The 144,179-nt window shown below is 38.9% G+C and overlaps 5 protein-coding genes across 6 annotated transcripts; 3 read left to right on the top strand and 2 right to left on the bottom strand.

Annotated features, from left to right (window-relative positions):
* Positions 1–39,233: 39,233 nt before the first annotated feature.
* On the top strand, positions 39,234–46,119 carry LOC127416397 (KATNB1-like protein 1). Its single transcript, XM_051655739.1, has 10 exons — positions 39,234–39,391; positions 40,296–40,423; positions 40,575–40,612; positions 41,201–41,477; positions 43,889–44,004; positions 44,325–44,375; positions 44,463–44,552; positions 44,644–44,748; positions 45,005–45,098; positions 45,202–46,119. The coding sequence occupies exons 2-10, from the start codon at positions 40,307–40,309 to the stop codon at positions 45,232–45,234; spliced, it is 921 nt and encodes a 306-aa protein (XP_051511699.1). The 5' UTR covers positions 39,234–39,391; positions 40,296–40,306; the 3' UTR covers positions 45,235–46,119.
* Positions 46,120–47,211: 1,092 nt separating this feature from the next.
* LOC127416451 (ER membrane protein complex subunit 7-like) lies at positions 47,212–50,364 on the top strand. Its single transcript, XM_051655823.1, has 5 exons — positions 47,212–47,564; positions 47,731–47,850; positions 48,391–48,529; positions 48,935–49,015; positions 49,131–50,364. The coding sequence occupies exons 1-5, from the start codon at positions 47,338–47,340 to the stop codon at positions 49,275–49,277; spliced, it is 714 nt and encodes a 237-aa protein (XP_051511783.1). The 5' UTR covers positions 47,212–47,337; the 3' UTR covers positions 49,278–50,364.
* Positions 50,365–51,601: 1,237 nt separating this feature from the next.
* LOC127416216 (muscarinic acetylcholine receptor M5-like) lies at positions 51,602–53,107 on the bottom strand. Its single transcript, XM_051655437.1, has one exon. The coding sequence runs from the start codon at positions 53,105–53,107 to the stop codon at positions 51,602–51,604; it is 1,506 nt and encodes a 501-aa protein (XP_051511397.1).
* Positions 53,108–55,305: 2,198 nt separating this feature from the next.
* On the top strand, positions 55,306–88,259 carry LOC127416036 (cell death regulator Aven-like). Its single transcript, XM_051655116.1, has 6 exons — positions 55,306–55,570; positions 56,132–56,309; positions 85,010–85,080; positions 85,233–85,328; positions 85,538–85,847; positions 87,807–88,259. Exons 1-6 carry the CDS (start codon positions 55,379–55,381, stop codon positions 87,944–87,946), a joined length of 987 nt encoding a protein of 328 aa, XP_051511076.1. The 5' UTR covers positions 55,306–55,378; the 3' UTR covers positions 87,947–88,259.
* Positions 88,260–89,143: 884 nt separating this feature from the next.
* On the bottom strand, positions 89,144–143,867 carry LOC127416034 (ryanodine receptor 3-like). Of its 2 annotated transcripts, XM_051655114.1 has the most exons (75): positions 143,798–143,867; positions 141,957–142,184; positions 141,475–141,635; positions 141,164–141,323; positions 139,800–139,886; positions 138,850–139,076; positions 137,659–138,478; positions 134,126–134,326; positions 132,879–132,981; positions 132,235–132,369; positions 130,070–130,343; positions 129,793–129,907; positions 127,076–127,208; positions 125,021–125,124; positions 124,691–124,826; positions 122,923–123,106; positions 121,986–122,094; positions 121,461–121,581; positions 121,085–121,254; positions 119,128–119,348; positions 118,955–119,045; positions 117,956–118,096; positions 116,841–117,004; positions 116,653–116,731; positions 116,433–116,522; positions 116,170–116,316; positions 116,000–116,059; positions 115,049–115,124; positions 114,835–114,958; positions 114,488–114,603; positions 114,311–114,378; positions 114,072–114,193; positions 113,902–113,951; positions 113,747–113,825; positions 113,409–113,647; positions 111,733–111,814; positions 111,478–111,608; positions 110,976–111,293; positions 109,400–109,640; positions 109,140–109,227; positions 108,957–109,049; positions 108,519–108,689; positions 108,379–108,438; positions 108,156–108,290; positions 107,196–107,308; positions 105,369–105,465; positions 102,898–103,010; positions 102,737–102,788; positions 102,569–102,625; positions 102,384–102,483; positions 102,184–102,263; positions 102,024–102,100; positions 101,844–101,917; positions 100,571–100,588; positions 99,771–99,851; positions 99,567–99,655; positions 98,126–98,254; positions 97,915–98,019; positions 97,726–97,807; positions 96,351–97,651; positions 95,033–95,070; positions 94,788–94,953; positions 94,568–94,654; positions 94,028–94,231; positions 93,792–93,922; positions 91,787–91,829; positions 91,579–91,706; positions 91,087–91,147; positions 90,853–90,999; positions 90,618–90,752; positions 90,162–90,318; positions 89,948–90,012; positions 89,763–89,863; positions 89,623–89,674; positions 89,144–89,292 (listed from the first exon to the last, which is right to left on the bottom strand). In XM_051655114.1, exons 1-75 carry the CDS (start codon positions 143,858–143,860, stop codon positions 89,197–89,199), a joined length of 10,896 nt encoding a protein of 3,631 aa, XP_051511074.1. In that variant the 5' UTR covers positions 143,861–143,867; the 3' UTR covers positions 89,144–89,196. The 2 variants fall into 2 exon arrangements, with proteins under 2 accessions (XP_051511074.1, XP_051511075.1); XM_051655115.1 differs by lacking the exon at positions 100,571–100,588.
* Between the last annotated feature and the right edge of the window lie 312 nt (positions 143,868–144,179).

Raw genomic sequence — 144,179 nt, 5'->3', positions numbered from 1 at the left:
CTCTCATTCCTACGGGCAGGTGTTCCTCTAGAACTGGTCCCCAGGAGTGTCGTGGTCACAACAGACGCCTCCAAAATGGGCTGGGGTGCTGTTTGCAAAGGGCACGCAGCCGCTGGCCTCTGGACAGGTCCGCGACTGCATTGGCACATCAACTGCCTCGAGTTGTTGGCAATTCTGCTCGCCCTGTGGAGGCTTCGGCCGTTGATCCAGGGCAAGCACGTGTTAGTTCAGACAGACAACACGACAACGGTAGCATATGTCAACCACCAAGGTGGTTTGCACTCTCGTTGTATGTCACAACTCGCCCGCCGTCTCCTCCTCTGGAGTCAGCAGCACTTCAAGTCGCTGCAAGCCACTCACATCCCGGGCAACCTCAACACTACAGCGGACACCGTTGTAGTTGTTATTTGTGTGACAGTGAATAAAACTCAAAATTTTTGTAGTGCCTTTAGTGGTAATTTCACCAGGAAGCTGCAGCAAAATTTAGAACATGGCACGGAAAACTCAGTTTACCAAAATGTAGGTATAGTAACATTCATTCTGTCAGACTAGGTTGTGTATTACTCTACTTTTCTTTGCATTGTCAGTGTGAAACACAATATTTACACTACAAATGGTATAGAATAGTGCAAAAGTATGTGATTTGAGTTATAGTAATGCTTGAGTTAGCAAACACATCTAAGTAAGAATGAAAGCAATTTTTATGATGAAAGTTACTGAAACTCATTAAGCTTTTTCCCTCAACACATTTTATACAGATTATCAGCTACATTGTTGTCTTAGATTTATGACAAAGGTCACTTTTCAGAAACACTTGTGCAGTGGTCGTCTTGTTAAATTCACATTCTGTTGCACCCACAGCTTGTGGGACAGTTATTGAAATGAGAATTCATGCTATGGAATTACTGACAACCTCGGTGGACACCCGCAGGAACTCTTTGTAGAGAAGTCTCCCGAGCTCTGAGACAGAAGAAGAGGATAGGCTCATAGATTAATGAGATTCCAAAGCAGCACTTTAAAGAGGACAATGACTAAAAGCTAAAAGCCAACTTGTTACGGGTTGCCAGAGCTTCCAGTAAGAGCAAGTTTATGGAAGAATGTTTGCTTCTAAAATCAGTCTCCTTGATCCCTTACTCACATATCAAACAACACACATGAGTGGCATCTCAGGGGAGTTTTCCAACTGATGAGAACTCCTTTAGACTTGTGGTAGAGATTGTTGGACTTGTGGTGAAAGATAAGCGAGATATAAACAATGTGGAGTTGCCATGTGGATCTTTCCTACCGTCTCTGAATTCAAGCTCTGGAATCTCTTTTGATGACAGTGTTGTTTTTGGCCAAGCATTTGAGTAGAGGTGTTTATATTTCCAAGACGACCCAAATACACACTTCTCTGTCTCATCTCCATGTTCAAACACATCCTCTATCTCACCCGAGCTATTTGAGGGGTATAACTTCAGTTTTTCCATTCGCACAAAGGCATCCAGTTTGAAAATGCATTTATTTATTTGTTACCATGGCCTATGTCATTTTTGTTTAAATGGTTTTCCGTTGTGACAGATCTTTTGCCCAAGTTCTGAAGATGAAAAGCCACAAAGGACAGATTCATTAAACTTTTATGCCAAATATGGCTGAGAAGAGACTCCACAAGATTCCTGTTGCTCACTGCACAAACAATGCATACATTTTCTTAAATACTTAAAATTGAAGACTTCTGGTTCCGGATGCGAATGGAGTAGACGTGTCCGCCTCCAGCTCCCGCCACAGATCTTTTCTTATATTAACAAAAACCCACTATCTAATGAGTTGTATCGACTTTATACTAGACAGCACAGTGCTTTAGTAACAGAGCAAAGAATGGCATATAATTCAGCCAAACAAACAAAGAAAGACACCTCTGCCAAAGACGAGACGCCCGCGGCTCATAGCGAAGTCAACATGCCTGCTCTGGCCAGCCTGCTCGAGGAGCACAAAGTCGCCCCCTCTACCAAATATAAAGCTGCCATGACATCAATCGAGGCAAAACTGGATCATGTCCAAACAATGGTATCAGACCACGGAATATGTCTGACAACACTGGAATCCAATGCCGATCTATTGAGCGAGTAAATTCACGCATTGGAGGCTACATGTGCAGAGTTAGCCGAAAGCAACGTAAAGCTTAAGGTGAAGACAGCCGACCTCGAAGATTGCAGTCGCCACAACAACATCAGGATTGTTGGCTTACCTGAATCTATTGAGGGTGCTCATCCCACAGAGTTTTTTTCCAGAATGTTGTCTGAGATCTTAGCCGATAAGGTCCTGGCCTCTCCCCCTGAACTCGACAGAGCTCACAGAGCCCTTGTTTCCAAGCCAATATCTGGATAAAGGCCAAGAGCGGTAATAATATGATTTCATCGCTATCAGGTTAAAGAAGCCGTGATTCGTGAAGCCCGCAAAAGAAGAGGAGAATGTCCTGGTTACTTTCGTAACCTCCGTTACCTGATGGAGGGAAAGAGACGTTGTGTCAATGTAGCGACACTAGGGGTCACTCTTGGGAGCCCCGAACACCTCTGCTTTTTGAAAAAGGCCAATGGGAATTGGCGAGTGGAATTTGCATGCCACTCCCCCAGACATACGGGTATAAAAGGAGCTGGTATGCAACCACTCATTCAGGTTTTGTGCTGAGGAGCCAAGACAAGGTCCTGGCCATTTCAGCGGGTAGTTCAGCGTTGTGGCAAGAGGGACACAACGTCTCATTCCCTCCATCAGGTAACGGAGGTTCCGAAAGTAACCAGGGCGTTCCCTATCCGTCAGTCACTCGACGTTGTGTCGATGTAGTGACACTAAGAGTCCCTATACAAAATGCCACAACTAGCTGAACTGTGTTACGTGGACTGGTGGTGCGAGATGGACAGACTGCTGTGTGCCTTGTAGGCAGCGCACCAGGCCGTCACGTAACCTCCCCCAACGCTCTTATGAGTGTTGAACGGTCCTTCGGGAACAAGTCGACTGCCCAACAAATAGGGACAGGTTAGCCCAGCCGTGGCCTCTTTTCCTCTTTTTTCTCCCCAAAAAGAGTGGAATTTGTAAACCGACTGGGGGCCATAAATTTCTATGTCGGGGGGGGTGTCACTCCCAAGGGGAAGACACTGCGGAGACCACACCCCGCCCAGAGAAGAGGGGGGTACTTCGAGTGGAAATACATCCCATGGTCTTACTGAGTCTTGTCGGAAGTATGTCATGTGGAAAAGTCGCATGGTAGGTCCTACCCGAGGGGGGAGGAGTTTCTACAAGCATGGTGACCAGGGGCAGAGGGGCCTCTGCCCAAGGAAGACGCAGTTTACTGACAGGGAAACGATTTAGTGGAAGGTATATCACATGGGGTCACCTATGGGGAACCAGTGCATGTGGAGCACCTACCCCAGTACAGGGCTTAGTTAGCACTTGTACTGGATGGGCAGCGAGTTTCTTCGCAAACTCGTCTGCCACAGGGCTAAGGAGGAAAGTCATCCAGGGATCACAACTTGTGAACACGACTGGGAGTCAAAGGTGCACGTCTTCACCTCATGGGAGGGGAAAGGTGCTATACGCAAGTGGTACACCTGGCCAGCTGTCCTGGAACTTACCTGTTCAGACCTGACAACACACGGGACGAAACCGGCTCAACCCGGAGATTATAGAACCTCGCAAAGGTGTTGGGTGTTGCCCAGCCCACTGCTCTGCAGATGTTTGCCAAAGAGGCACCACTGATCAGGGCCCAGGAGGCCGCTACAGTCCTAGTAGAGTGGGCTCATAGCGCCACAGGGGGCGGCACATCCTGAGTATGATATGCCATCACGATGGCATCAATGACCCAGTGGGCGATCCTCTGTTTGGAGACAGCGCTTCCTTTCCGCTGTCCACCAAAGCAGACAAAGAGCTGCTCGGAGCTTCTAAATCTCTGCGTGCGATCCAAATAGATGCGTAAAGTATGCACCGGACACAGCAACGCCAAAGCTGGATCTGCCTCCTCCTGGGGCAGCGCTTGCAGGTTCACCACCTGATCCCTAAACAGGGTTGTGGGAACCTTGGGCACATAGCCCGGTCGGAGTCTCAGGATCACGTGAGAGTAGCCCGGACCGATCTCCAGGCATGTTTTGCTGACAGAGAACGCCTGCAGGTCCCCTACCCTCTTGATGGAAGTGAGCGCAGTCAGGAGGGCAGTCTTCAAAGAGAGTGCCTTAAGCTCAGCTGACTCCAGGGGCTTGAAGGGGGCTCCCCGTAGACCCCGAAGGACTACAGAGAGGTCCCATGAGGGGATGAGATGCGGTCTGGAGGGATTCAACCTCCTAGCGCCTCTCAGGAACCTGATGATCAGGTCATGCTTCCCTAAGGACTTACCGTCCACTGTGTCGTGGTGTGCCGCTATAGAGGCTACATACACCTTCAAGATGGAGGGGGACAGCTGCACCTCCAGCCTCTCCTGCAGGAAGGAAAGCAACGATCCGACTGCGCATCTCTGGGGGTCTTCGTGTCGGGAAGAACACCACTTAGCGAACAGATGCCACTTCAAAGCATACAAGTGCCTCGTAGTGGGAGCCCTAGCCTGAGTGATCATGTCTACCACCACGGGTGGTAGGCCAATTAGGTCTTCCACGTCCCGACAAAAGGCCAGACGTGGAGATTCCAGAGGTCTAGTTGCAGGTGCCAGATGGTGCCCCGTCCCTGAGAAAGAAGGTCCTTCCTCAGGGGAATTTGCCGGGGGGCGGGGCTGTTGCGAGGATCATGAGGTCCGAGAACAACGTCTGGGTGGGTCAGTAGGGTGCTACTAGGACGACCTGCTCCTCGTCCTCCCTGACCTTGCACAGGGTCTGTGCAAGTAGGCTCACTGGGGGAAACGCATATTTGCGTAGTCCAGGGGGCCAGGTCCAGGGGGCCAGGGGGCCAGTACTGAGGGGTGCCTCAGTCAGGGCATACCAAAGCGGGCAGTGGGAGGATTCCCGGGAAACAAACAGGTCTACCTGTGCTCGACTGAATCGACTCCAAGTCTCCACTCTCCCCTGAGCATAACCTGTCATGACAGCACGTCTGCTGCGGTGTTGAGGTCGCCTGGGATGTGAGTGGCTTGTAGCGACTTGAGGCACTGCTGACTCCAGAGGAGGAGACGGCGGGCGAGTTGTGACATGCAACGGGAGCGTAGACTGCCTTGATGGTTGATGTACACTTCCATCGCCGTGTTGTCCGTCCGGACCAACACGTGCTTGCCCTGGATCAATGGCCGAAACCTCCGCAGGGCGAGTAGTACTGCCAACAACTCGAGACAGTTGATGTGCCAACTGCAGCTGCGGGTCAGTCCAGGAGCCGGCGGCTGTGTGCCCATTGCATATGGCGCCCCAGCCCATCTTGGAGGCATCTTTCGTAACCACGACACGCCTGGAGACCTGCTCTAGGGGAACCCCTGCCCGTAGAAATGCTAGGTCATTCCAAGGGCTGAAGAAACGGCGACAGATCAGCGTGACGACCACGCGATGTGTCCTGCGGTGCCATGCCCATCTCGGGACTCGAGTCTGAAGCCAGTGCTGAAGCGGTCTCATATGCATCAACTCGAGCGGTGTGGCAGCCACAGAGGATGCCATATGCCCCAGGAGCCTCTGAAAAAGTTTCAGTGGAAACGCTGTCTTCTGTCTGAATGCCTTCAGACAGTTCAGCACTGACTGTGCATGCTCGTTCATGAGGCGTGCCGTCATCGAGACTGAGTCCAACTCCAAGTGGAGAAAAGAGATACTCTGAACCGGGGAGAGCTTGCTCTTTTCACTCCCAAGAGTGACCCCTAGTGTCACTACATCGACACAACATCGGGTGAGTGACAGATAGGGAACTGCAATTTCAGGGAAAGCCAGTCACCATCTTCGAAGATTACACTCCAGAAGTTCTTGAAAAACATGCTCAATACAGAAATGGCAGAATTCTACAATTTGGGTTTAAAGCCTTCCCTTTTGTATCCTGTGAGGCTGAGGATCTCAACCAAAGATGGGGAGAAAAGGCTGCTCTTATCTTGTCTGAAGCTAAAGAGTATCTGATGGCTCAATGCAATTCCTTGTAGTAGGTAGCGAAAGCTATGGACCAGATAAGTCTGGGTGTCATTTAGTTGTTATTATTCAGCTGTTATTATTAATTATTCAGCTGCTATAACAGGGAGCGTTGCTGCATGAACGGAGTCTTTAAAACGGCCGATATAAGTTTTTCTGTAATCAGCAGGTTTTATTTTTGTTCATATGTTTGTGTTCTGTATAATGTTTTGTAAAGCTGCGAGTTGGAGCTGATTGGCTATACGAGTTGTTACACTGCATAAATGATGATTTTATAGCCTCCTTTAAATAACTTTATAAGAAGATATCTTTCATTGTGGTGCACATTTCTGGCCCTGCATTATGATTTTAGTTTTCCGCTTGATGTGACGGACAAATTAATAGTGGGCACCACTATTTATTTATTTTTTTATAAGAATATATATCAGTTCCGTTCAACATACTTGTGAGGAGGTCTATTCTATGTTCTAATTTGTGAGTTATAAATGCATGACATGTATGCCATCCAGTTGGTCGTTTTAGGACCTGGCAACTGGCACTCTTTATGGTTGTCTATGTATTTAAGTTTAAGGGTTTATTATTTTGTTCTAAGGGATTGAGGATTGAATAAGGTAAGGTAAAACTAGAAGTGTTCTTTATTGATTGTAATGCTTAAAAAGGCTTGGAAGAAGTTGGGGGGAGGGTTGGGAATGGTCACTGGAGTATGTTTTGCTGACTTTGTACTTTTTATGTATGATTTTTTTTTCTTCGCTTTTCTTTTTTTACTTCTTTTTTTTCATGATATTATTATTATCCATTTCTGTATCTCTGGTTTGACGTTAAGGATGGACAATAGGTGCTGGTTGGTGCACTTTGGGAGAATGGGCCAAGAACTCTCTTGTTACACACGTTTTGTTTTTTTACTTATTCTAATGGGTAAAGAACTTAGATTTGTGAGTTGGAACGTCAAGGGTTTGAACCATCCAGTGAAGAGAAATAATATTCTCTCTCACCTTAAACAGCTCAAGGCAGGGGTGGCTTTCCTGCAAGAAACACATTTATGGTGTACGGACCATTCACGCCTCCAACAAGGGTGGGCAGAGCAGTTTTTTCATTCATCTTTTCAGGCAAAGGCAAGAGGTATGGCCATCTTGATTGATAAAAGTATACCCTTTGTATCTTCGAACATCATTTCAGATAAGAATGGACGTTATATAATTGTATTAGTCAAGCTATGTAACACCAATGTTGCTTTGGCCAATTTTTATGCTCCAAATATAGATGATGTTTACTTTTTTAAACACTCATTATCTTATCTTCCAGATCTGAACTCTTACTCTCTTATACTTGGGGGGGGCCTTCAACTGCTGCCTGGACTCATTGATGGATCGTTCCTCTTCTAAACCTTGTACCGCTAGCAAATCATCCGCCTATCTACTGTAAAACATTTTTTTCTCTGAATATGGTATAATAGATGTGTGGCATTTTTGGAATCCTACAAATAGAGAATATTCATTCTTCTCAGGTGTACATCACACTTATTCACTTATCGATTACTATCTTCCTTGACAACACTTTGATCTCTAGGGTTCAGTCTTGTGCATACCAAAGCATTGTTATATCTGATCATGCTTCTTTAACTCTTGACATGGCATTTCCAGATTTGTCTTTCTTTAGGAGAAATTGGCATTTCAACTCTTCCCTTTTAGCAGATGAGGACTTTGTTTTTTTCTATCCGAACAAATTTCCCTTTTTTTAAGCATAAATAAATCAGAAGTTGTTTCAAACTCGATAGTGTGGGAGGCTCTTAAGGCATACTTAAGAGGCCAAGTTATCTCTTATACCGCCAATAAAAGACAACGATCTAAAGAAAAACAAATTTTCCTTGCAAATGAAATATCTCAATAAGACAAACGATTCGCTAGGTCCCCTACACCAGACCTGTACAAAGAGCGCCTTAAACTTAAAACAGAATATGATTTACTTTTGACCAGTGAAACAGAGTATCTCTTGAGAAGAACTAGAAGTCATTTCTATGAATTTAGCAAAAAAGCAGGGAAGTTATTGGCCAATCAGCTACGTGGGATCAGAGCAAAACAAACTATCAGTGGGCTTCGTCTAGATCAAGGGGAGATCACAACTAACCATGGCATGATTAACGATATATTTAGAGACTTTTACTCTACACTGTATGCATCAGATCTCACTCCTAAGCAGGACCCCATGCGAAAATTATTTGGGAGCTTAAGTACACCTACATTATCTTTACAATTTAGAGCTCGTTTGGAAGAGCCAATATCTCAGGAGGAGGTGGTAGCTGCTATTTCTTCGTTACAGTAAGGGAAGTCACCAGGACCTGATGGTTTTCCATCAGAAAACCAGAGTTCTATAAAAAAAAATTCTGCACAGCTCGCTCCTCATCTGACCTTTTTTCAATGCATATCCCTGTTTATTCCTCTGTCATTCTTTAAATCTCTGGATGTTACAATTTCTTCATATATTTGGAATGGTAAGCATCCCCACCTATGCAAAGCATTTCTTCAGAGATCTAAAAGCAGTGGTGGCATGGCCCTTCCTAACTTTAAATTCTACTACTGGGCTGCCAGTATACGAAGCATGTTATATTGGTGGCATTATCACTGGCTTTCTGATGGTCCATCCTGGGTTGTTGCAGAGGCATGTGTTCATAAGCAAATCTCTCTTTCAGCGCTGCTTGGTGCTGCGTTGCCACGGATATCCTAAACACATGTCAATTGCCCAGTTGTGAAACATTCATTGAGGGTTCAGTTTAGGAAAACTTTCGCCCTCCAAAACTTCTCCCTCCTAAGACCCATTGCCCGTAATCACCTATTTCCGCCATCAGTGCAGGATGAAACGTTTCAGAGTTGGTATGACAAAGGGCTAAAATGCTTTAAAGACTTTTTATTGATGATACATTTGCTTCTTTTGATCAGTTATTGCAACAATTTGGCCTTCCCAAATCAGATTTCTTTAGAATCCTGCAAGTCAGACATTATGTTAGGCTACTTGTTCCAGAGTTCCCATTGTTACCCCTTAAGAACCCTTTAGACAACTTCCTTTCTCATAATTGGCCAGAGGTTCAATTTCTGCCATTCATAATCTGATAGCAGACCTGGCTTCCTCTTCCTTGTCTAAGCTTAAGAGTGTCTGGGAGGAAGATCTTGTTTGCTCACTTTCAGAAGATACATGGAGTTCGGTTTTTAAGCACATCCACTCCTCATCAATATGTGCTAGGCACTCACTCATTCAATATAAAGTAGTACACAGAGCCTATATGTCAAAAGTTAAATTACCCCAAATCTACCCTGGAACTAATCCCCTATGTAACCGATGTGAAAGTGAAGATGGTACATTATTTCATATGTTCTGGACATGCCCTAAACTGGAGTGCTACATCAGTATTTGAGACCCTCTCAGTGATCCTCCAATGCAAGCTAGATCAGGATCCTGTGGTGGCGCTATTTGGGGTTGCCCCAGAGGAATCATGGTTATTGATATCAAAGTGTGAGGTCCTTGCTTTTACCTCCTTGTTAGCACGCAGGGCAGTACTCCTAAAGCGGAAGGAGACAGCCCTGCCCACTTACACACAGTGGTCCTCTTCACCTCGAAAAGATTAGATATTCTTTACGTGGCTCGAAAAACATTTTTGCAGACCTGGCAACCTGTTTTGGACTGTTTTCATGGATCTAAATAATGTCTAATCACTGATCGAGCTTTTCATTATTTTAATTAGACGTCAAACCGGTGATATTTATTTTATTTTAATTATTTTTTTCATTTTAAATTTATTATTATTATTTTTGTTTATTTTACTTAATTGATTTTATATATGTAGATGTGTATGTACAGGTATATGCATGTGTGTGTAGATGTTCTTTATGTATGTACATGTGTTTATATATGTATATAGGCGTATGTATGTATATACATATGTATGTGGGTATTTGTGTATGTATCTGTATATGTATATATGCTGAGATATAAGGTCAGAACTAATGGAGTTTCTTTGGAATTGTTGTTGGTGAGGGATGGGAAAATGTTGATTGTAATTTTGTAGCAAAATAAAATAAAGAAAACTTTGAAGAAAAAATATTTAAAATTGAAGATGATTAAGGGCAAAATGTAAGGGTCTCCTTCAGTAACATCTCATCAAACATCTCCAAATGTATCCCTTCTATATTAGGAATTAAAGGTTACAACAAGGAGTCTGAACTGACCACGTGGTGAATTAGTTCATAAATATACATAAAACCCATAATTCCCAAGTATAAAAGTCTTATTTTGAAATAATGTAATATCTATTTCATTGCCCCCTATTTGGGGAATAGCACTGGGTAGTTGTGCAGCCTTTCTTGAGCACTCTGCTTGAATTATTGCATTAGAGGAAGAGGGGTTTGATGTGAGGCTTGCTTCAGGAGCAATTCAATGGAATCTGACCTTCGGAGAGGTGAACTGGATACTGTTTCAGACTGTTAGTACTCTTTTCACCTTAGTGTTTATAGTAATGGCCCAGGAAGACTAGTGTAGTTGGAGCAGCAAAAATTAATAAGAGTATTGTTTATACACTTAAACCATAAAACTGTAATTGAATAAAAAAATTTGAAATGACACTCAGAATGTTTACATGTGCAGTTATACAGTAGCACAGCTACAGTGGGTTTTTGCGTATTTCAGAAGTATGCACGACACAATGCGTAACTGGATATTTAAGGGAAAGACAACAAACACAGCAGGTTAAATACACCTTGCAGTCACCAATGTCAAGGAATATTGTGGTCCGATTAATGTGTATACATGCTGGATGAAGCTGAGCTACAATTGTTTTTTCTGTCAATCAGACTTTGCAAAAATCATATACAATTTCAGTCAGACTAAAGTGTTTACATATCATTTTATTGTTTTAGACAGACTGAAATTTAAATTTTTAAGTGCATGTAAAAGTAATGTATGTATCCAAAAAATATGTATCCATATTCTGACTTTACGACCTTTCAAATCCACCACTAAATAGATTTCTTGGCTGTAATTTTGATAATTTCATCGTTATCAAGTGGGACATTGAGCTTTTTAATAAACTTGCTGTCAGACATGTTTAACACAAGCACTTTGTGTTTGACCATGTATTGATGGCAGAAGCCTTTTTGTGCTTTGGCTGTCAAAGAGGATTCCCCCCATTCCACTCTGCTTTGAGTGTTTTTATAATTCACAATTTTAATGGATAGAGGCAACAGGAGAGGGTCAAGGGGCAAGGTTTTATTGGTGTTCAGGTTTCATGACCCCAAGTCACTCTTGCTTTTATAACAAAGCTTAAGCTTTGTTGCTAATTAGGGGAGACCAGGGATGGTTGGCACAGATTTCATGCTTTGTTGAAAATATCTGGTGGGAAAAAAAACATCAAGATAACCCAAATAGATTCCAAATGAAAGCTTAAGTACTTGGGTAAAAATCAGATACGTTCATGTCACAGGATATTTCCTATATTGTTACTTATTTAGTGCAGTTGTGCCATCCAACCCCATCATGGTTGTTAGTAAGTGTGTTCATGTACTCTGTATTTAGTCATGAAATCAGAGATCCTGTCCTCAGAGTTCGATCACAAGTGGTCAAAGGAGATGCTTTAGAGGTGTAAACAATAATCTGTTTTGCCTGACCACTTACGATTGGAGACAGACCTTAATACCAGGTGTATACAGGGCCTTTGATTCATGGATATTAATGGCTTCCTAGGCTCTTTTTACAGCATTCTGATGTCCAATAACATGCTCGACCCTTTCCAGATTAGATGGTTGCTACTCCACAGGGTTTTGTGGCCATGCTGAACTGTTCTGGGAAACAAATATGCCTTTGAGGTTCAGGCCATTAGGATGTAGCATGCAGTTGTTCCCATCAATGTTCTCACTGAGCTGTGTTTGCTCTATGTTGTGTTTGTGTTTAGGTCCTGTTCCATGTAATTAAAAGCCCTTGACTTTAAATGACTTTCAATTGCATGACTTTCAATTTAATGACTTTGAATGAGAAACTTAAGTCCAAGCTAAAACCTTACAAGATGTAGTATTTCAATATACATAGCTTATAATACTCAATTAACACCATAAAATTACATTTACCAGGCTTGGAAAAAAGGTTGACCTGTATCACCAACCCTGGTGGACAGATGGCATGCATGTATTCTTAGGAGTTACAACATTCCTTATTCTCATTCCTTTTCCTTCAAAATGGGTATAACTTGGCAGACTCTGTGCGAACGTGACTGAGCCCCTGCTGCCACCACACAGCAGTAAAAGTGTGGCTTCTGTGCTGGAATATGGCGATAAGTTGTTGCATGACATATCCATGAACTTTAAGGTGAAGTGTATATCTTAGGTGTTGTAAATGGTTACCATTTCTTTAGTTTTTTCACTTTTTTAATAACTTTTTTGCCTTTACTAGTTCATTTTAAATTGTTTGACAAATACATTTTTAAAAGTGCACATATTTTATGTAATCTCTCGTTTACTATACTATAAAAACTGCATGCATAATAATTCTAAAGTAATTAGAATAGTGTGTTTAAAAACAGTTTTAGATGGAGTGTAGCTTGTCACACTGCAGAACTTTTCATAATAATTTTATGTCATCTTTCCGAGGAACACTGTACTGCACATTTAAGCACACAAATGTATGGTTGGTCCAAGTTTTTAAAATGCATGCATGCCTTTGCAATAATCACCAGATCTAATACTCATGCTTCTTCTAATGCTAGTTATGTTGATATATGCTTATTCAATTGGTAACATAATCATTATCATTTACTGTATATATATATATATATATACACACACACTGGCAGCCAAAAGTTTGGGACAATGGACAGATTTTGCTGTTTCAGAAGGAAATTAGTACATTAATTCACCAAAGTGGCATTCAACTGATCACAAAGTATAGTCAGGACATTAGTGATGTAAAAAACAGCACCATCACTATTTAAAAAAAGTCATTTTTGATCAAATCTAGACAGGCCCCATTTCCAGCAGCCATCCAACACCTTATCCTTGAGTAATCATGCTAAATTGTTAATTTGGTACTAGAAAATCACTTGCCATTAAATCAAACACAGCTGAAAGCTATTTGGTATGTTAAATTAAGCTTAACATTGTCTTTGTGTCTGTTTTTGAGTTGCCATAGTATGCAATAGACTGGCATGTCTTAAGGTCAATATTAGGTCAAATATGGCAAAAAAACAAAAAAACGCTTTCTCTAGAAACTCGTCAGTCAATCATTGTTTTGAGGAATGAAGGCTATACAATGCTTGAAACTGCCAAAAAACTGAAGATTTTATACAAAGTGTACACTATAGTCTTCAAAGACAAAGGACAACTGGCTCTAACAAGGATAGAAAGAGATGTGGAAGGCCAGATGTACAACTAAACAAGAGGATAAGTACATCAGAGTCTCTAGTTTGAGAAATAGATATCTCACATGTCCTCAGCTGACAGCTTCATTGAATTCTACTCGCTCAACACCAGTTTCATGTACAACAGTATAGAGAAGACTCAGGGCTTGCAGGCTTTATGGGAAGTATTGCAAAGAAATAGCCACTTTTGAAACAGAAAAACCAAAATAAATGGTTAGAGTGGGCAAAGAAACAGACACTGGACAACAGATAATTGGAAAAGAGTGTTATGGATCTTAACCCTATTGAGCTTTTGTGGGATCAGTTAGACTGCAAGGTGCGTGAGAAGTGCCCGACAAGGCAGCCACATCTATGGCAAGTGCTACAGGAAGTGTGGGGTGAAATGTCACCTGTTTTTTTGCTGAGAACTCTTTGAAGTAGTTTAAGAAGTTCTGTTGAATGCCACTTTGGCAAATAAAAGTACCAATTTATTTCCATAAGAGCAAAATCTGTACATTATTCCAAGCTTTTGGTTGCCAGTGTGTATATATATATATATATATATATATATATGTAGTTTATTTACAAACGTGATAACCAATAACCATAACTACAAACATGAAACATAAAACATAAACATAAAACATAAAAATTGACTAGACTTAAAACTTGACTTGACATAAACATAACATGGCTTGAATTGGCTAGGACAAAACACATCCACATACATTCAATACTTGACTATGGACAATGGCAAACATGAGGGCTTAAATACAAGACATGGGAGAACATAAACCAATGAACAAACAAAACTGATAACAAGCTAATTAAACAATAAACCAATGAAAACATGACACATGAACATGGAGGGAAAACGTCCTGGTTACTTGCTTAACCTCCGTTCCCTGATGGAGGGAACGAGACATTATGTCGATGTAGTGACACTAGGGGTCACTCTTGGGAGCCCGAGACACCTCTGGTCTTTGATAAAAGGCCAATGAAAATTGCCGAGTGGTATTTGCATGCCACTCCCCCGGACATACAGGTATAAAAGGAGCTGGTATGCAACCACTCATTCAGGTTTTATGCTGAGGAGCCGAGACAAGGTCCGACCATTACAGTGGGTAGTTCAGCGTTGTGGCAGGAGGGACACAACGTCTCGTTCCCTCCATCAGGGTCGTGGCCTCTTTTCCCCTTCTTTTTTTTCACTCCCTAAAAAACAAGGGGGATTATCCGACTGGGTCGCCAGGTCTAGTCGGGGGGTGTCCCTCCCAAGGGGAGGACAATGCGGAGACCACACCTCGCCCAAAGAGAGGAGGGGATATTTAAGTGGAAAATACGTCACATGGTCTTGCCGACCATGTGGAGAGTCTCATGGTAGATCCTACCCAACGGGGGAGGAGTTACTACAAACATGGAGACCGTTGCAGAGGGGGCTCTGCCCAAGGAAGACGCAGTTTGCGAACAGGGAAACGAATTAGCGGAAGATATACATCACATGGGGTTACCTTACAGGGAAACGCCACATGCGGAGCACCTACCCCAGAACAGTGCTCTTAGTTAGCACGTGTACTGGGCCGGCAATGAATCTCTCTGAAAACTCGACTGCCACAGGGCTCGGAGGAAGTCAATCAGGGAACATAGTTTGTGAACACTACTGGGAATTAATGGCACACGTCTTCAACTCAGAGGAGGTGAAAGGCGCTATGTGCAAGCGATACACCTGGCCGGCTATCCTGGGCTTATCCGCTTGTATTGCGTGCCACTACCTGGGAGAACCTTGCACAGGTGTTGGGTGTTGCCCAGCCCGCTGCTCTGCAAATGTCTCTTAGAGAGGCACCCCTGGCGATGGCCCAGGAGGCCGCTACACCCCTGGTAGAATGGGCTCATAGCCCTACCGGGGGTGGCATGTCCATGGCGTGATATGCCATAGCTAGGGCGTCAATGAGCCAGTGGGCGATCCTCTGCTTGGAAACAGTGCTTCCTTTCAGCTGTGCACCAAAGCAGACAAAGAGCTACTCAGAAATCCTAAAGCTCTGTGTGCGATCCAAATAGATGCGTAAAGCACACACCGAACATAGCAATGACAGGGCTGGGTCTGCCTCCTCCTGGGGCAGCGCACGCAGGTTCACCACCTGGTCCCTAAAAGGGATCGTGGGAACCTTGGGCATATAGCCCGGTCGGGGTCTCAAGATCACGTGAGAGTAGCCCGGACCGAACTCCAGGCATGTTTCACTGACAGAGAACGCTTGCAGGTCTCCTACCCTCTTGATGGAAGTCAGCGCAGTCAGGAGGGCAGACTTCAAGGAGAGTGCCTTAAGCTCAGCTGACTGCAAAGACTCAAAGGGGGCTCTCTGTAGACCCTGAAGAACTACAGAGAGGTCCCATGAGGGAATGAGGCGCGGTCTGGAGGGGTTCAGCCTCCTGGCACCTCTCAGGAAGCTGATGATCAGGTCGTGCTTCCCTAAGGACTTACCATCCACTGTGTCATGGTGTGCTGCTATAGCAGCAACGTACACCTTCAAGGTGGAAGGGGACAGCCGCCCTTCCAACCTCTCCTGCAGGAAGGAAAGCACCAATCCGACTGTGCATCTCTGGGGGTCTTCCTGTCGGGATAAACACCACTTAGCGAACAGACGCCACTTAAAGGCATACAGGCACCTCGTAGAGGGGGCCCTAGCCTGAGTGATCAGGCTAGGGCCCCAAAACGAGAACATGAACCATCCACGAGCGCTGCCTCCGTGTGGGTCGTGCCCAGACACGAAAGACAGAGATTGTGACCATCTGAAGTTGAGAGGTAACGACCGCAACCAGGAATAACACACAATCGGAAAGGCATCTTTAAAAAGACGCGTCTTTAAAAAGACATTCCGTGTGTGCCGCTCTTTTAGAGAAATATACTCTTTCGGGAAAATATACTCTCTTTTTTCTGCCGAAGCACCCAGGGGCGTTCTCTGCAGTGCACCAGTGCAGAGGAGGGAGAAGCCACTGAAATGCACCGTCAGATCCAGCAGAGGTGAATGAACAGTCGTCAGAATTCAGCTCAGTGAGCATGACCGTTTGGCTCCGAAGAGAAATCTGAATGAGTGGTTGCATACCAGCTCCTTTTATACCCGTATGTCTGGGGAAGTGGCATGCAAATAGCACTCTGCAATTTTAATTGGCCTTTTTTCAAAGACCAGAGGTGTCTCGGGCTCCCAAGAGTGACCCCTAGTGTCACTACATCGACACAACGTCGACATGAAATCACATGACAAGGGAACAGGAACTAAACTTTTCAAAATAAAAGACATGAATCAACAAAATACACATGACATATCTCCCCCACTAAGGGGTGGCTCCCAACACCCCAACACATAAACAAAACATTTAAAACATGACATAAATGGCAGTGTAAGTTCTGTAGGGAGTGTGTCTTGAGGCGTGGGGCGTGTGACCAGGGCAGAGTCCGTGGGGGGTGGAGCCATGAGAGGTTCGAGGGGCGGAGCCATGGAAGGCGGAGCTGTGAGAGGCTCGAGGGGCGGAGCCATGGAACTTGGTGCCCAGAGAGTAGACGAAGACTCGAAGGGCCAGGGTGGAGTCGATGGCAGGGAGGACCAAGGCGGTGCTGGAGGCTCGGAGGAGCAAGGCGGAGCTGGGGGATCGGAGGACTGAGGTGGAGCCGGTGGGACTGAGGACCAAGGTGGGGCCATAGGGAAGGAGGTCCCCGGTGGAGCTGACAGATCAGAGGGACGAGGCGCAGCCAGAGGATTGGAGAGCCAAAGCGGAGCCAGGTGACCGACAGACCAAGCAGGAGCCGGAGGGATGAGGGACCCCGGCAAAGCCGACAGGCTGAAGGACCACAGTGGAGCCGAGGGAACACAGAGCTGAGGCAATGTCGAGGGACCGACAGGCCAAGGTGAAGTCCACGTTGAACTCTGGCTTGGCGGCCATGACGTGAAACTCTGGCTCGGCAGCGGCCATGTCGTGGAACTCTGGCTCGGCGACAGCCATGTCGTGGAACTCTGGCTTGGCATTCACCTCCCCCACAGTCAACGTGGAACCAATGATCTGTAGGGCGAGGTCGGTATATTGAGCCAGGCTGAGGGAACTGCGACCGCCAGGCATCAAAAAAGAAATGGACTCATTCAGTCCAAATCTAAAACAGTCTTTGAGGGCAACCTCATTAAAGTCCACCTTGCAGGCTAGACCGCAGAAGTCCTCAACCTAGTCCTCCAGGGGACAATTCCCCTGACGTAGGCGCAGAAGTAAAACTGCTGGGTTCATGGTTCGGTCAAGTATTCTGTAACGATGCTGTTGGTGCTGGCAATGATGATGATGAAGACGATGACGTGAAGATGAAGAACCCAAGTGCAGTTTATTTACAAACATGATAACCAATAACCCTAACTACAAACGTGAAGCATAAAACATAAACATGAACTTGACTAGACTTAAAACTTGACTTGGCTGAGAGTATTACAGTCCTTATTGGTAGCTAAAAGCATAATCAAATTAATCAAAGCCAAAGTATTTAATAAACAAACAAACAAAGGATTGAAGATATGTAGATCTTTGTGAATGCCAGAAATTCCAATTCAATCTGCAGAGCTTTCTTTCCACATCGGTTTGATAAGTACATACAAGTGCAAATTTATGGTGACTTTCTGTGGAGCCCCTCTGTAAAGGCGCAATTGTACGATTATTCACAATCATTTATGACACATATACTTAATTACAGTATAAACTTAAATGTCCAAAAATCAAGGATTTAGTTACATACTGTGTTATTACGATCAAGTTGTAATGTAAGAAATGTACAAAGCTCTGTGGTTATGCATGAATGAAATTGAATAACGTCTAAAGAAATGCCCAGGCCAATGTCAATGAGTTTGTGGGAGCCCAGGTTTATGTCTGCATGCATTCAAAATGCAGTTTCCTTTTTGGCTCTATGTGCATGTGTAAAACTGTGTGGGAGTTTGGTGTTTGTCAATATTTGTCCTAATGTGTGAATTAAGTGCTTCGTTACACTGCCAAAGTAGCTTCAAATACTCAAATACTCTGACAATATAATATTTTCCCATGTGCCTGTCTACCTGTCTAAACAAGCCAGTTTCTTGTATGTCTGTCATTGAAGTCAATGTGAAAGTTCAAACTTTTGTTCTGTCTATTTGAAAAATCCAACCAAATCTGCCAAGCGTCCTGTAAAAAAGTGCACAAAGGAGAAAGAAGTCACGTAACTAGTGTCATGCAGTACTATTATTATTATTATTATTATTATTATTATTATCGTTGGACATAGGGGGCTTCTATGGTTTATCGGCCCATGGGCCTCTCAGATCTTAATCCGTCCTTGGGCATCAGTGACAGATATAAAGGAAACTGGCTTGATTGGACCGTTAAATTGAATCATATGTTTCAGCCGATTTGACATGGTTTGATGTAGATTTGTCACAGTGCAGAGACTGGAGACTGGCCCAACATGTCTCGAACATGCTTAGACTAAAGGCAAAGGAAACATGGTGAGTAACTCCAAAGACAGATTCAGAGTTTTGCTTTGTACATAACAGCAGATTTTGTTTGAGTTTTCAGAGTAATCTTTTGAGTATGGTCCAGTGTGTGGCTCCACTCATCCACACTTGACTGGTCTTTTGAGTATGTTCCAGTGTGTGGCTCCACTCATCCACAATTGACTGGTCTTTTGAGTATGTTCCAGTGTGTGGCTCCACTCGTCCACACTTGACTGGATCAGTCTCTCCTCTCATGAAAAAACAAAACAAAACAAAAAACATAAGCATTGGGAACTCTCTGAAGTAACCAATAGCAACATAGCTCTTCATCTATGAGCACTGTCAAACAGTGAAGCTGCTCAGTAAATTTGCTTGTTTGTCCTTCAGAATTGTGTGGAATTCCTCAGAGAACATTTGAGAGATTTTGCAGATAAGAATACAGCATATGCATTTAACAAAATCCAAACTAAATGAGCAAATTGTACTCATTCATGGTATAATATCTATCTACCTGTCTGTCTGTCTGTCTGTCTGTCTAAATATGGATAATCTATCTATCTATCTATCTATCCATCTACTCCCCAGAACTACGGGAATCCCTACCAAAAATTCTCAGAACAATTCTATATATTTATAAAAATGAGTAATTTTCATATTTTAATGAGTTGTAAGACAAAAGTAAGATGTTAGGCTTAATAATAGACTGTACTTTATAGAACTGAAATAGTAGTCACCATGGCTGAGATGCATAATGTTGAGTTATAAATAAGACGCAGCTCACTTTTGCACATCATCATATGCCATATTGAATTGTGTCCTTTGTTTTCGCTAAAATTTATCAGAATGGCTGATAATTTAATGATATTGAGGGAGGGATGCTCGTTTCGTGCACAGCATAATAAATAGACAAAGATATTTCTCCACATAGCCTCCATGTAATAACTTTACAACTGTTTGATCGTGGCGTGAGATAACATGTAGTGTTGGATAAATACCGGCAAAACTTTGTGCATATTAACTGCGTGCATATTAAGCAACGGTTTAGTTATAAGATAAAAGATTACCTAATTTGAGTCATTTAGGAGTACCAACAATCATATAAAAGAAGAATTATATTTTACCATTGTTTTGAGATGAAAATGAGGATCCACTTTGCCAGTGCCACTCAGTCACCATCTGTAAGTTCCTTCAGAAAATAGCGTGTGGTGCATCGGACGTGTTTAGTATTTGCTGATGAAAAAAATTAGGTTTGGATTATTTATGAAAACTGGGACAGATAATGGACAATGTTGTGTTGTATCATCGCAAACATTGAAAACAAATCTCGTTTTATGTTTCTAGTATTCTTATTTTGATAAAACACCAAGGCACCCCCCACATTACATTATTTTGTCCTTATGGGGGGTCCCTTAACTCTAATGGGGTGTCTGGGACCCCCAAAACCCCCCTCAATTCAAACACTGGTATATGTAGAAATGAACGTGATTAATACAGGCTGCAAAAGGGCTATTCATTGTTAGTTTATGGTTACTATTGTATTAATAATGTTAATATGCAAACTTATTGTAAAATGTTAAAAGTTTAACATCCAAAGTATTCACATAATTGTGATGAAAAAGGCAAAAACTCCTGCTTGAAATGATCACCTTTTCTCAGATAGCATGAAGCGTGATCTGAATCTCATCTATTGGAGTAGAGCTCTTCAAGGCTTCTTCCCTAACTGTCACTTTGCTTTCTGTATGAAATATGACAATGATGTCATTGTCTCCCTTTAGTCATCAGCAGTGAGCCAAAGAGTGACTCAATGCCTTGATCCCCATAAAAAAAGCAAGAGCAGATGAACTGATGCTCGGGTAGAATCTCATTGCTTAACGTGTGGCCTCAGGGGTTGTTGACGTTTGGTGGCCTTTTATGAATCTGCTTTGGATTTATTGGTCTAAATGTGCCTAAAATTCTGAAAAGTACTTCAAGAGTGATTCTGAAATCACTCAGACTAAACAGCTGGATCTTTATCAGATTAGTGTGTGGCCGGCATGACTCCTAGAACCATGTGGTAGAGGTTTGAGACACACTGTATAACCACCCTACACAGAATACTCTGCATAATATTGTTAACTAGGGATATCAGTGTTATCAATCATGTGGCTGGTAACTGAAAACTACTCGACTGATTCACAAATAGGTGAGAATAAAATGCCTTAGAAATGTTTTAATGCATATAATTTGATTTAAATGGATAGTTCACCCAAAAATGAAACTTCTGTCATCATTTACTCATACCTTCATGTAGTTCCAGACCTGTATGACTTTCTTCCGTGTAACACGTAAGGAGATGTTAGGCTTAAATGCTTTGGAAAAAAACAACTGCCAAATGCATACATGTTAAGGATATGAATACAACAGCTTTATTAACTCATCTGACATCACACCCCTAAGGATATTTTGAGTTGTTAGTCTAAGAATAACAAGTCCAAGTGTGCACTGAGAAAATCCAAATGGAAACTATTTTCTCTAAGTTTGTGGTAAATGCAATTTGTTGTGAAAAAGCACACTCTCACTCGACTATATGAAAATGTGAAGCTGTTTGATGTCATGGACCTCTGTGGAATTTTGGCAGAGTCCGGAAGCATTTAACCCATCTTGTGTAAATCTACAGTGCATTATCAATTCAATACACCAGAGAAAACACATATTAAACAGGACAGTCTGCGTAATAAACACGCAAATGTGCATGTGGCTCCAAATGCTGGCATGTGCTATTTAGCCTGACCCCAGTGTTAAGGGTGATCAAGAAGATGGATGTAAAGAAAGAATCTTTTGTGCCGCTGCCTTCCAGAGTGTTAGTGTTTAGTACATGGAAAAGAGTAAGACCATTTTTTGGTTTCTATGTCTGAAAGAAGGTAGGTGCAAAACACTGCAAACTAATAAACACTTTTCTAATAAACAAATTCATAAATCAATAAATTTATTTGAGAAGCAAAATTAAATAGGATATTAAAGGGATATTAAAGTTTACCCCAAAAAGCAAATTCTGTCATTGTTTATTCACTTTCATGTTGAGATTTTTCAAAGTTTTTTCAAAGAATATACAGTATTTTAAATTAAGTTTTATTTCACACCCCATTGGCATTTTCCCCCAAAAATATTCTAATAAAATTGAGTGAGGTTTACAATTATAAGAAAAAAAAAGAAAGAAAGAAAGAAATAAGAAAAATACAATTAATTGAGATTTCTTAATCTTCTAATCTTGTTTAAGGTCCATTTCTCTCGATTTGTGAAATATTCTCAGCAGTTTGTGTGTGTCACACTAAAATACGGGACAAACATCATCGTGTATGGATTTCATACGGAAAGCAATTTTTTCCCTTAATTATGGGACAATTCCTTATTTTACAGGACGCTTGGCAATTTTGTTAAATAATTTTACCTGATACTGCTTCAGCATGAGGGTGACACTCTCCACTCACTGTCATAAATTCCCTCAGTCGATGATGTCGGTGACAATGGTTGTCAGGGGTGGGGAATGGCAGAATTCAAGTGATAATTCACCAATTACAACAAAGAATCTCCAGTTTCACAAAACAGCATCCAATACAGTTAAGGCAGGCATACACGGTGCAAGTTCTGACACTCGGGAGGTCGTGAGCCCCAGCACACCATACAAGTCAGTTTATCTGATAATTGTACAGAAGCAGTGGTACATGACACGACTTAACGATCTGGCAAATTCCGAAGCAATCGCACACATTTTTGTACTATTTATCATTATAAGACATAAAGCCAGAGGAGGACATTGCTTTCATTCTTTGTAGCTTGTGATTTAGAAGTAAAAAAGAAGACTGGCATGGCCAGGGGCTGCATTATCTGAAAACTCATCTGCCGATTAAAAAGAAATAAATAAATGATATACACAGAATATATATATATATATATATATATATATATATATATATATATATATATATATATATATATATATATATATTACAGATGCTGTCCGACATTTGAAAGATTCAAGCCGCCTTTTCACTGCATCCGACAAACGACAGACGATAGACCGGAAGTCATTGCAACTGTCTCCAGATGCAACATTTTTGGATCTGATTTGAGCCTCTGCCACATTAAAATATTTCAACTCGTGCGACTAGACCATATGCGACCGCCTGACCGGAAGTGATGTATTCATGCAAAACTATAAGCGCAAAGTGAGAAATATCAATAGATTTTGTCCTAAACTTTTTTCTAAACTCCTGCTACTTCTGTCTTTTGGCCAATTAATAATGTAGAAGTCAGAAATGATTTTGGAATTACAGTAAACGTGTGATTAAATGTGTACAGGTGTCATTTATTTATACATATGCAAAACCTACATATTTAAAATCATATCTGAATATTTGCTGAATTAGGGTTGTTTTTGCTGTTGTTTGTCATAATATTAACTAAAACAGTAATAATGATAAATAATACTATTAATAATAAATACTGAGTGAAAATTAATCCTGAATTTTATTGAATTCATTCCATTGTCATTATGAGGTAAACCTCTTGCTTCTCCTTCAATTAAAAAATGACAATTCATCACGACTGCCACTAGCGGGAGAAATACGACAGTTGTATGTGAATGTCAGAGACAGTGAAAAGGCGGCTTCAGATTTGGGAGGGAGTCTGTGTGATTTCATAACTGCACACATCAATCATAACGACAGTGTGTTACTGTTGCCAGCTACTGCATGATAATAAATCACACAAAATGAACAAGATTAAAAAGAAAGTGCGCAAAATTCGCACACCGTTTTTGACAGTTATACTGGGATTTAATCTAAGCGCAAACATGACGTTTAGTGCAGAATTCAGAGTTATTTTAGTGGAATAGGCTACCTGTATTATTCAGCTTTTGATTTAGGCAACGTCCTTCTCATCTGTGTCACACTGTCACTGCTTGCATGTTGATAGCAGACATGCTGAAGATGTCTTGTCCATGTAAATGTGCTTTAAAGCCGCACGTATAAGTTTAAAAATCTTGTTTAAGCGCAGCGGTTGATTGACAGATAGAACTTTCATCCTTGGTTTCAGCAGACACGTGCTTGGGGAATTGAACAATATCTCTCACATATCCACTGTCATGGATATACATTTATAACAGGTGCTAAACCACCCTAAATGTCACCCTAGAACTGAAGTATGACGAATAAAAACAGACCATGACGGAGATTTTGCAACTTTTCCCGTCAGAGTGAAGATTATTTTCTAGCGCAACCCATACGGCAAAAGATTTGTTTGAAGAGCAAAGAACAGCATGGCATTTCTGGCATCACTGTCCTTCAGTGATGTGGTCATGAATAATATGGGAAAAGCACAGTTTTTACACAACCATTTTCTCCAGATGTGTAAAAGCTTCATGAACACTCAGTTTTCATTGATCGTGTGAGTTGTAACACCTACTGATTGGTCAACTTCAGGTAGATCGCCAAATCGGCTTGTTCAACCCCACAAACCTCACGAATTCAAGCCGACAGCGGCCAAAGTTATTATCGGGAGGTCATGAGCTGCTCATAAGCAGCAATTTCCACGTGATTTCTCTCGACTGGAAAAAAATCGGTCGGGAGCTCGCACGACAGCTGAAAATCGCACCGTGTACGCCCACCTTTAAAAGGAAAACTAACGACAGAAGATTATGGACTTCTGGGTATACCGAGGGTATATGCAAATATTGATCAGCCCTGGGAAAAAAGTAAGCATACAGGGTATACATGCATATGGCCTCAACCACACCACTGATATGTATATACCAGACAATACAACTCTGTGTGATGAAATTAGAAGAGGAAGTGTTGGAAAAACAGCACTGAAGTTAGGAAAACAGGCCTTTTTTTTTTTTTTTAGCCAGTATATGCTGTGCATAGCAGAGGACTGGGATTCCAGATCCTGACAGGCTGGAGGTACTTTCTCCTCTCTGCAGGGAGGTAAGATGATACCTTTAGTGGTGTATGAGACAAGACTGCAAATTTAGCACTATTCTGCCAACATGCAGCAGGGCTACTGATGTATTCATTATGGTGCCTATGCATGGAAACTTGCCACTGTGGAAAACCAGTGCCAGAACCTCGCCTGAAACAGACATGCACAGCAAACTGTCCTTGTGCGCTTCTGAAGTGTGCAGTCATATAATTACTGAGATCTGATAAACAACAAAACTATGATTTCATATTATCCTGGTCAATGTCAGTACAATTAAGTTGGCATAAGGTTTGGGAAATTTTAATCATCTTAATCATAATTTGTTCTCTTTTGCATTAAAAATATCTAAAAATGTATGTAGCCAGTGGGCTGCAATTAACCAAACTGGACACAAAAATATATTTTTGGGGTTTTCTTCTTACGGCTGTTTATTAAAAAGACTTTATAAAATAATAAAAAATAATTTTTTTCCACTTCGAAGCTTATGAGATGCAGTAATACTCATGTTATCTAAATAATAAGATCACTAGTTAAAAAAACTTCAGAATCTATATTTTTATATTTTTATGTGAAGATCGATATTCTTGATACCGCATCAGTATCAGAAGTATCGATACTTTAGTATCGATCTGCCCATCCCTATCAAACTCACACATGCAATCCATATGCATCCTTCAAAAATTATCCACAACAAACACTCAGTTTTAACATACAACTCTTCTAAACACATTTTTAATGCAATTTATGAGCATTTTGTGTAAAATTGTATATTTATCCAAAGAATTATCAAACGATGAACAAAACCGGGAGTTCTCTTGCACAACATATGCACAACGTTCTAACCTACACACATGTGCAGGCGTCGCAAACTCTGGTTTTGCAAAGCTCCGATTTTAAAGGGGTCACATCCAATTTATGACTAGAGTTAAATTACATTAAATTTCTCCACTTGAGAAGAAAAGTTGCATGAGATATTAAACTCAAGATGGCGCCGAGTATGGCTGCTGCATTGCGAGCTCCGACACAACATAGTAGTGTTTTGTTTGTTTTGTTCACAATTCTTATGTTTTTTGTCTTGGATGTTGTCTGCCTTATTGTCTATGACAGACAAACACTTTTGGACATTGGTTCAGCAATTTCACACCGTAAACCGGACTTCACATTCCTCAATGCCGACCCGCTGTTTACAAACACGCAAGCGGAGCCCTTTGTCTGGGCAGCACGGCCATGGAAACGCAAAAGGAAAAGGGGAAACAGAGCCGGCGTTCTCATCAGAGTAAGACGCCACGCAAATCGACCCCCACTATCCAGTATTCTACTGGCAAATGTTCAGTCTCTGGATAACAAGCTCTGCGAGCTGAAAGCGCGGATCTCTTTCCAACGAGATACAAGGGACTGCTGCATTATCTACCTAACGGAAACTTGGATGTCTGCGGAGATTCCAGACTCAGCCATTGAATCCGCGGGGTTCTCCATGCACCGAGCGGACAGAGCGAAAGACCTCTCAGGTAAAAGCAGAGGAGGTGGTGTATGTTTTATGATCAACAAATCCTGGTGTGATCAGAGGAACGTAGATTCTATCAAGTCTTTCTGCTCTCCTGATCTGGAATTTCTTATGCTTCTGTGTCGACCATTCTGGCTACCGAGGGAATTCACAGCGGTCATTATCACAGCTGTGTACATTCCCCCACAAGCCGACACAGACCGGGCACTCAAGGAACTGTATGGGAGTATAAGTGAGCAGGAAACTGCACACCCTGAGGCCGCGTTCATTGTGACCGGGGACTTTAATAAAGCCAGTTTAAAATCAGTCGCACCAAAATACCACCAGCACATTAGTTTCAACACACGAGGGGACCGGGTTTTGGACTGTTGCTACTCTCCCTTCCGGGATGGCTACAAATCCCTCCCCCGCCCACCATTTGGCAAATCGGACCACTCTTCCATTCTGCTTCTGCCCGCTTACAGGCAGAAATTGAAACAGGAAGCACCCACCCTCAGAACGATCCAGTGCTGGTCGGACCAATCAGATTCTACATTACAAGACTGTTTTGATCACACGGACTGGGAGATGTTCCGGTCTGCCTCTGATGACGACATCGAGCTTTACGCTGATAGAGTAATGTGTTTCATCAGAACGTGTGTAGAGGACGTGGTTCTGACCAGAACAATACGGATCTATCCGAATCAGAAACCTTGGATTAATAACGATGTTCACACGGCACTTAATGTGCGGACCTCCGCTTTTAATTCCGGGAACACGGAGGAGCATAAACAAGCCAGTTATGCCCTCCGAAAAACTATCAGAACCGCAAAATGCCAGTACAGGAGCAATATTGAAGGACAGTTTAACACCACCAACTCTAGAAGCATGTGGCAGGGAATTAACATCATCACGGACTTTAAATGGAATAAAAACTCCGCCATGAACACCGCTGCCTCTCTCCCGGATGAGCTAAATACTTTTTATGCTTGTTTCAAGGGAAATAACAACGCCCTCGCGGAGAGAGCTCTCGCGGCTGAAGCTACAGAGGTTAGTTCACTCTCCGTCTCTGTAGCGAATGTAACCCGATCCTTCCGATGGGTGAATATCCGCAAAGCTGCGGGCCCAGACGGCATTCCGGGCCGCGTCATCAGAGCGTGGGCGAATCAGCTGGCTGGTGTTTTTACGGACATTTTCAACCTTTCCCTCTCTTTGTCTGTAGTCCCCACATGCTTTAAAACATCCACCATTGTGCCTGTTGCAAAACAATCAAAAATAACTTGCTTAAATGACTGGCGTCCTGTTGCTCTGACCCCCATCATCAGCAAATGCTTTGAGAGACTAAACAGAGATTACATCTGCTCTGTGCTGCCTCTCTCTCTTGACCCACTGCAGTTTGCTTACTGCAACAACCGCTCCAGTGATGATGCCATTGCATCTACAATACACACTGCTCTCTCCCACCTGGAAAAAATAACACTTATGTGAGAATGCTGTTTGTAGACTACAGCTCAGCATTCAACACCATAGTGCCCTCCAAGCTAGATGAGAAACTCCGGGCTCTGGGCTTAAACAGCTCGCTGTGCAGCTGGATTCTGGACTTCCTGTCAAGCAGGCGCCAGGTGGTTAGAATGGGCAGCAACATCTCCTCATCATTGACCCTCAACACTGGACCCCCACAGGGCTGTGTTCTCAGCCCACTCCTGTATTCCCTGTACACACATGACTGTGTGGCAACACATAGCTCCAATGCCATCATTAAGTTTGCTGATGACACGATGGTGGTAGGTCTTATCACTGACAATGATGAAACAGCCTACAGAGAGGAGGTGCACACTCTGACACACTGGTGTCAGGAGCACAACCTCTCCCTCAACGTCAGTAAGACAAAGGAGCTTGTGGTGGACTTCAGAGGAAAAGACAGAGAACACAGTCCCATCACCATCAATGGAGCACCAGTGGAGAGAGTAAGCAGCTTCAAGTTCCTGGGTGTCCACATCACTGAGGAACTCACATGGTCCATCCACACTGAAGTCGTTGTGAAGAAGGCTCATCAGCGCCTCTTCTTCCTGAGACGGCTGAGGAAGTTTGGAATGAACCGCCACATCCTCACACGGTTCTAAACCTGCACTATAGAGAGCATCCTGACTGGCTGCATCTCCGCCTGGTACGGCAATAGCACCGCCCACAACCGCAAAGCACTGCAAAGGGTGGTGCGAACTGCCAGACACATCATCGGAGGTGAGCTTCCCTCCCTCCAGGAAATATATACAAGGCGGTGTGTGAAAAAAGCTCGGAGGATCATCAGAGACTCCAGCCACCCGAGCCATGGGCTGTTCTCACTGCTACCATCAGGTAGGCGGTATCGCAGCATCAGGACCCGCACCAGCCGACTCCATGATAGCTTCTTCCCCCAAGCAATCAGACTTCTGAACTCTTGATCTCCCATGATCAAATACATCAGCACTGCACTTTATTACCTTTACTCTTATATCTCACACCGGACTGTCATAAATTATATTATTATTATATTATATTCTCTCTTAACAACTGACTATCAACCGACAGCCTGAATGTCAATACAGTACAATACTGTACATTCTATATATATATACTTTTTTATATATTTTTTATTTTATTGATTAATGTGTATCTATATAGTGCGTATTGTATACTGTACAGTGTATGTTATTATTTGTATATTGTGTTGTGTGTAATTATGTGTATATTAGATTTTAAATTGTGTTGTGTTAATTTGATGTTATTGTAAATTGGTATATGTCTCATCACTGTCACGACTGCTATGTTGATCGGAACTGCACCCAAGAATTTCACACACCATTGCACTTGTGTATATGGCTGTGTGACAATAAAGTGATTTGATTTGATTTGATTTTGATAAGAAGATTAAGAAATCTCAATTAATTGTATTTTTCTTATTTCTTTCTTTCTTTCTTTCTTTCTTTCTTTCTGTAAGAAAATCATGTTAAGTGTTTTAACTAAACCTGTACTATTGTACTTTTATTTTGATTTAATGCAGTAATGCAGTTTTTTTTTACGTCTCACTCTCTCTCTTCCAGAACGAGCTCTGACATATGCAATAAAATGTAATGGCATGTCATGAATAGGTGCGTTTACTGGTGTTTTAAAATCCCAGTGGTGGGAAACAATTAAAGTGCACTCGAATGCTGTATGATTTTGACAAAATTATCTTGCTTCTGACAGAAAAAACGACAGAAGACGTCCACTGATTTTCACTGATCTTTCCCCCAGCCGTTTCTGTCAAGTGTAGTGTCCATGTAAACAACATCTGGTATTTCAAACAACTCACGTGAAAGGTGTGTTTTAGGGCCTCGTTCCCCAATAACGATTGATCATAGCAGTTTAGAGCGTATTCTATGAGCGATTACCAAATCTGTGCTTAACATGAACGTGCGAGGACCCGCTTTAAGTGCTACTTAAGAGAGTCGCTGTCCGTGTGACAGTGCTGAAATGTGAATGTACAATGCTGCTCGTCATTGTAACTTCATTAAATTTGTGCATAACTTTACAATCATTTGTAAATTACCTCACTAATATTTAAAAAATATACATATTTTCTGAAATATTTGACCTAATTAACCACATATTTAAATACTGTTTTACAACAATTTTGTGCAGAACGATCTATTTCTTTTACACAATCTACCTCCATAATCAGGCATGCATGTGTAATATATCGTTTTCACAAATTTCTCTCGATATGAAAGCTTCCAGGATTAGTGAAGACAGCGGAGGCCCTTTGTATGCTCCTGCTAATTACAAGCATTCATTGAATATTACGAGGTTCACCGTGTTATCACGCAGCGCAAAATAAGACGTTTAGAAGATGCTCTTTAGGGACATTCACCAATAAAGGGAGGTTTGCTTTTTACTCCCAAAATTGATAACGGTGACAGCAATGCTGCATGTGCGGTGCCACACAACTTAGTGCTGGCGAGCACCTTTGGGTGTCAGATAGGAAGCGGAGACAAGGATGATGAGCCAATATTTACTTACGATTTTCATGCAGTTATTGAATTTTTTCTTCTCTCTCTGATTTTAATTTATACAGTTGTCTGCATCAATCATGCCACCACTTTGCTTTTACCAACTAGTCCACACAAATAACTTTATTTGTTTACGAATTAATCTATTCATCCATTTATATAGACTATGTATTTTGTGCATTTTATTATTATTATTATTATTATTATTAGACTTAGGTAAAACATAGGTATCCTGATATTAAAGTTTAAGCATAAAGTGTGGCTATTGGCATTTAAATTGCATCAGGTGTCATTTTGCATTTGTCTGCAGGTATCTGCATAAGTCTGTGTACTTACGATGTTCTTAGCGCTGTACGATTACTACAGAGCACTCGTAAATCTACGAGCATTTTCAAGTACTACTTAAGTTACGATGCTTTTGGAAAACAGGCCGCAAACCTAAGATGAATCATAAGATGGATTCCATGATCTACTTAGGCTTACGATGCTTTTGGGAAAGGAGGCCCAGGTCAGTTTCTCTCGATTTGTGAAATATTCTCAGCAGTTTGGGTGTGACGCTAAAATGCGGGACAAACGGCATTGTATATGGATTTCATACTGAACTCAATGTTTTCCCTTAATTACGGGATGATTCCTTATTTTACAGGATGTTTGGAATATTTTGTTAATTAATTTAACCTGATACTGTTTCAGCATGAGGGTGATTCTCTCCACTCACTGTCACAAATTCCCTCAGTCGATGACGGCAGTGACAGTGGTTGTCAGGGGCGGGGAATGGTAGAATTCAAGTGATAATGCAACAATTTCAACAAAGAATCTCCAGTTTCACAAAACAGCATCCAAGAGAGTTAAAAGGGAGACTAACATGACAGTAGATTATGGACTTCTGAAGCAGCGAAACAAGTGGGTATACTAAGGGTATATGCAAATACTGATCCTCAGAAGTCGTTATATGCAAACAGCCCTGGGAAAAAAGTAAGCATATGGTGTATAAGTGCGTATGGCCCCAACTACACAACTGCCTATAACAAGTAAAACTGGTTTCAATAATGTACAATACATCAGTCTTTTAAAAGCTTTTCTTGGTTAACAACCCTTGTTTTTGCATCTTAAATATAAAAATAGACAATAATAAACAAACTAATTTTTTTAAAGGTGCAATCAGTATTACTTTTGGAAAAAAAAAAAAAACATCAACAACACTATGTAAACATACATGAGATAAAGACTGCAGTTATTTCACTAGTCTTACAAAAGCTGATTAATTTTTGTATAGCGTCATTGGGTCACTATGTTGGGATGGCATAATGCTCATTTTACCTCGAAATCCAATCATCAGATACATTCGCTTGCTGAAAAAATGAATCATGGCTGATTGTGAATAGTGCATTTCTACAATTGAATTGGGAATTGAATTTTGGAAATCTGAATTTGAATTTTTCTTTTGCATGATGCTGCATCCACAACACTTGGTGCCTTATTGACCAGTGAAATATAAGTAAAATTATTGAGTGCACCTTTGAATTTCATGATTATCCTTATTCTAGCTCATTTACCTGTCTTTAAGTGTGTGTTTCGGTCTGGAAACTTAAGTCTACAGGTGCTCCAGGGCATGTTGATATAGATACTTGAACCTTTGCTGAAACCCTATGCACATGCCCCAACGGACTGATCCAAACTGAATGAACTCTTCATAAATTCTATTTATACACTCTTCATAAATCCTATTGCATGAACGTCCAAAGAAAATGGCTGCATCAAGGGGGCTACCTGAAATCAAAACACAGCCATTGAGCCATACAGGATGCCAGTTGAGGTAAACATTGCCCTTATTCATGGCCAATTACGTGCTTGATATATGAACACCAGAGTGTCAGTTTTGTGGTCCAACACTTACAGAATAAAAATGTATGGGCATTAATGGGAAAGTGAACCCTGACTCATATTACTGGCAGAGAAACATGGCTTCTTTACAGTAGTTATGAATCTGGTTTCTTCTGTTTGGACAGTTCATTTGGGATTTAGGTGGGCATTACAAAGGAACACCATAATCCCATCAGTGTATTTATTCAAAGTCTGGATTAATGTAAGGTTAACCAGACAATGTTACTGAGTTCACAAATCAGTTGTGTCAAGTGTATTCAGGGTTAGCACCAAAATAGTAGGGTCAGAGGGTTTGAAAGATGACTAGTTAAATTATAACTAATGCTTATTTGCAATATGAATCCCCCTGTTTAAACATATTATATTGCATTATGTGCACATGATTATACCAGAGAGGAATGTTAGAGATTAGTCTAGTCATTCAAGTTGGAAAGGTATACAATAACTGAAGATAAACAGGCTCCTGAACAATGACTAACTAGAGCAGAAGCATCTGGCAGCCTAACAGTTAACTAAATGCTAACTGTGCTGCTACTAAAATACAGCTCGTCTACATACACTTTAGTTTCTACAGCTTTATATCACCATCTGGTGGTTGTAGGGCATGTGGTGTTCTGAAAGCTGACCAGAAGAGACTCAAAGCTGATGATCTTAAATCATTTTGGCCTGTTTTAAACTATTTTTGGGATCTTCAATGAGTGCTAAATACCACCCACATTGTCAGCTGAAGCTGTAGAACAAACTCCAAATAAGTTGTTACAACCTTTATGTAAGTGATTAAACAATTTCACTCTTTTAAACAATACAATTAGAAGCAATTGGGCAAATGTCTTTCCCTTGGCAACAAGAAAATATATATATATCATAAATGTCATAAATGTAAAAATAGTGACTTATATTTATTTTTTCTTTTATTTTTTTAAGTACTATTAAATATGTCAGTAAATGTCAATCCTGCTAGTCAGCACACAGAACAATCCTGTAAATTAGTAAAAAGTGGATTTCTTACTTTTTAACAGACTACATTAATAATTAATACTCTCTCCATCGCCCTTAAGATATAATAAAGGATCAGTTACCTTTTTATTCACTTTTCTAGGCTTTAGATGCTACCTTGTAAAGTCATGTTTATGCTGCTGAATCTTATATTTATCACAGGACAATCAATACCCTTTGGCCTATCTGCCTGATTCCAGGTTTTGTCATTAGAGGCTAAATGAGAGCCATCGTCTTGAAACCTCAGTGATCTCAGCAGTCTGCTGAAGAGGAGAACAGATGAAGAGAATAAAGAGATTCAGAGGCACAGATGGGAACAGAATGTGTCAGACACATTCCCATCTTTACTACTTATCCCGCTCAGATGTTACATCATATGTGGAAGGCTGCCTAGTCATGCAAATACATTTTCAAGTCAGATTGTATGTCATATTTTGCAAATTGAAGAAACAAAATATTACAAGCCTGAGTTGTTGTATATTTACAAAATGTCAATTGAACTGTGAAAGGGATAGATCACACAAAAATTAAAAGTCTGTTATTATTTTCTCACCTTCATGTTTTGGGCAAAATATCTTATAATCTGCTTTCAACTTGCAGCCTGGAAAATTTTTATTTGCTTCATTACTTATTGATTATTTGTGTTATTTTGAAATTATACACAGCAGCTGGATATAAACTGTAGTGCATGCCTACGCAGGTTTGCTTTTTGTTACTTTGTCAAAAATCTTAAAAAGCTGAACCAGAAAGGTCAAATCTCAAACTATTTCTTTTTAAAAGGGCAATGAAATGACACCGTAATTCAGCCTCCCTCAAAGATAAACAATATATTACCGTGTCATCACATGCAAATACTTCATTGTATTCATTGGAGTGCCCTAAAACCAACAATAAAGCATCATATTGGGCACTCATTTACTATGTGATCAGTTGTCAGGCACACGCTGGGGAATCTGCAGCTCCCCACTTGTACATGAGAGAGGCTAATATCTGTTCAACAGATAATAGCATGTTCAAGAGCAACAGTCTGTATCAATGTTTGACAGTTGGTTCACACTTCAGGCACATTATGTGTTTACATCCCTGTTCATTTATTTTGGAGTGGTAAGACAATTTCTGACAGACTTTCTCATGACTGCTTGTTGAAAGGACTTCAGAAGTTGATTAGGCTAACATGCGCTGAAGCATATAACGTGTACCTGTGAGATCAAATCTTCTAAATGTGTCTTATATGTTTATGTGAATTTAATGCTGTTTTAGAATATTTTATTTTAAACAAGTACAGTAAAGAATGTATTTTGTTCCCCAGAGTCTTATGTTTCCATTCCAATAAAAACGTTAAGTCTGTTTATCCTTCACATTTTTTTTTTATTTTATTTTTTTTGGGTGAAACAATTTTTATACATTTTGAAATAGTAGCTATTATTGCACTCTAATAGTGACTCTTGAAAGAGTAACTATTATTATTATTAAAATGCTGTGCAACCCAAATAACTTGTGGAACTGGTTGGTAAATTTTTGTGGCTGTCTGAATATGAGGCCTAATGTGGGCTATTTTATCCAATTTTCCCTGTCAGTTCAGCTGCTTTTTATTATTCGAACCGTGGTTAGATTTGTGTTTCCTGACACATTCTTCAAGAAATGGCATTGATTTTTCATCTTAACTTCAGTGATTGTTTACTTTTAGAACAGAAGTCAGATAAATGAAAAATATGGCTGTCTGCTGGCAGTTAGCTGCTTATTGAAGCTGTTCTGTTTCAAAAACAGTTAAGTTCCTATTGTCACATTAAATAAGGGGATAAAAAATCCTGCATTATTCATATCTGTCTACATCTGTCCCTACAAATGGTGCAGTCTGCATTAGCTGACTAGTGAATATTTGACAAGGCTATGTTTTGCCTACAGTGAATCAGGCTACTCTTTACCAACGGTCAAGGAAATTTCAAGCCGTGGGCCAACAGAAAGTAGTTGTTGGAACAGTTGAGACTATTTTGCCAGTTGTCTAAAGGACATGACACTTTCACATCTGAATGAGCAAAGTAGAGACTAAGATTGTAAACCTTAGGTGAGGGATGTACTGTACTGTAAATTATTAATGTTATATAATTATTAAAATTATGATGAAACAATAGAAAACATTTTACCCCAAACCTGAGGCTTTTTACATGTACACAAGTGAAATGCCAGCACACCTTTCCACTTTATTTCATCAAGCACATATCCATATCAATCACTAATCTAACTGTAGGTACATCTTTGTCTTTGAGTCACAGAATATACTGTATGTTGGCCAGCTGTTGAACCAATAAAACAATAATTTAATTATTTACCTGCAGGTAAAACCAGGAATAAGATCAAATAGATCAAAGGGATTAATCTTTTTCACAGTGGTTGCATTTTAATTTTGAATTATGATACTGTAAATAGTTCATTTTCCACAATATCGAAAGACAAATCATGGCTCACCATGAGAATACATAGCTAAATATTTGTCTTTTACAGATTTCCAGTTCTTTCCAAATGAAGTGTTAGTACTATGTGGCAATATTTACAATACCAAATACATCTACAGACAGTCCAAGCTCAGACTGAACTTTACTATCTTTAAGTTTCTAAAAGATAGTAAAGTTTATTCTTGTTTCAGTACCAGCAGTGGCTTTGGTGAAAATATGATTCATCCTTGAAATTTGCCTGTATTTGCTTTTGAATGGGACCTGTTTAATGGGAACCTCAAATAACTGTTCTACTGTAAGTGTTTACACCATGGTACTATTGTTCAAAGGTCATGGATACTTAACTTACTACAATTTGCGGTTTCATGGATTTTTTCATGGCCTAATGATTACATCAGTACTATTTGTAAACAGACTGCCATGCCAATAGTCAAATCAATTTATTTGTACATTTAAAAACAATAGGTGTATACCCAGGGGCGTAGATGGGGGGGGGGGGGGGTAAAACAAGCAAGTACAACCCCCTCAATATTTATACCATGATCAGTGGAAACATGTAAATTCTTCACACTTAAAAAAAAAAAAAAATTCTTTCAAATATACACACTGCTTTATTGCTTATGTTTAAAGACTATTTGATGGAACTGTATATTAGTAACTTTCGCTTTTTTTAAGCTACATCCAACAAACTCTTCAAAGAGTTTAAGCAGTTCTGGCTCGCCTTGCTTTATCTATTCTTACTCATCTGAATTAAGAGCTGCGTTCTATTCAGAAGTGATCATCCCTATACCCCTATTCCCTTTGAAGACCTCACCATCCACTGTGAGAGCTTTGGAGGGCTGAAAGGTGTGGGGCTCAAAAATAGTGGTCATTTTATTTGATTGGAAATTCTGTTTGGAACGACCCTACAGCTTGGCTACCATTATTATTACTCCCAAACAAGTGCCGTGCGAAGGCACAATTTTTGCTTTCAAAGTGGCCACAAATCCCCAAGACTACATTACACTGACAGAATTTTCAAATGAGCTGAGTTTGTTTTGGAATGCTCATGCTTTTTTCTGACTGTAAGACCTGTAAAAATGTCTATCTTCAAGCGTTTAAAATTATTTTAAACTTTCAGACAAGGTTTTGTCAAACCAAGATTAAGTTTGTTTCAACAAACTTAACGTATCTAGTTTAATCAATACATTTCCACACAATTTTGTGTGTGAAAATAAAATATCAATGTTTTATTTTCCCTAACCACCTAGGCCAAGCTATTTGTTTGCAATGGAGGGAAAACATGCAGATATAGCATGTTTAGAGAACACCCTGGGATTTACATTGATACCAAATATTAGTGAGTTTGGGCAAGATAACTTCCTCTCTTTGCTCTATAGAAATGTATGATATTACAATTCAGCACATCAAATACAATATTATGTTTTTTTAATAAATCAATTATTATCATGTTTTTTATACACCAAAAACTATATTGCCATTTTCTGCCACAAGGGGTTATAGTAAAATTGCATCATAATAGCTTGTAATATAAAACCATGAGATCTTTATAATAACAGAGCAAGCTGCAAATGTAAAGTAACTAGCTGTCCACACTTTAAATATATCTTCTTCAATTTTGTCAGTATTTTCAAAGCTCTATTTTTTTTTTTTTTTTTTTTTTTTTTTATTGCCGTGGACAGGGTTGTACTGTAATGATGACTAAGAGATATACCTCAAAACCCTGTTGTATCACATTTTATATACACATTTTCAACATGATTTTTCTATTAAATAATGCACAAATGAGCGCTGTTAAAGAGTGGCTCAAAAAAATGTTATTAGAATCAGGCCTTATAAGACGTCTGGGGGCCCTCACAGTCACAGGGCCCTATTGAAGGGGCCTTGTCTAGGCTTTGGGGCCCACATATTTAAGCATATATAAACATTCGTTTTTTTTTTTTAAGTTGATGGGCCGCGAGACCTTGCAGCCCAGGGTCCCCTTGGCCCGGTCCATAATTCACCTATGTTCTTCTTAACCTCAGCAGTCACATGGCCAATGGTCATGGCCATATCAGTGCTAATTATTAATGCCATTTTTTTGTGGTGTTTTTACCTTTTATAAACCCCGGTGTGATCTTTTAAAACTCTTTCATCAAAGAGAAAGCAATCAATAACAAGCATCATGCAAATCATAGCCCAGATCGAGTTCTTTCATTTCTGTATATATATAGGCCTAGACTATATGTACCATGTGTTTATCTACAGTATATATGTATTTTACACTGTAAAATCTAATTAGATGACCTTACTTTCAAACTTTTAAAATATCATTGTTTTTCTTTATTTATTTCAATTGGGTTATAGCACATCTTATAGAGTCTTCAGATTAGTCATATGGCACGTTGGATTCTACCAAGTACTTCTTAATGCACATACTGTAAATCTGCACTTTTGTAAAGTATGACTGAGTAGAGAACAATGACTTAAATCTAACAGGATCCATGTTAACCAGAGGTATCACTAATCACCCTAATGGTGACTTCACAGAAATCACAACTATCAATCAGCTACAACAAAACAACAACAATAGTCACAAGAATTAAAACTATATACATTTTCTAATAAAAATTATTATATTTCTCCATAAATTATCTTGTCTTGACCAAACATACATAATTTATTCAAAAACAAGGGCTAATGTGTATTCCACACAGCCGCATTTTTGTACTTAATAACTTTTAGTTAGTTAGTAGTACTCGAAGCCAATCAGATGCATAGGTAGTTGTGCCCGGAACATCTCTTTGTGGTGTGACAGCGGTCAGGGATGTCTCTCTGCCACCCCCCGCAGCTGGACACCAGATCCTTCCCACTGCATCTCCTTCTTGCTTTCCCATCAAGACATTCCTCCATTACAGGTCATACCATACAGGTCAAAACTGACACTTCAAAACATTTAAAAAAGCTAACCATTTACAAATAATAGTTGGATAATGCTATACTTAAATGCATGAATTTTAATAAAATGTAGAATTACACGCTATTATTGTCATAACATGATTTTCAAGTCAAGTAATTTTTCTTTTTTCACCTGATGGCAGAAATCTGCCCCCAATACATTGTTTAACATATTCTCATATTTTCTTTATGTTTCAACATATAGAAATGTATGATTTTACAGTAGTGAAGTTACACACAGCCGCAATTTTGTACTTGATGTTTTACTTCAGGGAAGAAGAAGTGCTATCATTTCTTTAAAAAAAAAAAATAATAATAATAATAATTAAAAAAATAATAATAATTTAAAAAAGTTACACCTGTTTCCAGTAAAAAATGGCCAAAAACAATAAAGTAAGCGGCCCTTATTTAACAGAATAGGAGAGTAAAGCTTTTTTCAGGGTGATACATGTCGCTCTGGCTATTATGTACAGTGCATAATTTTATTTATTTATTTATTTATTTAGCTGACTGAACAAAGCAGTTCCATTCTTCCCCATCAGATGTCGCTAAATACCCAGTCCTCTAGTGCTTCACCCATCCCACAGTCGCAGCAGCGTTTCAAGTTTGTATTTGTTTGAATGATCATTCGTTCCCTCTGCAATCCACCGAAATTTCCTTTTCTTCCTGATTTTCCCCGGACACGTTGGGGGGCCATATAACGTGCTCTGGGATGCATAGACAACTTTACAAAATGCTGTGGTAGGTGCTTATGAAATTCTTGAAGCAGACAACGTTTTACGCGTTACATGTTTTGTACGTGCTAAGTCCTTGTTTGCTAGCAGGTGATTAGCCTAACTTGTTTGTTTAGTGACTAGCTATCTGGTGTTTTATCGCATTTTTTCATGTGTTCAGGTCAGTAGAACAGCAGGCTAATCTCTTGACTTGCTTTTTGCAATTTACTGAAAGATAAATTATTGACTGCTTGAGAAAATGTGGTTTACTTAATTAGCTCGCTCGTGCTTACAGACCCTTAAACTTAACAGCAACGCCACATCATTGGAGGCCTAAACCTCCGCTGACAGATGTCTAGACATTTACCAGGTATATTACCAATATATGTTTTGTTTTTTTTTATCTGAGACTCGTTAATGATTTTTAAAAAGGGTACGTATTTTCTTTCTTTAATCGCTACGTGCTCTGCAGTAAGACGTCGGTTTGAAAATTACAAAGCATCTCTTTTGTATGTGGTGGTTGGATGGGACGTGTCTAAGGAATATTTGTGCACATTTGTCACCAGAATGACATGAATCGCTTAACTTATGTATAACGTATTTAGCATGGTCTAGATAACTCTAAAATGTCATTACTTGAGAAACAGCCCATACTGATGTTCTTTATGAAGCCACACGCAACATCTCCTATAATGGCAAAAACAACATATTTAAATATATATTTCTTAAGATCAGTTGACTTGGATCAATGATAATATGATCATAGGGTGATTTATAAGCCTGTCAAGAGAAGCCACACAGTCGAAGCATTGATCAAATTTTTAACCACAGCTGTTTGGTCTGGTGCATGTGTGCGTTTGATGCATTTAGTCTGTTTTTATCTGCTTACACCCTGTGCCAGCTGATGTGTGTTGTTTGCCATTGTTCTCCAGAGTCCCTTATTATGGCCACTGGAAGTCATGTTGGGAGTAACACAGAAGTCCACAGGCTCAAGCAGGCCCATCCCCATGAACTTATCAAACGTATGGTTTGTTCTGGAGATGAGAAGAACATGAGGGAAGTGAGTGAGGTCAATTCAAAGTCCATACTGAGAGGAAACTATTCAAAAGCCTAGTATTGTTTGTAATATATGTGCTAAGTGATGTTCTGAGCCTTAGCAGTTGTTTTTCAATATTTTAGGAATGCTCATTTTATCTGTTGACTCTTTTTAGGTGGATTATTTACTCAAAGACGAATCCGATCAAGAGAGGTTTGTTTTTGAGCTATAGCAATGCAAACTCCATGACAATTTGTTTAATTGCAATTCCTGCTGACTTTCAACTTGCTGTGGCACTGGCATCCACACTGACAAAATTACAGACACCTCACTCTAATGCCACCCCAGATGTGTATGACTTTGTCTTCTGTAGAACACAAATAAAGATTTTTTGATGAATATCTCAGCTCTGTAGGTCCATACAATGCAAGTGAATGGTGACCAAAATTTGAAGCTCTAAAAAGCACATTAAGGCAGCATAAAAGTAATACATATGACTCTAGTGGGTTTATCGATGTCGTCTTTAGCAATCTACTTGGTTTTGGGTGAGAACAGAGCAAAATATAGCTCTTTTTTTTCATTGTACATCTTGCCATTGCAGTCTCTTGGCCCGATCATGATTTTAAGCTCAATTACAATTGTGTGGTCCAACAGAGCTGAGATATTTTTCTAAAAATCTTTGTGTTCTGCAGAAGAAAGTCATACACAAATGGGATGGCATGAGGGTAAGTAAATGATGAGAAAATTTAGATTTTTGTGTGAACTATTCCTTTAAGGTATTTGTTACCCTCCATCCTACAGATTTCCAGTGGGCCGTTGTGTGCACAAATACAGCAAAGCAAAACGAGTGGTGGTTAGCAAGAAGAAAACGCATCTCTTCAGGGTTGGATCAGGAGTATGTCGGAGATCAACCACTGCATGCAAGACATCTGACATGGCAAACAAAGAGAATGAACTGACCTGTGCTGATGACGTGCAGGCTATTCTTTATAGTGACAATTGTGGGTTCCCTGTGAACTCAATAGAGACCTCAAAAATGGCAGGAACTGGCTCCAAGTATAGTGATTATTTTACTGAGGTGAGTTATTTTCAGTGATAGCTCTTGAATTTGGGCTAGAGTTTAATATACAGTTGGCTGTTGTTACCCCAACCTTGTTGTTTTTATTCTATGTTGGTGATGGTGGTGGGTGGTGGTCTGGACAATTCCTGTGGTTATTCTCAGGTGGTTTCCACACTGGGCACATTTGCTGTGGTCTGAATCCGAGCATGATCGTTCCCGGCACCCCCTGCAGCATTTGTCTGGTTTCAGACTCAAATATGATTCTGTTGAACACCGGTGCTTTTCACTAATTATCTTCCATCATCACTAACATGCACATGATGGAGAACACAATGCGGGTCGCTATATTTGTGTGTTTTTTATTAAATTGGTGTCATTATGCACACCAGAGTGAACGACACTTGCGCCTCTGTGTGTCGCATGCCGTAACTCAGCAGTTGTTCCTGTACAGGTGAAGGCGACTATATCTGATGCTCACAATCTTTTTTGAGGACACGACTGTTTGCACGCTCACTCACGCACATATATAAAAGGCATCTCGCCTCTTCTGTGTCCCACAATGTTCCCCTGGTCCCTGCACGTGTGTCTGTTTTTGTGGAACTGATGATGTCATCATGCTTAAATGGATAGTTCACCAAAAAATGAAAATTCTCTCATCATTTACTCACCCTCATGCCATCCCAGATGTGTATGACTTTATTTATTCTGCAGAACACAAATATTTTTTGATGAATATCTCAGTTCTGTAGGTCCTCACAATGCAAGTGAATGGTGATCAAACCTTTTTAGCTCCAAAAATCACATAAAGGAAACAGAGAAGTAATCCATAAGACTCGTGTGGTTAGAGCCATATCTTAAGAAGCGATATAATAGGGGCCTGGGTAGCTCAGAGAGTAAAGATGCTGACTACCACCCCTGGAGTCATGAGTTCGAATCCAGGGTGTGCTGAGTGACTCCAGTCAGGCTTCCTAAGCAACCAAATTGGCCCGGTTTCTAGGGAGGGTAGAGTCACATGGGGTAACCTCCTCGTGGTCGCTATAATGTGTTGTTTTCGTGCTCGGTGGGGCGCGTGGTGAGTTGTGCATGGATGCTGCGGAGAATAGCGTGGGCTTCCACACGTGCTATGTCTCCGCGGAAACGCGCTCAACAAGCCACATGATAAGATGCGTGGATTGACGGTCTCTGACACGGAGGCAACTGAGATTCGTCCTCTGCCACCCGGATTGAGGCGAGTCACTATGCCACCATGAGGACCTAGAGCACACTGGGAATTGGGCATTCCAAATTGGGGAGAAAAGGGGAGGGGGAAAAAAGCAATATAATAGGTGTGGGTTAGAAACAGATACAAATTTAAATCCTTTTTTTCCTCTAAAAATTTCTTTCACTTTTACATCTGTAAGTCAGTTTAGTTTCACTTTCACATGTGAAAGTTAAAGTGGAGATTTAGAGTAAAAAAGGACTTAAATTTTGATCTGTTTCTCACTCACACCTATTATATTGCTTCTGAAGATATGGATTTAACCATTGGAGTCATGTGGTTTCCTTTATGTGATTTTTGGCGCTACAATGGTATGATCACCATTCACTTGCATTGTATGGGCCTGCAGAGCTGAGATATTCTTCTTAAAACCTTTGTTTGTGTTCTGAAGAAAGTGAGTCATACACATCTGGGATGGCATGAGGGTTAGTAAATGATGAGAGAATTTTCATTTTTGGGTGAATTATCCCTTTAAATCGTCAAAAATGCATGCCCAAGTTATTTTACTTCCTAAATAAGTGGTGACTCGTGCACAGGTTGCTTTCTCACTCATGCGAACCGTGCCACAGTTCCATTGCAACCGAACTCGGACCACTTCCTTCAGGTAGTCTCAGGTTTGGTACCACGGTCTGCAAAACAGGTTTCACATTACCTAATTTTCATTTCAGACTAAACTGCCAGTGTAAAAGCCCCCTCAGTCATAATTGTCTAGCGTTACTAATTAAAGGAATATATTTTCCCCCTAAAATTAAAATTCTATGGTAATTACTTAACCTCATGTTGTTCTAAATCCATGTGACATCCATAGAACACATAAGGAAATGTTAGGCAGAATGACAGCCTTGGTCACTATTCACATTCAGTGAATGGTAAAAAGATGCAATGAAAGTCAGTCGTGACTGAGGCTAACATTCTGTCTAACATCATCTTTTGTGTTTCACATGGGGAAAATCATGGGTTTGGAACAACATGAGGGTCAGTTATTGATGACAGTTTAAAATTTGGGGTGCAATTGATAACATAGTATTCATTTTTGGATGAACTGTCCCTTTTAAAGGGTATAGTCATAAACACTTTCTTTGAAATGCTGAATTAAATCTAGTTAGCCATGGCAAAGTGTGATGCAATGCAATTTTGTCTGTACTTATTTATTTTTTTATTTTTTTAACAGTTGTCAAAGGACCATGAAGCAATGGCTCATGTACTCTTTGGAAGGAATCTCAGACTAAATGTTGCTTTGACTCTTTGGCGAAAAAATGCAAGTGAATTAGTGGCATACTTGAACAGGTTGGAAGTTTGGCTTATGTATAAAATACCACAAATATTAAGGCATAGAAGATGTTCATACATAGATGAAGTGTTCTAAAATGCTGCAGTATTTAAAAAAAAAGATAGTAAAGGTTTAACAGGCTTTACAGTAACACATGTATAGCTTATTTTTATTCTTGTAATGTTGGCATATTGAAACTGGGATAAGCCTAATTAAATAGTTACGCCCAATGTGCTGTATGTTGGTGTAGAATCCAGATGAAATTTATAGTATATAAAGAGTTAATGAAATATCATGGGGAACTATTGAAGTTTAATTCTTTTTTGTTATTTTGCAGAATACAAGACACAGGTGTCCTTGTTGACTGTTTGCCTGTACTTACTAAAAGGTAGCCTATTTAAAACCTTTCCAAATCACATGAATATATTTTGCCATACACATTAGACATGTTTATATAAATTTTTACCCTCTACAGTCTTCAGGAAGAACAGCCATGCATTTCGATTGGCTGTTGTGTTGACCTTTTACCACAAGTGAAAGTGATTCTTAACACTAAATATGAAGAGTAAGTAGTTTGCCCTGTATGTCTTTTATATTGATTTACAATTTATTGCCCTGAGTTGTGCCCAAATTAAAATTTGTTTAATATTTTCTAGACACCTCATTGTAGCTTTACATTGGGTTCAATCTGTCATTAAGAAATGGTGGCCTGAGCTCCCCACAAACAACAAAAGCTTGCACGATGGATGTTCAAATGACAGGTGCTTCATTTTTAAATGTGTATAGATGGAATTACTAATTCAATAGCTAATAAATGTCTATGTATCTGTCATGAGGTTTTTAGACATAGGATTAAGGACAGGCTTTCTGCACAGGTCTTCATTCATGAATAAACGCTTGTTTTTGTGATGACAGCTTTGCAGTAATTTGTTATATTTTTAATGTATTATGTACACACTGTATCTTATAAATATTCACTGGAAAGTGTCAATGAAAATGTCTGTTTGCATCTGTCAGGAATTTTCAGGCAATGAAGACTCTGCTGCTTGAACTGTGGGAGGGTAAAAGTCAGTTATGCTTAGTTCCAGGAACTGTAGGAGAAACTGCCAAGGTGCAGTGTGCTTTCATGTTTTCATCAATAGAAAAATTAATACTTTTTACAAAACTTGTCTCACCCTTTTTTTCTTTTGTCACCGCTTGCTTGTTTTCTTCAGGTCATAGAATCATATCTGTCACAAATGAGCTGATGCATCAGTGTAGCACACTAAGGAGAGGACCACTACATATTCTTGGTGCAAGCTGCTCTTTGAGCAGTTTGGAGCTAGTGAATCTGAAGCTCAATAGTGGTGAATTGAGGATTGGTGAACTTAACAATTCAGACACTCCCGATCTCAGCACTGGAGGAGGAACCCTTCCTGCTGGCACAGAATGACTGCTTCACATTGAAGTGGACTTGCTTAGGGGCACGTAATCAACTCCATGAGACTCTGGAATCAGGCATCTCACTGAAGTGCCAAGCAGAAGTTTTAACTGTTGCACTTGTAGTGCCATGGTGTGAATCTGCTTAATTGGATGTGATTGTGTACGTGTTCAGTTATGCACTTGAACTGCAGGCTTTATAAGTTATTAGTAGGTTGTTGTCCATTGACTGATCATGAATGGAATATTTGAGTGTAATGTGTATATAGTGATTTTTTTTTTTCTTTTAATCAACTTTCAAATAAATTGATACGATCTGAAGCTTTTTTTTTTTTACATTTACATGTGATCTACATATTTGCATTTATATGCATCTTGTCATTTTAAATAGTATCTATTACGATAACAAAAATGACCCAACCCCATACATACAAATCCCTAATCAAAAGGAAATTACATGGTTGCCTTTGTGAATTGTGAGAGATAAGAAACCCAAATGGAATCACTGATTAATACAGAAAAGACCCAGCCAAACTTGCAGATGGATAATTGACAAATAAGAATGAGAAATCTTTTAAATAGTCTAGTTTAAGGCGCATATGACAAGTTAGAAATGTAATCGTTGTGTCCATGAAAAAAAAATTGAGTAACATTTACAGCATTTTCTACAAAAACATTTAATTAATGGCATTAAAAATGTCAGGTGGTGTAATCAAGTAAAAGTTATAAAAAATACAATAAAAAAGTTTGTTCAAGGAGAAAAAAAAATGTTTACAAATGTAAGAATTTTAAAGCCACGATTTTTCATACGTGTGTGTGTGTATATATATATATTTATTTATTTATTATTATTATTATTTATTCTTTTACAGTCTTTGGACAGTTAGACCACTTTTGGTTTTTATAGGATAAGTTCACCCACAAATGAAAATTCTCATAATTTACTCAACCTCATTCCATCCCATATGTCTATGACTTACTTTCTGATTTTTTTTGAAGACCATCTCAGCTCAAGGTCCTCACAATGCAAGTGAATGGGTACCAAAATACTGATGCTCCAAAAACACATAAAGGCAGCATAAAAGACTCCAGTGGTTAAATCCATATCTTCAAAAGCAAAATAAGTGTGGGTGAGAAACAGATCAATATTTAAGTCCTTTTTTTTTATTATTTTTTAATTTTTTATTTTTTTTATTTTTTTTTTTTACTATCAGTCTCCACTTTCACATTCTTCTTTCGTTTTTGCTGATTCGCATTCTCCGTGCATATCACCTACTGTGCAGGGAGAATTTATAGTAAAAAAAAAAAACTTAATGGACTTAAATGTTTATCTGTTTCTCACTCAATCCTATCACATAGCTTCTGAAGATGTAGATTTAACCACTTGAGTTGTATGGATTACTTCTATGCTGACTTATGTCGGTTTTGGAGCTTTAAAGTTCTAGCCACCATTCACTCGCATTGTATGGACCTACAGAACGGAGATATTCTTTTAAATATCTTTGTGTTTTGCAGAAGAAAGAAAGTCACGCACATCCGGGATGGCATGAAAGTGATGAAATGATGAGAGAATTTTCATTTTTGGGTGAACTATCCCTTTAAGTCTTTTACTTTCGAACTCATCTTTATCACAGTAGATACATTTAAGTAATTGTTTGTGAATTGCAGATACACCGGTTGACTCAAAATTAATCAAGTCACATTTTTAAAATATACATTTAGCTAAAAATGTTAGGCAGGTAGTTCACAACGGTGTGTGACAGTATCCAAAAACCCCGCCTCAACAACAATCACTTGGTGCAGCAGATTCTGCTACAGTTCTTCCGGTCTCTGCCTTTCATGAGTTCCGGTTTCTATTTACTCAGCTGGTTAAGAGGCGTTGTGCTACGTTGTATACTTTAAACGTCACATATATCGTGTGACCAAATACGATGCAGTACATTAAGCGTCTATTAGAGTTATATGTGGCGTTGCAGGCTCTGTTTGCGTTGTCATGGTGTTTTTCTGATCCAGAGCCGGGGCCTGCAGCAGGTTCTCCGTCCAATGGAGATCGTTTCAAAATCGAAGGACGAGCCATCGTGCCCGGTGTAAAAACACAGGATTGGATCTCCACAGCACGAGTCCTGGTGGAAGGGGAGGAATATGTTGGCTTTCTGAAGTGAGTTATAAAAAATAACAAATGTGAGGTGTTGTAAATATCAGTCTATGTGTGCCAGTGCTGGATTTACTGCAAAGCGTCTCAATAAATGACATAATCTTTAGAATAGTGATGTTGTTTGCGTCATTTATTCGTTATAAATGACCACATGCATTTTCCATTACAGGACTGATGGAAGTTTTGCTGTGAACGATGTGCCCTCTGGATCATATGTGGTTGAAATCGTATCACCATCTTTCAGATTTGAACCTGTCCGTGTAGACATTACCTCCAAAGGGAAAACGAGGTAATAGATCTTCCTAATACTCTTTAACCAAAACCTCATTAAAGGGATAGTTCACCCAAAAATGAGAAATCTCTTATCGTTTCTTCACCCTTATGTGGTCTGAAACTCGTATTATTTTCTTTCTTCCACAAAACACAAACTCTAAAAAGACATAAAGGCAGCATAAAGACTAAAACAGCAAGATGTACAGTGAAAAGGGAGTTACATTTTGGTCTGTTCTCACCTAAAATTCATTGGATCGCTTCAGAAGACATGAATTAAAACACTGGAGTTTTATGGATTATCATTATGCTGCCTTTTATGTCTTTTGGAGCTTGGAAATTTGGTCACCATTCACTTGCATTCTATAGACAGACATATCTCCATTAAAATGACTTTGTTTTTCGCAGAGGAAAGAAAGTCACACAAGTCTGAGATGACATAAAGGGTGTGTAAATGATGAGAGAATTATAATTTTTGGGTGAAATATTCCTTTAAAAAGTTTTATATATCGAAACATGAACGCCAAAGTTAACTTCAGGATGTGCTGATGATCGACAGGGCACGCTTGGTGAATTACATCAAAACCTCTGAAGTTATTCGACAGCCGTATCCTCTTCAGATCAGATCGAATGGTCCACACATGTACTTCATGAAGCGGGAGACATGGGGGTGGACTGATTTTCTGATGAACCCAATGGTAAGATCATATCTTGGCTTCTTTGTGGTAAGAGTTTTATTACTAGGAACCATTAATCACTTATTTATTCAGTATGATACAGTGTACTCCTCCTTATATTTCATTTATGAATCTTGTGATGTGCAATTGTCACTTTCACATAGCTTATTTAGTGTCTATATGTATGTTTTATGCATATGTTTAGACTGATTCTTTTGTTTCTGTTATTTGTTCATTTATTATAATCTTATTATTTTTCTTTATTTCTATCCCTTTTCAAATTTAGGTTAGTTTAAGTGTTACAAATGTTATAACATGTTTTCTTTTCCAAGTTACTGTATGACAACCTTGTGGATCACAAAATGCTAGATATCTAGAATAGTTTGCTGTTGTGGCCTTGTTCTTAAAATGTATTTTTTTGCTTAGGTTATGATGATGGTTCTTCCCTTACTAGTCATCGTCCTGCTCCCGAAGGTGGTAAATACTAATGACCCTGAGATGAGAAAGGTAAAACATAATGTAGCAGGTCATATATACTAATAATATATTGCAGTTTGTGTGACAGCCTCATCCTCTTGAAATAGCTGTATTCATGCGATATTTTGTATGTTATTTTCTGCAGGAAATGGAGCAGTCTATGAATATGTTAAACCCTAACCCGGAATTGCCGGATGTTTCTGAATTCATGACTAAATTGTTCTCCAAGGGCTCCAGTAAATCTGGGGGAGGCAACAAAGGTAGCAGGAGTGTTGCACCAAAGAGGAGGTAGTGCTGGAGGTAGTGCTGTGCACTCAGGATCTTTTTACCATTTTCTTTAACACTGTTTTACTGGTTTTCTTTATATATATATATATATCTCATTTCATTTTCAACTGAAATGCATGACAAAGCAGAACTGTGTTTGCACTGTCCCATTTTCTTTTGGGTGCATTGTTGATAATCAGATCATTTTACTCATTATAATGATACTCTGAAATCTTCATACGGTTAAAAAATGTATCCCGTACATGTGGACTAAAGCATGAATTCCTTGTTTTTACTAAAATAGAACTTTACTTGGATGTTTTAACTTTAAAAGTATAATGAGTGGAGAAGTACATTATTGATCTGTTACCCTGGATTGGTCGAGATACCTATGCCAAAAGGGGACTGTTAGACAGATTTCACTGTTGATGAAGCATTTCAATATTCTGTAATATAATTAACATAATGATGATAGTCTATGCTTTTACTGCTGCTGCATCTAATATTCATGAAACAGATATATGATCCCTTTTCAGAATTGAGGTCAATACAGTTTCACCTTCACGATTACTTGAATATTAGTAAGAATTAAATCTCTAATAAATTAAATTTAGCACATTCTGAAAATGAGAGAAATATAAGTAAATAAGGACTAAATATAAAAGGTTGAGAACATCAATGTGCTGTTGATTGGCTTTTTAAAGAAAAACTGGGTCGATGCAATTGCTGCAATATGGCTGCACTGGTAAATTCAGATGCAGACGTTAGTACTTGCTATGTAGTTTAAAGTAATATAATGTAGTTTTTGTTGAGTTTATCAAATTTGTTCTGGGACTTTTCAGATTAAGTTCAATGGAGCTGCAAGGGTTGAAAATGTTTGAAAAATATAATAAGGGGCCAGGGGTTTTCATTCCAAGCCAAGGAGGTGACATTGACCCCAAATCTGTTACACAACTACTTGAAACAAAGCTTCTAGGTTGAAATATTTACTATATCTTGTTGAGTTTGTACAAGACTGTGAATAAAGAAATGCATAAGATTAAAGCTATGAATTATCTTATTTAAACTGAATGAAAATAAATGTGTTGTGGGCAATATCATTAACATCTTGATTATTTGTCTGCTGTTCTCTGCATGAGACTTATAGAAAGATGGGTGTTAATAAACATTAAATACCAAATTGGGTGAAAATATGTGACTGAAATGGTAAGCAATTCCCAGTATGGCAGTGGACAATTGTAGTAAAGCTGTAGTTTGAAAGAAATTATTTGTATTCATATAATTCCAAATCCAGACCAAATTGGTGTTTCAGTTAGTTGGGTTACTTTCATCTAAAAACATTTATTTCACATCAAATTATATGGCACATTTTCACAACAATAAAAGTAGGCATTTCTTAATTTAAACATTTGAATGGAAAACAGCTAGGCAATATCCATTAATGTGCTTGTCTGTATTGTGTTAACATTCAAGCGAGTTCAGTTCTAATTTGTGGCGCCACAAAGCTGGTATAAATGAGTTTCTTTTAAATATGTGCAGATTGGGATTTATTGGGTGTTGTGGAAATGTAAACAGTGTTCTACCGCACATTATCTAATCAGGATTCTCTGCCATTTCATGGAGATAACATTCAGAGTAAAGGTAAAATCAAAAGTCTTTTAAATTTTATCTACTGTATCTACAGATGTGTTCTGTAATGCAGTTTGAAAATCTGACAATCTCTGGTCTAGGATTGTCATTGAATTCAGTTTGGCACTGCTGAAAACATTAATACTAATAAATAGTAATAACAAGAAAATTTAAACTGCTTTGCACACCAGAAAATTTTGTATGTTTCGATTTCTATGCATGCAGTGTCACTGACATGACTAAGGCATACCATTACTGTACATGATTTTCAAATAATTTTATCCACAGGCAAAACAGTTAACCAAGGTGCAAAAAAATGCTTTAAGTTTTTGTACCAATAATAAAAAATATATAATTTCACAGTCCATATCTTTATTGTCCTCACCACCCTGACATTTAACAATATTACACATTGTTGTGTAAATGCGTTAAATGCACTTAAATATATATAAAACGATGAAAACTTGTTACATGTCAAATTGTATTATTAATAATAAATTACAACATAGTTTTTAAATCAGGCAATATAAACAATATGTGCACAGAACCTAGAAAAAAATATTGTATGCATGACATAAACTAAGATCTTAAGAGCTGCTCCTTTACTTCCATTGACTAAAATGTAATTTTAATGCCCCTTAGACATTACAATTCTATTACATCTTGAACATTCAAATGTCATTCTAATATTCTGCCATTTCTGTTATTTTGTATGTGAATTCAATGACTTTGACCACACCAGTACAGTTTGTCCTCTTTTTTACTCTTCTTCCACTTGCAGAGGAATAACATCCAAAAGGTCTTCTTGAAGGTCTTGTTGCAAAGGGCATAGCACATAGGGTTAATTGTACTATTTACATAGCAGAGCCAGTAGCCCAGATGCCAAAGGGAAACAGGGATGCAGTCAGAGCAGAAGGTGGAGATGAGCACCATGATGTTGTATGGGGTCCAGGTAAGGAGGAACGCCAGAAGGATGGCACTAAGAGTCTGAGCAGCCTTTCTCTCCTTGATGAGGACCATTCTCTTCCGTTTGGTCATTTGGATCTTAAGGTTTGGATCCTCTGGTTTTGTGGATGAAGGAGCCTTGGGCTCTGATGAGTGACAATGATCTGTATTTGTTACCTCAGCTTCGTTGCTGCCTTGCAGGGCAGTAATGTTGCTAATGATAGGCTTGAACTTGTATGACATACATTTTTTATTGTTTGCTTGTGTGCATTGCTTTGCGAGATCGCTTAAATATTTGCTGTCTTCATAACAGTCCAGCTGTTCATTTTTATTTATTGACTCTCGGTTCTTGAAAGATTCTCGTGCGGTTGCCTCAGTGACAGACCGCTCTTCTTCCTCTGATGACGTATAACTGTTTAGGGTGGTGACCTGGTCTGATTTTGTCCAATCCTCAGACTGCAATGTTGTCCTAGTCACATAACTCTGGTTGGATGAAGACCATGATGCTTGAGTGCCGCCTCTCTTGCTTTTAAAGTTAAAGCATTGTAGTATTGGCTTTTGTACTTTGGGATCTTCATGGCTGTCCAAAGATGGGTATCCTTGCAGTTCTGCTAAATTCCTTGTGCGTTTCTCTGTTTCTTTGTAGATTTTGCTGTATAAAATTGTCATGATGGAGACTGGGATATAAAAGGCTGCTATGGCTGTCCCAAATGTAATTATGGGTTCTGAGAAAAACTGGATCTGGCATTGGTCAGGTGGAACTTTCCTCTCACCAACAATATACTGCCAGCACAGAATGGGAGGAGCCCACAGAATAAACGATATCAACCATGCCAAGCCAATCATGATGCCTGCACGTTTCGGTGTTCGTTTCGCCCTGTAGGTGAGTGGCCGTGTAATTGAGAAATACCTGTCGAAGCTGATGACCAGCAAGTTCATCACCGATGCGTTACTTGCAACATAGTCGAGTACCAACCAGAGATCACATGCTACATTTCCTAAAGACCAATATCCCATGAGAATGTAAGATGTGTACAGGTTCATAGAGAATACGCCTATGATGAGGTCTGCAAAAGCTAAACTGAGTAAGTAATAGTTGTTTACGGTCTTAAGTTGGCTGTTCACCTTGAAAGAGAGTATCACTAAAACATTCCCCACTATTGTGATGAGGCTCACTATAGCCGATAGAGTTGCAATAGTTATGGCCTCCAGCAGACAGTATGGGGCAGGAAAAATAGTGGAAACATTTCCATTTGCAGTTGAATTTCCACTTGAATCCATGTCCATCTTCTCAGTGCAGGCCTATTAGCAGCATACTCTGTCTGGACGAAAGTTTCACTTTAGTTTTCATGCTCAGTTCACAATGGATAGTCTAAAAAAAACAAAAAAAAATCAGCACTTGATATTGGAAAGATTATAAAGTATACATTTGCATAGCCTATTTATTGTGTGAAAATATATATGATATATATATATATATATATTAATTTACAACTGCCCCACAGTTGGAGTTATTTCGACAACAACTAACTCTTTAATAAAGTTTTAACAATTGTTAGTGTACTTGTTTACCAAGAAGACAACAGTGTCAGTGAAGAGCATGCTTGATATTAAACATGAGACATGTAATGGGTATATTGAACTGAAATATCAAGGAAAATATAAATTGTGAACAGTTTTTTTTTATTTATTTTTTTTATATTGTACGTAATTGTACAAAAAGTGTTAAAATATTTTTTCACCCTTGAATACATGGTGTTTCGCCAAACAATATTACATATTCGGGGTCTTATGTCCAGATAGTGTCAAATTTTCAAGACAGTTAGAACATAGTAGAATATATTCCGATATATTTTGATGTTTTATTTTTCATATATCATAGAGATAATGCAACAAATATAGAACAGGATTCATTACTTCCACACTGAAATTTCATGAGATTCAACTGGCTGTCAAACATACTGTACTGAGCTACACATAACACATAAGCTACACATGTGTTATTTTTCAAGCTAAATAGTGGTACAGAAAATCATTATGATTTTGGTAGTGCGAAAAAAAGTGACTATCACATGTATCTGGTCTTTAACGACCCTATTCTGTACACTTATATATATATATATATATATATATATATATATATATATATATATATATATATAATTATAACACTATTTAGAAGAGAAAGGTTGAGGAATACTCCATAAAAATGGATGAGATACAGGGGGTTGAATGAGGTCCTGGGTCTGTAAAGACCTGAGGTATGCATTAAAGGGTTAAAGTCCCTCTCCAGTCATTGGTTTAACCCCTAAAAATGCATCTTTTTTTTTTTTTTTTTAAATAAAAATTACATATTTAAAAAAATAATTTCCATGAAAATAATCCCTTTATGGCTTAAAATGGCTTAGATTTAACTCCACACCTTTGCCTAATTTAGTATGCATGGATCTATGAATATGCAAATTAGTCCCTGCCTCCATCTCCACTCACCCCTGCACCCCTTGTCTGCAGCTTAGCTCCTTGTGTGTCCCCAGGATAAACTGATGGAACTGCGTTGGGCTTCAATATAAGTTTAGTGGCAAAACCCATCTGTTTTGGGGTAACATTTTCAAAACAGTTATCTGTAAAATGACTACTGCAAACCCGAGTTTTCTCTGGAAGTTTTGCTGGGACATTGTGATTTTTTGCAAATAAACCACCCATTTATCTCAGATTTTCAAATCCTTTGGTAATACATGAAGGCTCACCATTTGTCCTTTCTCAACTTTGCATCTAAAAACATAACATGTCTTGCAAAATACCGATACGTAGCTACACCTGGCTTCTCCTGATACCCCTTACTTCCCCATAGCCTATGCTATTGATGTGGAAAGCCCCACCCTGCAAATTGATGGGATTGGTTCCTTAGGTTTGTGATGTATGAAACCCTGGCTGTCTGAATCCGTGTTTTTGAGACTGTCTTTGGTACACTGCAGTTCCAAGGCGAAAATGCTCAGCCATGGCGTTGACTGCTGATTTCACTCATGGTCTCCTAGCATATAAAAATCACCATATGGACATGTAAACAAAGTTAACAACTTGATTTTCACTGGAGTGTTCTTTAATTGTTTGTTTTTAGGATAAATAAAATGCTAACTATAAATTTAGCCTTAAGAAGGCAAGGAGTTGGCCATTAAATTTAAAATCTTTAAAATGTAATTACCACCACAATACATAATTTGAGATGAGGTGAAAATGACTTTGTGGTAGAAATGTTAATGACTTTAAGGTGGAAAAAAGGCAAAAAAAGACAGAATTTTCATGTGAGGCATATTGATCCACTGCTGTTAGTATAAACTTTAATAATATTATTATTATTAAAGAGAGAGAAGCCAAAAGTGCCCATAATTGATGAAACACTGAATAACAGTTTGTTCAGATCAATTACACTGATCATTGATGGTTGGGCGGAACGTTTCTCCATGAAGGGGGGACTCATTTAAATGTTACATCCGTCGTAGTGTGTTATGTTACACTCTGAAGTTCTCGGCAACAACAGCTACTTTTTCAGTTATGGACAGTAGACCGAGTCGGGGACGCGGTGGTCATTGGAAAAGAGGAGGTGGAACTGGCGGTGCAAGTGACACCGGCATTTCAGGAGAGCACAGGGGTCGCGGGAGAGGTGGCCACCATCGTGGAAGAGGCAAACGGGATCATCACAGAGGAAGAGGACGATATCATGGCCCTCCTGCAGACTTCAGACGGGTGAGTGCTGACTTGCAGTGTATTGACTGATAGAATCATTGAGATAATGATGACATGACAGAGTAACTTGTTATTAGTCACTACTGGCATTCTAAATAAAAAGTACATTCTACCAAATGGCAGAAAGACTCTGACTGTTTGAAGGAAATACTGGTATTTTAGCTAAATCTATAATTACTATGATGCATTTTAGAAAGGGGTTGCGTGTTTAACGAATTGTAAAATGTACTAGATTTTCAAATAAACTAGAACTCTGTTAAATGATAGCTGATATTGCTGGGAGATTCTCAGTGAGGAGGTTATACTGTATTTCTATATTTCCATGTTGTGTATATATTTGGTTTAAATTTGTACCACTGAACATGATCTGCAATTATTTGTGATACATTAATAGTTCAGTGTGCAACATTATACAGTAAATAAAGCTTAGTAGTGCTTGTGCATGTCATAGGTCAATGTAAAAGCACATTCACTCACAATCTTCAGTCTAATTTCATTCAGTGCCAGTCTTGAATCATGCTTGGTCACTGTCATCCTTTTATTTAATTTCTTTCTTTTCAGAATCAAGATGATCATGACAGCAAAGAAAACTTTGAAGAGGAGGAGGAAAACATCACATTCTCTCGACGAAAGCTGGAGTCCAACTGGGACCGTTATCAGGAATCTGAGAAAGAAGAAGTAAATGAAGATGTTCCTACACAGCGAGGAATGGACTATCATGTTCTCCTCACTTCAGCTGGTAAGATTTGACACATGACTATCCGTTTTCAATCTGTGACATGTTCTCCCTCTGTGCCTCTGATACAGCTCAGGCAGAAGACCAAAAACAAAAGTAATATAGGACAGTGATGGTGTTAACCAGCGGCCCTGCTCTGTGCTATTAAAGTGGTATTTCACCCAAAAAATGAAAATTCTGTCATCAATTACTCACCCATATGCTATCCCAGATGTGGTATCGCTTTAAAAGACATTAATTTAACCACTGGTGTCTTCTGTGTGTGCTTTTTGGAGCTTTAAAGTGCTGTTCGCCATCCACTTCCATTGCACGAACCTACAGAGCTGAGATATTCTTCTAAAAATATTTGTTTGTGTTCTGCTGAAGAAAGTCATACACATCTGGGATGGCATGAGGGTGATTAAATGATGAGAGAATTTTTATTTTAGGGTGTACTATCACTTTAATGTTCCGGGTTCAATACAAGTTAAGCTCAATCGACAGCATTTGTGGCATAATATTGATTACCACAAAAATTTAGTTTGACTCGTCCCTCCTTTTCTTTAAAGAGCACCTATTATGGTTTTTCAAATATTACCTTTCATGTAGTGTTTTATATAGCTGTTTGTGAATGTAAAAAAAGTCTGCAAAGTTTCAAAAATCAAAGTTTTGACTCCCAATATTCTGAACGATTCTGAACACCTGAAACGTTAGTAATTCCTGACTTAATTCCTGTACTAACCTATGTAATTTGGTAACAAAAAACCCGCCTCTGGTCTTCGTTGGCTGCTTGCGAACAGCTTTGACCTGCCCTCAAACACTACACTAAGCGGTAGACCAATCACAACAGACTGGGACCTCTGACCAATCAGAGCAGAGTAGGCTCTCTGAAAGGAGTTTAGAATGAATCCTTTAGAACGGATCATTGAACGAGTCGTTTTTGACACTGGGGGAAAAAAAGGTAATAATGCAATTTAAATTATGTGCAAATTAAAGTGTTTTTTTGACCTTGGATGCATGTAAATCTATTGTATGAGACCTTTAAAACAAAATTAGGCACGTTTAAAAACCATAATAGGTGCTCTTTAAAGAAAGCAAAAATCTGGTTTACAGTGAGGCACTTACAATGGAAGTGCATGGGGGCCAATTTTTGAATGTTAAAATACTCACTTTTTCAAACGTTTAGCCACAAGATATAAAGGATATGCGTGTAAACATGATTTTAGTGTGATAAAATCACTTACAAACCTTTTCTGTGTAAAGTTAATGCCAGTTTTACAACTTAGTTACCATGATGATATAATTTCAACAAAACCTAAAATGACTGTTACAGTAAGTGCCTCACTGTAACCTTCATTTTTGCTTTTTTAAAAGAAAAAGAGAGACGAGTCAAATTTAATTTTTGTGGTAATCAACATTATGCCACAAATTCTGTTCTTTGAGCTTAAATTAATGTTCCGGGTTCAATACAATTTAAGCTCAATCGACAGCATTTGTGGCATAATGTTGATTTACCAACTTTTCTTTAAAAAAGCAAAAATCTGGGTAACAGTGAGGCATTTATAATCAAAGTGAATGGGGGCAAATTTTTGAACGTTAAAATACAACTTCGTTACCATGATGATGCAATGTCAACAAACCCTAAAATGACTGTAAAAATGACAATTTAAACAACTTTACAACTCAAATAATACATGAGTTTTAACAGAAGAATTAATGCAATTGCTTTTATAAAAGTATAAGCTCCACGTTTCTGTGTTTTAAACCCTCCAAAAATTGGCCACATTCACTTCCATTATGAGTGCCTCACTGTTACCCATATTTTTGCCTGGGACTCTCCAGCCAGGTCTACTAAGCAACCTAATTGACCCGGTTGCTAGAGAGGGTAGGGTCACACGGGGTAACCTCCTCGTTATCGCTATAATGTGGTTCGCTCTCGGTGGGGCACGTGGCGCGGTGGATGGCGTGAAGCCTCCGTGGTAACGCGCTCAACGAGCCACGTGATAAGATGCGCGGGTTGATGGTCTCAGACGCGGAGGCAGCTGAGATTCGTCCTCCGCCACCCAGATTGAGGCGATTCACTATGCCACCATGAGGACTTAGAGCACACTGGGAATTGGGCATTCCAAATTGGGAGAAAAAAAAAAGAAAAGGATGAGTCAAAATAAATCTTCGTGGTAATCAACATTACGCCACAAATGCTGTCAAATGAGCTTAACTTGTATTGAACCCGGAACATTCCTTTAAGATACAACAGGGAAAAGCTTTGTTTCTGTTGCATGGTTGGATTTGATTAATGGGGAATTACCTCGAGCAACAGGTTTTGGCCATGTTTATAAATGGCATGGAGAACTAGCACTACAAGGTTTTTTAAGATTCCTGAATGAGACATTCAGACATGATGTAATCTTGACTTTTTTGGGGGGGGTTGGGCTGTTTAATACAGTTATTTGGTGCACTTTTGCCTGAGAAACATGGAGGTTGACGTAGTAATCGTTATTTAGGAAACTGGTTTCTTTATTTAGCCCAATTCTGTTGTTTATGTCATTAACAAAAAAATACACATTTTGTTCAAGGGCAGGTCATCAACACATCCTCATAAATAATGAAATGAGACAATTTCTGGGGCATTTGTTCATCATATTTAATGAGCCTAAATCCTGTGTAACTGCTGAGTAAGTTTCCATTGTGCTGCTCTATTGAGGGATTTTTCTTTGCTCAATTTGCCTCTCATTTCCCTAAGCTGCTTCCTTAAGAGCCACATTGATATTCATAAGATCTATTTGCGTTGTCTAATTTTACGATAGTGAAGTGAGGTACTGCAGGCTTGAACTGCTTCTTGTGGTTAATTGGTAAGGGCATGTCCACAGGTCTTCAAGTTATTTCTATTTTTTGTATTTCTAAAGGTCATCTAGTTGTACAGTATAAGTTAAAGTAGCATGTTTCCATTAGTCTAATGGAAATATTGCATTTTAGTATTATATATTGCATTGTAGTAACAGACTGTTTCTGTTTGTCATGGTCGTACAGATTTACTGCAAAAAAATAATAATAAAAAACAATGTTCCAGCGCCTTCCTCTAAGAGCAATTAATTTGTTTTGTTGCTCTCTGTTATTTTTTGTTCTCCGATTAATCATCAGTAGAGGTTTGAACGCACTGACCCCCTTGAATGTGGGTGTAATTTGTATCTGTTCTCCTGAACAATAATTGTATCCATGACTTCAGGACTTGTTGGTCCAGCACATCCCATAGATGCTCAATCAGATTGAGATCTGGGGAATTTGGAGGCCAAGTCAACACCTTGAACTCTGTCATGTTCCTCAAAACATTCCTGTACAATTTTTGCAGTGTGGCAGGGCGCCACTGCCATCAGGGAATACCACTGCCATCAGGGAATACCATTGCCATGAAGGGTTGTACGTGGTCTGCAACAATCTTTAGGTAGGAGGTACGTGTAAAAGTAACATCCACATGAATGCCAGGACCCAAGGTTTACCAGCACAACATTGCCCAGAGCATCACACTGCCTCCACCGGCCTGCCTTCTTCCCATAGTGCATCCTGCTGCCATCTCTTCTCCAGGTAAATGACACACATGCACCCGGCCGTACACATGATCTAAAAGAAAACATGATTCGTCAGACCTGACCACCACCTTCCATTGCTCCATGGTCCAGTTCTGACGCTCACGTGCCCATTGTAGAAACTTTTGGCGGTGGACAGGGGTCAGCATGGACACTCTGACCGGTCTGTGGCTATACAACCCCATACGCAGCAAGCTGCGATGCACTGTGTTCTGTCACCTTTCTATCATGGCCAGCATTAAGATTTTCAGCAATTTGTACTACGGCAGCTCTTCTGTTGGACCAGGCAGGCAAGCTTTCGCTCCCCATGCGCATCAGTGAGACTTTGGAGCCCATGACCCTGTCGCTCGTTCACCGGTTGTCCTTCCTTGGACCACTTTTGGGAGGTACTAACCACTGCATAGTGGGAATACCCCACAAGACCTGCTGTTTTGGAGATGCTCTGACCCAGTTGTCTAGCCATCACAATTTGGCCCTTGTCAAAGTTGCTTAGATTCTTACGCTTGCCCATTTTTCCTGCTTCCTACACATGAAATTCAAGAACTGACTGTTCACTTGCTGCCTAATATATCCCCCTTGACAGGTGCCATTGTAACAACATAATCAATGTTATTCACTTCACCTGTCAGTGGTTTTAATGTCGTGGCTGATCAGTGTATGACAACGGAAAATGGAGATTGGTGGTTATTATTGGACATTAAAATGGTTTAACGCAGACTGCTTTAACAAGATTGCCTTCAAGAAGTAACTTTTCAATTTTACACAACTTGTAGCATAAACTCAACTAGTGGTAGACCGATACATCGGTTTTACTGATTAATCGGTGCGGAAAGTTGCTTTTTGGAACTATCCTTATCGGCAAACATCTATGAGAGAGTTTCCAATATTTTTTACATAATTTCGTCATTTCAAAATAAGAGTCCCTAGTGTGTTTTGGGCTTGCTTATATTTAAAAGTCCTGCATTATGCACCAAATCTTAATTTTTTTGGGGGGGGGGATTTTTGTTGAAGAATAAGCTGCATCTGGGCTTTTATTAATTTAGGACTCTTTGTCTCTGCCCGTCACAGCAAGGAAAGAACAAATTTTTGACATTGTATAAATCAATTTTAAAAACGATCAGCCAATCAATCGGCTATCTGCCTTTTCCACCACTTTAATTATCGGTATCTGCCAAATTGTTCGACCTCTAAACTCAGCTCTGATTGTAACTGGTCTAGCTGCACCAACTGCAGATTGAAATTTTAACCTTGAAAAATAGTTTTCTTTGTGTTTTGTTTGATTTGGCAAGAAGTTGAATAAAATATTGTTCACATATTCCAATATAATGACTTTATTCAGTAATTCAGTTAACTATTAATATAAAAAAGATGGCTGTTTCTGTTTTTCTCGCAAATAAAACAGCTCCACAAGTGACTTTCAAGGTTGCATGACCTCCCCTGCGATACTTGACATACTGTCCGTTATCTCATTATAATTTTGCCAGCAGGCTCTGATTAGCGTGTGTGTTGGTAGCAGACAAAACGAGGGTGATTCAGCTTTCACCAGGGAGTGGAACAAAGTGGAGAAACACCCTTCTCTTATCCTTGAGCTTTTTCACACATGACACAAAACCATACCTTAAGCATTCTTTTACATGTCTGCAGTCAAACTGACTTTGTTTTTCTTACTTTTAAGATAGAATTCTTCTTTCAATATCCTTTGTCCACTAATACATATCCTGTAACTTGCATTTATGATACATCTCCATCTTTATGGTCTTATACAAATAACAAGAGGAACAGGTACATAAAACAAATAAACAAATGAGCTGTCTTCAGCATAGCAGGTGCTTGCACCTGTTTGCCACCCACAGGGTAGATTTTAGCATTCTCCATCTATCAGTGTGTCTATCTATCTTAGTGAGCGTTTGAGTGAGAAAGTCTTCAGTCAGTTCATTGCAAGCTCATTCTCTTCTTGTCTCATTCACACATAGACTTGTTGACCATTCATTGACATATGGTAAAAGACGTGGCGTGACAATTTTTATATGGAAGTGAGACAACATTCCAAGGTACAGGTGTAAATTTGCATTTAACCATCAACAGAAAGATTGCCGTTATATCTATCATGTCTTTGTTAATTTGTGGTCCCCAAGAGGTTAATCTTTTGGGCTGTTATTTTAAATACAATCTGTTCACAGAGAGGATCCGTGCCATACAAAATAATTGTTTATTTTCTTTGTTTAGAATTTGTGTTTAATTTTTAAATATTTAGAAACAGCAGGCAATGATATCTGTCATCTTTCTTTTATAATCTTGACCTAATATTCACAGACGGTTAAATTGCTTTTTTGTAATTACCTTAATTGCTTTGTCTAATTAACTTAAATATAGAAGATATGCAATACTCACTGTTCACTCATCATCCAGCCTTGAACTCCATATACAGATCTAGTTTTGTCAGACTGTCACACTGAGCACATTCCAAATCATTTCCTCTCTAACTCTTACCATCACTCTCTGGAATCCAAAGTCTAGATGGTCTGGATGGGTCGATTCATCTTAAATAACCTAATCCTCAAGGTAGAAGTGTTCTCCTTTTATTCAGTGGTTTTCCAGTACCAAAGAAGATTCTTGAGTAAAAAGCTCTGTCTCAAGTTGACAACCATACCAAAGTCCAGAACCTTTCTTGTTGAGCATCTAAGGTGGTCCTTTAGAGGAGGGACAATGATTTTCTCTTGATGTAAGAAGTCATTGCTCCTCAGTAGTGGTGGAGGATGATGTAGAAATGATGCTGCAGCTCTCTGAATATGTGCTGTGGATGCTTTGACAGCCGCAGATGTGAATGGCTGGGAGGAGGTCATTCCCGCTGGGGTGGCATGATCATCATGATGTGGGGCAGTGAACAGACAGACGCTGAGAGAATGGGAGGAGGAAGAGTAGGGGGCTGATCTGAAGCAGAAATGAGGGGATGAAGGTTAGACTGCTTGTACTCATCCTGTAGACTTCCCGGGGGGAATTGGAGTATAAAAGGCGGTATGATGCTCACTGCCACATTATGGGGGTATTAATTACTCTCTTTTGACATAGATAGTAGAACTTAAATAGGTGACTGGAGGGAATGGGTTATCTGGAAATGCAGTTGTGACAGAGGGTCTTTACTTGAGTTTTTTATTGTTGAAGTATTTGGCTTTGATCTTATTTGAAATTAAACTGATTGGTTACAAAAAAAAGTAAGGCACCAAGTGAATGATTTGTAATGTAATTGATCTTATACAGCTGTTTGCATTGTGTTCAAGAGAAGGACAGAGTTTCCACGGTTATGGAAAACTGTTAAATATATCATGGAATTTAAAATTTTTGGTTTACAGGACTGGAAAAGTAATGGAAAATAACAATCTAAATAAAAGAAAAAACATGAAATTTAATGAATGTCTATACATTTTTGATTATTTTCAGCTTTTAAATATTTCATCAGCTAGAAATAGGTCTTTTGTAACTGCAGTCTCTACATTGATTTTAATAGTCCTTATCTAGTAATCAAAAATCACAAGAAAAGTTATGAAAATTAATTGGTCGGAAGGTGTCACTTCTGTATGGATATCAAAAATTAATATTAGTCTCTATGACGGATCTGAGGTCATTTACAATATATGAAGTTTCAACTTACAATTGCCTCACATTTTTCCCATTTTTTTCTAATGTCCTTGCCCATAACATGTTTTTGCACTTATATCACAATGTAGATGGGAGGAGAGCCATCATTTTCATAGAAAGAAGTCTTGATGATCTCTACAAACATGTGGTTTGATCCTTCTAATTCTGCTTTCACAGCTGCATGGGTGTAATTAGTTTCATTACAGACCATCAAAGAGGAACCTTGAATGATCAACAGACCACTCAGGGTCATTTCTCTCCACACATTTTCTCCTTGCCAGCAGGGGTGTTGCAAGACCTGGGCTGTAACCCTGAATCATTTTTGGAAAGTCCTAAGGGGCAAATTCATTAAACAGTTGTGCCACTTTTGCTTGTGGTATTTCAGTACAAAAATCTGCATCGTTATATTTACTAACCACCTGCAATCTAGTTTAAGCAGGTACAATCAGCACTGAAATAGTGCAAGCAACTAGTCACTGTCATTCCTTTCCGCAAAAAAAACGTTCCTACTTTCTATGTTAATTAGGCTCATTATAGATTGTGCTTCAATCGAAAAAGTGCAGTTTGCCCAGCGCAATATGCATAATATTATTACCGCCCAAGGTAAACTGAATTTTATTAAAAAGACATGCTTGTGTGCATTTATGATCATTGCAGCAGTAATTAATCTAATATTGATCAAATGATGGAGAAGAACATTATAACCTGACATATGTCTTTATTTGAGCACCCTTTCTGCATGTTAAAGAGCTGATGCAGTTGTAAAGAAAGTAGATTGACATATTGTATTGTAATATAATAATTGACAAGCTACAATGCGATCATCATTCTTAACATTCATGCCATTTTTCGTAAAATAAACAACCTGGCGTAGACGATATAGTCAAGGTGGGCTGTGTTCTTTCTGGCTAATCTGTGATCGTTTCACGGGATTGCGGCTGTTGTCCGTTTCTTCCACACGACGGGCGGTCTCATTGAAAATTAATTGTGACCTGTCGGGAAACTTTTTTCAAGCTGCTCCCTTTGCTGTTTTTCACCATCTCCTCTCAGTTTGGCTGCTATCTTTCTGTCCATTGGAAAAATAAAACAGTCAATTCACCTGTTGTGATGGCAAAGTATGTTCTGTTTGCATGACTCTTATCAATACCATACTTCTCTGCCAAAAAGCCATATGTGAATGTACTGTACTTAACTTTGTATTATAATATGGCACTAATGGGTTAAACCTCAGATGCCATTGATGTCTAGTGAAACTCCTGCTTGTCAGTGATCACCTGGTTTAAGGCAATGTCCCAACGAGAGGCTGGAGTAGCACTGAAGCTCGAACTAACTTTGTATCTTCATGTCATACAGCCAGGTTGACTGGAAATGGCTTATGTAAGGCAGTACTATGTAAGGCTGGATTTCCAGGCCTCCAACTTTATCGATCATAATGAGATCATAATTGAGGATATGAGCCGTGTCATGTACCCTGGAGGACTAATAATGAAGGGCATAGATATACAGTGACAGCTTCGCTGTGTTAGACTGCTGCTTTGTGTCTAATTTAACGTAGTATGTCACCTCTGGGTCTCAGATGGCCCGCAGACAACTCAGCCCTACACACTGGGTCTGGTGTAGTATACTCAGGTTAGACTCCACTGTGAGAGCATTGAATTGAAACTAAATTTTGTCTGAATTTCATGACCTTGTTTATCTGTTGGCTGAACTGTCGAGGGTCTGTGCCCCTGCAGAGAAGGAAAGACACCGTAATTCATAAACAATGACATTGCACCTGTAGGACACCATTCCTTCCCACTTCCTCTCTGTAGTTTGGTCCTCCACTTGTGGCCCTGGTTCTGTCAGTTTCACCAGTTGGACCCTTTGAAAATGACTGCACCCTGGTGAGCCACAGCACATGAGATTGGACAAGCCAGATGTCTTGTTTTACTTTCTGTCAGCAACAGGGTTTAGTGCCATTCAGAACTGAATTGAAAATGCCTTTTCCAATTTTAATTCAATTCCTGAATTGAGGTATTCAATTTGAGTTTTTGAATTTGAAAGGAGGTAGCAAACGGGATGCAGAATTCTTCAAATTAAAGTTTAAGGATTAGAATTGAATTTAAATGAAATAATAAAATAAAAATAATTAATATAACGGCTCTAGATTTAGGTTATATTTCATTTTTCAGTATGAATTACACAAACATGTTATTATACAACATATGGGGTATTTTCAGAAACCTAAAATGATATTAAAAACCAAAGTTTGGCACCTATGCAATTTTTTTTTAAATAATCAGATGAGCCAAAACATTATGACCACCTGCCTAATATGCTGTTGGTCCTCCGAGTGCCGCCAAAACGGCTCTGACCCACTGAGGCATGGACTCTACAAGACCCCTCAGTGTGTCCTGTGGTATCTGGCACCAAGATATTAGCAGCGGATTCTTCAAGTCCTGTAAATTGCGAGGTGGAGCCGTCGTGGATCGGACTTGTTGGTCCAGCACATCCCACAGATGCTCAATCAGATTGAGATCTGGGGAATTTCTTCATCATGTTCCTCAAACCATTCCCAAACAATGTGTGCAGTGTGACAGGGCACATTATCCTGCTGAAAGAGGTCACTGCCATCAGGGAATACCATTGCCATGAAGGGGTGTACCTTGTCTGCAACGTTGTTTAGGTAGGTGGCACGTGTCAAATTGACGTCCACATGAATGGGACCCAGGGTTTCCCAGCAAAACATTTCCCAGAGCATCATACTCCCTCCACCAGCTTGTCGTCTTCCCATACTGGTGCCATCACTTCCCCAGGTCAACGGTGCACACGTACACGGCCATCCACGTGATGTAAAAGAAAACGGGACTCATCGGACCAGGCGACCTTCTTCCACTGTCCTAAGATCCAGTTCCAATGCTCACATGCCCATTGTAGGCGCTTTCGACGGTGGGCAGGGGTCATTATGGGCACTCTGACCTGTCTGCGGCTACACAGCCCCATACACAACAGGGTGCGATGCACTATGTGTTGTGACACATTCCTCCCGTAACTATCATTAAAATTTCTGTGACTTGTGCCACAGTAGACCTTCTGTAGGTTCGGACCTGATGGAATAGCCTTCGTTGCCCTCGTGCATCGATAAGCCTTGGGACGCCCATCGCCCTGTCGCCAGTTTGTGGTTTGTCTCCCCTCAGACCACTGTCAGTAGGTACACACCACTGCTGATTGGGAGCACCCCACAAGCCTTCAGAGATGCTCTGACCGAGTCGTCTGGCCATATCAATTTGACCCTTGTCAGAGTCTCTCAGGTCTTTACTCCTGCCCATTTGTCCTGCATTCAGCACGATGACTACAAGAACGGATTGTTCGCTTACCATCTAATCTACCCAGACCTTGACATGTGCCCTTGTTGATGATCAACATTATTCACTTCACCTGTGTGAGGTCATAATGTTTTGGCTCATCAGTGTATAATGTAAATTAACTTACATTTTATGGACCATGACACAAGTAAAAAAAAAAATTTGAGTAGGATAATCTTGTACCATTTTTACAAAATGTTGCTTAAATGCATTTAAGAAAACTTGAAAGAATGAATAAAAATATGAGAATTACATTTTGTTTCACTCACTATTTGTCTGTTAATGAGTGTAATAAAAAGGTACTTAAAGGGTCATTAAATAAAAAAATTAAAAAAAACATTTTAACTGATAAGTATAATACATCAGCTTACATATTTAGAAGAAAACCATGTATTTCATATGAGTTTCTAGAATTATGGACAGGTTATCTGGGCTTGATTCTTAAATGACTTTTTCCAGCAATTTCGGCATTACAAACGCCATCCATGTAAGGTAACAGATCAGACCTTTTTTAGTGTCGCAAAAAACAATGTCAGAAGTTATTGTAAAAGCACATTTAAGTACATTTTTGAAGCAGAGTACAAAAGCAATTTGTGAAACTAAAACCAAGTTTACCATACAAATGCAAATGGTTCTGCATGTGTGGATTAGATTGTAAATACGAAATGACATGTAGCTGGGCATTTTGATGAAGTTGATAGACAAAACCATTCCAAAAACATAGTGACACATGGTTCTATGACACACAGTATAATTCAAATAACAATTAAATTGTGTTCATCAGGAGTTGTTTAGATATGCATGTAAAGTTAAGAAAACATGCAAGCACACCTTCAAATGCTTCAGCAGATTTGACACAGAAGTGAACAGGATATTAACTTTTGGAAGGCAGAGTTTACATTACAAAGTAATGTTTTTGCCAGATGTCTCAAAGTATTTTTTTATTTTGTATTTATTTTTATTTTATTTTTTTAATCCAGTGGTCAAATTAAATGCTGAGTAAGATGCTCTATCTTCAGTGTTATAGTTACTGTACCTGGCCATGGCTAGTATTAGGTCTGTGTGTGCAATTCCACAACCCTCCCCCCTCTTCCAAAAACACTCAAAGACTTACCGAATTTAAAGTTTATCACAGTAGGCTGATTTAGAATGAAACATTTAAAAAATAATTAAGGGAATCAATAAATTATGAACTATTAACTGCCGTTTTCTGATTAGCATGTAATCACGTAATCCTTTCAAATAACTAATGTTATTTTAAAATGTAATTTACTCTAATTACATATACTTGATTTTTTTGTCATTAGATTATATAATCCAGATTATATGTAATCAGTTACTACCCAGAACTGAGGTAGTCCCACCCCAAACTCAAATCATTGGCTGAGCCAATGTCAGGTCATAAACAAACAGAGCAATGTCCTGAAAGCACCACAGTGTTTAGCCTTTTTCAGGAAGTCAAACTACAAATGGCTAACTTATAGTTGTCTCTGCACATTAAGCTTCGATAGGAGAAAGCATTTTATTATCGAACAAAAATACATGAGCTTTAAGTAATGAATAAAATGAATTCACTGACAATAGGATTTGAGTCATCAAATGGATATTGATTACAGTTCACTTTGCATGATCAAACAAACCATTTTATTTTTTCAGCATTCTGGTATTTGTTGGAAGTGCTACAGCTATCTTCGCTCTTACATAAATGCTCACCACCTGCGATATTTGCCTGGTTTTTGATCATGCACATACAGTGTATGTGTTAGAGTGATTGTAGTCCCTGCATCAAACATGGGCAGTAATTATGATGCGGGGGTGTGCTTTTCCACCCACACAGAGTATCAGAATGTCATCTCTGTAATAATGTGAAAGAGTAACAACCGCTGTTAATGATGGCGTTCCTGTCTTTATACTCGCACTCTCCTTCCCTCTTCTCTGTTGTTACTGTAACAACTGTGCAATTTGCATGAGGCCACTCATTATTTTAAAGCCATTTTGCACCTTTACAAATGTTGTGAAGAGCAACAGAAGCCAATTGTTTGGCCAGGCCAGGAACACACTTACTAAGGAAATCCGAGTGGCTTAAAGAAGTTACTCTGAAAAGCTGAAAAACAGTTTTCAGCCAACAATCCTGCATCTGTGTGGAAAGGCCTAAAAAGCATCACCAAGGACAAGACACCTCTCCATTGCTCTGTTGAGAGTCAACTAATGGCTGATGAACTGAATGTGTTCTACTGCAGGTTTGAGAAGGCCAGGCTTACACCCCTCCCCCACTCAGATCTTCACTTCACACACACACCAACACCTTCTGGAAAGCCCTCCTGCTACTCTATCTATTTATTTATTTATTTATTTATTTATTTATTTATTTATTTGTTTGTTTGTTATTAGTTGGCAAATGAATTTTGGAGCATTACACATTTAAAACCATTTTAATAAGAGAAAAATGTATACATTTTTCAAAACTAAGTAAACTATGTTTTTGTAAGATGTTACAGTGATGCCATCTTATTGATTTCTTGTCCATTATTTTTAATGATTGTTTATATAATGACATAGCTGGTTTCCAGACAGTCACACCTCTGCACTTATGATCTGTGAGCATGTGCCGGGTCTTTCGGAAATAAAAGACTAGGAAAGCTTCAGGCCCAGACGGTGTTTCACTTGCCTGCCTGAAAGTCTGCGCTGACCAACTGGCCCCATCTATGGAGATCAGATCTTCAATAAATCACTGGAGCAGTGTGAAATCCCCCTGCACCCCCCCCCCCTCACCATCCTGAACAGTCATTCAGGTTTCTGGGCTCTACCATCTCTCAGGACCTGAAATGGGACACCCACATAGACTCCATTGTGAAGAAGGCTCAGCAGAGGTTGTACTTCCTTTGTAGTTCAACCTGCCACAGGAGCTGCTGACACAGTTCTACTCGGCCGTTATTGAGTCTGTCCTGTGTACATCTATAATTGTATGGTTTGGTTCAGCCACCAAATCAGACAGAAGGAAACTACAATGGACAGTCAGGACTGCTGAGAGGATTATTGGTGCCCCCCTGCCCACCCTCCAAGACCTGTACGTCTCCAGAGTGAGGAAACGTGTAGGCAGAATCACTCTGGACCCCACACAACCTGCCCACTCCCTCTTTGAACTGTTGCCCTCTGGCTGCCGCTACATGGCAACGAGTGCCAGGATATCCAGGCACAAGAACAGTTTTTACCCTCAGGCCATTTTCCTCATGAACAATTAAACTGCCTCAGGATTCCCCATAGTGCAATAATATAAATACATATCTCATGTACATATGTAAATTCACATATTTAATTCAATAACTGTACATACATTTGCACATACATTACCACTTGCACATGTACATACACCATTCTGTTATATGTCCTATTATTTGTATGTCTATTTATACTCTTTATATTCTTTGTCTCACTGTAATGTTCTGTGTGCACCTGTTTCTGATATCACCATAAAAAAATTCCTTGTGTTCGTGAGAACACTTGGCAATAAAGCTCATTCTGATTCTGATAATATACAGGTGCACCTCAATAAATTAGAATGTCGTGGAAAAGTTAATTTATTTCAGTAATTCAACTCAAATTGTGAAACTCGTGTATTAAATAAATTCAGTGCACACAGACTGAAGTAGTTTAAGTCTTTGGTTCTTTTAATTGTGATGATTTTGGCTCACATTTAACAAAAACCCACTAATTCACTATCTCAAAAAATTAGAATATGGTGACATGCTAATCAACTCAAAACACCTGCAAAGGTTTCCTGAGCCTTCAAAATGGTCTCTCAGTTTGGTTCACTAGGCTACACAATCATGGGGAAGACTGCTGATCTGACAGTTGTCCAGAAGACAATCATTGACACCCTTCACAAGGAGGGTAAGCCACAAACATTCATTGCCAAAGAAGCTGGCTGTTAACAGAGTGCTGTATCCAAGCATGTTAACAGAAAGTTGAGTGGAAGGAAAAAGTGTGGAAGAAAAAGATGCACAACCAACCGAGAGAACCGCAGCCTTATGAGGATTGTCAAGCAAAATCGATTCAAGAATTTGGGTGAACTTCACAAGGAATGGACTGAGGCTGGGGTCAAGGCATTAAGAGCCACCACACACACACGTGTCAAGGAATTTGGCTACAGTTGTCGTATTCCTCTTGTTAAGCCACTCCTGAACCACAGACAACGTCAGAGGCGTCTTACCTGGGCTAAGGAGAAGAAGAACTGGACTGTTGCCCAGTGGTCCAAAGTCCTCTTTTCAGATGAGAGCAAGTTTTGTATTTCATTTGGAAACCAAGGTCCTAGAGTCTGGAGGAAGGGTGGAGAAGCTCATAGCCCAAGTTGCTTGAAGTCCAGTGTTAAGTTTCCACAGTCTGTGATGATTTGGGGTGCAATGTCATCTGCTGGTGTTGGTCCATTGTGTTTTTTGAAAACCAAAGTCACTGCACCCATTTACCAAGAAATTTTGGAGCACTTCATGCTTCCTTCTGCTGACCAGCTTTTTAAAGATGCTGATTTCATTTTCCAGCAGGATTTGGCACCTACCCACACTGCCAAAAGCACCAAAAGTTGGTTAAATGACCATGGTGTTGGTGTGCTTGACTGGCCAGCAAACTCACCAGACCTGAACCCCATAGAGAATCTATGGGGTATTGTCAAGAGGAAAATGAGAAACAAGAGACCAAAAAATGCAGATGAGCTGAAGGCCACTGTCAAAGAAACCTGGGCTTCCATACCACCTCAGCAGTGCCACAAACTGATCACCTCCATGCCACGCCGAATTGAGGCAGTAATTAAAGCAAAAGGAGCCCCTACCAAGTATTGAGTACATATACAGTAAATGAACATACTTTCCAGAAGGCCAACAATTCGCTGAAATGTTTTTTTTTTTTATTGGTCTTATGATGTATTCTAATTTGTTGAGATAGTGAATTGGTGGGTTTTTGTTAAATGTGAGCCAAAATCATCACAATTAAAAGAACCAAAGACTTAAACTACTTCAGTCTGTGTGCATTGAATTTATTTTATACACAAGTTTCACAATTTGAGTTGAATTACTGAAATAAATGAACTTTTCCACGACATTCTAATTTGAGATGCACCTGTATTATGTCCCCAATGAACCTGTTTTATAATGCTGCCAAGAAATGGTCTCTCTCTTGAGTGTCCCCTTGAGTTCATTCATGCCCAGAGATGCATTATTTGGGGTATGAAGTCCTTTGGTATTTGGCTGGAAGTGATTGTGATTAATGTGGGCAGCCAATGATTTAGATGGCTCAATGTATTTCTCTATAATTTTGTATTTTGCATGGATTCTCATAGATGGGAATGCCTATCATAAGAGATGAACAGGAAATTATCTTTATGCTCTTCAACATCTATAGGATGATTAGATTTCATTTTGGACAGGCAGCAGCTTTTTCTCCATTTATTCCATGTACTGTAAATGTGCTTCTTAAAGTAGATCATCACGTAGCTTTTAGTAACTAGATTTACAAAGCAGTCCAGTCTTTTTCTTGGTTCATATAATTTATAATTTAAATTAATTAATTGGATCCAACTCATTAAAACCTCATATGGGGCTCCAGTAAATGTAGTGTGCTACGTTTAGGAGCAAGTTTGGTTATTAGCAATAATTAATAATTATCAAAGATAATTACTAATTATTAAAATCAATAGAACATTGATGAGAATCAATGTTAGCTTTTTAAAATCCTTTAAATCAACAATTATCAAAAATAATCAATTGTTAACATCGATGAAACATTAATTAAAATTAACACTAGCTTATTGATCATTCAAATTCAATCATCAAAGATAATTATCAATTATCAAAAATCAATAGAATATTAAGAAGGATTAACATTGACGGGGGACCACCCTGGAATTAGGGACTAATAACCAAATAGTAAAACAGTCTCAATATTAGATTTGTTTTCTTTGGAAAATCGGCATCTGAAGAATATCAATTTTCGGGGAAAAAAACAATGAATGAAGGTTTGAATCCGAGCACTGACATCCCGTCAGTATGACACAGGCGTATGCAAAACAAACCAAAACACTTCTCTTTGTAATATAAACAAAGTTTATTTATGCAGTAATATCAATTTATAATTAATACAATGCAGTCAATAAACTTCCGACTTACAACTACAAACTAAACAGTGATATGATTAGATATGGAAATAAAATAATTCTGTAACACATAAGGTGTGTGTGTGACTGTGTGTGTGTCTGTCTGTCTGTCTGTCTGTCTGTCTGTCTGTCTGTCTGTCTGTCTGTCAGTCAGTGTGTGTGTAAGGAGGGACACGCACAAAATAGCGGACATGACTCTTGTGGAGAATATGTCACGCGAGACTTCCGGCCAGGGAATATGACCGTGAATGGGGGCGGAGATGGCGTCTACCAGTTACCGCGTATATCCGCTTGTACAGTAGCTTAGGGACAAAGCTGGGCTTTAGCATTTAAGCTATCTATGAGCCAAAACGTGTGCCAGAATGTTTGTGAGGGGTCACGTGCGTGCCTGCGCGTGTGTGTGTGTAATTAGTATGAGAGAGAGAGAGAAGTGACAGCCCTAAAGCTGATTTCGCGATCGTGGGAGAGAAAGCAGCTGTTTAGTTCATCACTCAGAGACGCGGTGGACGGCTCATAAACAGTTCCGCGTTATTTGACTCTTTAATGGATGAACTCAGTTGCTGTCTCACCCGTGATGGCGAAATTGCACAACAATCCAATTTGGTTGGACCACAATACAGCAAAACAAATTTGTGATAATTAATACCCTGAGTATTAATAATGAGCGGACATGGTGGTCCGTAAACTGTACAAGCAAAAACCTTGAAACACAAGAATAACACACTATAATATTCTATCTCTGCCCAGACGTAAACCTCTTACTTGAATCGCATGAGGACACAGGTAGAATGTGTTTTCCTCCGTCCTTTAACTTTGACCCGGTTCCTTGAGGCTCGTGTGATGACGGGAGGCTGTTTCCTCGCTCTGTCGGCGGGCGGTACAGCTGTTGATTGTCGGCAGGCGGTATGGCTGTTGATTCTCGGCGGGCTGGCGGAGAGCTCAGAAATGTCGACTTGATTGAAGATGGAAGAGAAATCTTTAATCTCTTCACTTCTGTAGGCAAACGGATGAAGATGCGAATTGCTCGGCGGTCTCCTTCGGATCCGTTAGAAAGTTTGGTTGAACACAGAGTAATCTCAACTCGTCCAGCGAGATGGAGATTGTATGGCTACAGTTTCAATTCAGACATTACTTCCTTGTGCCACGAGGTTGCACCTGAGAGCAGCAAAAAACTACGTCTATATTCGGTGAACAAAGTCGCTGGAAGTAAATTCTGGAAGCATTTCAGAGGTATTTCAACTCCTGATGATGTCATGTTTGAGGGACGTTTTATTGTGTGCCTCATCCAATAGGAGTTGAGAGTTTGATCCTTTAGTGAGCAAGGCTTCATGGATTTGTAGTCTGTTTTGGACTCCCTTTGTTTGATTTTGGCGTGATTTTTATCAGTAAGATTTACGACATGGAATGTTCGGGGGCTGAGTTAGGTTTTACAACTTGTGTTAGGCCTGCCTTTGTCTTCTATCTGAATACATGAGGCCCAACAACCTCACAGAAAAAAAGTAAAACTGCACAACTCAAAATAAAAACTCTTATGTTTCTTGAATAAATAGAAGAAAAATAAAAGAGCCTTTATTTTGCGTTGTACAGTTATACTTTTTTCCATAACTTGCACCTCTGAATCTAAGGTGTGCGTTTACTTGGTTATTTTCAAAATTGACCTCCAGACCAGTGTTATATTATCAGATTGTAGAAAACCATTCAAGATGTATTTTTAAAATAAACTATGTTTCTGAAATGCACAAAGTCATGCCTTTTAAAGTCCTTTCACTAATAGGACAACTGTTGGCATGCTCTGTGGCAGCTGCTTTTGATGCTTAGTAAATTGCCGCCTTATTGATTTGAATGTTAATCTTGAAATGTTTTAATTGCAATCATCACAGGCTGATTTATTTTGATTGTTCAGTTCGTTGCTTTGTGTTAATTAGCCTGGGCATAATTTGCTCAAGAGCCGTGACTAAAACACAAATTAGAAGCTTTTTCCAAAGGGCTGTAACCTCCCTGAATAAAGTATGCCATTTAATGACTTACAGTGAATGGCCAAAATGCTCTGTTTAATGGTTTTGAACTTGTAGGTCCACACACCATTTCATGCTCATTGTGTCATCCGTGTTATAAGGCCCTTGAAAAAGCAAACCACAGTTGCTGCTTTTGGTTTGCCAGGCTGCATAGATGATGACACTCTCTGGGAGTGAATAACCTGCAGTTGAAGAGCTGCTGCCTGTGCCTCTGCCCTCACTCATCCAGAGAGCAGGTCAGAGGACGGCAGCTTGCAGAAAGAGACACATCTGCCACACTGACGTTCTGCCAGCACTGCAGCACACTGACACTATAAAGCACACCAGAGTTGCTACTGTGAACTTCTGTATCTGTGTCTCCTTTAAATTGACATTTAAATCATGCATTTTCATCCTAGGGAGTTGTTTTTTGTTTATTTGTTAAAGGTGCACTCAGTGATTTTTATTTATTTTTTGCTAAACATTTAAACAAAGAAATTGAAATGGTAGGAAAAATGTTTAAATGTTTTAAATTATGTACACTGTAATGACACGAAGGTCATATCTTGATTTCTGTTTTATATCGATTAATCATTCAGCCTCATACAATGCAATAGAAAGACGTTTTGCGTTTTTTCCCGGCACACTCTTTTTTTTTTTTTTCTATCTCAGTTTCCATTCAATTTCAAGCTTTCAACTTGGACATTCTTTTGCCATGGTGCTGTAGATTCAAATATGGCAGAGCACTTGCAGGAAACACTGGCGTAACATAAACTTGAAAATTACCAGTGCTGGGCAGATTACTTTTGAAATGTAATCTGGTACTGATTAGGGATGTGCGCTACGACTAATTTGACTGTCGTTTAAAGGGAAGTTTTGTAACTGACTAGTCGACTAGTCTAAAGAGAAACCAACCTTCAGAAAACAGTAAAAAAAAAGTGTGTTTATGCGACCCATTTAAAATACTTAATCTATTCCAAATCCGATGCTAAATTCCACTGAAAAGGGGCATTTATCTGCGACGTGCTCGCCTTGAATTATGATCATTGTACATTAAATATAGAACATGACACACATTCACCGAATCAACATTAGCGAATATTTAAGAGACATATTTATTGAAAACAATTGAATGAATAGTGCAGGATCAATGGAACGACCATTAAAAGCCTGTTCTAAACGGAAATCACCAAGTACTTAACATATTACACATATTACAACAGTCAGGACGTTGAAAATAATTAACAGGTAGACTAAGTCAAATCTATGAGAGAGAAAAAAACGTGCAGTCGTGCATTAACCATTGATCTAATATGACAGCTGTTCGGTAAAGAACGTTAACCAATAACAGTTACGATGTAAAAAAAAAAAAAAGTAGCTATAGGATAGAAAAAAATAGGCCTGTGATGTAGCCTACAATAAAACTAATGTATTCTAAACATGCCTTGTACACAGAATAAAATATAGTTTAACCCATTCAGCAGTCGGCACCTTGTTGAAAATAGCCTTCTTAATCAGCAGATTGAAAAATGGCATACCTAGTCTAAAACAGTTATTTTCTAGGCTACTTACTCAAAAGCATAATTTTTTGGATGAGCAAAATTAACCCGTCGACATGGTCCGGTGAAAGACGGGACTTGACTCACCTGAGGCATCTATCCTGCGCTTGAAAAAGCCTGCTCAGTGGAAAAATTAGCGAAAAAGCATGCACAGATTTAAAGACTCAAATGTGAAAACATCCATAGGGAATTTCAAACGTTTGGAAAGCTGATTCCCGCACCACCGAAGTGATTTCATAACTACTTTGCTGAGTTTGCTTGTCTAGCGAGAGGATATTTTCCTGCGAGTGAGAGAGGGAAGACGCACGCGCAGCCTGAGGTGAAATTAAACTCTGTATCTGCTCCAGATATCCTCTTTTTTTTTTTTTTAAATAATATTTTTATTATTAATTCTATTTAAAATATGTAACGTGAATATGACAGTATTTTAAGTGCAGCCTCTGTAAAAATATAAAGCCAAACGTAAATGTGTAAAAATTATTATCAGTTTAATGGGGGAAATATTAACTGACTAGTAATTTCAGTGTCGACTAGCAGCATCAGAACCGTTTTGTCGACTAGTCTCGCACATCCCTAGTACTGATTACAAAATACACAACTTAAGTTGTAATCAGTATATAACATATTAAGTACCAATTAACACTCCTTTCATTAAATATTAGCATACATGAAATCAAACAAAAACTTGCTGTTTGTCAGTTGCTGAGTAAAACATAGTTGCTTAATGGGTCATAAAAAATATGTCACCCAAGATAAAGACAATGAGAACATGCCTGTATTTAAAAAATGTTTTAGTTCACCCAAAAATGAAAATTATCTTTTTACTCACCCTCATGCCATCCCAGATGTGTATGACTTTGTTTCTTCTGCAGAACACAAATAAATATTTTTAGAAGAATATCTCAGCTCTGTAGGTCCATACAACGCAAGTGAATGGTGATTAGAACTCACAAGGTTCAAAAATGACATAAAGGAGACAAAGTAATTTGTCCAAATGACTCCAGTGGTTAAATCCATATCTTCCAAAGCAATCTAGATGTGGGTGAGAAACAGATCAGATCAAAAAGTCCTTTTTACTATCAGTCTGCACCTTTAACCAGCCCCAAACAGTAGGTGGCTGAATATGAAAGTGTAGATTTACTGTAATAGGACTGTAAATATTGATCTGTTTCTCACCCACACCTATCATGTCACTTCAAAAGATATGGATGTAGCCACTGGAGTCTTACGGATTACTTTTATGCTGCCTTTCGGGATTTCAAAGTTCTGGTCACCATTCACTTGCATTGTGAGGACCAACAGAGCAGTAAAAAAACAGCAATAAAACATCAAATAATGCGCTGTTGTAGTGCTTTCATTAAAGCACAGGGTGAATAGAACTTTTTGTTTTTATTAACATTTTCCATACTGTCCCAACCTTTTTCTGAATTAGGGTTGTAAAAACATATAATGTAAAACATGCAGTTTATAAAAAATAAAAAAAAAGATTTCTTATTATTGGCCATTATATTGCTTTCCTGCACAAATTAATACTACTACTACTACTAATAATAATATTGTCCAAAATTTCTGTATCACCCAAAATTTCAATTCTATATTTTCCCTATTTCCCCCATTTTTGTTTTCTGTTGTATACTGGATGCAAGGGCAACCATCTGAAGCTAGCAAACCTCTAAGCAAGTAGTGTAGCTAGCAGATATAACAAACCAGGTGCAAGAGACATGCCTCGTGCACCTGGTTTGTTATATTTGCTAGCTTCACTACTTGCTCAGTGCTTTGCTGCCCTTGCCTTGGATGCTGACAGGATCTTTGCTCATTGTTATGGCAGCAGTTGCCATAGCACTGTCACTACTAGTGAAGGAAACATGATAAAATTGCCTGGATGACATCTCCTGTCCACAGCCCACTCACAACCATGTTTTCCACAGTAATGACATGAAGCATTGCGTACTTGGCAGTCTGCTCAGCTTTAGGAGGATTCTTGTTTCCTGTGACGTCCATTCACTTTTCATTCGGCGGGCTTGTCGTATTAGTTCAAAGACAATTTTTTTTTTTTTTTTTCATCACTATAGTCAGTGATAGTAACTGCATCTTACCCTGCAAAAAAACTAAATCCTTATTTTTGTCTTGTTTTTTAGTAAAAATATCAAAACATCTTTTAAAATAAGATACATATTTGATCAAATATTAAGCTTTGCTTTTTTGTAGTTGCTTTACTGTAGCAATTGTTAAAAAAAAAAAAAAAAAAAATATATATATATATATATATATATATATATATATATATATATATATATATATATAGGGGAGTTATTCTATACACACTGGTGCCAGAATCATTCTCAGATTTTCTCCTGTGAAGGAGGATCCATCTTCTTGACCTTGTGGCCCTGCACTGTATCATCAGCGGCAGTGTGGCCAACTGCACTAGGCAAGTGTGTCTTTACTGAAAGAGCTTTTCTGATGCAGAGGGCAGTGAGTGTTAAGCCTGCTATTCTGCCTCACCCTGGCTGGGACAGCTGTGCATGACAGACCCACTTCTTCTTTCTTCAGCTGTCTGAACTTGCTGCTGCCTCAGAATTCATGCTGCTTGTCAGTGCCAAAGAGAAATGACTTCAAAAGATGACGCATGTTCAGCTTCTGTCGCAAAGGTGTATAGTGAACTGAGGGTTTAAAATAATGTAGATCCAAATGTTTGTGTTATTTATCTTGGCAGTGTCCTTATGTCCCAGTAACAATTAAACTAAATGTTAGAAAGCTGGAAATGTTTTATGGATGTTACAAAATTACATTTTTATTATATACGTATACGTATTATATATATATATATATGCGCCCTGTATATGTGTATATATACAGGGCATATATATATATATATATATATATATATATATATATATATATATATATATATATATATATATAATACACACACTCACACACACAGTATATATACAGTACTGTGCAAAAGTTTTAGGCACTTAACATGTTTCACAAAAGCATTTGTCATAAGATGATTATATCTTCAGCTTTAGTGTGTCAATAAGAAAAATACATTTTAGACTCCCAAACATTATTTTTGCAAATTGAAAAGATTAGAATAGAAGAACAGGGCGCTCCTCAAGAGATGGCATTGCCCCCACAGAGACCCCCACTGAACATCAATTCAGTCTGGGATTACATGAAGAGACAGAAGCAATTGAGACAGAATAAATAGATAGAAGAACTGTGGTGAAACTCCAAGAAGCATGATACATCCTATCTGCCAACTACCAAGAAAAACTGTGTCCAGGTGTACTTAGGAGAATTGGGGCTGTTTTAAAGGCAAAGGTGGCCACACCGAATATTGATTTAGCTTTTTTATGTTTACTGGACTTCGTATGATGTTAATTGATAAATGAAAACTATTTATGGCATTATTTTTGAAGACATCCTCACTGTGCAACATTTTTCACAAGTGCCTAAAACTTTTGCACAGTACTGTGTATACGCTACCGTTCAAAAGTTTAGGGTCACTTACGCATTCTTTATTTTTTTTTTTTTTTTTCACATTTTAGAATAATGGTAAAGTCATCACAACCATGGAATAATAGAAATGGAACTATGGGAATTATGTTGTGACTAAAAAAATCCAAAATAAATCAAAACTATGTTATATTTTAGCATCTTCAAAGTGGCCACACTTTGCCTAGATTTAGCAGAAATGTACTCTTGGCATTTTCTCAACCAACTTCTTGAGGTATCACCCTGGGATGCTTTTTAAACAGTGTTGAAGGAGTTCCCATCTATGTTGGGCACTTATTGGCTGCTTTTCTTTATTATTCGGTCCAAGTCATCCATTTCAAAAACTTTTTTTTTTTAAAATAAAATTTTAGTTTTGTAATTAAATTTATAAGTTGGTACATTATATTTTTGTCTACAAAACTAATTTCAAACATTTAAGCATATGCCTTCAGATCAAAATATTTTTAAGATCATGAGAAACATTTCAGGCAAGTGACCCCAAACTTTTGAACAGTGGTGTATATATACGCGCACACACTGCATTCAGAAAGTATTCAGATCCTTTCCTTTTTTCACATTTTGTTATGTTGCAGCCTTATGCTAAAGTGCTTTAAATTATTTATTTTTTTTCACATCAATCTACATTCCATACCACATAATGACAGAGCAAAAACCAGATTTTTGAAACTTTGCAAATTTATTAAAAAGCAAAAACTGAAAAATTACATTGAAATAAGTATTCAGACCCTTAACTCAATACTTAGTTGAAGCACCTTTTGCAGCAATTACAGCCTCAAGTCTTTTTGGGAATGATGCGACAAGCTTTGCACACCTGGATTTGGGGATTTTCTGCCATTCTTCTCTGCAGATACTCTCAAGTTCTGTCAGGTTGGATGGGGACCGGTGGTGTACAGCCTCCAGAGATGTTCGATTGGGTTCAAGTCCAGGCTGTGTGCTTAGGGTCATTGTCCTGTTGGAAGGTGAACCTTCGGCCCAGTCTAAGGTCCTGAGCACTCTGTACCAGGTTTTCATTAAGGACATCTCTGTATTTTGCTACGTTCAGCTTACCCTGACCAGTCCCCCCCGCTGCTTATTTCATACAAAGGTGTACACTACAGTTTTCAAAGACAAAGGACAACTGGCTCTAACAAGGACAGAAAGAGATGTGGAAGGCCAGATGTACAACTAAACAAGAGGATAAGTATATCAGAGTCTCAGAGAAATATACGCCTCACTTGTCCTCAGCTTCATTGAATTCTACTTGCTCAAAACCAGTTTCATGTACAACAGTGTTATGGATCTTAACCCCATTGAGCTTTTGTGGGATCAGCTAGACTGTAAGGTGTGTGAGAAGTGCCCGACATGTCAGTGCTGCAGGAAGCGTGGGGTGAAATGTCATCTTAGTATCTGGACAAACTGACAGCTAGAATGCCAAGGATCTGCAAAGCTGTCATTGCTGCACATGGAGGATTTTTTGTTGAGAACTCTTTGAAGAAGTTTAAGAAGTTCTGAACATTTTTTTTCAAATTGTAATAGTAATTTTTTATGTTATTAATGTCCTGACTGTACATTGTGATCAGTTGAATGCAATTTTGGTGAATAAAAGTACCAATTTCTTTCCATAAGAGCAAAATCTGTACATTATTCCAAACTTTTGACCGCCAGTATATATATATATATATATATATATATATATATATATATATGTATATATATATATGTATATATGTATATATGTGTGTGTAACTCAGCAAAAAAAGAAATGTCCTCTCACTTTCAACTGCTTTTATTTTTAGCAAACTTAACATGTAAATATTTGTATGAACATAAAAAGATTCAACTAAGACATAAACTGAACAAGTTTCACAGACATGTGACTAACAGAAATGGAATAATGTGTCCCTGAACAGTCAGCATTAAGTACTGCAGTGCATCTCCTCCTCATGGACCGCACCAGATTTTCCAGTTCTTGCTGCGAGATGTTACCCCACTCTTCCACCAAGGCACTTGCAAGTTCCCGGACATTTCTGGGGGGAATGGCCCTAGCCCTCACCCTCCAATCCAACAGGTCCCAGACGTGCTCAATGGGATTGAGATCCGGGCTCTTCGCTGGCCATAGCAGAACACTGACATTCCTGTCTTGCCGGAAATCATGCACAGAACGAGCAGTATGGCTGGTGGCATTGTCATGCTGGAGGGTCATGTCAGGATGAGCCTGCAGGAAGGGTACCACATGAGGGAGGAGGATGTCTTCCCTGTAGCTCATAGCGTTGAGATTGCCTGCAATGACAACAAGCTCAGTCCGATGATGCTGTGATACACCGCCCCAGACCATGACGGACCCTCCACCTCCAAATCGATCCCACTCCAGAGCACAGGCCCCGGTGTAACACTCATTCCTGCAATGATAAACGTGAGTCCGACCATCGCCCCTGGTGAGACAAAACCGCGACTCGTCAGTGAAGAACACTCTTTGCCAGTCCTGTCTGGTCCAGCGTAGGTGGGTTTGTGCCCATAGGCGACGTTGTTGCTGGTGATGTCTGGTAAGGACCTGCCTTACAACAGGCCTACAAGCACTCAGTCCAGCCTCTCTCAGCCAATTGCAGACAGTCTGAGCACTGATAATTGTGCATTCCTGGTGTAACTCAGGCAGTTGTGGTTGCCATCCTGTACCTGTTCCGCATGTGTGATATTCAGATGTACCGATCCTGTGCGGGTGTGGTTGCACGTGGTCTGCCACTGCGAGGACGATCAGCTGTCCTTTCTGTCTCCCTGTCTTTGGCGTCTCACAGTACAGACATTGCAATTTATTGCTCTGGCCACATCTGCAGTCCTCATGCCTCCATGCATCATGCCTAAGGCACGTTCATACAGATGAGCAGGGACCCTTGGTCTCTTTAGTATCCTAAGTTTTTATAACTGTGACCTTAATTGCCCACTGTCTGTAAGCTGTTAGTGTCTTAACGACTGTTCCACAGGTGCATGTTCATTAATTGTTTATGGTTCATTGAACAAGCATGGAAAACATTGTTTAAACCCTTTACAATAAAGATCTGTTAAGTTATTTGGATTTTTACAAAATTATCTTTAAAATACAGTGTCCTGAAAAAGGGACGTTTCTTTTTTTGCCGAGTTTATATAGTGAATCAGGTAACCCTATAACTTGCAAAGGTGCATTGTTATTTATTATTAAAGGGATAGTTCACCCAAAAATGAAATTTCTCATAATTTAATCACCCTCATCCCCTGGCATGATTAACCTGCATTAATCATGCCATCCCAGATGTGTAGTACTTTCTTTCTTCAGAACACAAAGATTTTTAGAAGAATATTTAAGCTCTGCAGGTCCATACAATGCAAGTGAATGGTGGCCAGAACTTTGAAGCTATAAAAAGTACATAAAGACAGCATAAAAGTAATCCATATGACTCTATTGTTTAAATCCATGTCTTCAGAACCGATATTATAGGTTTGGGTAAGAAACAGTTCAATATTTAAGTCCTTTTTTACTATAAATTCTCTTCCCTGCCTAGTAGAAGACTACATGCACAAAGAATGTGAATAGCCAAAAAAACAAAAAAAAACAAAAAACAAATTGAAAGTGGAGATTTAGTAAAAATAAAATAAAAAAATAAATAAAAAAGACTTTAAAAAAAAGACTGTTTCTCACCCACACCTATCATATTACTTCTGAAGACATGCATTTAACCAAAGGAGTAATATGGGTTACTTTTGTGCTGCCTTTGTGTGCTTTTTGGAGCTTCAAAGTTCTGGCCACCATTCACTTGTATGGACCTACAGAGCAGATATATTCTTCTAAAAATATTAATTTGTGTTCAACAGAATAAAGAAAGTCATGCACATCTTGGATGGCATGAAGTGAGTGATGAGAGAGTTTTCATTTTTGGGTGAACTATCCCTTTAAAATTATTATTAATTACTTTATTCAAAAATATAAATTATTAGAAAATAATTTCCCTTAAAAACACTCGATATGCAAGCTTTTATATCGATATTTGATTATATAAATAAGCTTGCATTTTGAGTTGTGCAGTTGTTTTTTTTCCTTCATAATATTTATGCCATAATTTGCAGCTCTAAATTTAAGTTATGCATTTATTTTAGTGTCTTTCCAAAGGAATATTATTTCCCTTAGCATGGAGTAAATTGAAGCAGATTTTACTAAAAGCAGCACGCATTCATAATTTAAATGGATTCAGAATTCACAGTAAGCTATTACAGTAACAATTTAGGGATCAGAAATAAGACAGTAATTAATGACTAATTAAGGACTTTTTTGGCACTAAGGGCCAATAGTGTTAGATGCTATTTGCACCTCTAATTAAATACTACCGTACGGTATAGGGGCATCACTGCAGCACATTTATTTTGTTTATTTAGAGTCCCACAGACATTTTACACCAACCCCTAACCCTAACCTTCCCTACTTTGTTGAAATACTATATACATTCTACATATATATTTCATACTTATAAGCCGCACATTCTCACAGAGTACTGAAAACGTATAAAGGATGTATTTTGCATCATACAAACTATTGATATATTTTGTTTTATCTAAAAAAAATTATGACAACAGCAAATATAAATGGGCTATAAAACAAGAATAAGAAATCAGCCAATAAAGGCTTAATAAATACTTTTTAAGTACATCACTAGTCACTTACAAGTGTAATTATTAGTCTTATTTCTGATCCCTGTACTAAAGTGTTACTGCTTTTACAAAATGTACAAAGCATATGAATTTCCGGCGCTAGACTATTCAGTCAGTGAATGAGTGTGAAGTGTAAGCATAATTTGCATTATGTACTGCTCTCTTTAATGTGTTTCTATTAATACAACTGTGGCTGGTGACTCAGTGTGTATGTTGTTTAAGCCTTGGATGAAATATGTATTTTTTATTTTTTTTTAATATATGTACAACCTTTCTATCTATTTTAGGGGACTCTTTCACACAGTTCAGGTTCTCTGATGAAAAGGACTGGGAGATGGACTCACTGGCAAAAAATCAGGTACTGATTGGTGTAATAAGTGTCTAAGTGTTATGATTCACTTTTAGCTGAACTGTTTTTGCTTTCTTAGTTCTTGTTTGAATCCTGTTGGCTAAGTTGTTTGAGAAAATATCTGTCAATGAAGGATTCTCATGGTTGATTGACTTTTTCAGATTCCAGCTCTGTTTATAGACCTGCCAGCTTTAGCTCAGAATCTGCAAGAACTTCCACTACACACAAGACTAAACCTTGAGGCTGAGTTTGTTCAGGTAGTTAAGAACCCTTGTTAAATTGTTGAAATACTTTGAAACACTAGTGCACTAACACTAGGAATTGCTTTTCCTGTAAGATTAAAAAGACTATGATAAAATGACTGGTTTTGACTTCTATTCTAAATGAATGAGCCATGACCAAAGCCATTATGTCGGCACATTGTATATTAATATGCTGTAATGTTCTGTATTATTTGAATGTTCAGGTGACGACTCCTGTTGAACTGCCATCGGTGACAGTACGTCATAAAACAGACGCCACTGTAATAGGTGGATTGGAAGCTCTTCAGGCAGGCCGCGAGTCAGGGCTGGGTGTTTCTTGTGCTGTAAAGCCTGCTGTAAAGCCTGTTCCAGTTATCACACCATCTCTTTCAGTCCTGACAGCAGTCCAGTCTGACTCGGATGATGCTGACAAGGAGCTCGACCTTCTCCTCAACTTGCACAAACCTGTAACAGAACTTTCTCCAGCTGAACCCAACATTACAATAGATGAGGTGCTGAACAACCCAGTGCAAGGTATTCACATAGATCATATAGGTTCTTTCTTGTTTAAGGAAAATTCCAGGTTCAATACAAGTTAAGCTCAATTGACTGCATTTGTGGCATAATGTTGATTACCACAAAAATGTATTTTGACTTGTCCCTCCTTTTCTTTAAAAAAAAAGAAAAGAGCAAAAATCTGGGTTACAGTGCAGAACTTACAATAAAATAAATGGGACAAATCCGTAAACGTTAAAATGCTCACTGATACAAATATGTATAGCCACAAGATGTAAACAATCTGTGTTAACATGATTTTTGTGTGAAAATAAATTACTTTGTGAAGTTATATCTAATATAACAACTTCGTTGCCATTTTGACGAAACGCTGTAATTCCGCAAAAACAACGATTTAAACAACTTTACAGCTCAAATAATAGACAAGTTTTAAAGAACTTTCTAGTTCTAAGTGCTTTTATAAAAAGCTTCACATTTCTGTCTTTAAACCATCCATAAATGGGTCCCATTCACTTCCATTTAACCTTGTGAGACCCCGCGTCCACATGCGTGGAAATGACGTTTTGGCTTCACTATAGGTTATGCTTAATTTAACTTTTTTTTTAAACCAACTGATCTCAGTTCAGGAGACTCTAGGCTGTCATTAAAGGTTTAAACTTTCAGCGCACCAAAACAACATGTTGCCAATCTGGTGCCGAGTTTGTCTTTCTTAGAAACGGCAACAAAACTACATCTTGTAAGAAACCAGCTTAAGTTGTCACATTAAAACCTGGTTGAGTCAAAAGAGTAGAGTCTTTAGTTTCATCCGAAATGCTATTTTTACAATTGCATCGATATATTGTGAAATGGCACGCTGTTAAACACAATAGGACTAACTTTCCATAAAAATCCCACATTCACTGTGCATTATCACATTGACAATCAATGGACGTATCCAAAAGCTGGAAAATGTTGCTTTCAGAGGCTGTATACAGAGTTAGGATAAAAATAAGGTGCATTTCAAACTGTTCTGAGACCAGTGAAGACATACAGCACACTGGAGGTTAAATCATTCAATAATTAGGGAGCAAGGGAGCATCCTATAGCTTTCCTATACAGCCCAGTGCATTCACTTTTAACATCTGGTCAAAAGTTCAGTTTCAGGCTGAAGATGTTGTTTTGGACCACTCAAAATGTTTGGCAGATATGGGACAATGATAATCAGTATTTAGATTCAGAATTTATAATGCTACATTTTATTTTAACATTGCTAGTAGTGATTGGATGATGCTGGCCATTACTTTTAATCAGAATTATTTATTCAGCTTTATAGAAAATCAGCTGTAATGTCTATAACATCTCAACATGAATAACCAACATTCCTGGACACATAATAAACTATTTGAAGAAATAAATCTATATAATCTATATATCTAAATTCTACAGCTTGAAATTACTTACAATTCCAGGACTTGGTCCCACTGTCCACATATGTGGACATCAATTTTAAGGAAAAATATTTGCTCTAGAAAATTATTATACATTTTTTTTTTTTTGGTTGTTTATTAGGTACTACTAGTTATTAATCAAAAAGGGAAATGGAAAATGCACACAGCAGTCATGCTCTGATCTCAGGAGGTTAAGTGCCTCACTGTAACCTCGATTTTTGCTTTTTTAATTTTTTTGTTCTTACGAAAGGTAGTCAAAATAAATTTTTGTGGTAAGAAACATTATGCCGCAAATGCTTTCAACTGAGCTTAAATTGTACTGAACCTGGAATATTTGTTTAAAATTTAAAAAATAAATGGTTATAAAATAGTTTTGACTGAACGTGGCTCTGTAAATTCTGATTGAATAAGTTGTTGACAACTGGTCAATTTGTTATTTTGTGGGTCATTTTCTAATTCCATCATGAGTAAAAACACCCATTACCTGTGTTAAAATCACAGTAATGCACAGTCTCTTCTGGCTTATTACTTTTTTTCTTCACCTCAACAGCTTCAGTTGAGGAAGAGAGAACTGAACAAATGGTTGACATGAAAAAGCTGAAGCCAGAAGTGGAGAGAGAAGCTAAAGCCATGCGGCAGGAAGTGACAGAGGAGGATCTGGAGGACTGGTTGGACAGCATGATCTCCTGACCTGACAGAGACACTTTCCTCCCTGGTGACTGACACTGTCATAGATAAAATAAGCACATGTGGATATACTAATGCTGACATAGCTTTACCTCTGTGCAGACATCAGCATCCTACCATGTCATGTGTCATTAAACGAAGAGGACTAATTTAGTCATCAAATATAAAACATGTTTCATGCATGTGTTACTCCTAAAAGTGGTGATGTGGGACAAAAAGTGGAACAGTTTTCAAACCTACTGTGAAATGAACCTGTCATATACTCACTCAATCCTTTCACTCTTTACATTCAGATTAAATGCAGTTACTGACAGCTGGGATTTATTGTATTAGCTACTTTATTTTATTTCTCCCTCCCCAAAAAACATTTTTTTACAGTTTTGTCATCCACTGTAGACCCCCCCGACCTCCTTTTTTTTTTAGCAATTGTGCTGCATAAATAAGCAGGCAATCAATGTTTCGCAGTAACCTTCATCAAACGTTAAAAAAGCAGTGATGATCTTTACTCATGAACCAACGTCAACTAACGCTACAAAACTATTAACCTAGGTGAGACTGTCAATTATACAATCTAAACTAAAATTATATCTAGCAAAACATATGAGCAAGAACAAAAGATTTGCATAGTTTCTCGTCATAAGGCACTTTTAAGTGTGAGAAACATCTAGTGGACTCTAGCAGATGATGGATATTAGTTCTCATTCCACCAGTCAGATTATGGTTCTTGAAGGCATAGCACATTCTTTATAGTTTTTTTTTTTTTTTTTAATCGGGCATAAATCTTGTTTAGCACTCACTGAATATTAAGAAGGTATTCTTGTGCATATTTGTGTGGACATTCATTCAACGCATCAAAAACGTACATATGGTAACTTCTCATCTCACAATTTAATGTGCATTTGTGAGTTAAGCAAATGAGGCAATATGTCAATTTACCATGTTTTTTAAGGATCAAACATGGTGTTTTGGCAGGTTTTAATTTGGCAATGTGTCTACATGTTTTCACTGTTGTACTTAAGTTCACAATTTTGGTCTGATCACAATGAGTTCTCAATATGTTGCTGTCATTTCTGGTGTAGAAACAGCTGAGGTTTCGAGTGATTGGATGATTGGTAAAGCAGCATTTGATGAGAGCTAGTTTTGGATGTTGTGTCGAACCTACACAAGGTCCTAAAGTTGTGTGAATATTAGAATCTTGTGCAGGATGGTGCTTGTAATTTCACATATTCGGATTGAGGGCAAAAACATGTCCTTTAGCCCAGCTGGTCCTCATATTGCTTCCGGAAACAGTCTCCAGCAGGGAAGAAATCCCAACACCTTTCCTGATACATCTTCCAGACATACGACTCCTGTAGACAACAGGATGATAGTGGACATATGTGAAGTGCATTATATCACCCAATAAATAATCAGACAGCAAATTCTCTAAGATTGGGAATCGAGCATTGAGAAAGACTTATGAAGAATATTTTTTTATGAATGCTCTATATTGCACATTCTTTCGAACTTCTTTTAATTTATCCTGAAAACTTTTTCTTAAAGTTATTAATTTTTTTCAAGAATTTTTCCATGTATTCAGCTCCAGAACTGGAGTTGTTAAATTTCTTACAATTCCCATTACTAAAAATCTCAAAGGCATGATTTTTGCCATTTAGTTTTTAATTGGTTCAGCGGATTACCTGACCAGTGTGTTCAGTCTCATCTTTGTTGATAAGATACATCAGGAAGAATCTAAAAAAATATATATATTTAAACATTCATATGCGTTGAAATAATATAATTTTTGTGTTACAGCAAGTCAAATAGAATGTACACTCACAAATAGTTGGCCAGATTGTGCTCTTGTAAGGTATGGGTCTCAAAGCCATGCGGGGTTCTGTCAAAGTAGTCATTCCCGATTCCACAGATAAAGCATTTTGTCTAGATAAAAAGACAAACACTTACAATGAACAAACTGTGCTCTTTTTAGACCTCCTAGGAGAACATGTGACAACTAACACTCACCTCCATGTCCTCCTTCACTTGCTCTTGCTGGTCTCTCAACTCGCCAAAGGCATCAATGATCAAACCTGGTTTGCCAATAAAAGCATACACGAGTACACTGATAAAGACCCTTCACCGTTATGTTGAAGATATTGGCTATGAGGTTATGTTGGCTGGGTAGACTTGTTGCTATGTAAGTCCAGTGTTTAAATGGGCATGTTAATCAGTGCAGTACCCTGAATGATGGCCAGCAGAATGACGATGACGAAGAAAAAAAAGGTGATGTCAAACAGAATGCGGTAGAGCTCGTATGGGTCACCGGCTGGGTCCTCGATTTCGTCACCGATGCCACCGCCAGCTCTCACACCCACATACATGTGGAACAGGTAGCACTGAGGAGAAATTTAAATAGTTTTTGGTATTTAATGTTCTTTCACAATTTGCACAAAATTTAAAAGTGAAGAGTGTAATTTCTGCGCCACCAAACGGAATTGCAATCTGTTTGACTCAAATGGGACAGATGAAACAACATTGGCTCTTCTGCTGGTGTAAGTTTGAGTCAACACTACAGTTATTTTTACAATTCTGAAATTAAACACTTCACTTACAGACTTAAGTAGAAATAAATGTTATTTTTAAAAATCCAGGTTCAAGCCAACAGATTCCTTTCAAAACGGAAAACTGAGCTCACAGTCATCATATCATCACACTTCATGTCAGGGGTGTCCTCATCTTCGCTCTTGTTGTAGAACTTGCGGAAGAAGTTAAAGGCCACCACAGTGTACAGGTAGACCACGACTGCCAGGAGGCCCACAGTCAACACCAGCTATTCAAATGAAGACAGTAATGAATTATAACGAGATTTCAAGGAAAAGTGCTTTGTGGTAAAACTGTGCTACAGTCACCCCCTGGTGGATGAGACTTGCCTGCTTGCCATTGTGAGTTACAGAAGAGAGAATGGTTCTCAACGTCTTGAAGCCCATGGCAATGTCCAGCAAATGAGCGGCGAAGAAGAAGTTGTTGTAATGTCCAAGAATAGACATAGTGGTGTACCAGATCAGATAGAGATAAGACTGAAATGAAAGACAAAAGGTTTTATTGTCCAGCACAGTTTTTATATACAAGTCAATTTAACATGTTTGAACCTGAGCCGTACTCACATTGTCAGTTAGCACCACTCCCATTTTCCAGATGTGGTACTTGGTATCAATGGAGCTCAACCTGCAGTTGAAACCGAAACAGTCATGACTGGCAATTTAAAGACAAGGAAGTAGTGGTGAGACATATCGAAGGGCTCATTCCTTATTTTATTTTTTAAATATACTATAGCCTTAAGTTTATGTCACAGCCATGAACCATGATTTGTTGCTTGCTACTGCTAGTCAATGGCAGGTGGTATTAGGGAGAGGGGGAATTCTCTAGAGAGCTTTTTACTGAAGAAAAATGTGTCAAGAATTATATTTTTGATCTATATTCCCAGAAGAGAAAAACTGGAAATTTTAAATGTGTTCATGTGCTAAAAGTTAATTTAGTCAACTTTTAGGAGTATACTAGCATATAAATCTTCAAAACTTATGGACATGGACTTAAAGCCACAAAACTCTAATTTTGATTTCATGGGTTTGTAAGACTTTCAGGCCACTTTGCCTCACCAGGACACCAGAGAGGCTTCCTTCACCACAGCCTCTTCAGTGGGATCAAAGTCCAGAGCACTCTTATCCAGACCCAGAAGTTCAGCTATGCGCTCGGCCCCATACAAGTCACCATATTTATTTATGATCTAAAGAGGAGAGTAGACAGTCCACTGAATAAAAGAGTCATCAATTGTTAACGGGTAGAGTTTACTGTTATTCTGCTTACCTTCCTCTTAACAAATTTGTCCCAGTAATTGTTAGGGAAGGACCTGCAAGAGAGGCAAGATGATTTGTAAGTATTAAATTCCCATGATATTGGAATAATGGATGTATTCAAGGAATGATGGCAGGAAATGAAGTATTTAAAACTTTCAGACTGAAATTGCAATGATCACCAATTACTGTTTGTTAATTACATAATTACTGTGTAACACTAATGAACAGTAAGTTATTAAGTGGAGCCACTTACATATAGAGCAAATACACAAATGTTATTATAGTAATGATGATTACTATAGTAAATATTTGTTATAACTTGTAATATGTGTAGGGTAAAATGGGGCTAAAGGTTCCCCGGGGTAAAAGACTCCTTTGATTTGATTTTCTCCCAAAACACTAAATAGCATCAAAAACTACCACTGTACTTTCCTAAACACCTGTTTGTCACTATACACAGCAAAATTGTCCTCTTCCATGAGATCATTGCATGCAATGTCTTAAGTTTGATTTTAAGGTAATTTGATCTAATATTTAATCATGTTTAAATGCTGTAAATGTATGTAGCTAATGAATATCCTGATCCACTGACTGATCCAATCACAATGGAAATTAATTTATTTATAGAATTCATGAGATGTGGTGAAATGTCAAATGTGAGTGAAATTAACAAGAAATGATGCACCCTTTTCTTAAGTGGTTATTTTAAATAAGTAATATCTTAATTTACTCAAAGGATCTTGCTGTCTCAAAAGTATTTGCATAAATGTACAAATTTTGCCTTATAACTATTGTCCCGATATTTACACGGTATCACTTTAAACCCCCTGGGGGCCTTTTATCCCAAATGAGGGAGCCTTTTGTCCCATGTGTGGGGTAAAAGGCTCCCTCACCACCTTTTTTTTTAATTTATTTTTTTAAGTATTTTATTCAAAACAAACTTCTGTTATTTATTTTTACACAAATTGTGTCGCTCCATCAATATGCAATAAAAATGCACTTTGTGACCAGAAAAAAAAAGCTAATTTGACTTAAGGTGTGCCTTTAGCCCCATTGTACCCTAACTGACCATTTCAAGGAATAACATTACATTTAACATTTTTTTATTTTAATTCTATCACCCTCATTTCATCCTGTAATTTTTTTTTCTTACACAGAGCACAAAAGAAGAATTTTTCATTTTAAGATTTTAATAGTCTTTAAAAAAGACCCAGAGGTATCATAAAAGTAGTCCATGCAACTTTACAATTCTTCCAAAGGCATATGATTTGTGTTCACATGAGCTATTGTGAACAACCTTCTTTTTTAACCAGTGTCAGAAATGAACCTTTACTTAAAGGGAAAATAAATTCCCCCTGGTTTTGAGTTTCATGGGCATTTTTTTTAATGTATCAAAAATGTCTTCCCTTTATACTTCAGTTTAATAATTTTGTTAACACAAGTTCTCAACCTGAATAATTAGATTGAAAAAATATTACCAACAAGTCATAAAATTAAATCAACATGAAATCATTATTTATTTGATAAAGTGTGTAACTAGACTTAGAATAGAATAAGACTACATCAGATATTACAAATAAAAGTTTTTGCCTCCACATTTTGAATTTTGGGGGCATTTTTGTCACTTTCATTGGCATTTGTGCCCCAAGCCCCCTCAATTCCTGACCCTGCTCGTAACGCACATAAACGCACAACAGCATCAATATTTTCACTGAAAAAATGACTTGGAATATGATGCAGGAGTCGCCTGGACTGCTTTTATGATACTTTTCATATTATCTTTTTTTAAAGTGAGTCACTATCAACTGCCATTGTGAAAAGACAGACTGTAATATTCATTAAAACTTCCCCTTTTGTGTTCTGCATAACAATAAAGTCACAAAGGTTTGGGATGATATGAGAGTGAGTAAATTATGACAGAATTTTCATTTTTGGGTGAACTATTCCTTTAATGTAAAGTGATTCCAGCATTTAAGAGAAAGAATAAATAAAACAGAATATGAAGGGTTTCTTACGGAGTTGCAATAACCAAACGATCCCACTGCCCTTTGATGTCATCATCGGATGGCTGCTCAGTAATAAATAAACCATCAAACTCAAGTTTCCTAGCGATCTCTTTCTCTCGCTTAAACACAACTAAAGGAACCTACAGAGAGGAGAGGACAGGGTTACATTAGCAACACTGTTACGCATCTTGCTTTGGCATACCGTCAATCCAGATAAACAAACTAGAAATGTAATTATGATCAACCTTGAGGCAGTAATATCCAATGACACAGAGGCAGGAGATGACGGTGTGTAATACAGCCAAGAAAGTCAAAGTGGGTGCCATATAGCCAGTGCTCTCCTGAAGAATGAAATATTCCATGCCTTCATCATCATCTTCATCACCCTCATCCTCTCCACCACCCCAGGATCCCTCCTCCTCTTCCTCATCATCAAATTCTCCAGTGACCTTAGAGGGTGAAATATTTAAACTTGCAAGAGAATAGCTTACAAAATAGGTGATTCAAAATGTGCTATATGTGCAGTCCCTACGTTAAAATTTTTATGCATTTAGACCACGTTCACATAATCCATAATGCATTTCGTTTTCAGTTTTCTAACGTCATCGATTTCCAAAGAATAAAGTTATGGAGAGCGTTTTCAAGCCTCCCCTTTTTAGTGGAGGAAAACGCAGTTACAGTGTGGATGAGAAGTGTAATCGAAGCAAAAACAATGCGTTTTCAAACGTCTTAATGTGTGGACGTGGCCTTAAAGTTGATAGAAAACAGATCTATCTACAAGACACCTTGTAAAAGAGCAGAATGAAGTTGATGGCAAAGGCCACAAACAGAGCAAGAAGACGAAGGTTGTAGAAATTACGAGCCAAGTAGTTCTGAAAAGAAAAGAAAAAGTTAAACATTACATTTTTGGGTGATGAAATAACAATTAATCTATGCCAGTTAAATAAATGACATTTTCCTACAGGGCAAAATGTAACTAGAAGTGTAAATAAAGCTTTACCTTACCAGCATTTTGGTTTTGTAGACTTCAAGTCCTGCAAAGAAGCTGGCCATGAATGCTTGAGATGCTTCTTTTTGCGATCCACGTTTGGCTCTTAGAGATGGTTTTGCTTCTGCTGATTCCTCAGGTGTTTCCTCTTCAGCCTTTTCTTCTTTCTCCTGATTCTCTGTGCTATAAAACATTGCTATGTCATCATCACTGACAAATAAATGACCATAGACAACATCTAAATACAACAGACATAACTTACTCTGCTTTCTCTGGCTCTGACTTCTCTGCAGCTGCTTTCTGTGTATTAAAAACAAAAAAATAAACTAAAATCTATTGACTTTTCCCCTTAGAACTGTACAGAATTACATAAAACACTGCAGTGTATGACGTCTAATAAAATACAACAAGAATAGATACAAGGGCATTGTTGACTGCTCATTTTCACTAGTTGACTAATCATCCAGAAAAATAGTCAACTGGTTGACAGGTCAATATCTAAAGGAATCCGAGGTTGCTATAAAAACAAATTTTTACAGAATTGTACAAATATTGACAGATAATTCCCAATGATGTCTGTCTTTTTAAATTTTTGTTACTGAATTTGCGGCATCTCTCATTTTGCTTGCATTGTCATACGGGAAGATTTTTTGTCCTGCTGTCATGTATCCACCTTTTTCATGAACGCAGAAGTGTCCCACGATCCATAACAGAAGCCTGTTTTCGTTTTTCGGTCTCCAGTTTTTTCACTTGGATCTGCATGTTTTTAGCGGATAATTTGATGTTTAGCATATTAAATTCATACAAATTTGCCAAAAAAACAAAAACAATCATGTGGCTCCATGGTGCTGATACTTTGCAGCAGGGGTGGGGAACATCTGGCCTCTGGGCCATATAAGGTCAGCGAGACCATTTTACCTGGCCTGCAAGGCCATTTGAGAAATAATTTGAAAAGCAAAAAAAAAAAAAAAAAAAAAATGGCCTTGACTTCATTAACCGTATATATAAAAAAATACGAATAATTATAAAAAAAAAAAAGTATAATAAAAATACCTTTTTAACTTGTTTCTGTGGTGCATAAGCATGTAACAGAATGCATATGTTAATTTCAACCCACAATCAGAAATTGCAAGCAACTGTATGGCCTGCGAATAATTTTGTAAATGCTCAAATGGCCCTCAATGGGAAAAAGGTTCCCCAGCCCTGCTTTAGAGTCGCAATTACCGTCTTTTTTAATGTCAAAGTTTAATGAGTGGTTGGATGAAATTAAGCAATGGCCCAAGGTTAGTTACGTTGATATTATTAACTACTTTGAGTTATGACAGCCAACAACTGCACAAGTTGAGCCTAAACTAATTTTCCCTCCAACTAACACTTAAAAATGTTGTTGCTTATTACAGAGACCGGAACCAGAAAACAGTCCAGTAGCAATCAGAATCATCAAAGTGCCACCCAGTGGTTGGTCAGAAAAACTGTGGATATAGAAAAAGCGCAACTGCAGACCAAAAACATAGACTGGTGGCTAATTGAATAGTCGCTGCGTTTATCGACTAGTCGGTGCAAAAATAATAGGCACAAACCGGGCTCTTCTTCTTCTCAACCGGAGCACTGGCATCACTCAGAACCTCACATACATCGCCTAGACCAGGTTCTGCCCCATGCTTCCCCTCTTTCTTCCCAGTTGGTGTCATGAGATCCATGATCATATCTGTCTCCGGCTTCTCAGCACCAGCACTGGTCATTTTTACAATATCTGACACCACTAGCTCACTGCTTTCCGTTTTTTCTGCTTCCAGAACATCACCATGGATTCCAAATTGTGTAGGATCAGGCATATTACCCAAGATATCTGTCACTTTTATGTTCTTAGCCCCCTCTACAAAACCCCCTCCAAACATGGAGGACCAAATAATATGGAAGAATCCAAAGATAAAACCGAAGATGCCTTTGAAGAACCCAGTAAAGAGCCTCCAGAAGAACAAGAAGAAACATGTGATCATTTCCCTGATGGTCAGTTTCCTGAATTTCTTAAACTGCTTGTGGATGCTCTTCAAAGTCAACATTTGATGGAAATTAGAAACACTCTTCTTGACAGAGGTGCAAGCTGCTGTGAAGGCCGATGCAGACTCAAGAGAGGCATCTTCCTCCTCAGACAATTCTTCAAAAATGCTGTGCAACTCTTCATCTTCATCCTCCTCATGTCGTTCTACAATGTCTGGCTCTGAAATCTGAGAGGCGAGCTGCATCTCAAAGATTGTGTCTTCACAGAAGTTCACAAATAACTCCATCTTCTCGCTCTCACCACCCTCGTTGACCACGTCGAAGATGAACTGCCTTTTGGACTCTTTGACTTGAGGCTTCTCCCACTGGGTTCTGCTAGACTCACTGATCTCAAAGTAAACCCTTTCGATCCTCTTGGCCCCACCTATGATCTCAATACGGCCCAGGTATGGCTCAAAGTAGCTGAGCACACTTTCAGCCAGGTCCAAGAAAGTGGATAGGCGTGAGTCATGGGGCATGTGTTCTGATAGGTTAGTGAGCAGCACAGCCACATTGAAGCCAATGTCCTTGGCTGGTTCATGGAAGCGTTCCACAAACTCTACATATTTAAACATGTCATTTTCATCTGCCTCCACACAGGAGAGAAGGAACTCAATCTCAGACTGTGTGTATTGCTTTTGGCTCTCCATAGACTTCTGGAAATCCCTCTTGGATATAACGCCTTTACAGTCTGGGTCATACTCCTTGAAGTTATCGGAAGTAGTTAGGTCCTTCAGTTTGAGGAACATGTCAAAGAACTTGAGGATCATTTCCACATTGCTGGAGGACTCCACTAATGTGTCGACCATCTGCTTACCGATAGTTCCATTCACCACATTACCTGTGTGCAAAGCATGCAGTTAGTTCAAACCATTGCTATTTCTCTGTGACATTTAAAAGACAAAAAACTCTTACCCTCTAGAAGAGATAACATCATGACAACCATATCCTTCTGCAAGTCCATCAGTTCCTTCAACAGCTCGATTTGACTAGAATCCTGAGTGAAGACAAATTAACGGTAAATAATGCATTTTGATTTAACTTCAGTGTCTACAGAGGCATAATTTTTGCTAAAAGCTAGCCATTAACAGGGTCACTGGTTACCTGAGACAGTTTCATTTGCATATTGGCGAAAACATGCAGGAACCCAACCACTGCATCCCACAACCTACTGTGTGCCAAACTCTGCTGATTACCAATACAAGGGCCCTAAAAAGGAAATGTAGTATAATGAAGTGCAATGAGATCCATAGATCTCTAATATAGTGTACTGGTGTTTCATACACAGTATAGGAATATAGAGCACATTCAGTACCTGGATGTACTCAGTGAGTGAGTTAAAGATTTGTTTGGCTACTGCTAAAGCTTTGGAGAAGTTAAGTTGCCCTGCCTCATCCATGACATCTTTCCCAGAGTAATACCAGTAGACATCGCTTATGGATTCCTGGTGATTAAAACAAATATGTCCATTACCTTAGACTGACAATGAGAAGAGTCATAAGGATTCAATGTTTTGGTTGATTCCATATATAGTATAAGCATGTAAGCATTTAGTGTACACTGGCGACCAAAGGTTTGAAATAATGTACAGAATTTGCTGTTTAGGAAGGAAATCACAATGTATAGTCAGGACATTACTGATGTAAAATACAGCACCATCACTATTTGAAAAAAGTAATTTTTGATCAAATCTAGACAGGCCCCATTTCCAGCAGCCATCACTCCAACACCTTATCCTTGAGTAATCATGCTAAATTGCTAATTTTGTTCTTGCACTTGCCATTATATCAAACACAGTTGAAAGCTATTTGGTTCATTAAATGAAGTTTAACATTGTCTTTGTGTTTGTTTTTGAGTTACCACAATATGCAATAGATTGGCATGTCTTAAGGTCAATATTAGGTAAAAGAAAATGGCAAAAAAGAAACAGCTTTCTCTAGAAACTCATCAGTAAATCACTGTTTTGAGGAATGAAGGCTATACAATGCTTGAAATTGCCAAAAAGCTGAAGATTTCATACAAAGGTGTACACTACAGTCTTCAAAGACAAAGGACAACTGACTCTAACAAGGACAGAAAGAGATGTGGAAGGCCAGATGTACAAATAAACAAGAGGATAAGAACATCAGAGTCTCAGAGAAATAGATGCCTCACATGTCCTCAGCTGACAGCTTCATTGAATTCTACCTGCTCAACACCAGTTTCATGTACAACAGTAGAGACAAGACTCAGGGGTGCAGGCCTTATGGGAAGAATTGCAAAGAAAAAGACAATTTTGAAACAGAAAAACAAAAATAAAAGGTTAAAGTGGGCAAAGAAACACAGACATTGGACAACAGATAATTGGAAAAGAGTGTTATGGATCTTAACCCCATTGAGCTTTTGTGGGATCAGCTAGACTGTAAGGTGCGTGAGAAGTGCCCGACAAGACAGCCACATCTATGGCAAGTGCTACAGGAAGTGTGGGGTGAAATGTCACCTGAGTATCTGGACAAACTGACAGCTAGAATGCCAAGGATCTGCAAAGTTGTCATTGCTGCACGTGGAGGATTTTTGGATGAGAATACTTTGAAGTAGTTTAAGAAGTTCTGAATTATTTAAAAAAAAATTGTAATAGTAATTTTTCACATTATTAATGTCCTGATTATACATTGTGATCAGTTGAATGCCACTTTGGTGAATAAAAGTACCAATTTCTTTCCATAAGAGCAAAATCCGTACATTATTCCAAACTTTTGGCCACCAGTGTATGTTACCTGTAGGCGTAATAGGTAGTCCACGGTGCTAATGATGATGTTGACTGTAGTGGTGTTTCCAGTCTGGGTCCGCAGGAAGTTTTGGAAATCTGTTGAGGCCATTTAAAATGCATACATTAAATGGTAAAGAGGAGACACTCAACCATATTTACAGTAAATGGCAATTTTTTCTTTGCTAATCTTGATTCTGACAAAGAGTCTTACCATTATTGTGGCCCTCACACAGAAGTTGCAAAAACCTGAATAGATCCTTTGTAAAGTCATCATTTTGAAGTACTTTGGAACCTTAAAACACGAAAGTGGAATGTGATTAGCCTATTTATGGGCAGTTTTGTAGAGCTAAGCTACTTAATTTCATCAGTCTCAAGCAAGCAGGCGAATAGCACATATTTTGGGAGCTTGCTTCACTTAGGATGAGAAGCTTTAGATTGCAGGCTCACAACTGCATCCCAAGAGCTGACTGGAAAAAGAAAATCTTGTAGATTAATACACAGAATGACAGACATTTCAAGAAGCTGGGTTAGCAATGTAACTTTCACAAGGACTGTGTATATTATATGCAGGACATACAACCGGATTATACTCTGACTGACAGTAATAGAGCAATATATTCAGAAATGATACTTTCATAATGCACACATACTTGTGAAAGTTAGTCATGTAAGGAACCAGCTTTGTGAAATAGCCCCAGATTCACAGCATGGCAAAGCTTTGTGTACAAATTGTTTGAGTACAGATGATCTGTAACGTTCACATGGAAAACAAAAGTTTCCCATTCAGTGAACAAGAATTAGTTTAGTAAAGGAGATGAGGTAAATAAGCCTGGCTTAGTTCTTTGTTCTGTCTTAATTCTGTGTGTCAGCATGCATTGGTCTCTACATGCCCGCACTGAAGGATAGTGCCTTTGTATCGTTAGTATCAGGGAAGAGGGAAAAATGTTCCTAGGAATGGCGACATGCCAGGGGACAGCATTGTGAAATGTGGAGTAGCTAAACTGTGTTTACCCCGCTCACACATGTTGACTGCAATCCAGTTTAAAATGATGAAAGACAAACAAAGAGAGCAGACATAAGCAAATGTAAATAGACTGAATTTCAGAAAGAAATAAGACACGTCTTTTAGTGAGAGAATGGACATGCAGTTACAAGGTGTAGACAGACATAATTCAGATGTGTTTAATGGAATGTAAGACATTTTGTTTTTAATTAGATTAATGCAGTACATAACAATGGCATTGTGACTGGACTGCATACAGTATACAGCATATCAATTATAGTAATTGGGCAAGGCTTAATTAGTTGAAAATGTACTATTTCCAGAGCAGTGGGTTGAATCATGTTCTGTATCACACAGATACAGCGAAAAAATAAAACAAAGAATTTCTTTTTTTTTTTTTTACTTCTGTCACGTCTACCTTCCACTTTCAACAGCAAAGCACAGACACAATTTCAACACTTTTACAAGATCAGGATATTTTATTTTTACTTTGTTCCACCCTTAAAGTGTGTGCTATTAAACTTAATTTATGGAAAAATAAAGAAAACATTATTGTTAAGACATTTATATTTATGCATAGCATCATCACACCACTATGGTAACTTCATTTCACATGAATGGACAACTAAGCAAAATTTTAAGACATCACATAGACAAAAACAGACAACAAACACTGCAGATGAAACAGAGTTGATATTGCATGATGAGAATTCTGCAGCTTCAATTGTTGCAGTGACTCCATACACATATTAGCTATGCCATTCAAAAAGTTACAGTATCATGGCAAAGCAAACATAATTCCATGGAATATAACTCTTCCATGGCAAACAGTACTGAAAAGAAACAAATTGACTTTTGTTTAAACACAAAATTTAAAGATGATGTGTGTAATTTCTTCAATGTTAAAATACTCTTATCCTGGCATAATATGCAGAGACAATTACAAGTAAGCCTTTCGTATGTTGATTCCCCGAAAAAGTGTAAACACTGGCTCTGTGGGCTATCAAAACTTTCTTCTGTTTGTTTAAGCATCAAATCCAGCCTAACATAGCAACATTAGCTTAACCAACAGCATAAACTGGGACGGGACTATCTGTCCAACCAATAAAAACAGTCATTATATTGCTATTTTGTTCGGTGAAGCAGAAATTGCACACTTCGCCTTTTAAGTTTGTTATGAAGTGTAATTGCAGGGGAAAGATGATGGGGATATTATCAAATAGATTTTCTATTTCATTATCATTGCAGATAGAATGAGAATAGAATAAGATATTGGCTTACCTGACCCCTCTTCAGTCACCATTCCAAGACTCTCTGCTTTATTTTGCCTTTCAAATGCATTCAAATCCAGCACACTGCAAGAAATACAGAGAAATAGTCACTTAAAGACTTTTATGCCAAGAAACAAAATCACTGCAGGAAAAAAATGGGTGATCAGTGCAGATCTACATTCAAACTCACCTGCAAGACTGCATTAGTCCAGATAAACTTTTAAAGAAGCCGGCATCTCGTTTTTCTTTCAAATAATCCAGCATTTTCTAAAGAAATGTAAAGTATTAACAAATTTACTAAGTGTTAATAACCTGTGAGAGACAAAACTCTCAAGCGACAAGCTCTTTACCTGCTGGACACAAACGTTGCCTCCATTTAGGATAGAAATGCCCAATTTAAGGGTGCCAGTCACCATTGGATCAAGTCGGCCTGTAATCAAAAAAAGGTTCCCGCTATGCTGCTATGCAGGTTTTATGTGCAGAATGTTTATAAGCCAATGGCTCAAGACTGAAGAGAGAGCAAAAAGGGAACAGAAATAGAGACGAGTACCTTTACTTGCACTGATCATCTGTAGTACCATCTCAGCAGCCCCACGGGCATGAAGTCTGGCCTGCTGATACAGAATCTTCTGCTTCTCCATTTCTTTTTCCTGTGAGAGAAGACAAAAATTTTGAACACTAGTAAAGTAAAATGTAATCTAACTATACCTAACTATACCTAGGTCACAGGCATACCTCAAAAGTTTTTTCTTTTCCCTCCTCTTCATCTTCTTCTTCATTCTCAGCACAGCTCTGTAATGTAAAATATTATCCTCTTCAATCCTTTGTGGTTTTATTCATTTTTTACTTTTCAGGTCACATTTACAACATACATGTGAATAACTAAATGAGAAGAGTAAATACCTTTGCCATCATATCAGCATATGCTATATACAGAGGATCCTCTTCTTGGAAACTAGAAAGGCAATTAGACAAACAAAAGTTATCTTATATTATGAACAAAATGTCTTGGTTATGTCTTGGCTACTTTTCCATTTTACATCTTATATGTATGTATGCATCACCTTTTCTCAGTCAGAGCATTGTGACTGAAGTGAAGGATAAGCTGATGAAGAGGGTCTGGCTGAAACTCAGCTTCCTCTTCCTCTTCTTCCTCTACCACAGTCATGGGTGTTTTCTGCAGGAAGAGCCACTGAAGTTATAAAGAAATCACTTCTTATAAAATCTTGATCTTCTCGTGAACATTTGTCCAAGCAAAGGTGAACAAATGTTCTTGCCATAATCAGAGATATCATTTTTTAAACCTTGGTTACTTTGATACTTGTCATTTAGTTTTGTTTTTATCCAAAGCATCTTATTCAGCACAGTCATTTCTCACATCTAAATAAGCCATATTATCTTGCATATGTAGTAACAAACTCTAATGCCACACTTTAATAACCCACTCACAAGCCATGCTCATAGTCATTATAACTTTTACAAGCTCACACACCAAAACTTTACATCTGTTGTAACACACAACTTCATGAAACACTTAATTCCACTTCATTTTATTTCATTCCATTATTATTATTTTTATTTTTTATTATTTTTTTATTTTATTTTTTTGCGACAAAGGACTCCACATTCAAATTAGACATGCAGTTATTCTATACAAAGACACACTTAAATGTAAACAAGGTCAGTGTCTCTCTGTTCAGGTCCTGTGAAACCACTTTTAAACAACAGAACTGGTAAAAATATTGCTGTGTGACTTGGATCAAAGGTTCATCGGAAGTGTTGCACTAACTAGGTTAAATTGATTGGGTACATCCACTGGGCCTCAGCTGAGAAACACTTGTTTGGATGGCATAGTGTTCTCACTGAGCATGGTCACTGGGGTCTGAGAAGGTGTTTTAGGGACCAATGACCAGCTCAGGATATACATGCAAATTCACATGGAGACATGAAAATGGAAATGGCTTTGCAGTGTATGTTAAGTGTTAAATATTGATGCGAATAAATGAACTTCGTTAAAAAATCTTTAACGGTGCACTCAGTAATTTTTTTTCCTCATTTAAAAAGTTTTACTTCTAAAGAAATTAATAGTAATATTGTAACATATATATGAAATCATGACCACTAATGTGAGTTCAGTCATATCAGTAATCTTATAAAAGCTTTTTTATTTTACATAAGGCAGGGGCGCCCTCATGGGGGCAGCCATGTTAGGATCACATGACCAGCTGAATACTACTTGCTTATCTCAGTAACTGCCCTGTTATTGTATACTTTCATTCATGGATTAAATTAATCTTGATTTACTGTGCATAGTGAATTTCTACAATGGCATTGGTAACTAAAAACTACTGTGTTTGAATGATGCAGCTTCCAGGCCACTAGGTGTCACTGTAAGCGAATGTAAGTTACTTCGACATGCTTCAAAAAATTACTGAGTGCACCTTTAATATCAAAGAGTGTCTTTACAAGATTGTTTGTTGTACATGAGCGCCCAATCATATGTAATATTTGGTTAGTTTATTAAAGAATTAATTACATACTTATTCACTCTGTGCTTTAAATTGACCAACTTTTAGATCAAAGAATGTCCATCTTGTTTGCACATCTTGCACATAATGTGGCTATGTCCAGATTAATCTGGAAAAATTGCGTGAAAATGGCGTTTTCGTCTTACATTTCTCTGCCCTATGAGGCTAAACTGAGTAGTGATGGGTCAAGTCCATAAACCGACTACTTGATTAGTGAAGTTGACTGGTTTGTCTAGATTTTTTTATTGATTTGTTTTAACATATTAAGCAGCAGTGTTTAAATTAGCGTGTTGTCATCGTGCTTTAGCTATAAAACACTACACATTAAAATACTCCTGGAAAATTTACAACCATATACATTTATACAGACTATATAGCCTCACGCTGTATTGTACTGAGTGTCTTGCCACAAGAGTCTATCTACTTTCAAATGCAAGAATGCATCTTCTGTAAACGCCCTCTAAGAAATGTGTCCGATCGGTGCCAGGTGTACCTGAAAACAGTTTAATTATACAAGGCTTCATTAAGACAGATTAATCGGCTAGTCGTTCAGACATCCCACTGACTAGTCGATTCTGAAAGTATGTTGTTTTGCACATACCTAACACTGAGAAATGATCTCTAGATGAGGTGAACATGCCACCGACTCTCACATCATACGAGACTTACAAAAGAAAGACGACACCCAAAGACAAAATCAGAGCGTCGCATGGAATGTCCGCCCCTCTTACCACGGCTGCGCTGAAACGGACCGCTTTTCTAGTGAGATGGCGAGGACTGAGGCTCAGCCGAAACTCATGCATGCCTTGCCTGCTGTGCCTCGGTCTGTAGTGTGCCACACAACCAGCAGAGCTGAACACAGGCCAGGATGAGTACACGAGGCGGGCAGGGATGTGCTCCCGTGCTTGAGCAGGCACGGTGCTGGCCGCAGAGCATTCAGCTGCCGAGAAGGCACCAGCGGGCACACACAGCACACAGGGCAGCGTTGATGCCAGCCCGGTACTTACTGCCAGGTCCTGCACTAGCTTCTCCTCAAAGGAGTACTCCTCTGTCTCTATCCAAAGTCTCTGATAGCCATTGAGGAAGAGGTTAATTGAGCGATGCCTGAGGAGTTGGGGGGAGAGGGAGGTTAAGAGGACAGGAGGGCGAGGCAGATGAGGGAAGGAGGTGCATTTTGTGGTGTGAGAGGAACATGTATTGTACAGTCCATGGCCTCATCTGACTGGTCACCTTAATGAGGAAATCCATGAAAGCACAGCTACAACCTTTATGTTCACTGTTGTATAAAGACGTTGTTTTGTTGAGACACACATTACAAATGTTGAACAGAAAAAATCATTTTCTTTTGATAGCAAATTCTTTTAACAACTTAAAGTCACCTTACTTTTAGGGGATGCTGCAAGACATTTTGTAAGGTAAGACACTTGGACACTTAAGTCACCCTAAAATGTCTGAATTTCATCATATTAGATACAAAATATAAAATCAAGTAGGATCTGCAACAAATAATGTGAGAGCTTTTCACAGAACTACACTTTTCTTAGTCATTTTTTCAACAAAAGAAAAAGAAAGAAAGTGGATCTATGAAGTCAGTTCCTCTTAAGTTCATTCTGGTGCCTTAGAAAAGTAACAACAGGTGTAGCTGATCACATAAACAATGGACATATTGGGATTTTACAATTTTACAACCCCTAAGTGTCAATTCTTTTGGTCTTAATTTTGGACAATATATTATTCCATTTTGGTTTAATGTTGAAACCTAACAAACTTATTTTTGTGAAATGTTCAGCTTAAAAGTTGTATTTATTTATTTAACATAAATACAACTTGGGTTTATATTTTGTTTATACATTTTTATGTGTGGCTAAAGTGTCCAAATACTTTAAGGGGCCACTGTATATAGTTACAAATCTCAGTGGTGAAGAACCTTCCACCCTCTCTGAAACTTTGCATCCCTACATAAAGAGAATAGCACCAGTAGAAATGCAAGGTGACCATTCAGAATGGTGGCAGTAACTGTATGCTTGTGCTCAGTCCTTAGCTTGGAGAATGGAGGAGGAGGTTGGGAAAATAAGTTAATTTAGTCTCACATTACCGTTAGTATGGAGAACAGATGATCAAAGCTGGAGGTTTGGTACAACTTTTCCAGCCAAACGTACCGATAGCCATTCAGGAAGTAATTATTATTTTTGTATCTGAAGTGTGTTATGGAGACAACAAAAAGGACAGTTTTAGGGGGAAGAAGAGGCATGAAAACACCAGGTTGAAAGATTTAAATTAAAACACTTTGCACCATAAAGCTGAAATGTGTAATTTTCAGTCAACGAAAGGAATTCCAAAAATAATGCTTTTTTCACAAAGATCCCAGAAAACTCCCCCATCTTCTATTTGATTGTACAAACATATAGCCCTGCCCCAAAATTACATCATTAGTCAGGCCACTGTTGCTTTGTCTGGCTTGACGGGCCATTGAAACTACAAGAGGACTGTTTGATAGGGCCAGTGTTACACTTTTAGATGAAATAAACCTACAAATAGCTTACTTATAGTTGACTTTGCATATTAAGCTGGGATCCAAGAAAGAACAAAAGGACACAAATCAGTTTTAAAAAGATAGGATCTTTTGATACTAGAGGGAAAAGAGTACAGAATGCATTGAGATGCATTTGGAAAAAAGCACTAGTTATCAAGAAAACTTTCCTATGTCCTCATAAGTATGTGGGAGTGAACTGGTAAGCAGAGCAAATATCCATGGTGTTTGTACATTTGGAGCTGAATACTGCAAATCAATTTTGCGAAGTTGTTAGCAAATACAAAGGCTTCTAAGGACATACCTTGGTAGATTATAGAGTGGTGCCATGCGGAAACAAGCCACCACAGCACGCTTCCGTTGCTTTGACAGAAGCTTCTGAAACACCATTTTCTTGTTTCTCAGAGGCTGCTCAACCTGAGAGTGAAATAAATTTGGTGAATGTTTAATTCTCGAGTTTGGTAAGCCTACTTCAATGGATTAAACAATCAACTTGATTAAGTCTGCTAAAGATATAAGTGCAACAGTTGGAAGAAGACAGTTCACTAAATTAGATCAAGATGACAGTGTCCACAGTAATTGCTATTACTACTACAATCCAAAGCAGCTATACATATTATAATGTATGTATTACTGGAACAATGCACAAGCCTTCCCTTCACAACTCTTACACTATTGGGGCTTTTCCACTGCATGGTACGGCTTGACTCGACTCAACTCTGCTCGCTTTTTGGGGGTTTTCCACTGTGGATAGTACCTGGTACCTGGTACTTTTTTAGTACCACCTCTGTCAAGGTTCCAAGCGAGCCGAGCCGGTACTAAATGTGACGTCAAAACCCTGCAGATCACTGATTGGTCAGAGAGAATCGTCACTACCAGCATCACTGGATTTGCGACACTGGACATCAACCCGCTAGTTTTAAAGTTAGCAACAGATAGCAGTATCATTTGTTCACATGACTTTCGAATTGTAAAAAGAAATGGCTGTGAGCAAAACCACAGCATGGTCAGTAAATGAGGTGCAGACATTCCTCTCGTTAGTAGCCGAGGAGAGGATCCAACGAGAGCTGGATGGGGCGACGCAACTATGATGATCAGCCTATAATCCCAGCCACGTTGAGGCTGCACTAAACTGCAGTGGAAAAGCAAGCTCAGAAAAGTAAAGTGAGCAGAGTCGAGTCAAGTCGAACCGTAACGTGCAGTGGAAAAGTGCCATATGCATCATGGACAAGTGGCAAAGATTTCATTGTTATTTCCACTGTACCTGTTCCAAGTGGAATACAGCAGCTGAGAGGGCTTGAACTCTCTCCACATTTTGCTCTGGATCTGGAGGTCCCTCACTCTTTATCACAACATCTTTATAGAGGTTCATCTGCCACTGTACAGCTGGGTCTGCAGACTATGATGTGACCAAAAAAACATTTGAGCCAATGACAATAACTCAGCATCTCATAATGTATTTTAGATTATGATTTGCTTCTCCAGACCTTCTCCTGGAGATGGAGGTTCTTTCTTAGGTGATCTTTGACCTCATCATCTGTGTCTTTCTGTTAGAGGGAGAAATGTATAGACTTGTTAGAGATCTATGTGTGTTCGAGAGTTATTAAAACAACAAATATATACACACCAGACTGTAGCGGATCTTGGCAATGGAAATGAGCTCCTGGTCTCCAGGAGTGCACATGTTGAGGCCAATGGGCAGCATCTTCTTGTGAGCTGCTACAATGAGGGAAGTCTGAATAGAGTATAACTCTCCTTTTCTTCTTTTTCCTCTTCTCTCTTGGTCCTGACCTCCAGACTGGTTTCACAAAGCAATAATTCTTTGAAAACATATGCCTAAATCTTATTAAGCTTTTTTGTTTTCATGAATACTTGCAGAAAGAGCAATCCAGCAATAAAGGAGCCAGGAGCCAACACATGAGTATAATAAATGACAAAAGAGGACATGGCAGGTGGTTCCAACCCCAGAGGATACTTGCTTTTTGGCATCGTTTGGTAATTAGCTCTGATCTCTCTGTTTGGGTCCAGTTAATAATTGCTTGCAATTATTTTATGCCAAACTTACCTTTGACATCTTTGTCTTGCTGTCTCCAGTGAGGAATGCCAGGTTGTTGATTTCATTTTGTACCACAAAATTTTGCTCTTCCCTTTTAAAGTTCTGTGAACAAAGAACAGTGACAGCTTTTGGAAATCTTAAAATATTTGAAACTTCTTGAATGTATTCTTTGGAGCTATGCAGAGAGCTTACGTGAGATTTGCACCAAAGGATGAAAATCTCTGACACCATTTTGAAAAGTTCATTTGAATCTGAATCTGGTTCCTTCAGCCATTTGGACCTTTTGGAAAAAGAGAAATGGTCTTTTTCCTGAAAATCTCTTCTGTGCTGATATTTTATATCTCTATATTACACAAAAAGGATGTTGCTATTAAAAAAGAAAAGGAAAAAAAGACTAAATTAAAAAGTTAACAAAAAACAAAGTAAACACCAAAAACTGTGTACATACTCACCTGTTATTGTCCACATAACGAATGAGCATGGGATAGAAGGCATACAGATCCCTGCAAAGAACAGCGAACTCATCTAGAATCTGCAGTTCAGCTTCCTGAGTGTCTGCTCTGCTTTCAGCCCTCAGCAGCTCTTCCTCAGCCACCACTTTCACTGTCTTCTTCTTTAGCTTCTCTAAGGTTGGCAGGAAGTGAGCCCTCAGGAGATCTGCACCAGCCTTGCTAATGACTGGCTGGGAGTATACTACATAGGGAAGAGTTTAAATATATTTATGAAGGTACTGCAATTGGGAAGTGTGGGGAAAAATCCATATTTCAAAGTATCACAGTATTTTACCTCACAATGCAGTGTTCATATTCTAACACCAAGAATCTTGTTTTATTTGTAAGGATGGCTGTACAGATCCTTCGTACAATTAGATGGCAAGAGATTTCATGCAATGATAAACATGCAAATGTATTCAATTTCCTGACATTTAGGGAAGGAAGTTCAGTACTTGTTGCACAAATCACTGAAGTCCATTGAAGATGCATGAATTGCATTGCAATATTTTCATATCACGAGCCAGATATTTAATATTGTATTGCCAGGTTCCTGCTAATTCCCACCGCTTATCGCAAGCATCCTACATATAGAGGGGTGAGCATCAGGGTTTTTTCCTGTGTCAAAAATGGTCTTCGTGGTGGCTGATGCATACAGACATCCACATGCTCAAAGTTGATTTATTATATTATTGCAAATAATTGATATGTAGCATAATAACTTAATTTCATATTTACATTGGATATTAGTTATTTTTCATCATCTAATCACAAGGAAATGTTTTAATTCGACACAATGTTTTACTTTAATGTGCTGTGAAATCAAACTGAAACACCTTATTTCTATTAAATACTAGTTGCCATATACTTGTTCCTGTATTTACAGTGCAAAGTCATTAGCGTATGTGACAGTGGATGGCTCCTCATTAATGTGGTTATGGCAATGTAGCTAGTCTTTCTAAAAAATGTATGATAGCATTTGTTATGAACAAATAGTAGCCTAAACAAATGTAGAAACTTTAACTACAACTGCTAATAAATTCCACCTAACAGACTATTTAATATGAAACTCTTTAGTTACTTTTGCTACTGTAAAATCGTGATACATTTTAGTTAGAGTAATTATGTGTGAAAACCTTTATTTTGGCACATGGCACATTGTCGCTCTTTTTCTCGTCAATGCTGTTTATAAAGTCAAGGCTGTCTAGCTGTAGGTTTGACATTCTCCTTAGGGCTTCAGACTAGAAAATTCTCAGTAGAATTAAAATGGTTCACAAGTTTTGTGGTCTATTCCACGATATCAATGGGATCCCGGTTCACATGCGCATGAGATTACTTGCGAGTAGTTTTGTGATGACTCGTGCCACACTCAATTGAAAACCAGACTTCAAAAGAACTGAACGAGAAATTAATATCACTAAATTTGCTTCACCGGTCTGAATTTTCACTTCGGCGGCCTCCTAAAAATGTTAAATGCAGGAAAAACTCTGAGCATGTAATCTTGCAAGAACTTAAAAACGACCAAAGTAACCCTCACCTGCAAGTCTTTTCATCCAGGGGGCATTATCTATTCCAAGGTTATTATTCAGAATCTTGAGGATATTGCCCAGAATGAGGCTGAGATGCTCAGATGTGACGGTTGTGCAGCAATTGGAATCACTTGGGGAGACCTCTGGGCCTTTGGCCCACCAGTAAGACAGGTAGCTACACAACATGGGTAGGATGACCTCTATGACTTGTGGCATCTCTGTGTAGCGTGCTCCAGATTCAGAAATGTCACTAATATTTTTCATCAGGCTGTCCAGATGGGGCATCTCAGGACACATCTCTTCAACTGTGTCTGGCATGCTCAAAACTGCAAATAGTTAAATGTTAAAACAGCAATTTAACAAATTGAATTTATTCTTTACAAAGTCAAGCATGCCACTGTCAAACTGCCAAATTGGCTGATATTGAACCATCTATTCATAATATGGTTTCTCATTGGACTAAATTCCACGTGGTTTAAAATACTCTCTGATCCTGCCAAAGATACCCACTAGCTCTTTCTCTTGGTGTCTTGGTGTTGAAGACAGATTGAGGGTTGTGCATATTCAAGTGAGGCTCCAGGAAGGCAACAGGCATTGCTACAACCAAAGTAGACAAACATTCACCCAGTACTGGAAGCTGTCTGTGAAAACCCAGCAGAATGTTCTCAATGAAAAATATTTAAGCAAATAACAATTATGTAAAGCCATATTGATAGAGAACAAAAAATGAGACAGTTCCATAAGCAATAACGTAAAGTTTTTTACTTTTCAACATAGATATTCTTGCCAGTGCCCAGAGAATAGAGGCTGGTAAGGATACGATAGCAGGACAGCTGAATGTCATCCACTGAAACACACAAGTGCAATAACTTTGAGAAATACATTCATTTTTAGAGCAAGGATGCTGCATACTTGTTAAGGAAGTTTTATATAAAGCTATACCATGTATTTCAAATAAGTCATTAACAGTCATGGATGTTACCAAGGTCCAAAATTAAGCTTTTGCAGCCATGAATATTAATGAAAAAATGAATATACATATACATATTATGCATATATATATTTGTCCCTTTCTCAATTATATTATTTAGCTGTTTTTTGGGAAATTAATGCAAGAAATATTCTATATACAGTATGTGTCGCTAGGGGTGACCAAAATCTTATATCACGAAATGAATAATTTTATATCACGATAATGATATATATCACAGTATAGTAACATAAAAAAAAAAAAAAGGTTTATTTATATCCATATTGCAATGCCTATTTTTTAATAATCCAGTCAGTGAATTAAATACTTTATAAATGAAAACTTCCTCATATAAATTTCTCTTTTATTTGGAACATGACAAACATAGTCAAAGTAAAAAAAACATTATCTGGTTTTAGATAAAATTTTACATAATGCTAAATTTCACATTATGCCACATTTCAGTCTGATGTTATTGACTAGTATTATACCTGTAAATTTTCCTCAAGAAATTCAACATCTTCTAGAAGCAATGCAACAAAGAAAATAATAAATTAAGTAAAAGAAAAAAAGTCTTAAAGAATATTTGAACATCTCAGTAAAAACTCAGTAGAACTCCAATGGGTCATGTAAGTTTTGGGACATTTCTAGCTATAAGCGGCATAAGCTGCTCCAAGTAGGATTTCATTTAGGGCCCCCATATGCTCAGAAATGGCCCTGACGATTGTGGGAAACAGGATTGAGGAGCGCGAGTGATCACACTTTGCTCTCTGTCTCTGGAGCACAAATGGGAGGCCATCTGGACTCGCGAGCACTTGCATGCTCCAGAGATATTGCGCGCGAAAATCATGTGAAACACAGCTGCGCTGCGCGTTTCAGATGAGAAGTATATTTAGAACGCGAGATGAACGCAAATTCAGTGCCTGAAAACCCTGTTTCTTTAATTCTCTCAGTCTCACGTGAAGCTGCTCCACCTTCCTCCTTCATTTCTCTGACAGAATCTGTACCGCGTACATGTAACGTGAATAGACTAGAATAGAGACGATAAACAAAAATGTATATCGGTTGTCAAATTTCCACTCATTTATCTTGTCTACCAGTCTATCGCCCACCCCTATCGCCACTTGGATTTCGAGAGAGAGAAAAAAAGCCTTTAGGCATAATAGATGAACTTCTGATGGTAAATTATTTGAATAGCTCATGTTACTTACATCAGCGACTATCGTTCTTAAAACATTTAATGTTGTAGTTCCTAATAAAATTTATGTCCAACTGGCCAACTGTCCAATTTGTTTTATTTACTCACCAAAGACTATTTTTACTCAAATGTGGCACTTGGCGAATGTTAATTTTAGACCCGGGAGGTAACCTTATAAGATCTTTTCTAGAGTTAAAACTTGCACTGTAATTCTATACTTTCAAAAGTTAGACTCATTAACATTATTTGAACCCTAAAGACCAGATCACTCACATAGCAGCTCTGCTCCAAACTGGTGCTGGGTGACATGCTGAAAGAGAACAGTCAGGATATGCAGCAGGGCTACTGAGGTGTAGCTGATGATCTGGGTAACGCCCTTCATCTGAGTGCGTGACTGACCCAACTTTCCCAGCTTCAAGTTCTCCAGAGTCTTCTCCAGGTCTTCTGCTGCATTTTCAAAGAATGTCCTGACACCAGCCTTCACCAGCTCTGAGCCAGATTTCATCACAGTCCTACAGGTAACACAGGCCAGACCCCCCAAAAAACTGAGACGTCAACCACTGTTGGTTGGTCAAGAGATGAATGAGTTTGACTAAGATTTTGCACACTACCTGAAGTCCAGTGACCGTGACAAGATGTGCAAGCAGCTCACCATGGTGGTAGAGTCACTTCCTGAAAGAACAGACAGTGCTATAACAGTCAATTGAAGTGTAACATGCAAAATGAAGCCCATTTCTGAGAAGAATTATACTATGAGATCTCTTACCAAAGAGTGAAATCCTATTTCTGACAAGTGCTGCCATCTTACAGAATAGACTAAGGAAGGACCAGAGGGATAAATCAAGAAAGTATAAGTATAAATAAAGCAATGAGAATAGCACGAGGAGAACATCTCTTTCAAAGTAACAGCATTTGGCTGTTCAATAATAGCAGCACCTGGTGATCATCTCTTTCTCTTTGTTGGATGCATAGCCACTGCTGCTCAGGTTGATGTTGGGGGATGACAGGAAGTACAAGCAGTGGTTCTTGAAATATTGGTCTATGAGGGGTAGCAGAACCTGTGTTGGAAGAGATCAGGAAAACGTAGTGTTATATAACTAGGCTTTATAGCATGAAATATTAGGTTACTTTTCCGTTAATGGCAAGACAGTGTTTGCTTGAACATTGAATTTTACCTTAGCAAAAAACTTGATCTCTTGATCATAAAGAGATTTGTCTGTCTTCCCACTGGTGGCCATCGCCTCTGAATATTTTATGTAACAATAGCAGAAGATATAAAGTGATCAACTTGATAAGTTTATAAACACCTTAATCTTTGAGTGATTATATCTATCATCTTTGTTTCCACTCACCAAGATGAGCAATGAACTCCTGCGCAGAATCAACATAGCTCAGAAGCCTCTTGAGGAACTTATAGGCAATTCTCTTCTCCATAGAGGAGGAGTCTTGCTCCATGTCCTTTCGACCTCTTCATATGCACAAAGATAGATTAGAAAGTGTTTAATTCGTTTTATTAATATATAACGAGTAGGGGAATCTCCTCAAATCACCAAAAGTTTGCATCATCCACCTGGAAGATGCTACAGCAGCCACAGTGCAACAGAACACTCACGCCACACATACGCTATTGGTGGAGAGGAGAAATAGAGATTGATATAGCCAATCAATACATCTGGGCATGCTTGGTGAGTACACTGACCTGCTGATTGCGTATCCATTGACCTGAAGGAATTTAAAGAGCTCTTGGGCCTTGCCTCTATCTCTGTACTTCTCCTTTGCTGTCAGAGTGTCATAAGGTACCAGTAGTGGATGACTTCCTCCTCCTATCAATGTAAACACACATGAAGCTAATTACCCTGGGGCTGTTTATACAGGATTAGTCAAACAGACATTTTTCAGGAAAAGAGCTTCACCTTTATTATCAAGTTCTATTTTCTTCTTCTTCACCCAAATGTTATGGTAATTTTCCGCAACTGTTTCAACCATCCCCTGTTGAAATGATTGCAATGAAAATAAGGGTTTAAGATACAACATATCGTATAATGTCAATGGGGATCAAAATTTTTGAGTCCACTTGAAAATATTTTATTGTGCATTTCTCTAATTTAATATGCTTTTCATTATAGACTATTATCAGAATAACAATTAGAGTGAAAAATGTGGTAACACTTTACAATAAGGTTCCATTTGTTAACATTAGTTAGGCATACTTACTATGTATGTATACTTACAGTACATACAGTACATACTATGTATATGGTGCTTGTTGTTTTATTATTTGGTTTGCTTGTTTTGTTTACATGTAATTTTATGTTTGAGCACTGGCTGAAAGTGCTATATAAAGTAAACATGTTATTTTTATTGTCATTATTAGTGGTAGCAACTCGGTCAATTGCATGACAGTGTCATGTGCTGTCAACATGGCAGGCCCATGAGGGGGCGACCCGTTCAATGTAAAATTTACAATCTTAGTGGGCTGGTCATTTTTGACCGGGAACAGAAAAGGTGTCAGCACAAATGAAAACAACACAAGGGTTAAACAGCTTTTATTTCATTACTGATATGACTGGAGTCTTCATCTATTGTAAGTGTACATCATTTTCAACATATTTCAAAAAAATGATATTCATGTCTTTATGTGTAAAACTTTTTTAATTAACAAAAATGTACTTAGTGCACCTTTAATGAAAGCAATGATATGTGGCCTGTACAAAGAAGTTACTATTGTCAATGTCAGCAATTTGCTTATTTGATTAGTAATCTAGAAATAGTGCCAAATCCTAAATATTTAAAATTCATTTTATGCCTTTGTACAGTATGTACAGAATGTTTTTTGTACACTGCATTACAACATTCAGACTTGCCTGTAGTTCTCTTGACAGAATTACATTATCAAGATCCTGTGGAGCTGGGTTAAACTCACCCTGTAAAAACAGGTAAAAAGCAACACAATGTGCTTTTTGCTTTGATTTTCCTCTGATGTATTGATTGATACTGTAGAGAAATAAATTACCTCTTGCTATTTAATACTCACCTGAGAAGACTCTGATATCTTGCGTTGTTTTTCTGATTCTCTTTGCTGGAACATGGCCTCTCCTTCTTTGGTCCTCTCAATGTTCCATCCCATTGCCAACATGCTCTTTAGAGTCTCTTTCACAGGGTAGCGGTACGTCTCCCTTTCCTAGACAAAATGGATTTGCATTGATTATTTCAAGATTGAATCTACAGTATGTACTTATGAATTCTCAGGAATCTTACTTGATGTTTATGTGACAGAATATGTATTAAAGAGGTTACCTTTTCACTCAGTGCTTTGTATGGTTTTAAAAGAGGGTGAGTTTTAGCTTTGTCATCTACTTTATCTCCTGCAGTCCAGCCGAGAGCAATCTATCACCATACAAGATAAAACAAGTAGTCACGCTTTGTGTTATCCAACAGAAGAAGAGGTGGAAATGTTGAACTCTAGTGGCACACTGAAATGTGCAAGATTAATGAGATGAGTTTAACATTGTCCAACCTTCTCAGACAACCATTTCTCATGGGAATGCTCAGCATACTTGTTTGCAATGTAATCTAATTTTTCAGGCAGGGAGATGCTGAAAAAGGAAAAACAGTATATAATGAAGTCCATAACAAAGAAACTTCCAGTAAAAGTATGCCTACAGTACATGCTGTTTCAGTGACCGATGATTTAATGGTACATACTTAGCAGTGCTAATCGGCTGGGGGTCAAAGTTTCCTTGGGCATCCACAGAGGCCTGCTTAACCAAAGTAGAACCTGGGCAAGGATCCACATAGTCAGGTGGCATGGCACCAGCTATGGCACTCAAACATGGCATTGCCATTTTGAAAAGCTCTGCATCATATTTCTGCAAAACAGACAATGGATTCAAAGATAAATATTTGATTATATCCAGGGCTGCTTTTGCTGAAACTGAGGAATCATAAAGTTCTAATCAAAAATAGATGAGTTCTAATAGCTCCAAGTTCATTGTGATGGTCTAAACTCGTAGACTACTGTAGGTGCGCTGAAACACTGCAAAACACTTTCTTAATCTTTTTTTTTTTTTTTTTTGTCTTGTTTTCCATTAAAAAATATCTAAATATCCTTAAAACAAGATAAACTTACTTGAGAAGCAAAAAAAAAAAAAAAAAAAAAAAAAAAGATATACTGCAATATACTGTATATTCTCTGAAAACAACCAAATGATATTCTGCAGTTTTGCTTATCAAATACTGTAAACCCTAAAGTCATCATTACTTGAAATATCACGTTGTCTTAATTATCACTTAAAATGTCAAGTTTTGGGCTTATTTATCTTAAAAATCCAAGTGTTAACTCAAAATTCTGAGTACAGAGGCTATGGGGAATATCCACATTCTCTTGCACTTGAATTTTTTTGTTATGTTTCCTTGGTCAAAGGGAACACATGGGTACATTTAAATAGTTGTTATTTAGAATTCATAGAGGGTTTTGGCTCTTTTGTAGTATTATTATTTATGTTTTGTTGCAAATAGTTGTTTCGTGTGATGTCACTATTAGGTTGATTAGTGTCTCATTTGGTCTAATTGGACCCTGTTAACATTATCACAGTTCACCTTGTGCATGTGCAATTGAAGTGCAAGTACTGTAAAAATGCATTTCTGTGAAGAATTATTTAATAACTGACCTAGAATCAGTTATCTTTATTTGAGCTAAAACTGGGTTTTACGGTTAATTTACCATTTTAGTGTAATTTTCCACTGTGTCTAATAAAATTAATTAAATAACTTACAATGAATGACATTTTTACTAAAGTATTTTGTGACCTCTATTGTACCTTTTGAGAAAGAGCATCAAAAAGTCCCCAGAAGAGTTTCTTGGTGAGATGGAGTTCCTCCTCTGATGCCATACCATAGCTGCCCTGGCCTGTTTGCAGACAGTAGTACTTCCAATTCCGCTCATAGTGGTTGGTCAAAAGCTGCAAGGATAAACAGGCAAATGGATTATCTGTCAACATTCAGGATACTTTAGCTGATGTGACTCAATTGGGTAATAAATCCAAACTCAGAACTCATTCCTTGTTGTCCCCTACAAATAAACATCTTGACTGAGGAGCTCTATCACATACTAGGTTTGATATAGGTATTATCCATAATATTCTAAGATATGTGAGATAGTTAAGTCATGTGTCTGAAAATAATTCAAAGATGTGTGGTCTGTCAAGCCCTCTCCTGATTAGTCTGCTCTATGATGAAGTAGTTATGATGGGGAAGACAGCTGCCAGCAGGGAGAAAGTACACTGAAATTGTGAGATTATGACCTGTTCACACCTGCATCCCAAAGGATCATGGGTAGGGGGTCTGTGTTGACTCTTGTTGACAGTTGCATCAGGTAATGATGTGTGTGAGCATGTGTGCAGGGTGTGAAAAGCCATCAGAACACATGATGAAGGTATAAATGTGAATGACCTGACTGTTATGAAACCTAGGGTCTTATTGAAATGGGTAATGGAGCCAAAGGGTAATACAAATGAAATATACTTAGGTGAAGCGTGGAATTTATTCCATGTTAAAATACTTTTGCCTATCCCAACTTAATGTTCAGAGACAACTGAGAGTAAAACATTTCTCAAAAAAGTCCTGGTTTAAACACTGTGGCACTATTAAAAATTGCTCTGTTTCAGTATCCTGGCCAGCCTGATATATCAACATTGGCTCAATCAATGGTGTGAATTTAGGGCTGGACTATCTGTCTTACAGACCAATGGAAAACAGGGGGAGTGTTCGGAAAACCTGTTTGGAAACAGACAATATTTTTGCAATTCCATTAAACTCACCTTAATAGGCATCTTGCAGTACTCTGTAAGCTGTGGCACATCAAACACGAGACGACGTAAAAGCTGCTGCAGCATTGATGGCCGAAGATGCCTGGAGAAAAGGTGAATGAGTGAGAAAACAATCCCAACCTCTCAACTAAAGGTTTTTAGGAGAAGACATTGTAAGTTCTTACGTGCAGATGGCTATTAGGCATTCTTCAATAGCATCTCTCTGGGCTTTGGTGAGCGATCGGCCCTTAGAGAGGCGATAGATGGTGTGCAGCGTAGAGTCAATGAGAGTTGCATAGTGCTCTGTGTGAGCAAACAGATGAGCACAGCGGGTCAACAGAGGAAGCACTGCAGAGGAAATGTACCTGTTCGTGGCCAGCGCTGTCTCTGAGGTTCTGAGCACCTCCTGGTGGACACAAAAACAACAAATTCTCCATGAAAAATCATCGATTTACAGAGTCCTACTTTACATTTTTACAATAAACGAATCAAACATATATATAGAAATTTAATAAAACATTACTTTTCGCTAGTGCTGTATCAGTATTCTAAATGCCTGACATCTATACAATGAATACCTTTCAGGCTTTTTCAGTTATAATGGAGAATGGGCTAGTTGTCACATAAGGAATTTGTAACAAGTGCTTTATTTCGGTAACTTTAAAGGGTTAGTTCACCCAAAAATGTAAATTCTCTCATCATTTACTCACCCTCATGCCATCTCAGATGTGTATAACTTTCTGTCATCTGCTGAACTCAAATGAAGATATTTAGAAGAATATCTCAGCGATGCAAGTGAACGGGTGCCAGAATTCTGAAGCTCCAAAATCCACAGAAGGGCAACATAAAAGTACTCCAGCCGACTCTGGTGGTTAAATCCATACCTTCTGAAGTGATATGATAGGTTTGGGTGAGAAACAGATCAATAGTTAAGTCCTTTTTCCTTCACTTTCTCCTTCTTCTGTTTTTGGTGATTCACATTCTTCGTGCATATCGCCCCCTACTCGGCAGGGAGGAGAATTTATGATAAAAAATGACTTAAATATTATACTGTTTCTCAACCACACCAATCATATCATGTCTAAACACATGGATGTAGCCACTGTAGTCATATCTATTACATTTATGCTCCCTTTATGTGGATTTTGGAGCTTCAAAATGTTGGCACCCATTCACTTGCATTGTATAGATTAACAGAGCTTGTGTTCTGCAGAAGATAGAAAGTCCTACACATCTGGGATGCCAGGAGGGTGAGTAAATCATGAGAGAATTTTCATTTTTGGGTGAACTATCCCTTTAAGGTGTGAGTCCAATCCCGAAACATTTGTGTTTTCTCTAGCAGTAGTTTGCACGTTCATTTTGGTGAATTCTGCCATTCAAACATTCATTCATTCATTCATCATTTTGTCATTCAAATATCAACATACTTTGCTATAGCTATTGGATAAACAAGTAAATGCAGATAAAAACAAACTGGCATACCTTTAGGCAGGGGTCAACTAAATAATGAAGATAGAACTGTGCTCTCAGAGCAAATGTGTTTTTCCATAAATGTCAGGTCAGGGTTGTAACGACTGTTTTTAATATTATGCATTTATACAATTTATTAATTACAATATTTTTTTTTTTGCCCAAAACAATGGTTTGATATTTTTGTTAGTTACATCACGATTTTGCAAGACTTTAAGGTATGTGCCTATTCAGACATTGACTTTCAAAAATGAAACTACTCTGAGAAATATTCATTAGAGTAAAAAGTGTCACAACTGGAGTGGTGGTGGCATAGTGGGCTACAGCACATAACTGGTAATCAGATTGAACTGGTTCAATCCCCACAGCCACCACCATTGTGTCCTTGAGCAAGGCACTTAACTCAGGTTGCTCTGGGGGGATTGTCCCTGTAATAAGTGCACTGTAAGTTGCTTTGGATAAAAGCGTCTGCCAAATGCATAAATGTTGTCTCCCCTAAATATATATGAATGGCTTGCATGTGTGTGGGCACAGGCATGCTTCTTATATTAGAGTTCACAGCTAAATGACAAATAGCCCTCTCCTAGACGGGAAATGAAATACTCTAAAATATAAACACAAAGCATGATCAATTCATGACTGTGACTTTTGTTGCTCTCCAGAGCACCCTACCGAATCCATGGAGGCTGATGCTCTCAGGTCTGGCAGGAAGCCGACCTCCAGCAGTTGCAACAAGAAGCTTTGGTCATCAATACCATAAACACGGTCCAGGAAAAGCACCATGGGTGCTTTGTGCTCTGGACAGAAGCTAGCATTCATGTCTGGCTCAGTTACACTGCCATCTAAGCAGAGGAGAGAATTAAACAAAAAGACGTTAGGGTTATAATGACTGTGGAACAAGAAGAACAGATAATGAGACACGTAGGATATAGATGACATAGAGGAATAGCATCCATTCATCATAAGCACATTATAATGACTTTCGGAGATTACATCATGAGATCACATTCTTAGAATCTTTCAAAGATATCAAGTAAAATGCACAAACCTTTGTTCACGACTGGCATTTTAAGTGGAATACTGATAATTCCGACCAAATCTTTTGTGGGCACCAGGGAACGGAGGATGGCACGGATACGCAATGCATCACCTTTGCCTTTGTTAATTAGCTGTAAAAAAGCATCCATAAAATATTAAAGTAAGTATTTGCCTGAGGCCACAGACAGTGTGACAGCACCACCCTGCATAAAAGACCAGTTTAGACCAGCATTTCCATGTTGGTTCAGGATGGTTTATGCTGGTTTGGTGCAGGTCTAGCTGGTCGACCATGTTGTTCACCAGCAAAGAATGCTTATTTCTGATGAGGCTGGTTGACCAAAGGAAGCTGGCTGGTTAAGTTAGTTAAGGAGCCTTGTAGGGACACCAACATTCCAACAACCAAAACACAACATATGCTTGTGACCAGCAATGCTGGTCTTTTCAACAGGGTATATACTCAAGGAAACAAAGTTTTGTCCCCAGCTTTGTCACAGTCTTTTAAATCAATGAAATCTGTCAGAAAAGAAGCACTCACATGCATTTCAGGTGCACAGCGGCCCAGTAGATCAATAAGAGCTGAGTAGAAGGACATAATAGAGTTACCCAAGTGTGCAACCTCCTCCTCCTCTTCATCCTCCCCGACCCTGTCAAAACAGAGAGCAGACTTGCTTATTCTACTGTAAATCATGCTTGCTCATTCATGAGGACAAAACACAATGTTCCTGCTGGGAAAACTAGCTTAAACTAGTCTAAGCTGGTCTACCTGGTCTCCTAGTCTGGCCAAGCTAGGTATCAGCTGGTAGGCTAGCTGATATCCCAGCCTTACCAGATGACAATTGGCCATAACCACCTCAAAAAACAGCAAGACAGACTATGGTTTCTGCCAAAAAACATGGTTACTACAATATTAATGTTATAATACAGTGATGCAATCTAAACACAAGTGATGCTGAGATGCGGGAACGAGTGGACTCGACAGACCTCACCTCCGGATCAAACCCTCCTTTGCACTCCTCAACAGTGACCAAATTACTGTGATGAAATATTTTTTTTTATTCATTTTTATCTATTATTTTAAGTGGTATTAAAGGAAATATTAAGAGTGGAAACAGGAAATCGGATGGGAAAAAGAGTGGGACAAACAGTGGAATTGAACTGGTGTCGCTAGGACAACACTACACATTCACACCGTCTTTACACCCCACACCACTGCAGCGAAACCTACTGTTCAGTTTGTTGTATATTCCTGTGGTTTCACCAAACTATTGGGATGCAAATAGCTGCACTGTGAGGCAGATGCTATTTACAAAGGGATGCAAATAGACACTCTGTTTTTGTTTTTGTTGTAGGACATTTAAAATAAAAACTGAAGAAAATTCAAAATGCTCAAAATGCTCAAAAAAAAAAAAAAAAAATTAAACACCTAACAATGCCAACATAAAGCATATGGAGGGAATTATAACATGTCTTACAAGGGTGTAACCCCTTGGGGTAGGTTGGGCAGGTCTAAGGCAGGATCTTCTGAGATCTTAATGGCTTCCTGCATAGCAGCTAGTAAACCTTGCCCTCCCTCTCCTCTAAGAGCAGGTCCAAAGCACTCCGGACGCCTGATCAAGAGCTTCACCACAACGTTAGCATTCTCTTCAACACTTTCACCTGAGATGACCAGAAAACACACACTAAGAAACATATGCAAAGTTTGCATCATGAGCTTTTATAAAAATTCCTGTAGCTCAACTGGTTGGACATGGTGCTAGCAAAGCCAAGGTCATGGGTTTGACTCCAAGGGAACACATACTAATAAAACAAATACACTATATTGCCAAAGGTATTCGCTCACCCATCCAAATAATTGAATTCAGGTGTTCCAATCACTTCCATGGCCACAGGTGTATAAAATGAAGCACCTAGGCATGCAGACTGCTTCTACAAACATCTGTGAAAGAATGGGCCGCTCTCAGGAGCTCAGTGAATTCCAGCGTGGTACTGTGATAGGATGCCACCTGTGCAACAAGTCCAGTTGTGAAATTTCCTCACTACTAAATATTCCACAGTCAACTGTCAGTGGTATTATAACAAAGTGGAAGCGATTGGGAATGACAGCAACTCAGCCACGAAGTGGTAGGCCATGTAAAATGACAGAGCAGGGTCAGCGGATGCTGAGGCGCAGAGGTCGCCAACTTTCTGCAGAGTCAATCGCTACAGACCTCCAAAGTTCATGTGGCCTTCAGATTAGCTCAAGAACAGTGCATAGAGAGCTTCATGGAATGGGTTTCCATGGCCGAGCAGCTGCATCCAAGCCATACATCACCAAGTGCAATGCAAAGCGTCGGATGCAGTGGTGTAAAGCACACCGCCACTGGACTCTAGAGCAGTGGAGACGCGTTCTCTGGAGTGATGAATCACGCTTCTCCATCTGGCAATCTGATGGACGAGTCTGGGTATGGCGGTTGCCAGGAGAACGGTACTTGTCTGACTGCATTGGGCCAACTGTGAAGTTTGGTGGAGGGGGGATTATGGTGTGGGGTTGTTTTTCAGGAGCTGGGCTTGGCCCCTTAGTTCCAGTGAAAGGAACTCTGAATGCTTCAGCATACCAAGAGATTTTGGACAATTCCATGCTCCCAACTTTGTGGGAACAGTTTGGGGATGGCCTCTTCCTGTTTCAACATGACTGCGCACCAGTGCACAAAGCAAGGTCCATAAAGACATGGATGAGCGAGTTTGGTGTGGAAGAACTTGACTGGCCTGCACAGAGTCCTGACCTCAACCCGATAGAGCACCTTTGGGATGAATTAGAGCGAAGACTGCGAGCCAGGCCTCCTCGTCCAACATCAGTGTCTGACCTCACAAATGCGCTTCTGGAAGAATGGTCAAAAATTCCCATAAACACACTCCTAAACCTTGTGGAAAGCCTTCCCAGAAGAGTTGAAGCTGTTATAGCTGCAAAGGGTGGGCCGACGTCATATTAAACCCTATGGATTAAGAATGGGATGTCACTTAAGTTCATATGCGTCTAAAGGCAGATGAGCGAATACTTTTGGCAATATAGTGTACTTTGAATGCACTATACAGTAAGTTGTTTTGGGTAAAAGTATTTTCCAAATCTAAATGCAAAATGCAAAAATGGGAGCATTAAGTAACCTTCCCATTAACCAAGATTCAAAACATGACTTACTGTCATGTTTGACGACTTATTCATAAGTATGTCCATTATTGAAAAAAGTGTGGGCCTAAACTAACCGTTGACAAAGACAGCAAACCGGAGGAAGGACAAATAGCGCTCTCCCTCTATCGGGTTCCAACCAATGTCTGGATATCCCCTAGCTATGAGCATTGGGCAGTTCTGTAATCCACAGCCTGCCAAATATGTCACCACCTGAAAGCACAGACATGACAAATGCAGAAACTTCAGCAATAGCTTAAATAGATGCATTTGTTATTGGATGCTATAATAATATACATGCTATTATTATTAATGTACACAAGCGAAATTACATTTTTTTTTCTTTGCTGGGAACACCTGAACAAAAACCCCATGTTGCTTTAGTGAATTTGAATGCGAAATTAAACCTTTTCTAGGTCGGGTTCTTCTAGCGCCAGAGCCAGACTGTTGTTGTCCATCACAGAGGAGGCAGCCACGTCTAAAGGTGTGGAGCCTCTCATGGCTTGGCAAGCTGAGGAGATAGTGAAAACAAGATTATTTACATGAGGCCATCAGGGACTAAAAGTTTTAAACAAGTATCAATCGCCAGCAGATGGCAGACTTTCCTCAGCCACTGCAACAACAACATTCTCTTGGTTTTGTGTAGACCATCAGAATATGCTAATCAAGACAAGTATATAGTATATGAACAGTTTTCTGAAGTCATTTCAGTTTGTTTAGTAATTAGAGCCGGTTTTATTTGTTAAATCTATAAACACTGAACATTTTTGTATTGTACATTGAATTTTGCAAGTAAAGGTTCAGTGTGAGCATTTATAAAATATCGCATTTACTCTGTCAAAATCTTCTAAACACCTAAAGGATGTTATGTATATAAATAATTTCTGTATTTTCTTATGTTATTGTTTAAAACTCTACAGTTCAGCATTTTTACAGCATATTTGATTACAATCTTGCTCCCTGACTGAGTTGTGCAGAGCTGTTTAGCTTGCATTACTGAAATTAGGAATGTGATTACTGAAACTGTAGATGTAGAACAATTGCTATACATAATGAAGATATGGTAAAACCTAACATATGTAATATTACATATAAGTGTCTGCTTCACACTAACAGCGAGAATGTTTAACCCAAGAGGCACCCTGGTTTGCAGCTTGTGCCCTTATATTCATCAGATGTGTCATTGATCAGGGGGATAGGGACTATAAAGGGATGAGGAGGCTCTCAGCTGCTCATTTATGTGCTGTTATAGGAAGCGACTCCTGCAGGGTCAGGTGCTCTCAGCAGCACAAGCTATTATTCACAGTCAAAACAGCACACTGTGAGTCAGCTCTGCCTGACCTGCATTCCTGAACAACATTATGTGTGTGTGGGTCAGGTTTTGCTTACATTATGGGGACCAAATGTCCCCACAAGCATAGTTAACCTGAAATCACATACTTTGTGGGGCCAACTGTCCCCACAAGGAAAATGGCTTAATAAACATACAAAATAATTTCTTAATGTTAAAAATGCTGAAAGATCCATGCGAGGATTAGGTTTAAGGGCAGAGGTACGCAGAGGAAAATGTTATTGCTCAAAGGTTGCTCTTTCATAGCTCATGTGAGATGTTTTATTAAACTACCAACTTTGTCTCAAATATTTCGGGCAAAGATTCCTTGGGAGATATATATATATATAAATAATTAAAAAAATAGACATAAATGAGACAATTGTTCACATACAATATGAGTATAGAGCTATCAGATTAAAGTGGATAGCATAGCAGAGATAATTTGGTTACAGAAGAAATTTGATGAGAAATGTTTTAGATCATTTTGAAAACTTTGACTTCTGAATACAGACTTTGGTATATTGGTAAATCAAAGCACAGTTTAAGACATTGTTGAGATTTCTTCTGAAACTCCAGAGGAGACATGTGAAATTACAAGAGAAAAAAAATCTGAAAAGCAGGAGACTTTAACAAAAGTCTCAGTTTGCTCTCCATTTGATCTCATCTGTCAAGCAGAAACAATTGAGAAATTAAAAAGATCTCACTTGTGATTTTAATTTCCTACAGGCAGGGTTAAGAGATGGAAAATATTATTACCTCTGCATAAAAAACATTGTGTCTATGAGATGTTCTTACAGTGAAACAATTGTGTGTGTGGGGGGGCGGGTTTGGGTAGTTTATGAGGACATTTATTTTGGTTACAAACTAGTAATTACAAGGGTATTATGCTATAAATGTGGTTTATGAGGACATTCCTAGTGTCCCCATAATTCAAATCCCTTAAAAAACACACTAAATGATGTTTTTTTGAAAATGCAGAAAGTTTTCTGTGAGGGTTAGGTTTAGGGGTAGGGTTAGGGTTAGGGGATATAATCTATAGTTTGTACAGTACAAAAATATTATGTCTATGGAGAGTCCTCATAAGGATAGCCACACCAACATGTGCGTGCGTGTGTGTGTGTTTGATTACCCAGGCCTACACTGCTGTTCTCCAGGAGGTAGCTCAGGTGGTCAAACATAGCCTTCTGATTCTGTCGGCTGATGCGGCAGAAGTAGCACAGGAAACGACAACAGCTGGCTACCATTTTGGGGAAAGCAATCTCCTGAGAGATAAAAACAGCATTAATTTCATCTCTGCGAAACAGAGATCATTTCCTTCAAACTTCAAATTAATCTTTAACCCTTTTCGCATGTATGTCCTGCACGGCATCTTAATGCAAGCGTATAATGTAACATACTTGAGATATCAAAACATCAACCCAGACTGCTAATCCAGACTGACATTTGAGATGCTCGGCTCCAACACATGCAAATATGTGTTGTCCTTCATTTGAGCAGGATAAATGAACCAAGGGTATCTAGTCACCCTAAATGTTTGGAACCTGTCTCTTGATGTGAGTCCTTAATGAGGCTGCCAAGCAGAAATGAGAAACACCCTGGTGTATGCAGTACTATGTTTGGCATAGTCAGTGGTATTACTGCATAGTCCAGACTCCTGACAAACCCCAAAAAGGACTGGTATGAGAAGCAACATATTCCACCTCTTCTTGTCTTAGCTTTGGCCCGATTGCCACACCTAAGCCATAAGGAGGTATTAAGCTGTTAGATATGGGACATAGTAGGTGATGTATCTGCCAATGTGCTGCAACTATCCTTCCAGTAAAGATTTACAGTTTGGTTTACAGAGGTCAGGTTGAGATGGGTTTGGTCCAACTGAGTCATGGTCATGAGACCAGGTCATGTTTTTATCATAGAATAAATTGGATGACCAGCTGGAACATTAGATTAAAGCATTAGGATCTAAAGTCCTTAGTATTTTGATAAAACTGACAGACTAAACATGATATTAAATATGTGCATCACAACTGAAGTCACATTAGCATAATATATCAAATCAGCAAATCACACAAACAGAACATACAGTAACAGTTTCATTGGGATGTGCCAAACAAAAAAAATTAATAACTGACTTGACTAGGACAAGTTGTTGTGTTCAAAAGAGTGAACAAAATGTAGGAGTCTCATGCAGGGATGGGAATCATAAGGAATTTACCGATTTTGTTACACTGCAAAAAATGATTTTCAAGACGAGTATTCTTGTCTTGTTTTCCAGTAAAAATATCTGAACATACTTAAAACTTTTACTTGACTAACAAACTGGCATAACATTTTAAGTCCAATTGTTTTGAGAGAAATCCAACCAAATTTAGTGAGATTTTTGCTTAAAACAAGACAAAACTGCTTGCCAGTGGGGTAAGAAAAATAAACTTAATTCAAAGGGTAAACCAGTTTATTTTTCTTACCCCATTTGCAGATTTCTTTTCTTGTTTTAAGTCCAAAGTTCACTAAGTTTGCTTGACAAGTAAATAAATCATGTTTTAAGAATGTTTAGATAATTTAACAGGAAAACAAGACAAAATTACTTGTTTGGAAAATCATTTTGCAGTGTTCCAGTTCCTCTAAATGATTCTGGTTCCTTAATGGATCCATTAATGATTCTTTAAGTAATTTTAAGGAAGAAATATTAGGAAATAAGTGTAATTCTTAATGGATTTACTGCCCTCAGAGCTATACATTTTGAAGTGTAGATTCAAAAGGACCGACTCATAAGAGTAATTCACTTCAGGAATAGGGCAACAATGTTTGTGCTGAAGATTCAAAAGAACTGGCTCATTAGAGTCATTCATTCAGGAATCGGACTGGTCGCGTGGACTCTACACTGGTCACCCTGTAAGTTTTGCATTACTTATTAAGTAGCAGTGTTGCAGTGCCAAGGAATAGTAGTGCTGGAAGCACTGTCGGAGTATTTAAGCATGGTGTTGCATCCGAATCGGCAGAATAATACACATTAATACACATTCGAGAACCATTAATGGAACCGAAAGTCTTGAAAAAAAAAACTGAACCAGTTCTGAATAAGAGTTTTCAGTTCCCAACACTAGTCTCAAGAAATGATTTTAAAAGACACATTTTTAGCAAAAATTAGCATTTTAAAATGCAATGCTCATGGTGTCAGATGTTGAAAAAAAGCAGTGCGAGATATAACACAATGCTAAACAGCCGACTGAATGTGTAGATAACATAAAAAACTGCACAGGCTGAATCCAAGAATGCTCAACCCTTCATTAGCAGTAGTGACAGATATTCAAAAAACATACAGGCTGAATGTCTATAACTTTTTTATTGAACAAAATTTTCATAGTCATATGCAAAATGGAGACCTACAGATAATGCAAAATAATGGGCATTGCTCACAATTATAGTAGGTGATTTGAATTCCGAAAAACATTGCTATGAAATTTGTTACACGTGGTGTTTTCATGGCTGTAGTGGCAGTGCTTTAAAAGGGATTCATTTAGAGATGCAGCTTCTTAAAGAAAAGGGCTGACAGTCTGTACTGACACTCTAACAGCATGCTAAAGTGCAATACATTCTAAGCATGCTAAAATCTTCTGAGAGAAGTTGCATCTCCAGTTCATTCCCTTTAAAGCACCACTGGAAAAAATACTAAAGCTCAAACTAAAATGAGAAAAAAATCTATATAAACTGGTCAACCTCAATAATTGACAAGTCAGTTGGTGGGTGACTATTGTAGTCAACCATCTTGACCCATTACACCCAGTTCAAGAGCATACCCCAAAAAAGTAAACACATACAGCCATTCATTTTGAGCAACCCATAACCCACCTTATTCTTGTCTTCTCCCAGCACATTAACCATGACCTCCATTACCGTCTCGTGCATGCCAAGAACACGCATCAGATTTGGATGCTGGTAGAACACTTTGTTGTTCATGATGTCCCTAGGTGAGAGAGTGGGAGTGCATGAGTACCACTTTATTGGATGGAAATGTAAATTGTGGGATGTGAAACCCATAAAAAAAAATAGAAGACCAAATTAGGCTATCAAAGAATGACATGATCTAGAATGACAGAACGCAGAGCTCTGCACTTGACTCCCTTACCCTAGGCCGTCAATCATGAGCTGACCCTCCTCTTCCCCCATGCGGACGCTAAGCAGTGAGCGGATCTGGCCCAGTGAGGCCAGCAGGTTGATAGCGTCCCCTACAGACTTGGCACTGATGGTGTAGCTCTTCTTCAAGGCCCTGAGCAGCTCACCGATGCCATCATATTGCCTCCTCAGGAGGCTGAACATGCTGCGTACAAGTGCTGGGTCTTGGATCTTGCACTCCTGTGCCCAGCTGACTATCGTCTTAGATATCAATTCCTTCAGGTTGGCTAAAAGAAAGAGAAAGAGTAAGACGCAAATCTATTTAGATTATTTTTCTTTGTTTTCCCATCAGTTTTTTTCTTTCTTAGTAATTTAGCAATGAATATGGATTCATACTGTAATTGGTGCACTACCAAACAATTTTTAGATTATATATTAATACACTCTCCTTTCACAGGGTTTCCCTTTTTGACCAATGAATTTCCATGACTTTTCCATGACCTTTCCAGGCATTACTGATTACTGGAAATGGAATTTTAAAAATCCTTTTAACTGATTGACCGATTGGCAAATGAATCATTTGAAACAACTTATAAACCATTTTTACTAATTCATGGAAAAGAACCGACTCATAAGAAGGTTTCAAGCACAAAAACTAACATCAGAAGTCTTGCGTGAAAGTTTTACTCTACAGAAGCTCTACACAAGAGCAATATGTAGGTGAATAAATATTTTAGAGCAGAGCAAAACTAGAAAAATGTATATTTTCACTAAATAAATTCCCATGACTTTCTAAGACTTTTAAGATTTTATTAATTTCCATGACTTCTTCACGCCTGAAAAACACCATTTTAAAATTCACTGAAATTTCCAGGTTTTCCATGTCTGTGGGAAGCCGGTTTCAAATCCATTACTATGTTAGTCTACATGTGTTTTAATGTCATAACTTGTCCATATCCTATATGACATGCACTACTGGTCAAAAGTTTGGAAAAACTTGACTGGATTTATGTTTCTCATGATCTTAAAAAGCCCCAGAACGAAAGCATCTATGTTTAGGTCAGAATGGGGTGGGTTAGTTAGTCAGTCAAGGTTTAACTTCATCAACAGAAATTATAGACCAGCACTGTTCACTGAAACCAAGGCTGGGATCATTGCATAATACATTTTTCATGTTAAAGCATGATTTCTAGCACAGCTAACACATTTTACCCAGAGAGACATTTAAAAGCTATACTCTAGTTTGTGCTCAATATGTTAAGACCATTAGTGTATGTAGTTACATCTATCTTAATATTTTCTATTCATATATTGCCCCTGCATGCAGTTCTTATAATAGTCCAACATCTGCAAATTACATTCATTTTAATACGTACCCATCTGCCCATCTCTGGTGATATGATTTAGTGTCTATATTAGCATTCTTGGCATCATAGAGAAAATGCCCTTTCACGCTCATTTGCAGCTAAGTACTGGCTACATTTAATTTTGGAGGCAATAAAGCAAATACAGTATACAGTAGAAATGGCTCTACTGATCAGATTTGCTGATATTTTTGATGACAGTTAATTACTTAATATCTACATTACATAATTTTTGGTTCATAGAGTGCAGTGAACAACATCTTGCACTGCATTTCTTAATAACTTAAAGGGATAGTTCCCCAAAAATGACAAAAATTGAATCATCATTTATTCTTTAAAAGGAGACATTATGCAGTTTGTTAGTCTCAGGCACCATTCACTTTCATCTTTCTTCCATACAATGAAAGTGAAAGGCGATCATTCTGCCTAATATCTCCTTTTGTGTTTCACAGAAGATAGAAAGTCATACAGGTTTGGAACAACATGAGGGTGAGTACATGATGATTTTTTTTTTTTACCCCTTTAAATATTGTTTTACAGTACAGCCCACTTACAGTACTTAGAAGAGCAGCTAAGCTTTGAAATGTACCTTTAAGCACATTCGGTACAAATGAAATTATTTCTCCTCTGCTAAAAAGTTACCTAGAAAAATATTTTCTTAAATAATGTTTGCGCATATTACTGGTAATTTAGAATGCTCTGACCCTCAGGAGGCAGTCTTTGTAATCGGATACAACAAAATAGAGGATATAAAGACAAACATCTGTAAGAAATAGAAAATGTTTAAAGAATTTGGTAATGATAAGAGTCTTACTCGGAGCAGCCTGTACTTGCTCAGTTGGTTCTTTCTCAGTTTTTTGAGGACGACCTTTTATCTTGTATATTATAGCCATCAGACGGCCTTTAAGAGATGTGTCCTGTTCCTCCTCCTCCTTTTCCATTGGAATGCCTGCATATACACACGCACAAAAAAAAAAAACTATTTATGTGTCTTTTTAAATGAACTCCACTGGCATTTCTATGTGAACACATACTGTATGAGCAGTTGACATTAAATACTTTTGGGATGTTAACATATCCTGCTGTGTGTCATCTGTTTTTAACAGCATTTTGCTAATCATTTTAGAATTATTTTCCATGCAGTTTTAATGACAAATTGAGAGACTACACATAATATTTGTACTTTTAAAAATTCATGCAACACTACAAGACCATGTGAAATGAACTAGTGCAGCCCAAAGGTAATAAATGGAAAATTCTTAAAAGAAATGGTGACAAGTTGCAGCACCTAAATTATACACGTTCCCTTATGCAAATGAATCCACATATAAATTTTAGTCTAAAACTTTTATGTTGATTTAAACTAAATTTAATGGGTATGTGGCTATTTATCAACTACCAATATAGTAAAAATTTTAAAAGTTGGAGATGAAGAATGGAGAGAATGGATAAATATACCACAATGTAGTCGCAGGTCATCATGGAAGCCTTGGAGCTCATCTTGCAGCTCCTCAGGGCAGGCGCAATCATCATCAACACTGAAGTTCAGCAACATGTTTATCTGTAGTGTAAGGTATGTGTTTGAACATTAGTTGCTTTGGGAAAAAGCATTGCTTCTCAACAAAAAAAAAAAAAAACTAATATGAAAAATTTCTGATTTGAAATGAGATAGGACATGAAATATAGATTTCATAAACCTAACCTTTCACTGAGATTATGTAACATTCTAATGGAAATCAGCTGTATCTGTAAGGGACCTTTCTGTTGCCCTGGTTATAGAAACAGTCAAGTTTATTTCCAAAATGACTGCACAATGAGCCAAGTATGACTGTGTGGCAACACACAGCTCCAATGCCATCATTAAGTTTATTAAGATAATAAGATTAATTAAGTCTATTAATCTTATTATCTCACACTGGACTGTCATATTCTCTCTTAACAACACTGGCAACTGACTATCAACCGACAGCCTGAATGTCAATACAGTACAATACAACCTACTGTACATTTTATATATACTATATATACTATTTTTTTTTATTGTATAATGTGTATTCTATATTGTGTGTATTGTATAATGTACATTGTATGTTATTATTTGTATATTGTGTTGTGTGTAATTATGTGTATATTAGATTTTAAATTGTGTTGTGTAAATTTGATGTTTATTGTCTCATTACTGTCACGATTGCTATGTTGCTCGGAACTGCACCCAAGAATTTCACACACTATTGCACTTGTGTATATGGTTGTGTGACAATAAAAGTGATTTGATTTGATTTTTGATTTTTCAGTGGCTGAAAGAGAGGTGTAATTAAATTTGAAAAAACATGAATAATTAAAAAAAATCATTTTGACTCAGTCTTGGACCACCAGAGCTGTGCTAAGCACAAATCAGATGAGAATGAAGTCAAGACCTTGGCACTGGATTAGCACCGTTCAGATCTTTTCCCTTACATCCTCCAGTGAAAGTCAAATATACTGTACGTTCTGATGCCAGGTTGTTTAATCTCTTGTTCCCATCCAAGTATGCATTTAGAAATGAGTAATAGTCATTCAAAGGTCATCTCTAAAGATTATGAGGACCATTGCATTCATTCTGAGGTACATTAATGCTGTTATTTGAAAAAATTGTTGAGGAACGTTGAGGGCCTGAGGTAGTCAGAGTTATCCCAGAAGAGGGGTGGTCTATGTAGAAGGTTTACCTGCTCTTGGGGAGGTGAGCGGAACTCCTTAGTCTTCTTGGCAGTAACAGCGGCTGACATGTTGAGGGCTTGCATCAATTCGTTGTAGCGAAACTTCTGGTTGAACTGGAGCTTGGACACAAAATCATCTGAGAAGGCGACGATGGCCTCAATGCGCTGCTTCAATTCACAGTCACAGAAGTAGTGCAGGAGCTCGCACATCTGCAAAGCAAACAAACAAACAAATCGTAACACAAAATCAAAAAAGTATCGTTTATTTTTTGAAAAAGCACCATGATCACAAAGGAAGTTGCATGCTGCATTTCCCACCAGACATTTTTGCATCGGTTTCAATGTGTTTACCTTCCCATGTGGCTCGACCAGCAGCGCATTGCTTCAGCAGTGTGAGAGACCTGGGTTTGTATCCATGTTGAAACTAGGAAGTAATCGTGTTCGCTTAATCAGTGACGAGCGTGATTCAGAGGTTGCACTTTTCCCTCTAACATTTGATTTTTACTCCACTAATGGTAAAGTTTAGGTTTGGGTTTAGGTTGCAGGGTAGAGTCCATAAAATATGCATTCCTTTTCCCTGTATTACATCTTGTACAGCTGAAAAGAACTCGCTTCACAATTAGCTTTTGGCGACCTCTCCTGGACATAAATGACACGTGCCTATATGCCCAACAGCACTTATCGCTTTGGCCATTGTGGGCAGTGTTTGAAATTTTGGTAAGCAAACTGATTTTTGCTAAAGAAAAGTCGACCTACTCTTTCCAATCTCATTGTGAGATCAGGCTGGAAAAAGACCAGTATTACCAGCATATGTTGTGTTTTGGATGCAGGTCTTATCCATCTTAACCAGTAAGACTACCTTGACCAAAAAGACCATTCTGGTCAACCAACATCAGTTTTGCTGGTGAACAGCATGGCATCAAACCAGCTCTTACCAGCATAAACTAGTCTAGGCCCTTTAAGCAGGGGTGCTGGCTTCTACAGAGTTGAGTTTTTGAGAGGCGCATCGTCATCAAGACTGAGTCCAACTCCAAGCCGTGAAAAGAGATGCTCTGAACCGGGGAGAGCTTGCTCTTTTCCCAGTTGACCCGAAGCCCCAGCCGGCTGAGGTGCGTGAGCACCAGGTCCCTGTGCGCACACAACACATCCTGAGAGTGAGCTAGGATTAGCCAGTCGTCGAGATAGTTGAGGATGCGGACGCCCACTTCCCTTAGCGGGGCAAGGGCTGCCTCTGTGACCTTCGTGAAGATGTGAGAGGACAAGGACAGGTCGAAGGGGAGGACGGCGGTCATCATGACGGCCGTGCGCACCAGATATGTGACCCAGGGAACAAGAAAACCGCTCTTTTGTTGAACTTTTGGGTACCGCAGCCTCTTGGGCATGCGGCGAAATAAAATGAAACAAAAGATTCTCCTCTCGGCCCTCCACCGAGGGGTGGAGTGGTCTGTCCACCAGCTCCAGAGTAGTGGGTCTCCTTGTCCCTGGGTCACCCATCTCAGGGGCGCTTCGAAGCCTTCCTTGGGTTCTTGGCGGCAGGCCATGGGATGAGTGGCGTCTGCTTCCTGCAGTGGGCTCTACGCTGGGGCTGGGCCGGGGGGGTGGGCTGCAGTGGAGCCGGTGTTGTTGCTGCAGGAGGATGCCCTTGGCGACGAGCAGACAGGGTGCGGGGTCTTGAGCCGTGCCGGGGCAGGATGTGTTGAATACCCTCGTGCAGCTCTTTTAGCGCCTTGGCTTGGTGTACCTGCAGGAGAGCCATGGCGTGCAGGGCAGAGGCAGCTTGTCCAGCGGCACCGTAGGACTTAGCCGTCAGAGATAACGTAAAGCTACAGGCCCTGGACGAGAGCTTCGGGCGCCCGCACCAGGTAATTATAATTATAATAATTATAATTTTCTTTATTTATACAGTGAAATTCTTCTTTTTTCACATATCCCAGCTAGGCTGGGGTCAGAGTGCAGGGTCAGCCATGATACAGCGCCTCTGGAGCAGATAGGGTCAAGGGCCTTGCTCAAGGGCCTAACAGTGGCATCTTGGCAGTGCTGGGGCTTGAACCCCCGACCTTCTGATCAGTAACCCAGAGCCTTAACCGCTGAGCTACCACTGCCCAGGTGGTGGTGTTCTGCGGGCACAAGTGCACCGTCAGCGCCTTATCCACCTGGGGGATCAACGAATATCCCCTGGCCAACCCACCACCGAGGGTAGTGAGAGCGGGGGAGCTGAAAGACCGGGATTGGGTAGTAAAAGGTGTCCCCCCGATCTCGTCAGCTCCTCATGCACCTCCAGGAAGAAAGGGACTGGGGTGGGGCGCGGCCGTGAGTGGCGCTCTGGGCCCAGGAACCAATAATTGAGCCATGAGGGTTCAGGGGAGAGTGGAGGGTTCCGCTCCAGCCTGACGCTCGCGGCCGCCTGGGAAAGCATGCCTCTCCGCGTTGGCTTGAGACTGGGCGAACATACCCGAAGGAGGAAGCCCAGCTGAAGCCTCCGCATCAGACTGGATGAACCCGCTCTCCAATGCTGCGTTCGAGAGCTCATCGTCTTCCCAGGCTCTGAATAAGAGGTCGAACTCGCCCTGAGACGAGCCGGCGGTCTCATCTGAGAGCTCGATTGGGGCAAGCGAGCGTGCTGAGGAATGGGAGGTCTGTGGGGTTACCCGGCGGAGGTGCTCCCATTGAAATCCCCGACGCAGCCTCATAGCCGTAGGTAGAAGGACCGAGGCATTGCCATAGTCATGTTTTCGCAATGAGGACATGACCCATCCACAAACTATGTCTCCGCGTGGGCAGCGCCCAGACATGTAAGACAGCTATTGTGGCTGTCAGAAGCGGAGAGATAACGACCGCAACCAGGAATAATACACAAACGGAAGGGCATCTTTAAAAAGACATTCCGTGAGTGCCACTCTTTTAGTTAGAAAATATACTCTTTTAGAATATACTCTTTTTGTTCTGCTGAAGCGCCCAGGAGCGTTCTCTGCACTCCACGGGTGCAGAGGGGGAGAAGCCGCTGAAATGCACCGTAGATCCAGCAGTTTGAGGTGAATAGTAGCGAGATTGAAAAAAAGTAGTAGATTGAATTCAGTGCACTGAACGCAACCGCTCGGCTCCGAAGAGAAAATCTGAATGAGTGGTTGCAAGCCAGCTCCTTTTATACCCGTATGTCTGGGGGAGTGGCATGCAAATTCCACTCGCCAATTCCCAATGGCCTTTTTTCAAAATCAGAGGTGTTTGGGGCTCCCAAGAGTGACCCCTAGTGTCACTACATCAACACAACGTCGAGTGACAGATAGGGAACTTCAGTATACACGCCCATAATGTTCTATTGTAGTTTTTGACCGAAGCTTTCCCAAACAATATTGTCAACTCCTGGCCTGTCATGGCAATGTGAGTGCTTTTAAGTAGTTGTTGAATAGATGGAGAGATTTCCTAAAATGCTGTTGGTGTTGACAGGATTTATTTTTTTTAATGGAGTGTGAACACTACTTTTTTCAGAAATATACATGTGGACAAGACCTCAGTGTGTAACGAGATTCCAGGTCATCACTCACCTGCCGTTTGACTGATTCTGGCAAGCTCTTCTCCAGAAGGCCTTTAGGAAGCAGCTTGGCATCTTTACTCTCCTCCTCCCCTGCCTCCACATCCTTCTCCTCAATACTGCTGGCCTCCTCTTTCTCAGCTCCCTTTTCTGCCACTGTTAGCTGCTGCTCCTCCTCTTTACCGTCCCCAAACACACTGGGGTCTATGAGGAGCAGGATGGTCCTCACCTCCTCGCTGGTCAATGCCCCCATGATTAGCAGAGCGCCAATCAGCTTGAGAATCGGCACAAACTGATACTCCACACTTCCGCCTACGGGATCACGAATGTGGGAGCCTCCGCCCTGAACTGCCTCCGTGAGCATGCTGATGGCTTTCTCCTTCAGGATACCCAGAGAGATCTGTGGGCTGAAGAGTGGCTGTTCACGCTTGGTGGTAATGAAACAAGGAGGGGAGAAGTTCAGACGGGGAGTGAGCGAGGTGCTCAGGCCCACTCCAGGGAGAGAATGATGCTTGGAGTCATCAGGGAAGAGGCGAATCCTGCGAGTCTCATCTGTGACAGGGATTATAAACTCGTTGTTCATCATGAGATGCGCCTCTTTACCTGTCTCCAAGTGAATGCTGATGAGAACATCGTAGAAGCCTTCACGGAGCTGACCAGTCAGATATTGGTTGTCAATGGTGTACAGGAGCTGCGACTGATCAAGATGGCTACAGAGGGCGTGAGCTACACGGGTGTTGCCCAAGGCGCACAGGGCACAGAATAGCTTTAAAGTGTGATAGAGAAACTGCCGCAGGTCCTCATGTTCTGATAGCTCCATGATGTCTATACATCTACAGTTACACAAAAGAGACATGGTTTTATCTTCTTTTGAGACTTTGGGTTATGGTCTTCATTCGAGTAATTCAGCAAAGGAGCCAATGATGACTGAGGCTAACATTCTGCCTAACATCTTTTTTGTTCCTTGGAAGAAAGTCATACAAGTTTGGAACATGTGTGAGTAAATGATTAACATTATGACATCATTTTCATTTTTGGATAAACTATCCCTTTAATGAAAATGTAAAAATGCTACAATGCTTACATGAGGGTTAGGTTTAGGGTTAGGGTAAGGCCATAGAAAATATAATTAGCTTAGTTTAAAAAAGTCAATGGAACATGCCAACCATGATGTGTGTGTGTTTGTGTTTGAGTAAGACATCACCTGTTCTCCTCGGGGATATACACTGCCATCATCTGCAGGGGCTCCAGACACTGCACCACCCAGCCATGCCTCTCACTCACCCGGGCCATCTCCACTGACAGGAAGGTGTTGAGCATCCTGCTCCACAGGACAGACACAATTGTCTGCACATCCAGCCGAGGGGGACACTGGGGCTCCGGGTTCCTTTGCAAGCTCTTGAAGATGGCTGAAGACAGAGGCATTGCATCCTGTGTGTGGATTGATGGAGATCATGTCAGTAAATTAAACTTGTGTGAATTCAAAAGGGAGGACTTTTGTGGTATTACAGCACAAAAACCTGAGTCTTATTCACTAACCACCCACAATCCATCAGATGCTAAATGCACTGAAATAGCACCATAAGTATTTAAATTAAGTAAATATCATTCTTTTGAGTGCAAACAGTCCTTCTTTCTATGTAAATAAGGATTAGTATTATAGACTGCATCTTATTCACAAAGCACTACTTGGCTGCTGCAGTTAACATTGTGCTATTACTGGAAAGCAGATGGTAAATATAATTTTATTAAAAAGAAATGTGTGTACATTTTCTTTTGATCAAGGCAGCATTAATTCATCAAATTATGATCAAATGATGGAGAAGATATATGGGCAAATATCCAGAGCAGTCGAGTGCACTTTTGCCATTTTAAAGAGCTGATTCACATTTCTGGATTGCTGTGGTTTAGCAATAGTGTCCAGTTCTAGTGAAGTGTACTGGATCGTGGCAGTCTGCAGTATCCTCCACCACATAAATTAGCATTTAGAACTGACCCGCAAAATGAAACCTGATTTGCATAATTCCTTATGTGTATTTGAAAACAATGCACATACTGTGTGCATATCAACCACACTAAAACACATTTTTAGGAAAACCCTTCACAATGTTGAAATTAAATATAAAATATTATATCTAAACAGTGTTTACTTACTGGGACTTTTGGAAACTCAAATTGGAACAGGTTGGGACTTGTGGGTTGCACAAACACAGCAGGGAACAGCTTTGTGTTAGGTTCAACCTAAGAGAAGGCAGACGAAAGCATAAGAGGTTAAATCTATTCTGATTAGCAGTTTTGTAGCTTACTTGCTCTACTTGGACAAGCGAGTGTTGTGCACTACTTAGGATTCATGTAAATCCAGTCTGCTTAGACATGATACAACCTCTAGATACTTGTTATTGGCTCTTTCTGGCAGTGTTTCAAAATCAGAGCCTCAGGCAAACTAAGACAAGAATCAGCACAGAGCTTCATTATAGTTACATTGTGCTGCCCATTATTGATAAGAAAAATAGATAAAACACCTAAGACTGAAATAATCTACAAAACAAAGTTTTAATGGAGTCTGTACGTTAAGCAAATTTATTGCTGAAGTTTAATACTTAGAGGCTTTGAGGCTTAAAACAAATCCCTAACCAGAATGTTTGAGGAATATCAACACAGTGGACACCAGAAAGTGGCTTATTTTTACGAGAAAACAGTGTTCCGGGTTTACATAAACTGTATAGGCGGCATACACTTTACTCCTGTATATATGTGGCTCGGTCAGTAAGCAGCTTTTTCCACAGCAACGTAATTTTCCCGTGACGCCTGTGTAAATAAAAAACATGGGATCCAAGAAAGACTTTGCTATTTTAATCTCCGTTGCTTTGCTTTATTTCCAGATGTTGTTGCTGTGTTTATTTCCTTAACTTTCTATTGCGACCTGCAGCGGAATTTCGATGAAGTAATGGAATTTCCCTCTTAGGTAAAACTCCCGGATTTCCCCAGTGTACCAGCACACATGCGCGAACATGAGGGACAGTCGCTATTATACACTGGTGTGTATAAATGGGTATAGATTTTAGTGTATGTGATTTTCCCACTGCACTCCCAGAAAAGTTTAAATCTTTCCGCTGTTTTGACATGTTGTTGGGCTCCATCCTATGACATTTGTTATCCCGATCTGTTCCAAGCAAGCGCACTCTTCAAACACTCATCAGAACGGCGTTTATGCATTTACATGACCACATTAAGCCGTGTTCTCCGAGAGAGACCAAGGTGTGTTAAACCGCTTTCTCTTAATCCCTTAAACGGCATACGGAAATCAGGGTTCTAGTTTACATGACGTTTCAGAATGCCGCTTTCTGATAAAACTCTGGAATCAACCGTTTTCTTAAGTGCATATAAACGTGGTCAGTAGTACTGCCTTCCAAGCCCTGTAATTATCTCTGATTCGGCCTGCATGGGATTTTGTAAACCTTCACTCACCTATTTGAAATAATTGTTCTATTCTGTTACAGGTTGAGAGGTGAGATTACCTGGTAAGCAGTCGGCAGCTCCCTGCCATTGGCAGTGAAAGAGACCAGGCCTGAGGCCAGATCTATGAAGCAGCCGATCTCCAAATCAACATTACTACAACCTGTGGAGCTCCTGACAATGTCGCCAGCACACACCATATAACAGTTACTCCTCCTCACACTGAGTTAGGAGAGACGACAAAAGAGACAACAAAGAGAATTAACAAAGAGACAACCAAGAAAATTGATATGACCAATATTTCTGGTCTATCAGAATATATTAGAATATCAGATGTTGATGTTTAGTGGAGATAGGGTGTCTAGGAATCAACCTTTCATGAACACGTCCCCGCTCGTCTCCCAGTGTTACGGTGACTGTGCGAACTTTGCTGAGGCTGAAATGTTTGCTGTAGTAGTGGTAATCTGGTGTCACCCAGCCCACCCATACTGATGATGGGTCCTGTCCAGCAAACACTTTCACAGAGTAGAAGTACTGAAACACAAATATATAAATATGCAAAATGAGCATGATAATAAGGTTCTTTTAAGGTACTTTTCTCAAATAAATAGGTAAAAAGTAAAAGAAAAAAGTAGCTCGACTGATAGAGCACAGCACAAGCATTGCTAAGGTCATGGCTTGATTTTCAGGGAACACATACTGATAAAATGTATAGCTTGAATGCACTGAAAATTGCTTCGGTTAAAAGTCTTTTCCAATTACATAAGTAAAAACATTGGTTGCAGTTTCCAAGGTGTGAAGTTACATATTTTGCGTGCTTTCACCTTTAGAAAATTGTTGACTTTGCATTTTTACCTTTGTAATGCTGCCATAATCAATCTGTCCTCTATCATCTCTCTTGGCTCTTTGGTCCTCCACTATCAACTCATTGATATCAGTGATCTTCCATGGGCCAGAGTTGAACTCAACCGGCATGCTCAGACGACAGCAGATCATGTCGTCATTGCTTGTTTGGGTACCAAACGTCTTGTGTGTCACCTTTAGACATGGAGGAGTATCCACAGTCCCATCTATTCTGGTAACCTTGACACAAAAGGATGTCAATTAAAGATAGGACACAAGAGAAGTGGGAAAACCCATTCAAATTATCTAGAATTAATTCGGACAGTCTAATGACATGGATGACTGTTTGTTTTTGTTAGTTTGTTTGTTTTTAACACTATTCCAGGCTACTTTCATGGTGAAATTCAGGTAATATAATAAATGGTGAAACAACTAAAACTCTATATAAGACGTTAAAGGTGCCCACAGTATCTAATTTCCTCATTTAAAAAGTAGAAGTTGTTATTTTGAAACATATGTAGAAAATCATGAGCACTCACATGAGATGAAGACTCCAGTCATATCAGTAGCCTAACAAAAGCTGTTAGGATGAGATGCATTAACATATAGGGCTTTATTTTCGTGAGTGTGAAAAGCGCAGCATTACACACAACAACGCGTGCTGTCTTATCTGATTTTCGTGTGAGTGCTAATTCTGAGTGCAATTTTCGTCCAGCGCAAAGCGCAAGTTGTCGTGGGTAGGAGTGTTTGCGCTCTCTGTGGGTGTATGCACGCAAACTGTGGGTGTAATGTATGTTAATGAAGTGCCGCAAAGCACAGTTTGCTATTTTCCTGAGATATAGGTCATTGTGCAAAGACATTTCAAAAGCAGGTTTGTTTTCAGTGTAAAGTCTAAATTCAGTTCCTACATTTGCATTTTGGAAATTCCACCTGAAAATATAGTGGAACATCAAATTATGTACCTAACGATCGAGTTGTGGCCGTCTTATGAAAACAAATTATGAGATTTGTGTTAAACTATTTATAAGTCATGGTTTATTTTTCAGTTATTATTGTTTATATTTACAATTGTATTTATGATCTAAACTGTATTGGTATTTTTCTACCTGTTGTCATAGAGTGATTTTTAAGTCACTGCAAAAGGGGCTGGTGGAAAAAGTTGGAGAGGATAAAATGTTTGGATCTGGTATAGATTTTTTTGACCATTTCATTATTTTTAATTACATATTCATTTTGTTTGAAGTGTAATTTGAATTTAGAAATACTTTTGGTTTCAATATATATATATTTTTTTGTGTGTTTCAATAAATTGATTACATTTTTCAAAATCAAAATCGTCCTGTAGATGTGAAGTGCGTGCAGATACAGTCAATATTAATACGCTACTAGCCATGATTTGTGTGTCAGTGTATGAAAATTATTAATAATACTTACATCCAAATCCTGAAGAGAATAAAATTTAAGCATATAAAAGAAGCGTGCCTATATTTCTATTATTCTAATTAATTGCATATAGTCCATTAACACTACAAACTTCTTATGAATGGGCTGTCTTTGTTTATTTCTCTGGTACTTGACAGGGAATGGACTATCTAATAGGATGCAGATACTGCAATAACCAGAGAACAACCTCCAAATTTAATTGCCCTTAATCCAGCCCAGTAGCATGTTGCACATGTGATTTCGCCAAACCCACTTACACCTAGACTTAATACATGCTTGCAAGAAAATACCAAAACTTCATGGCCATGCCTACTGACTTTGCGCTTATGGCATAGCGCTGCGCTTGCTGCTAGTGCTCTTAAAATAGGGTCCATAATATCTTATAGTCCTAGGACAATGTCTAACTGTACCTCAATATGGGGATGTTCCTCTGGCACATTAACAAATGTAGGCAAACGTTTACTGAACCACATGGTGACCTCTCGATTCATATTAACAGCAAAAGGTTCAAAGCCCTCCTGAAGGCCACACATAGTATAGTACTTAAAAGTACTAGCATCCTTCCCTAAGTTCATGCGGCCAATTTGGGAACGACCAAGGCTGCACACTGGGATGAAACCTAGGGGAAAAAAGGTCAGTGTAAGGTCAATGTAGGTTAAAAAGCTTGAAGTAGAAAGGTTAGGTTGACTGGTTAAGAAATTTGATGACCATTTAAATGAAAGGGATAGTTCAACAAAAAATTAAGATTCGATCATCATTTACTTACTTTTCGGTTGTTCCAAACCCATTTGA

Source organism: Myxocyprinus asiaticus, chromosome 25, assembly GCF_019703515.2.
Source record: "Myxocyprinus asiaticus isolate MX2 ecotype Aquarium Trade chromosome 25, UBuf_Myxa_2, whole genome shotgun sequence".
Classification (NCBI taxonomy): domain Eukaryota; kingdom Metazoa; phylum Chordata; class Actinopteri; order Cypriniformes; family Catostomidae; genus Myxocyprinus; species Myxocyprinus asiaticus.
The sequence above is the reverse complement of the archived record's forward strand: the minus strand, read 5'-3'. Positions and strand labels throughout refer to the sequence as shown.

Excerpts from the sequence above, each read along its gene's own strand:
- LOC127416034 (XM_051655114.1), bottom strand. The coding sequence starts at position 143,860 with ATGTGGTTCAGTAAACGTTTGCCTACATTTGTTAATGTGCCAGAGGAA. Across the intron at positions 102,484-102,568 it reads GAAAAGAAAAAACTTTTGAG|GAAAAAGAAATGGAGAAGCA; the intron begins GTATGCCTGTGA and ends CTTCTCTCACAG. Across the intron at positions 89,864-89,947 it reads AAGTGAAGGAGGACATGGAG|ACAAAATGCTTTATCTGTGG; the intron begins GTGAGTGTTAGT and ends CTTTTTATCTAG.
- LOC127416451 (XM_051655823.1), top strand. The coding sequence starts at position 47,338 with ATGCAGTACATTAAGCGTCTATTAGAGTTATATGTGGCGTTGCAGGCT. Across the intron at positions 47,565-47,730 it reads GAATATGTTGGCTTTCTGAA|GACTGATGGAAGTTTTGCTG; the intron begins GTGAGTTATAAA and ends TTTCCATTACAG. Across the intron at positions 49,016-49,130 it reads ATGACCCTGAGATGAGAAAG|GAAATGGAGCAGTCTATGAA; the intron begins GTAAAACATAAT and ends TATTTTCTGCAG.
- LOC127416397 (XM_051655739.1), top strand. The coding sequence starts at position 40,307 with ATGGCCACTGGAAGTCATGTTGGGAGTAACACAGAAGTCCACAGGCTC. Across the intron at positions 40,613-41,200 it reads GACGAATCCGATCAAGAGAG|ATTTCCAGTGGGCCGTTGTG; the intron begins GTTTGTTTTTGA and ends TCCATCCTACAG. Across the intron at positions 45,099-45,201 it reads CTGTAGGAGAAACTGCCAAG|GTCATAGAATCATATCTGTC; the intron begins GTGCAGTGTGCT and ends TGTTTTCTTCAG.
- LOC127416216 (XM_051655437.1), bottom strand. The coding sequence starts at position 53,107 with ATGGATTCAAGTGGAAATTCAACTGCAAATGGAAATGTTTCCACTATT.
- LOC127416036 (XM_051655116.1), top strand. The coding sequence starts at position 55,379 with ATGGACAGTAGACCGAGTCGGGGACGCGGTGGTCATTGGAAAAGAGGA. Across the intron at positions 56,310-85,009 it reads TGTTCTCCTCACTTCAGCTG|GGGACTCTTTCACACAGTTC; the intron begins GTAAGATTTGAC and ends TATCTATTTTAG. Across the intron at positions 85,329-85,537 it reads TTGAGGCTGAGTTTGTTCAG|GTGACGACTCCTGTTGAACT; the intron begins GTAGTTAAGAAC and ends TTGAATGTTCAG.